Source organism: Mytilus galloprovincialis, chromosome 1 (assembly GCF_965363235.1).
Source record: "Mytilus galloprovincialis chromosome 1, xbMytGall1.hap1.1, whole genome shotgun sequence".
Lineage (NCBI taxonomy): Eukaryota > Metazoa > Mollusca > Bivalvia > Mytilida > Mytilidae > Mytilus > Mytilus galloprovincialis.
Genome location: NC_134838.1, coordinates 64762857 through 64907035, shown reverse-complemented (window position 1 = coordinate 64907035; position 144179 = coordinate 64762857). Strand labels below are relative to the sequence as shown.

General features: G+C 32.1%; 2 protein-coding genes and 1 long non-coding RNA gene across 4 annotated transcripts; 1 reads left to right on the top strand and 2 right to left on the bottom strand.

Annotated features, from left to right (window-relative positions):
* Positions 1-17778: 17778 nt before the first annotated feature.
* On the bottom strand, positions 17779-36419 carry LOC143041841 (rhamnose-binding lectin-like). Its single transcript, XM_076234668.1, has 7 exons — positions 36331-36419; positions 35742-35800; positions 33336-33631; positions 31487-31804; positions 21731-21810; positions 20313-20371; positions 17779-18198 (listed from the first exon to the last, which is right to left on the bottom strand). The coding sequence occupies exons 2-7, from the start codon at positions 35791-35793 to the stop codon at positions 17900-17902; spliced, it is 1104 nt and encodes a 367-aa protein (XP_076090783.1). The 5' UTR covers positions 35794-35800; positions 36331-36419; the 3' UTR covers positions 17779-17899.
* A 24893-nt stretch (positions 36420-61312) lies between these two features.
* LOC143081631 (uncharacterized) lies at positions 61313-71516 on the bottom strand. The gene is made up of 8 exons (XR_012980000.1): positions 71208-71516; positions 70747-70789; positions 70147-70269; positions 69027-69121; positions 67455-67548; positions 64412-64554; positions 63182-63229; positions 61313-61792 (listed from the first exon to the last, which is right to left on the bottom strand). It is a non-coding gene; the product is annotated as an uncharacterized LOC143081631 (long non-coding RNA).
* Positions 71517-77853: 6337 nt separating this feature from the next.
* On the top strand, positions 77854-131341 carry LOC143081583 (uncharacterized). 2 transcript variants are annotated; one of them, XM_076257380.1, is made up of 19 exons: positions 77854-78077; positions 88150-89345; positions 89755-89832; positions 91079-91173; positions 95797-95874; positions 96426-96446; positions 102827-102884; positions 103807-103874; positions 107438-107513; positions 109025-109130; positions 111062-111155; positions 113630-113774; positions 115217-115294; positions 116031-116231; positions 117686-117754; positions 119313-119399; positions 120557-120604; positions 122495-122560; positions 124257-131341. In XM_076257380.1, the coding sequence occupies exons 1-19, from the start codon at positions 78002-78004 to the stop codon at positions 124608-124610; spliced, it is 2994 nt and encodes a 997-aa protein (XP_076113495.1). In that variant the 5' UTR covers positions 77854-78001; the 3' UTR covers positions 124611-131341. The 2 variants fall into 2 exon arrangements, with proteins under 2 accessions (XP_076113495.1, XP_076113501.1); XM_076257386.1 differs by lacking the exon at positions 96426-96446.
* Positions 131342-144179: the final 12838 nt, after the last annotated feature.

Below are 144179 nucleotides of genomic sequence, written 5' to 3'. Positions count from 1 at the left end.
CTTTACCAGTTTAAGATAAACACTGTATTCTATGTGTTCGAGTTAAAACAAACTTTAATCAAAAATGCTAGTGCCATGGGTATGGACACAACTGTTCGCCAGGTTTTAATAGCAACCAACATATACATATTCAATATATACAAGCAACAGTATACCGGTGATCGAAAGTCATAAATCGATTGAAAGGAAACAAATCCGGGTAACAAACTAAAATAGACGGAAACACATCAATTATAAGAGGAAAACAAAAAAAAAAACCACCGAAGTGCAAAAAAAAGGAAACACATAAAAACGAACTATTTGATAACAACTGCCATATTCCTGACTTAGTGCAGGACAAATATGTTATGCCAAACCTCCCGCTTTATGACCATGTAAAAGATTATTGCTAAAACACTACGTGACATAAACCTAAGTTTGAATATCTCTTTGGTATCTTCCGTCTCTCCTTTAAGAGGGAGGTGTATTGTAAATTGATAATCATTCAGACGAAATTCTTCTGTAGACGCTTGTATGTTAATATGAATCGGAAAAAAGGAGACGTGGTAATATTGCCAAATTAGGCACAGCTCTATTTAAAACGCATGAGAATGGGTAATTTAAACCAAAGCTGGCATGCTTTTTATCTTGCCTTGAATTCAACAGTATATTAGTTTGTCAGGGGACCACTTATAATGCCCATGATATTTGATATGCAGTTGTATAAGTATTGTTAACAATCGTCTCGTCTCTTAGTATTTATTGTATAAATTTCCTAATTGACAAAAACATCTTAAACTTACTAGAAAATAAGCAATATAATAAGGATTTTGTTTGAGTTCCCAAACTCTTCATCATTGTTCGTTAACTTGTGTGTACTCAATCGTCTTATTTTGCACCGAATTACATAAGAGACGATCAGTTTTCCGTAACCTTCTTAAAACCAATGATGGCAAAGGTGTATTCACAAAGTCAGAAAGTGCTAGATAACTAGAAGGGCTTCTCGACAATCAGATATCGGGTTTTGGGTGTGTTCTTGTTGCTCACTATATGTTTTTGTGTAATATTTTGTAGAATTGGTTTTATCGTCCTTTTTTTCATTTTATCATGATTTTGTCCACTTTTGATTCAACTTACTGTGCCATGGTATCTTTTCTCTGTTTTTATTTAAAAATAAATACTATCCCTGGTTTGTTTTATGTACGTTTGTCTATTCATCTTTTGTGATTGAATTATTGAGATTTCAAAAGTAGGAGGCTTGCATTAAGTATACTATGTATTTCCTAATTGCAAGTTAGGAATCTTAGCAGTGGTTGTCTATGTCATATCTTTAATCTTTTATTTGACAAATGTCATGCTGTTGCAGATTTTTAATGGTCTCTGTTCAAATGCACAACATGTTTATAATTGTAATGTTTACCCCTACACGTCTGTAGTTATTTGTGTCATTGAGATGCCTAATAATCCTTTGAAAAAACCAGTAGTGAATTAATCCATGTCAGTTAAACCCATGACTTGACGAAAAAAAATTATTGACCGGTACTAGTCTAAAGTTAAATATAATGCTCCTGAAAACAATAAGTTTATCTGTAATCTCTTTCACCAACATAACCATTCCATTGTTTCTATGAATGTTCGGATTTAAGAGAGAAATTAAACATTCAACAAATAACACCATTAACAAGCAATGATATGTGCATTCGAGATTTGGGAACAGCTATCCCATTCAGATGCAACGACAAATTTGATGCTGTAGGTATTTTGTCTAGTTCAAGGTGTGGTGAAATTAGATTAAAAGTATTTAACATATCAGTTCATTAGAATATCAGTTGCGTTTATCGACTGCATACATCGTATGTATAGATAGTTTGCTATTCTCTGTTAATTACGTTTTGTTAATTTAAAGTAAAATAAAAATCCATACTTTTTACGTTGCATAATTCGAGATTTCAAGACGTCCAAATCACTTTCGTTTCATTTCTGCTGGGTATTGATTCGTTGCAATGAAAAGAACATTGCTAAACAAAGGCTTTTCAAATCATAACCTACATCTTACAGTTATGAACAACTTCGGTTTTTCATGTACAATTTGCCTTAAGGATTTCAATGTTATCAATGATAGCAGTATTTTCCACAAAACAGCTGTGAAGAAAACAATTCCTGATTATTCTATAGATAAACATTCATCTACACAAAATCAGTTACAACCAATATGTTCAACAACAAGAGTGTAATGGAGACTTTTATTCGCAGGGATGTAAAATACAATCTGATTTCTCTTGTACACCGTCAAAATTCAAAAGCTAAGTGATTTGATAGACAAGGACTTCATGGTCCATTAAGTGGACTTTAAGTCAACTTCAAGTTACTAATGGTTGCAGATGAGGACTATGCCAGAAAATGGGACAAACGCCAGATGAACAAAAAATTAACACTTTATCGAAATGAATTGACGCTGTTCGTTTTTGCATTCAGAAGCGTATGCAAAAACTACGATGACGTACATTCGTGGATATGTAATTTCGTGGTTTTGCCAAAGTCTGTCTACAAGCCTATAGAAAAGTTGCCATTCTTTAAACATTTGGATTCCTGGTTCACTTTTACCAACGAAATCCACGAAAATTGGTATCTATGGGATAATAATGAATCCACAGTATATCCATGCATCATTCACGAACATAACAAATCCCTCCCCTAACGAAAATAAACAAAAGACAAACAAAAGAACACAAGACCCAACAAAAACTGTGGGTGATCTCAAGTGTTCCGGAATGGTTCTTACCAAATAATTCTACAATAAATAGTACGGTGACCGAGTGAGCCAAAGTCGCTTATTTAAAGAGTTTAATTGTCATTGGGACTTTACGGATATAAATCACAGTATTGGTAGTACAAAGGTTAAACTTAACATTTCGACTTGTCGTCAAAAAATTGTAGAGTGCAATTTTTGTAAAATGGGCTTTGAAGTTCGTTAGTTTACATAAAAGAAAATCGATTTAGAAAAGTTTTGAGGTCTACATTGTAAAAGAACGTCCGTGATATGATTCCTGTTATTATATACATTGTTGTTACACCTTATTTTAAAGATTTCAAATAAAGTTTAGTAAAATTAATCCGTTATTAAAGAATTTTTGTAAAGGTTTAACACTACAAATGTTTTGCATTTAATAGAGTACTTTTCAATTCAATTTCATCATTTGCTTTTACAAAAAATGTAAAATTATCAATATTTATATAATATTTCATACCTTTATTATTAATCAATAATATCAAGTTCATTTATCTCAGATGCATAATTTCAGAAATACAAGCCAGAAACAAGTCCTAACGCTCATATGACGGAGCTATTTAAAGCTCATATACAGCCTCTTATAGATACATATGGGGTTGTGCTGTATTGTACTGACATTTAAATACTGGGATATTTTCCTTGAAGCAGTAGACATTTTTCTGTTTAAAAGCTTAAATATGTCTAGACATTTCATCACTATTGCTCTTTCTTTAGGTCAGTCAAGGAGTTATTTTAGTCCTATATCAAAGTCAAAAATAAAAACGTTTGAAAACATGACCACAAAAAAAACCTTTAATGTAAATCGGGGGAGATAATTTCAGGTTACATAATTCAAGAACTTGTATTTAGACGTGCACTGATTTTGTCAAACTGTAGATATGATGTTAAAATTGAAAATGTGCTGTCGAAACCTGCAGGTCCCCTTCCAATTTACCTTTTTCACGATGACGGCACCTCGACAAAATCATGCAAGTCTAATTTGGTGAATCAATAAGAATCTGAAGTCTCTTGTGCACTTTCCTTACCTTCCATTTTACCATCACTCACAACTTAAGTCAGAGATTGTATGGCATTGGTTCAATGTATTGATGTTAAGAAAAGTAGATCATTCGGTGACCTTGTAGCTGATTATTAAAACAATATGTCCCAACGCTTTTCTATAGAGCAGACAGTAACAAATGCTTTTGGCCGCTACGACATGAACAACTCTATAAAGTCTGATGAAAGGGAACGCAGGCCGCACAAGGACTTCAGCTTCCATTAAAGTGTATCAGATTGTTGAAGGGAGAAGTATCCTTGACTGGAAGAAGTTTCTTTCTGTTAAAGAAAACAAGCATGCACTCCTTAATTATTTTGGTGGTTTTATTCCTCAAAACTTTGACAAATCCCCTATGATTCAACCTGATTGTGATCTTTACTTAGCCGGAATGTTTGTAAATCCCGAAATTGTCAAAGTTATTTATACCAACACTGTTAATGACTGTCGTCACTTGTTTAGCACTCAAGATGAGACCGATACTCGTATGACACATACCAGCGAGTTGTGGGTGCGGATGGTGAACATTAGCATTGTAAAGGATGGGAGAAGAATTGTACCCATTCACCAACTATGTGCCTGTCTTTCCTCAACTATTTGTAAACTATTGCCTGCTATAAATGCATTTACCGAATGCTCTCTGTTTGGAGTAGGTAAACAAACAATCTACAAGACTTTGCAGGACAGTGGTTTGCAGAGCTTCGGTAATATTGACAAAGATGAAGCCCTTGTGTGGGCATGAACATTAATATGAAAGCTTAATGATCAGAAAAATTTCTGTTAATCATTCCATCATGATATTTATACAATGCGCGTCAAGCTTGCCACCAGCACAGATGTAAATTTAGTCAGTTAACCTCCCTGTGAAGCGGTACTGAAACAGCATATTTTACGTGTTTCGTTTCAAACTAAAATTTGGACCGCATTACACATTGCTAAACCCCTATTCCGTCACCTTAAGATTACAGTTGGCGAGAGGTAAATGATTCATTGTACCCCGTGTATTTTAAAAGGCATCTGCAGCAGAATTCTTGTAGGATCTTGTGTTTTCATGTAAGGGAAAATCTCCATTTAAAAACGCATATGTTTGTTCACAATAAAACATTGCATGTTTGGAGCCTTGCTCCTGTAAAGGGTCAGCATTTTGTAGAAATTTCCAATCATGCTCCTTGACAGATGAACCAGAAGATACTCCTGGCTTAATTCTGTTGTGTGGATCTCTTTGATTGGATTTTTAATTGTAACTGTTTTTGAGATATTGAGTAGTTTTGAGTTTTAATTAATTACAATGAATGAGCTTTTGCAAAATACGCTTTCATGATAGTATAGGCTTCAGGTAAAAATAATATTTATTATTTATTGCTGAGGTTGAATGTCAGCCGACAAGGTAACTACTGTAACTTAAACAGAATATTTGATGATCTTGTATAATAGAACAAGTGTTTGAAAAACGTCAATTTTCAGAATAAATCGATAATAATAATTCCTTTTTTTTTTACATTTTCAAGATGATTCATTGCTAATTGATTTAAGAAAATGTCTGTATCTAAAATGTAATCTAAACTGTTGTATATATCTTAAAATTTTGAAAATATGGCAGAAAAAAAAATAATAACAGAATTTGATCTTTGACCTGAATTTATGCTTAACTGTTACCACATTTCTTTTTGACGACATCGATATTTCAAAACTACTCATTTTTTCCGAATTCAATAATATATAATATAGCCATATAGTATGTTTGACGATTAAATCGAAAATATATTGTGTCTGGTCACCGTACTAAAAAGGTTAACATCGTATAATGTAATGATGTATATTAAACCATTGATGTCAATCAGATTTGGATTCGTACAATTTCTAAAAAGTTCATACAAAATCAGCTATCACAATCTTTACAATTGTACAGTAATATAAAACCACCACGAATTAGTTGACCGATACAATTTGTCGGTATCTCAATTCACTTGCAACATGATTTCACGGTATTAGATCTTGAGTATAATCGCCTGGGCCTGTATGCATAAAACAAGTTAATTTAAGATTTGTTCCGAACGGACGAATTTTTCCTCTTGCCTTACAATAAATTAGTATTATGATTGGATATCTTAAGTGTTATATGCATATCAGCCCTGATCTCTAATGACCGTGACATTTTACCGAGTATTATTTGCATAGCGGTTCATGCATGCATGCTTAGCAGGTTCATACATGCATTCTTAGCAGGAGAAGCTTATATTTCCCTCGGTTTTAGTTTGTAGCCCGGTTTTGTTTTCTTTCAATCGATTTAGGACTTTTAAAAAGCGGTAAACTACTATTGACGTAATTGGTCTCGCTCCTTTTGGAGAACATGTAATTCCCTCTATTATGTTTGCTATATTGATTTGTCTCATCATTATCGATTTATGAGATTTGAACGTTGGTAAACTACTGCTGGTTATATATTAGCACATACATGTAAAATTGAGAATGGAAATGGGGAATGTGTCAAAGAGACAACAACCCAACCATAGAAAAAACAACAGCAGAAGGTCACCAACAGGTCTGCAATGTAGCGAGAAATTCCTGCACCCGGAGGCGTCCTTCAGCTGGCCCCCTAAAACAAATATATACTAGTTCAATGATAATGAACGCCATACTAATTTCCAAATTGTACACAAGAAACTAAATTAAAATAATACAAGACTAATAAAGGCCAGAGGCTCCTGACTTGGGACAGGCGCAAAAATGCGGCGGGGTTAAACATGTTTATGCGATCTCAGCCCTCCCCCTATACCTCTAGCCAATGTAGAAAAGTAAACGCATAACAATACGCACATTTAAAATTCAGTTCAAGAGAAGTCCGAGTCTGGTGTAGAAGATGTAACCAAAGAAAATAAATAAAATGACAATAATACCTAAATAACAACAGACTACTAGCAGTTAACTGACATGCCAGCTCCAGAGTGTACTCATAGAACAGACACGCACAAACTGGGTGTGAAAGCCAACTATGTAATAGCCACTGAATTCACATATACACAATACTAGTAAGTATACATGTCATTCAATATATATACATAAACTCATCATAAAATTGTGAACACCAGAAGCGATCGAATCAGGAAAGGCCTTACCAAGTACGAAGTTAAAAAGCATTGTGGACCAAATGTTCCGAAAGATTTGTCAAATACATCCAGGATAATCTTAAGAACGAAGAACGAAGATCCTTTGTATTTTAAAAAGAATCAAACGTTTGTAAACCTTTTGATTAAAACAAATACCATACTAATTCATATCAACACAGAACTCTTGTATAAACTTCGTGGAGGAAACCTCCACCAGAAGTGACGTCGACCGAGTATTTGTACATGAACACATATAGGAGATACTAGGCTTTCAATTGTACGCTGGACAGGCGTTTATTTAAAAGTTTCATACATATACCAGACATTTGTTTTCAAACGTTTGATCTTGCTCTTTTTTAGGAAGGTCAAAACCAGCACATTCTGCACATTATACTTTGAATTACCTTGTACATGTACACTAGTCAATGGTTGACTGCGACTTATGTATTGGAGGAGTATGATGTAAGCTAATCGAAATCTTGTCTAAAATTTTATGGTCATCACATTATATCTGTATGTCTCCTATGAGTCCTCGTTTAAAGAAATGTCAAGTTTACTTAAACAAAAAAATACAAAGCTATCCTGAATATATCTTTAAAGAAGAACCGTATTTCAGGATAAAAACAAAAACAATATTCAAAATAACATACATTTTATTGTGCATTCTTGACATGAGAAAGACATGCTTGTCTATGAGTACAGTCATCTTTTCATGCTTGTTCTTAAATTCATGCAATTACATTTATATATATTATGGGATTAACATAGTTTAGAATATAAAGGCAACAATATGCTTATTTAAGTGCAATTAACTAGAAAATAAAATCTAGTTAAACTGCAAACAAACCACATCTAATTCAAGCACAACCACTAAAAAACAAATACAAATACAACATCAAACACTCTACATACTCGACCGCTCGCCTGGAACATGGAACTCGTTACTATTTTTTCTTTCACACTTTAAACACACTTTCTTGCCCAAAGATTCGACATAGCAAGGACAGTGATTTAAAGACATATCACTATCTATATCATCCAGCTGTAAAACAAATAAAAATGGTTTCCTTCAAGAATATTATGTTCTAGTATGTCAATTTCATTTATTTTTGGTGATAAAAACATAGAAAAAGATCGGACAAGAAAGTTCTTTTTCTTAATAATTTCAGATTCAACAACATATTAAAAAAGATAAAAAAAAAATGGAACTCATTTAAATATAATTTGCAAAAAAGGATGGAACCTAGATGCGTCGTCTGCAGTTGACCATTACGGGTTGTCTCCCATATCGTCATTCTCAATCTACGGGCGCCATATCTTTCCATAATATTTGAAGTAAAATGTAGATTTTTTGGGGGCCAAAATTGACGATTTTCCCCTATTTCAATGTTTCCTCGATTTTTTATATGTTTCTTATAAGTTATATTTCTCACAAATTCCGCAAAAAACATTTCTGTTGCAATTAGTTCGAGGTATAACCATAGAATGACTGGACTATGATGTATGTGCTACAAAATCATTCCTGAAGTTTCACAGATTTTTATTTTATCTTAAATTTATTAATTTCTATAATGACAAGCTCTAATTTCACAAATTGTGACCTGAATGGAGAGTTGTCGCATTGGCACTCATACCACATCTTCATGTATCTATTTAATGTTCAATTTCTCTTTGTTAAGCATTAGAATAGGAATAACAAGAGTAGCTACCCATCAATTGGTATTTGATTGCCTCAAATAGCTGTTGTATCAGTTCCTCTATGTGTTGCTAGTATAGCCAAATTTGGGAAATCAAATCGCTAATTGACGACAGTAACTCTTCATTTACAGTACTGTTATGATTTAATTGATATGTATTGTGTGGATCATAAGTTGCAAAAATGTTAACCTTTTTAACAGGTACTTGGCATGTCATAAACTGAATAAGATTAAATGTATTCTTTCAGGTGGTCAGTTCTGTGAAGAGTAATGCAGAATTTAAATTTGACTATCTAATGCTTATAATTACAGCCAGGTAAGGCCAAACAGAATAGATTCTTTTTTATGCTTAAAAATATAGTATATGCCAGTACACATAATTAACAGTGCCTAGTGATGTTTCATTGCCTTGCCGGTTTCGGTCCAAAAGGGACCTTCATCAGAGGCAGAATGGCGGGTTAATGTTTGCACCCTATTTATCAAATAAGAAAACCATGGTAATCGGTTGATCAAAGTGATCCAGCGGTTCAAATTAAACCTGTGGTTCAATAAACAGGTGGATGATTATGTACTATCGACACATTTATTTTCGTGGATTGAGGAAAACTTGCCTTTTCATGGATATGTAATTTCGTGGTTTTGCCAAAGTCTGTGTACAACCTGATAGACCATTTGTTATTCGTTGAACATTTTAATTCGTGGTTCCCCTGTACCCACGAAAACCACGAAAATTGGTATCCAATGAATAATAATGAATCCACAGTATTTGGTTGATATCTGAACAGGTTCAATGATCCTGTCAGTAAAATATTCCAGTGGGATGTTCCATGGTTACAGTAGTATTTAGATTCTTTTTTATGGTAAAACAATTTCTAATGCAACATTTTTTGTAATATTCATTTGGGTGTATGACATTTGAGCCGATTTTTTAAATTTTCATTCTTTCATTTGCGCCGATTTCATTTTTCCATTTGCGCCGATTTCATTTTTTCATTTGTGTTGATTTTATATTTGCTCCTGATTGCATTTACAGTTTAACATAGGTGAGTAAATACTGGTCATACATATCCGAATGTCAGTGCAAATGATCGCGAGAAAGGTTTACTTATTTTTTCTACACACCTCAATCTTGAATGTCTTTGCAATGATATGTCTGCAATATTTATAGATGGTACTTTTAAGTGCTGTTCTAAATACTTTTATCAGTTATTTACTTTATACGGATGTAAAAATGGAAACTACAAACCTCTTACAAGCGAAAAACAAACAGTGTTATGAAAAAACAATGCATGACGCAATTAGGGATGCTTTTCCACAATGTAGAATATATTGTTGACGTTTTAATCTGGCTCAGAACTGCTGGAGGAAAGTCCAGTCTGTTGGGCAGAACACAGAGTATAAAGACATTTTAAGTGACATTGTTAAATGGCTATCCCAATTGATTGACAATTCATAACATTTGTACAACGGAAAAGGTCTATGATGATAGATAAAAAATGACATTCACCTGTAATTTGCGTGTAAAAAAATCAGCACAAAGGAAAACAAAAATCGGCGCAAATGCAAAAACGCCGATTCATTTCAATCAGACAACATGATTTTTCAGGTCATCAATTCCATGATTGATGGTCTTTATTTTAAAAATATGCTTGCAAAAGCAGATGTTGGGTGACTTATTTTTGAAATGTATAAAAAAAAAACGAGTGTTACCCTTCCTCTCGTGAGTTTTCATGGTTGACTCGACCAAGGTTTTAATTCGCCAATGGTTTCCAGAAATGCTTATTAGTAATGACATTTGAACAACCTAGTGTCCATTTTTTATTGGAAACCTGAGGCAGATGTGCAATGTAAAATTTCAATAAAAATGTCCATAACCGGTAGAATAATTTTAATATGAATTAAAATATATTTGTATATCTTTGGACAAATGTTGACCAGTCAGACACTCTCGATTGCATGTCATGGCACTGTCATTGACTTTTGATTGACAAATGAAAATAAAGTACCCATCCATGTTAAGGGATGAAATATAGGTGGATCGCAAAAAAAATCAAAACGCTATAATAATGGCCATATTTGTTTTCGATATGATCAAGAATTTTGATAGGAAACTTTCTTGCGCTACAAAAATTTCTACATACTTCAAAGTGGGGAAGTGGGGGATTGAACAATATTGCTATGTTTGGTTTATTTATTTTTTTTGCTTTGGGAAAAATATTCTGTACATACAATCCCACACATCTCCATAATAATTGTTATTATGTTGTCAGTATTAGAATAATGTTTAACATTTCATACTTAATCACTTGTTAAAAATAGATACATTATATAAATTATATATACATGTACTTTTTCTAATTTCAATGATATCTGTGGTAAACCCTTCTCAAACGTTTAACTCATTTTGATATTACAGGTGAGCATATCAAGATTTTAAAGCATTTGGAATGTTCATCTGTAATGTTATAGCAAGGTTTTCTTATACTATAAGCAACAGGTCATCTATATTATGTATGGAATGACCGTATTAAAGGAATACATGTATTTCCGGCTTGGTTAATCTGACCTTGACCTCAATTTCTTGGATCATTAATGTTAATGTGATACTTGTAGTAAAACTTTTATATTTAGGACTATCAACATAAAATCAATGGTCAGTATAGTAGGTGAGACATTTCAGCGTGTGCATTCTTGTATTATCTAAATATAAAATTTGAGTATTTTTGTTTGTATTAAAAAAGAATGATAATAGCTATAGTAAAATGTTTTAAAGACATTTCTTTTTATGGAGTCTTGATATTTCTTTCTTACTATTACACAGTACTATTGAAGAATTTCTTAGGCCACACCAATTTGATTCCTTGTTCGACGGACCCGCCCGCACCTTTTTTTTTTTCAAAACAGAATATTTTTATTTTTTTTTTATATTCCCGCTTCCCGCATCCGGAAATGTAATCATGTCCATTTCCCGCACCGTTTTTTTGTAAATATTATAGAAAGATATCAACATCTGTTTTTAAAATCACAGTCTAACCTGTATATAACGATTTTAAACATAAAAGCACCCCACCACACTGTGTAAATATCTGTGAGAATATTTGTTTTAGCATGAAACCTATTTATCAAAAGTGAGAGTGCTCCGATGTAAATTGATAACAGCGGGAATACTTGTAAAGAACAAAAAATTGGTTTTTTTCATGTTACTTATATTCCCTATCAAAAATTGTTCGTTGATAGAATAAAGTACAAAGAACTTCTGAAGGATTTGCCTTCAACTGCAATTATATTGTATGCTGGCGAAACAAACTATCCATAGCTGCTGCATGTTTATGCACCTGTCCTGATTGATTCAGGAGCCTGTCGTTCAGCAGTTATCATTTGTTGATGTGGTTCATTGGTATTTTCCGGTTCGGATATATAAATTAGATCGTTGGTTTTCCTGTTCGAATTGTGTACGCTAATAATTTGGGGTCCTTTTTAGCTTGCTGTTTGGTCTGTATCAAAGCCCTGTGTAAAAGGCCGTACTTTGACCTGTGTTTGTTATTATCAGGTTGAGAACAATCCTCCCTCAGACAAGGGGTCATTTTACTGATGTAGAAAAGAAAATAGAAATACCAAGGATTTGTATAGTTCTTCTATACAAAACCTTTGAAAACTTAGAATTTTGTACTCAAAAAGAGGAAAGTTACATCATATGTTAAAAAACTTTTTCTAAAAGAGGGGTCCACTTATTTTGAATAATATTAAACTGTTAAAGTAAATGTGTTAACATGGTTAAAGTCCAGGAATATTACAAAAATTCTTGGACATGTTTTACCATTTAATACCAGATAGATATATAGTTCTTTGAGAAAATATGAGCCCTTTTGTTCAAACAAATATATTATAATTTATATTGATCCCTCATAAAACATGTAAAAGGGATATTTATAACATTAAGGGGTTGCCCCAAAACTGATTATGACTTGGAATGAGAATTGTCTCATTGTCAGTTACACATACATAGACCAGATTTAATTATTTCTTGGTGAACAGGGAAAAAATACTTCAGAAATTAAAGAAATGTCAAAGTTCAAGTGATAAATCAAGTTTTAATATTGTCAAAACCTACTATTTTATGTTTACAAAAAATAATTATAATCGTTCGCCTTTACCATGTTTACTTTTCAAGCTTCGCCTCAAAATTTTTCAAATTAAATATTTTTTTATTAAAATTTTCAAATCGCTCGCTCGCCCCAAATTTTGGAGTCCAAACATCCGTAGAACTAGAAATTAAATTGGTGTGGCCTTATCTATTTTATAGTTTTGTAAAATTCCATGCAAGATGTATTTGAATGACCAGATTGTTTATACAGGTCTTATTTGAGCTTCATCTATAATGCTTTACTTTCCTTTTTAGCTCACCTGGCCCGAAGGGCCAAGTGAGCTTTTCTCATCACTTGGCGTCCGTCGTCCGTCGTCGTCCGTCGTCGTCGTAATTTTTTTTACATTTTGAACTTTTTCTAAAGACCCACTGAATGGAACGAAACCAAACATAGCATAAATGTTCCTTATGAGATGCTGACCAAGTGTTGTTACTTTGTAGCCGATCCATCAACCAAGATGGCCGCCAGCGGGGGACTTAGTTTAACATGGGACCCTATGGGAAATACATACAAATGTCTTCTTTAAGAGAACCACTGAATGGATTGAAACCAAACATAGCATAAATGCTCCTGATGAGATGCTGACCAATTGTTGTAACTTTGTAGTCGATCCATCATCCAAGATGGCCGCCAGGGGGGACTTAGTTTAACATTGGAACTTAAGGGAAATACATACAATTGTCTTCTTTAAGAGAACCACTGAATGGATTGAAACCAAACATAGCATGAATGCTATCAGAATCAGGTGAGCGACACAGGCTGTTGAGAGCCTCTAGTTATAGAAGTGCTATAGATTTGATTGACATCTTAATGGAACATGATAATTATTGTCATATAAACTGCTGAGAAGAGCCTACTTAAAAAGCTCGGAGCATGCTCGGAGCTTCCTCGTAAGAATAAATCTATGGTTTCTTATATACCAGTTTTTAAAGTCTGCAACTAAAATGTAGTCATACTGCAGAACATAGCCGTTTTAAGATTATTTTCTGGTGTTCATTTTTTCTATCATGCTTAGTTGCTAAACAGGTATTTCATTGTGTGAGCTGAAATTTAAAAGGACACATACAGATTTCTGAATTGTAAGATTAAATTATATACTTTCAACATTCTTGTATGCAGAGGAAAAGGTGAAAATATAACAAATATTTCATGCAGGAAAAAAGGACAAACTGTTACTAAACTTTAGCTGAATTATTAATGCCATTGAAAAAAAATCCTGGATTCTCATCCCACTGTTGCAAATTTCGCGAGAGGGCCGACATTTTTTTTTAATAATGTTTGGTTGAAACTCTAACAAAATTAAAGAATATAGCAAAAGATCTTATTCATTTTTGGCTCTGAAATGACAGATTCTGGGGTGAAGTTGCTTAACCTCCCAGCCCTGATAAGAAAATTGAAATATTTTTATTTTTGCATGAAATCTGTAAGCTCTGCTTTAACCGCATCTCATAAGAATGAACACAGGGTCCTCCTCAGTGGATAAGATTTTTTTTTAACATAATAGCCTTAAACCAAACATTCAAACGTTTGAAAGAAAAACATTTCAAATTATTAATAAATGTCATATTGTTTACTGCAAACATTCATTACAAAATTTATAACTCATCACAAAATGAATAAGGAAGTTTCAAGGTGCAATGTATGTATGTAAACGAGACAGCAGCACAAGAAGACTTGACATTAAACCAAATAAACATTAAGAAGTTGGTCTTCATAATAAATAAAGGAGTCAAAAACATTAAATACTATACAGAAAGCAACAATTTTTATGTTAGGGCACATGAAAAGTTAAATCTGTTATTGCGGACCAAATGAAACTCTTCCACAGAGTTGTCCCTTCTTGGTCAAGGTATTTAAACTTTTGTCATTTCAATTGTCCCATTGAATAAATACAATAGCTCTTGTTCTCTGTGTAGTGTATTTACTGGGACCTTTAAATTTCTTCTAAGAGAAATCCATCAATAACTCATTGATTTATTTACTTGAAGAAAAAATTATGTTCGAAGTGACAACAAACTCACAAAACTGCATGTGGTGTTGTATTTATTCCATATCAATAATATAATTTCAATCTGTTCAATGTAAACACAGATTCAAACAATAAAAGTTAATTTCTGACAAAATTTTCAACATTGTTTTTTAGATCTACAAAGATAAGTTATATTGCTAACATTTTCAATTGACGACTGATACGAGTTGTTGCCATGACACAAGTTAAATGACTTTTTTTAATATTTGTTAATGTTAAAGGAAAGATAATTTAGAAGATAAAGTAATCAGAACATTAATCGAAGCCACGTCCGCTGAGAATGGGGACGCTAATTACTAGTAATTGTTAATTTGCTCTCGTCCTTAACTTAAATGAAATATTTGCCACTGGACGTAAATCAAAACAAGGGTTGATCAATAACGCGAAAAAAAAGAAATATGGAGCATATTTTAATTTTGATTGACTGGTAGAAAAAAGGCAGGATTTCATATTCGCTATCTGGTAAAGTAACAATTCGTTATTTTGATCAGTGTTAAAATTATCGCAATACATTGACAAAATATGTTTTTTTTCTAAATGGTTGTTTTCTGTATTTTACAATGGAGGGCTAGGCAATTGCGAATGATGGCAATTTTCATTTTCAAGTTCAATTTTTCTCTCTTCCTCCTGGGCGACCCCAACCGGCGGAACCTACATATTGTTTTAATTGTTAATTTGACCTTGTCCTGAACATGCATGATATATATGCAAATGGACATTAAGGAAATAATATAGCTCAATCAATACAAATTTATCTTTTTGATGTAGGGGTAGTCAAATGGTGTAAACAATCATCGAAACTGATAGAATAGGGGTAGAAAAGTATCATCAATGTGAGATAATTTTCGGAAAGTGTTCGTATGATTAGGACGAAACATTCTACAAGGTATTGTGTTTTTATCTAAATGAAATACTCTTGGTAAAACCGCAATAACATTCAAATGGAAGTTGCCATTAACCTTTTTTTCGATTTTATGAGTTATTTAGTGACTTACCAGCGTATAACCTAATATTCCCTTCATGGTTTATCATTTATCTTAACCATAGTTCACTGTATGTTTATTAAGTAGATAATGAGGTATAAAAAAATTCAGAAAAACATATTTATCTTTAATTTAAATGACACATATTTTTTTCGAATCTTATATTTACACATCTTTTGAAGTGTGTTCTCCGTTACATCTGAAGACATTCATTTGCAAATTATAAGATTAAGAGTTAACGGCAAATATGTTCAACTTCTAGGTATTTGTAAGTTCCTTCACAAGGATCTCCAAATACATCATTCGATGCTTTTAACAAACATGAAGACTTTCCATAACACTTTGCCTTGACTATACAGGTCGAAGATTCAGACAAGCAACTAGTTGTTTTGATAGCCTTGGAAGGACATACGTGTTTCTCTGTTCGACCATAAATTGCTTTCATGATATGTATTTTGGTGCCACCTGAACAAGTAATGTTACTCGAATGACCCTCGCATATTTTAATGATTCCAGCCTGCTTTGAGCACACGGCTGAAATAAAAAAAAAAAGAAATTTATACATTGAAAAAAACGACGACGAATGCACTTTCTTTAAAGACTATTCAACTGCAGAAAAAGACAAGCTGCACTCCTTCTGTAGAACATTAAAAATGTGAACGGGAAAGGTTATCGTTAGTTCTGTCCTAGAACTTTTGTCATTTTTTAAGAATTCAGATTTGATGGTATATTTGTTGGTATGTAATTAAATTTATTCCTAATTTTTTACAGACTAGAGGATATAAAGTGCTTGACGAATTGCTGAAATATTTGTCTTTTGCTTAAAGGACATTATGTTGTATGGTCAAGTTTTTTATGGGAAGTCTGAAAGTTCAAGACATAAAAAGATTATTTGGTGGAAAGAGTAATTGATAACAGAATTCACAGTTAAAGGGCTCCTCTTTTAATTCAAATTAATAGATATTAAAAGGAGAGTTAACACCTGTTAGATATAATTACATAACCAGCTCTCGTCATGATACAGCCTGTTTGTGCTGACGCAATGTTAACCAGTCACCTATCAATCATAAACACAAACGCACACAAACACATATACAATAAGAAACTAATGGAGATAAAAATGTACAAGGTATAAAACAGACATTTACAAATGTTTAAATGACGTCTTTACACTAAATCCATTGGATGTTGGATGTGTAAGGATTGATAATTTAGTCTTAAAAGCATGATTTTTTTTAATTAGTTGTTAGTGGTTTTGAACTAGCTGTCAGTAACTGCGAGTAACCTCAGATCTGTAATTAGTGTCTTTTTGTTGTATGGATATACAAATACCCAGCCACGTCCACTTTGTGTAGTATTTCTGTTCATATCCATCTGATGAGTTAAGCCTTTTTAAACTGATTTTTATAGTTCGTTCTTATTTTGTACTGTTACACCACTGTCCCAGGTTAGGGAAGGGTTGGGATCCCGCTAACATGTTAAACCCCGCCACATTCTGTATGTATGTGCCTGTCCCAAGTCAGGAGCCTGTAAGTCAGTTTTTGCCGTTTGATGATGTGTTACATATTTGTTTTTCGTTCATTTTTTGTACATAAATTAGGCCGTTAGTTTTCTCGTTTGAATTGTTTTACATTTGTCATTTCGGGGCCTTTTATAGCATGAATATGCGGTATGGGCTTTTCTCATTGTTGATGGCCGTACGGTGACCTATAGTTGTTAATTTCTGTGTCATTTGGTCTCTTGTGGAGAGTTGTCTCATTGGCAATCATACCACATCTTCTTTATATATATATATATATATATATATATATATATATATATATATATATATATATATATATATATATATATATTAATTGTAAAAAATAGATTAATGAACAAATTACGATAACAATTAGTAAACACATTCAATTTGATAAATGTGATAAAAAGTTGACCACTATCATTTATCTTAACCATAGTTCACTGTATGTTTATTAAGTAGATAATGACGTATAAAAAAATTCAGAAAAACATATTTATCTTTAATTTTAATGACACATATTTTTTTCGAATCTTATATTTACACATCTTTTGAAGTGTGTTCTCCGTTACATCTGAAGACATTCATTTGCAAATTATAAGATTAAGAGTTAACGGCAAATATGTTCAACTTCTAGGTATTTGTAAGTTCCTTTACAAGGATCTCCAAATACATCATTCGATGCTTTTAACAAACATGAAGACTTTCCATTACACTTTGCCTTGACTATACAGGTCGAAGATTCAGACAAGCAACTAGTTGTTTTGATAGCCTTGGAAGGACATACGTGTTTCTCTGTTCGACCATAAATTGCTTTCATGATATGTATTTTGGTGCCACCTGAACAAGTAATTTTACTCGAATGACCCTCGCATATTTTAATGATTCCAGCCTGCTTTGAGCACACGGCTGAAATAAAAAAAAAAAGCAATCTATACATTGAAAAAACACGACGACGAATGCACTTTCTTTAAAGACTATTCAACTGCAGAAAAAGACAAGCTGCACTCCTTCTGTAGAACATTAAAAATGTGAACGGGAAAGGTTATCGTTAGTTCTGTCCTAGAACTTTTGTCATTTTTTAAGAATTCAGATTTGATGGTATATTTGTTGGTATGTAATTAAATTTATTCTTAACTTTTTACAGACTAGAGGATATAAAGTGCTTGACGAATTGCTGAAATATTTGTCTTTTGCTTAAAGGACATTATGTTGTATGGTCAAGTTTTTTATGGGAAGTCTGAAAGTTCAAGACATAAAAAGATTATTTGGTGGAAAGAGTAATTGATAACAGAATTCACAGTTAAAGGGCTCCTCTTTTAATTCAAATTAATAAATATTAAAAGGAGAGTTAACACCTGTTAGATATAATTACATAACCAGCTCTCGTCATGATACAGCCTGTTTGTGCTGACGCAATGTTAAGCAGTCCCCAATCAATCATAAACACAAACGCACACAAACACATACACAATAAGAAACTAATGGAGATACAAATGTACAAGGTATAAAACAGACATTTACAAATGTTTAAATGGCGTCTTTACACTAAATCCATTGGATGCTGGATGTGTAAGGATTGATAATTTAGTCTTAAAAGCATGATTTTTTTAATTAGTTGTTAGTGGTTTTGAACTAGCTGTCAGTAACTGCGAGTACTCTCAGATCTGTAAATAGTGTCTTTTTGTTGTTGGGATATACAAATACCCAGCCACGTCCACTTTGTGTAGTATTTCTGTTCATATATCCATCTGATGAATTAAGCCTTTTTCAACTGATTTTTATAGTTTGTTCTTATTTTGTACTGTTACACCACTGTCCCAGGTTAGGGAAGGGTTGGGATCCCGCTAACATGTTAAACCCCGCCACATTCTGTATGTGTGTGCCTGTCCCAAGTCAGGAGCCTGTAAGTCAGTTTTTGCCGTTTGTTGATGTGGTACGTATTTGTTTTTCGTTCATTTTTTGTACATAATTCAGGCCGTTAGTTTTCTCGTTTGAATTGTTTTACATTTGTCATTTCGGGGCCTTTTATAGCATGAATATGCGGTATGGGCTTTGCTCATTGTTGATGGCCGTACGGTGACCTATAGTTGTTAATTTCTGTGTCATTTGGTCTCTTGTGGAGAGTTGTCTCATTGGCAATCATACCACATCTTCTTTTTATATATATATATATTAATTGTAAAAAATAAATTAATGAACAAATTACATTAACAATTAGTAAACACATTGATAAATGTGATAGAAAGTTGACCACTTGTGAGAACCTCATATCACAAAATTGTGAAACATTAGGCTTATCACAATTACTATCGGTTTTTGTTTTCATTGATACACGTGATTGATCTAAAGTGATTACCCTTTATCATCGAAATCGATCCGAAGAGTTAGTCACATACTCGCATTTTTTTACACATCGGCCGAAACCATTTAAAAAGTGGAATATCTTATACAGAAGTATATGTACATTGGTATTCCTTTACCAATCTGCACTTATTTTGACATGGAGAAAACTTGTTATTGTTTTTATATAATAGTGGAGTTTGATTCAAAATTAACAAATACAATTTGATAGCAAATTTTGTTGGCACGATAACAAATAAACATTCACATACTGTTCCTTCATTTCTAATCAAAATTAAAAGCAACGTCAATTGATGCTAGCTCTATAAAACAACGGTTTGAATTATATTTGATTTATTTAGATGTTTTCTTCAATTATCTTAGGGGCCTCTGTGGCCGAATGGTCTAAGTAGTCGAATTACTGTATCACTAGATCACTAGCCTGTCAACACTGAGGTTGTGAGGTTGGAATCCCTCACATGTGCAAGACTCCAATTTTAATTGATTAAGATTGACGATTTTCCTAACGAAGTTCGGTGGTTTTCTCCAGTCACTCCAACTATAAAAACTGACAGCCACGAAATATCAGAATTGTGCTGAAAGTGGCATAAAACATCAATCAATTATTTCAAACATTTAAGTGATATATATATATAAATATAACAATTAAAATAGCTCACCAACTGCGCTTAACAGTACCAAAACTACAGTTAGATAAGATCTCATCATCATGCAATTGCTGAAATAAATATAAAGAACAATCCATTATTTTTAACCGAAATATGTTAATAGTAATTGAGGGGCAGAAATAAAGATTTCACGAAATGTTGACAAGTGTTACTCATTTCAACCAAATTTAGGCCCAAGAAAAAAAGCGCAAGGTTCAACATATTCCAAATTTAGGCATAGGAAACAGAGCATAGAGTTCAACTAATTAAATTAATCAAGGCAGATAGGTTATGTGTCACACACAATCTTTTTGTCGACGCACTTGCAATATTTTTTCAGTCCTAAAGCCTAACAGAAATTAGCCTGGTTCAATGAATTTAGTAGAAATAAACTCATCATAGATACCAGGATTGAAATTTTGTACGCCAGACGCGAGTTTCGTCTAAAAAAGACTCATCAGTAACGCTCGAATAAAAAAAAGGTTAAAAGGCCAAACTGAGTACGAAATGTTTCCTTGCTTAATGTTCAGCGGAAAAGTTTGTAAATACTAGAACATGAACAAATAAGAATTTTTATTTAAGAAAAAGGACATAACGTTCTTTGACGTAACCCTGGTTTCATCAACTTTCTGCTCAGACACTGGTGACGTTTTATAAAGTATGAGTAGCATCTGCAATCTCTTGAAAACCGAATGAGTCGGGAAATGTATATCTCATATACAGGTAAAGTTAGTATGTTGCTGAACAGGTGTATAAAAGTTATAATTTCAAAATTAAAATCGTCTCATTTGTCAAAAATTCTATTACTGAGATGACCACTGTTATATTTCTAAACAATTACGCAAAGGAAGCCGTGTCTGTTGTTTATTTAATTTCTAGGTCTGGAGGATATATTATTGGAACCCAAGAAATATTTGCACAAGATGTCCAGAAAGTAACAAACATTTTATCTATTTTTAAGCATGTTTAATTGCGCCATGTACAGCCGAGACCCAACTTAATAAGCTATATTTTTATTTTATTTTAACTGTTCAGAAGAAAAGTATGAAGTAATATTTACCTTTTTTCACCTCCTTGCTGTGTACAGTTATTTACTGCTGTCTGTTGACTTTTTATACTACTTGCATGATTTTATTGTCCAATGAAATATAATTTCTTTTCAAGCTGTGGTTATATTTTAACAAATGTTTCCTTGATTGAAATTCAACTTTAAACCTATTATGTCTACCGTGTAGTCAAACTCCATTACAAAACATGTGAGGAAATGAATCATGTTAATATATGTCTTCTGAAAGCTCACAGGCAAACACGAATATATTTAAGATTTTTTTCTACATATTAGGCCTTTCTCGACAAAAAAATTACATCAGCTGAGATTGATAACTTCCTGAACCATACAAGATTTGTCCCCGTATTGTATTTTTACTTACCCAAACGTCTGAAAGATCAGCAAGTGAGAGCTGATTTTTTTTTCAAAACTGGAAGAATCTTTCAAGGGTTGTTGGTCCATCTGTAATATAGTTATGGGGGAATATTGAGGTAGACATAACTAGGTTTAGACATTTTGGAATGACAGTAGAGGATTGTAACAAAACATTAAAATACGTTATGTACATTGATATTTGGAATTAACCTTGAAGTTTATTTTCATCATTTAACATATATGTCACAGAATAGTCTTATTTGCCAATTCGAAGATGACTCTGGTATTTTCTAAGTAACTATTCCAACCTTGAGGGAAGAAACACTTTAGGTGCATAATCATTGAAACAAATATTGGTCAACTCTAAAAGTGGCTTCAGAAAACTGAGAATTAAATATTGGTACCAACAAAACAAAAAAGAAAATGGATGAGGGTGGCAGATAACTATTTGGCAATTAGGCAATACATTTTTTGACAACGATCACTAGGCTAGGAAAGAGCTTACGTGGTCCCATGAACGAGGTGAGCTACCATGAAAAAGAGTTTTACCTAAAATATAGTCTTTTTATAAATAACAGCCAGAAAATGTGTTTCAACGTTAAATTTAAAACATGTATCTTAGATCTTTCTTGTCCGAATTAACTGACATGTTTTCCCAGAAATACAGAAATGTCCTCAGTTTCTTTAAATAATTTTGAAATTAGTATATGATTCATGCTTTAAAAAAATCAATGTTTAGAGACACAAAATAATATCTACACGACAATATCATATGGATGTATTGCAAAATAAATTTCATTATTTGTTTCTATACTACTAAAATAACAAGATCCAATTTGTTAGCGGGCCTGGAATAAAAACGACGAATCAAAGAATTCAAGTTTATATATAACTAATATAGGACAATGGTGTTGATTAAAAATTAGACAATTCTAGGCCCTTTTGTTTCCCACATAATTTATATAAGTTAATAGAAACTTTAATTAACAAATTTAAAATGATCACGTAAGTAAGGTCCACAACAAGTCAAATGTTGCCGATATAAGTAGACTGTCACTCTTCATAGGAGTGATTACCCGTAGATCAGGATTCGTTTACCCTTTTTTGTGTTTTGAGCAAAAACTAAAGAAGACAGAGGGAAACAAAACAAACAAAATGATCAGCAATACAAAATCAACAAAACAAAATGTCGGATCTTATAAAAGAAATATGTTCGAGGTTTCTGATTCCCTTCATTGGTACCTTCAGATGTTTGTGTTTCTCTTAGGCGTGTTATAAAATCTGATTCGATATATTATTGACAATTTTCTTTTAAATGTTGATATTGTGGTAAAATCAGACGTGAATTAATACATGTGCCTGTAGAAAGATTTTAATACATTACAATATGTTTTATATTTTAATATCATTTAAGTTACTCTGTATAATCCCTGACTTTTTTTTCTAGTGATTATACATAAACCCTGAAAATGTTAGTGATTATATATAATCCCAAAACTAACTTTTAGAGTGCAAACAATCTAAGACTCTCTCATCTTGCAATAGTATTAAAACATTTGACTTTTCTACACTTTACATAAGTATTCCCCATTCCAACCTAAAAGACAAATTGAAAGAGTTGGTATTACTTTGTTTCATTGAAAAGAATGGCGAACGAAGATATAAGTATCTTGTCTTGGGGAGGGATAAATCCTATTTTGTAAAGAATCACTCTGAATCAAACAAACAAATCTCTGAAACAGACATTATCAAGATGCTTGATTTCTTGATTGACAACATATTTGTTACGTTTGGAGGACGTGTTTTTCAATAGACTGTTGGAATTCCAATGGGAACCAATTGTGCCCCTCTTCTTGCCGACTTGTTTCTTTATTATTATGAGGCTGACTTCATACAGGAACTTCTTTGGAAGAAAGATAAGAAGTTAGCAACATCCTTTAACTTTACGTTTCGCTATATAGATGATGTTCTCTCACTAAATAATACAAAATTGGGTGACTATGTTAAACGAAGCTATCCCATCGAACTAGAGATAAAGGATACTACAGATTCAGTTTAGTCTGCCTCATATCTTGACTTACATCTAGAAATTGACAATGAGGGTCGGTTGAAAACAAAACTTAACGACAAAAGAGATGATTTCAGCTTCCCAATTGTGAACTTTCCATTTCTATGTAGCAACTTTCCAGCAGCGCCTGCATACGGAGTATATATCTCACAATTGATACGATATTCCCGGGCTTGTATTTCCTATCATGATTTCCTTGATAGAGGATTGCTGCTCACAAGGAAGCTATTAAACCAAGAGTTCCGATTGGTGAAGTTGAAATCATCCCTTCGTCAATTTTACGGACGCCATCACGGGTTGGTTGACCGTTATTGAATAACCGTTTCACAGATGATATCGGATATGTTCCTTATTTCGTAACTACAATACCCTTTCCTTTTCACGATTGTGACCTACCGAATTAGAATTTTTACCGGATTTGTAATAACATAAGCAACACGACGGGTGCCACATGTGGAGAGGATCTGCTTTTCCTTCCGGAGCACCCGAGATCACCCCCAGTGTTTGGTGGGTTTCGTGTTGCTTAGTCTTTAGTTTTCTATGTTTTGTCTTCTGTAATATTATTTGTCTGTTTGTCTTTTTATTTTTAGCCATGGCGTTGTTTATTTTCAATCTATGAGTTTGACTGTCCCTCTGGTATCTTTCGTCCCTCTTTTCTGATTGTATGTATGTATGTTTGTTCTTATTTAATGTGAGGATTTGCCTACCCCGTTTCTAAGCCTTGTCATTACGGGTCTGCAGACTACCAGTTAGACCTTCCCCATAAACGGTAGTAAGAAAACCAAGACTAGTTCAAACAGAAAGACTTCGAAAGCCTTAAAACTTTGCACCTTATAAAATCAGCATGCCTTTTTCCGATGACAATACTAAGACTTGTACTAAATCTAAGCTAAAAATTAAGGTGGGTCTTTAATTCAGTCACGGACTTGCGATGTCGAAGGTGTGTTCTGGTATAAATAATTGTTTCATAGTAATGACGAGGCATAAACATTGTGACAATTTTAACAAATATGTGGTTTTAAATGCATTAAAATCAATTAGGGGAATTTCACAGTGGTGAAACACCTAAGACTACACAAACAAAACATTATTTTACTATATTCGGTACTTTTGACAACTGCTCTACATTATTACATAATATGCTGTCATTATTACATAATATGTTGTAATATTCTATCCTGTTTTCAGTTAATTTTTGAAATAACTAATTACATGTAACTGCACGATTTATCTAAATATTTTTTGTCCATCAAGTCAAGTCAGTACAGATATTTCTGATAATGTTAGATTCAAAAAGTTATAGCATGACCATAAACCTAACAATACATGTGTTTGTCAATGCACCGATGTTGCTACTAATCAAAATGTGTATAGTCGTAATCGTCGAAAAAGCAAATACCGTGTCTATAAATTTTTGCAAATTATGGACGATATCTTAATTTGTCCATCGATATAAGTAATGCATTGTCTTCTCATTTTTTTGGTTTTTTTTAGTTACGTTTATTCAGTAGAACCACGATTCTCGTAGTAAAAACTTGTTTTCCAATATACACTTGTGGTTATTAAAATTCTGATTTGTTCTTATTGAAATTTTGATTTCAAATTCCACAATGTAATAGTGGAAATAAGGATATCCAAATTAGTATCATGAGGGTTCCTTTATTGGACTAAATATATAGTAGGGCCAATGATTTTCTAACACAGCAGCTAGTATAATTCTGGACAGTAACGAGATTTACGTTTTAGTTATTGTATTTTTTTATGCATTTCAAATATAGGAAATCAAAATCATAATGAACAATACAACTACCAATACTTCCTGTACTTTATTACAAAATCTGGTTATAACATTAACGGTACTGTAGTACGACGCTAGATTAAAACTGACAAGGAAAGGTAACACCCGGCCACCGAAAGCTTCATTTTTATGAAGTCCAGGAGGTCGTGTGGTCTAGCGGGACGGCTATAGTGCAGGCGATTTGGTGTCACGATATCTCAGTAGCATGGGTTCGAATCCCGGCGAGGGAAGAACAAAAAATTTGCGAAAGCAAATTTACAGATCTAACATTGTTGGGTTGATGTTTAGACGAGTTGTATATACATAAAGTACACAGCCATGTATCACCATCACTGCTGGTGATCCGATGGATAAATCTGTTGTAGAGTTGTCACTGGCTCAGACGTACTTATAAATATAATTATTTTCTGTGACTGTATCTTACATTAATTTGTAGGATCCTTTACTATAGATAATTTAGCTGATCTGTAAAACTAACATCTCCATGCCTTATATATCATGTACTGTAGTACGACGCTAGATTAAAACTGACGAGGAAAGGTAACACATGGCCACCGAAAGCTTTATTTTGTGAAGCCCAGGTGGTCGTGTGGTTTAGCGGGACAGCTACAGTGCAGGCGATTTGGTGTCACGATATCTCAGTGGCATGGGTTCGAATCTCGGCGAGGGAAGGACAAAAAATTTGCGAAAGCAAATTTACAGATCTAACATTGTTGGGTTGATGTTTAGACGAGTTGTATATATATATATATATATATACGAGTCTAAATATAAACGAGTCTAAATTGAAAAATAAAGGCAACAGTAGTATACCGCTGTTCAAAACTCATAAATCCATGGACCAAAAACAAAATCGGGGTAACAAACTAAAACCGAGGGAAACGCATTAAATATAAGAAGAGAACAACGACACAACACAGAAACGGACCAAGCAACAGACAAAACACCACGAGAATAACAAATATAACATCAAAACCAAATACATGAATTTGGGATAGACAAGTACCGTGCCACGTCTTATCTCAAAAATAAGAGAAAACACAAACGACTCAACTTTAAAATGCAACACACACAGAAACGAACAATATTATAACAATGGCCATCTTCCTGACTTGGTACAGGACACTTTTAAAGGGGAATAAAAGTGGTGGGTTGAACCTGGTTTTATGGCATGCCAAACCTCGCACTTTAATGGCAAAGTTAAATATAACATTGAAATGACAACATAATATTACAGGACTACAATACAAATAAAAAGGAGACCATATTAGACAAAGAAAAGCATGATTAATAGATAACAAAAAGCATCAGGTTTAAATTGAAAACTACGTTCAAACCTATGATTGCGTTGGATAAAAACCGCAATTTTTATACGTGTGCATGTAAAACAAATTTCGTTGTAGAAGGGTCTAAAAACAGCACAAACAACATTTTCCAAAAGTACAAAAAAGTGAAAAAGTATATTTAAACAAAACGCATTTGACTAACAGGTCGAACAACTGATGTTCTTTAACCCTGCTCACTGCCATTGGCGATTGCCATATATAACAAGTCTAAATTGAAAACTACGTTCAAACCTATGATTGCGTTGGATAAAAACCGCAATTTTCACACGTGTGCATGTAAAACAAATTTCGTTGTAGAAGGGTCTAAATACAGCACAAACAACATTTTCCAAAAGACCAAAAAAGTGAAAAAGTATATTTAAACAAAACGCATTTGACTAACAGGTCGAACAACTGATGTTCTTAAACCCTGCTGACTGCCATTGGCGATTGCCAAATAAAATTGATCACGAGATGTAACAAAATGGATCTTAATATAAATTTAATACTGAACAGAAAACGATAAACTTGTGGCCAAGATGTTATGCCACAAACACAAGGTGTCAATATTTTTTTTGTACACCAGACCTAGATTTCGACAATATCTGTCTCTTCATATATATAAGTCTGAAAATAACACCCAACAGTGTTAAAATAAGATTTTTCTGCTGACAAATTTTTGTCCGTCCCTCTGCGGGATTCGAACTAACACATTTGATACATTACAGCACCTATCGCTTAGCATCTTGTCCAGCGCTCATATATATATAAAGGGTCCAACATGACTAGTCTAAAACAATCCAAACAGGAAAAATAACTGTTTACATGTATTGTGGTGGTATGTTCGTCTATAAATCTGTATTAGAACTCGCTATTTGTTGTTGTTATCTTAATTTTAATTGAAAATTATCCTTGGTCAGATAAAGTAATATATGTATTATTTCTTTACTGTGGTGAATTTTCATAATGGATCAGACAATCTGTTTACTTACACATATACCATGTACACATAGTTTATGTTTCAATTATATAGTTTTATTGCATGTCAAGCCTTCATATATTGTTTACATGATAAAGAAATGAATACAATGTATAAATGATAGCGTTTGATAGGTCTTTATCGCCTATCAATGGTTTTTACACTACCAAATTAAAGGGTTTTTTTTGTTTCTTAAAAGAGACACATATTATTTTCGAAATTCTCCATAGCGTCCCTCGAAAAGTTTTAATCCGACGGCGTTCAGATTTTCTGTGAACTCTATTAATATTCTTGAATTCCATTGCAGCATTCAAAATATCAGTCATTATAAAAAAAAAAACAACCAGTGTTACCCTTCCTCTCGTTGTGAGTTTTCATGGTTGACTCGACCAAGGTTTTAATTCGCCAATGGTTTCCAGAAATGCTTATTAATGGACATTTGAACAACCTAGTGTCCATTTTTTTTATTGGAAACCTGAGGCAGATCTGCGATGAAAAATTTCAATAAAAATGTCCATAACCGGTAGAATAATTTTAATATGAATTGAAATACATTTGTATATCTTTGAACAAATGTTGACCAGTCAGACACTCTCGATTGCATGTCATGGCACTGTCATTGACTTTTGATTGACAAATGAAAATAAATACCCATCCATGTTAAGGGATGAAATATAGGTGGATCGCAAAAAAAAATCAAAACGCTATAATAATGGCCATATTTGTTTTCGATATAATCAATAATTTTAATAGGAAACTTTCTTGCACTACAAAAATTTCTACATACTTCAAAGTGGGGAAGTGGGGGATTGAACAATATTGCTATGTTTGGTTTATTTTATTTTTTGCTTTGGGAAAAATATTCTGTACATACAATCCCACACATCTCCATAATAATTGTTATTATGTTGTCAGTATTAGAATAATGTTTAATATTTCATACTTAATCACTTGTTAAAAATAGATACATTATATAAACTATATATATACATGTACTTTTTCTAATTTCAATGATATCTATGGTAAACCCTTCTCAAACTGTTAACTCTTTTTCATATTACAGGTGAGCATATCAAGATTTTAAAGCATTTGGAATGTTCATCTGTAATGCTATAGCAAGGTTTTCTTATACTATAAGCAATAGGTCATCTATATTCAGCGTATTAAAAGAATACATGTATTTTCGGCATGGTTAATCTGACCTTGTCCTCAATTTCTTGGATCATTAATGTTAATGTGATACTTGTAGTAAAACTTTATATAAGTCTGCAACTAAAATGTAGTCATACTGCAGATAATAGCCAGTTTAAGATTTTTTTTCTCATGTTCATTTTGTCTATCATGCTTAGTTGCTAAACAGGTAATTCATTGTGTGAGCTGAAATTTAAAAGGACACATACAGATTTCTGAATTGTAAGATTAAATTATATACTTCCAACATTCTTGTATGCAGAGGTAAAGGTGAAAATATAACAAATATTTCATGCAGGAAAAAAGGACAAAATCTTTAGCTGAATTATTAATGTCATTGATAAAATCCTTGATTCTCATCCCACTGTTGCAAATTTGTCGATATGGCCGACATTTTTTTTAAAATAATGTTTGGTTGAAACTCTAACAAAATGAAAGAATATAGCAAAAGATCTTATTCATTTTTGGCTGTGAAATGACAGATTCTGGGGTGAAGTTGCCTAACCTCCCAGCCCTGATAAGAAAATTGAAATATGTTTATGAAATCTGTATGCTCTCCATTAACCGCATCGCATAAGAATGAACACAGGGTCCTCCTCAGGGAATTAGATTTCTTTTTAACATAATAGCCTAAACCAAACATTCAAACGTTTGAGAGAAAATAATTTCAAATTATTAATAAATGTCATATTGTTTACTGCAAACATTCATTACAAAATTTATAACTCATCACAAAATGAATAAGGAAGTTTCAAGGTGCAATGTATGTATGTAAACGAGACAGCAGGCCAAGAAGACTTGACATTTAACCAAATAAACATTAAGAAGTTGGTCTTCATAATAAATAAAGGAGTCAAAAATATTATATACTATACAGAAAGCAACAATTTTTATGTTAGGGCACATGAAAAGTTACATCTGTTATTGCGGACCAAATGAAACTCTTCCACAGAGTCATCCCTTCTTGGTCAAGGTATTTAAACTTTTGTCATTTCAATTGTCCCATTGAATAAATACAATAGCTCTTGTTCTCTGTGTAGTGTATTTACTGGGACCTTTAAATTTCTTCTAAGAGAAATCCATCAATAACTCATTGATTTATTTACTTGAAGAAAAAATATGTTCGAAGTGACAACAAACTCACAAAACTGCATGTGGTGTTGTATTTATTCAATATCAATAATATAATTTCAATCTGTTCAATGTAAACACAGATTCAAACAATAAAAGTTAATTTCTGACAAAATTTTCAACATTGTTTCAATGCAAATTGGTTTTTTTTTTAGATCTACAAATATAAGTTATATTGCTAACATTTTCAATTGACGACTTATACGAGTTGTTGCCATGACACAAGTTAAATGACTTTTTTTAATATTTGTTAATGTTAAAGGAAAGATTATTTAGAAGATAAAGTAATCAGAACATTAATCGAAGCCACGTCCGCTGAGAATGGGGACGCTAAATACTAGTAATTGTTAATTTGCTCTCGTCCTTAACTTAAATGAAATATTTGCCACTGGACGTAAATCAAAACAAGGGTTGATCAATAACGCGAAAAAAAAAAGAAATATGGAGCATATTTTAATTTTGATTGACTGGTTGAAAAAAGGCAGGATTTCATATTCGCTATCTGGTAAAGTAACAATTCGTTATTTTGATCAGTGTTAAAATTATCGCAAAACATTGACAAAATATATGTTTTTTTTTCTAAATGGTTGTTTTCTGTATTTTACAATGGAGGGCTAGGCAATTGCGAATAATGGCAATTTTCATTTTCAAGTTCAATTTTTCTCTCTTCCTCCTGGGCGACCCCAACCGGCGGAACCTACATATTGTTTTGATTGTTAATTTGACCTTGTCCTGAACATGCATGATATATATGCAAATGGACATTAAGGAAATAATATAGCTCAATCAATATAAATTAATCTTTTTGATGTAGGGGTAGTCAAATGGTGTAAACAATCATCGAAACTGATAGAATAGGGGTAGAAAAGTAACATCAATGTGAGATAATTTTCGGAAAGTGTTCGTATGATTAGGACGAAACATTCTACAAGGTATTGTGTTTTTATCTAAATGAAATACTCTTGGTAAAACCGCAATAACATTATTTCAAATGGAAGTTGCCATGAACCTTTTTGTCGATTTTATGAGTTATTTAGTGACTTACCAGCGTATAACCTAATATTCTCTTCATGGTTTATCATTTATCTTAACCATAGTTCACTGTATGTTTATTAAGTAGATAATGAAGTATAAAAAAATTCAGAAAAACATATTTATCTTTAATTTTAATGACACATATTTTTTTCGAATCTTATATTTACACATCTTTTGAAGTGTGTTCTCCGTTACATCTGAAGACATTCATTTGCAAATTATAAGATTAAGAGTTAACGGCAAATATGTTCAACTTCTAGGTATTTGTAAGTTCCTACACAAGGATCTCCAAATACATCATTCGATGCTTTTAACAAACATGAAGACTTTCCATTACACTTTGCCTTGACTATACAGGTCGAAGATTCAGACAAGCAACTAGTTGTTTTGATAGCCTTGGAAGGACATACGTCTTTCTCTGTTCGACCATAAATTGCTTTCATGATATGTATTTTGGTGCCACCTGAACAAGTAATGTTACTCGAATGACCCTCGCATATTTTAATGATTCCAGCCTGCTTTGAGCACACGGCTGAAATAAAAAAAAAAGCAATCTATACATTGAAAAAACACGACGACGAATGCACTTTCTTTAAAGACTATTCAACTGCAGAAAAAGACAAGCTGCACTCCTTCTGTAGAACATTAAAAATGTGAACGGGAAAGGTTATCGTTAGTTCTGTCCTAGAACTTTTGTCATTTTTTTAGAATTCAGATTTGATGGTATATTTGTTGGTATGTAATTAAATTTATTCCTAATTTTTTACAGACTAGAGGATATAAAGTGCTTGACGAATTGCTGAAATATTTGTCTTTTGCTTAAAGGACATTATGTTGTATGGTCAAGTTTTTTATGTGAAGTCTGAAAGTTCAAGACATAAAAAGATTATTTGGTGGAAAGAGTAATTGATAACAGAATTCACAGTTATGGGGCTCCTCTTTTAATTCAAATTAATAAATATTAAAAGGAGAGTTAACACCTGTTAGATATAATTACATAACCAGCTCTCGTCATGATACAGCCTGTTTGGGCTGACGCAATGTTAATCAGTCACCAATCAATCATAAACACAAACGCACACAAACACATACACAATAAGAAACTAATGGAGGTAAAAATGTACAAGGTATAAAACAGACATTTACAAATGTTTAAATGACGTCTTTACACTAAATTCATTGGATGTTGGATGTGTAAGGATTGATAATTTAGTCTTAAAAGCATGATTTTTTTAATTAGTTGTTAGTGGTTTTGAACTAGCTGTCAGTAACTGCGAGTACTCTCAGATCTGTAATTAGTGTCTTTTTGTTGTTGGGATATACAAATACCCAGCCACGTCCACTTTGTGTAGTATTTCTGTTCATATCCATCTGATGAGTTAAGCCTTTTTAAACTGATTTTTATAGTTCGTTCTTATTTTGTACTGTTACACCACTGTCCCAGGTTAGCAGGTTAGGGAAGGGTTGGGATCCCGCTAACATGTTAAACCCCGCCACATTCTGTATGTATGTGCCTGTCCCAAGTCAGGAGCCTGTAAGTCAGTTTTTGCCGTTTGATGATGTGTTACATATTTGTTTTTCGTTCATTTTTTGTACATAAATTAGGCCGTTAGTTTTCTCGTTTGAATTGTTTTACATTTGTCATTTCGGGGCCTTTTATAGCATGAATATGCGGTATGGGCTTTGCTCATTGTTGATGGCCGTTCGGTGACCTATAGTTGTTAATTTCTGTGTCATTTGGTCTCTTGTGGAGAGTTGTCTCATTGGCAATCATACCATATCTTCTTTATATATATATATATGTATATATTAATTGTAAAAATTAATTAATGAACAAATTACGATAACAATTAGTAAACACATTGATAAATGTGATAAAAAGTTGACCACTATCATTTATCTTAACCATAGTTCACTATATGTTTATTAAGTACATAATGAAGTATAAAAAAATTCAGAAAAACATATTTATCTTTAATTTTAATGACACATATTTTTTTCGAATCTTATATTTACACATCTTTTGAAGTGTGTTCTCCGTTACATCTGAAGACATTCATTTGCAAATTATAAGATTAAGAGTTAACGGCAAATATGTTCAACTTCTAGGTATTTGTAAGTTCCTACACAAGGATCTCCAAATACATCATTCGATGCTTTTAACAAACATGAAGACTTTCCATTACACTTTGCCTTGACTATACAGGTCGAAGATTCAGACAAGCAACTAGTTGTTTTGATAGCCTTGGAAGGACATACGTCTTTCCCTGTTCGACCATAAATTGCTTTCATGATATGTATTTTGGTGCCACCTGAACAAGTAATTTTACTCGAATGACCCTCGCATATTTTAATGATTCCAGCCTGCTTTGAGCACACGGCTGAAATAGAAAAAAAAGCAATCTATACATTGAAAAAACACGACGACGAATGCACTTTCTTTAAAGACTATTCAACTGCAGAAAAAGACAAGCTGCACTCCTTCTGTAGAACATTAAAAATGTGAACGGGAAAGGTTATCGTTAGTTCTGTCCTAGAACTTTTGTCATTTTTTTAGAATTCAGATTTGATGGTATATTTGTTGGTATGTAATTAAATTTATTCCTAATTTTTTACAGACTAGAGGATATAAAGTGCTTGACGAATTGCTGAAATATTTGTCTTTTGCTTAAAGGACATTATGTTGTATGGTCAAGTTTTTTATGTGAAGTCTGAAAGTTCAAGACATAAAAAGATTATTTGGTGGAAAGAGTAATTGATAACAGAATTCACAGTTAAAGGGCTCCTCTTTTAATTCAAATTAATAAATATTAAAAGGAGAGTTAACACCTGTTAGATATAATTACATAACCAGCTCTCGTCATGATACATCCTGTTTGTGCTGACTCAATGTTAAGCAGTCACCAATCAATCATAAACACAAACGCACACAAACACATACACAATAAGAAATTAATGGAGATACAAATGTACAAGGTATAAAACAGACATTTACAAATGTTTAAATGACGTCTTTACACTAAATCCATTGGATGTTGGATGTGTAAGGATTGATAATTTAGTCTTAAAAGCATGATTTTTTTAATTAGTTGTTAGTGGTTTTGAACTAGCTGTCAGTAACTGCGAGTACTCTCAGATCTGTAATTAGTGTCTTTTTGTTGTTGGGATATACAAATACCCAGCCACGTCCACTTTGTGTAGTATTTCTGTTCATATCCATCTGATGAGTTAAGCCTTTTTCAACTGATTTTTATAGTTCGTTCTTATTTTGTACTGTTACACCACTGTCCCAGGTTAGGGAAGGGTTGGGATCCCGCTAACATGTTAAACCCCGCCACATTCTGTATGTATGTGCCTGTCCCAAGTCAGGAGCCTGTAAGTCAGTTTTTGCCGTTTATTGATGTGTTACATATTTGTTTTTCGTTAATTTTTTGTACATAAATTAGGCCGTTAGTTTTCTCGTTTGAATTGTTTTACATTTGTCATTTCGGGGCCTTTTATAGCATGAATATGCGGTATGGGCTTTGCTCATTGTTGATGGCCGTACGGTGACCTATAGTTGTTAATTTCTGTGTGATTTGGTCTCTTGTGGAGAGTTGTCTCATTGGCAATCATACCACATCTTCTTTTTTATATATATATATATTAATTGTAAAAAATAAATTAACGAACAAATTACGATAACAATTAGTAAACACATTGATAAATGTGATAAAAAGTTGACCACTTGTGAGAACCTCATATCACAAAATTGTGAAACATTAGGCTTATCAAAATTACTATCGGTTTTTGTTTTCATTGATACACATGATTGATCTAAAGTGATTACCCTTTATCATCGAAATCGATCCGAAGAGTTAGTCACATACTCGCATTTTTTTACACATCGGCCGAAACCATTTAAAAAGTGGAATATCTTTTACAGAAGTATATGTACATTGGTATTCCTTTACCAATCTGCACTTATTTTGACATGGAGCAAACTTGTTATTGTTTTTATATAATAGTGGAGTTTGATTCAAAATTAACAAATACAACTTGATAGCAAATTTTGTTGGCACGATAACAAATAAACATTCACATACTGTTCCTTCATTTCTAATCAAAATTAAAATCAACGTTAATTGATGCTAGCTCTATAAATCAATGGTTTGAATTATATTTGATTTATTTAGATGTTTTCTTCAATTATCTTAGGGGCCTCTGTGGCCGAATGGTCTAAGTAGTCGAATTACTGTATCACTAGATCACTAGCCTGTCAACACTGAGGTTGTGAGGTTGGAATCCCTCACATGTGCAAGACTCCAATTTTAATTGATTAAGATTGACGATTTTCCTACCGAAGTTCGGTGGTTTTCTCCAGTCACTCCAACTATAAAAACTGACAGCCACGAAATATCAGAATTGTGCTGAAAGTGGCATAAAACATCAATCAATTATTTCAAACATTTAAGTGATATATATATAAATATAACAATTAAAATAGCTCACCAACTGTGCTTAACAGTACCAAAACTACAGTTAGATAAGGTCTCATCATCATGCAATTGCTGAAATAAATATAAAGAACAATCCATTATTTTTAACCGAAATATGTTAATAGTAATTGAGAGACAGAAATAAAGATTTCACGGAATGTTGACAAGTGTTACTCATTTCAACCAAATTTAGGTCCAAGAAAAAAAGCGCAAAGTTCGACATATTCCAAATTTAGGCAAAGGAAACAGAGCATAGAGTTCAACTAATTAAATTAATCAAGGCAGATAGGTTATGTGTCATACACAATCTTTTTGTCGACGCACTTGCAATATTTTTTCAGTCCTAAAGCCTAACAGAAATTAGCCTGGTTCAATGAATTTAGTAGAAATAAACTCATCATAGATACCAGGATTGAAATTTTGTACGCCAGACGCGAGTTTCGTCTAAAAAAGACTCATCAGTAACGCTCGAATAAAAAAAGGTTAAAAGGCCAAACTAAGTACGAAATGTTTGCTTGCTTAATATTCAGCGGAAAAGTTTATAAATAATTTTAATATTTTTTTTTCAACTGTTCAGAAGAAAAGTATGAAGTAATATTTACCTTTTTCACCTCCTTGCTGTGTACAGTTATTTACTGCTGTCTGTTGACTTTTTATACTACTTGCATGATTTTATTGTCCAATGAAATATAATTTCTTTTGAAGCTGTGGTTATATTTTAACAAATGTTTCCTTGATTGAAATTCAACAATAAACCTATTATGTCTACCGTGTAGTCTGACTGTAGTAAACAAATTTGTCAATGACCCATCGCCACTTATCACATGTTTCTTATAAAGATGCTCACCTGGTGTAAAAAAAAAAATTTCTTCTCATCTCTGCAAAAGTTACAAAAGTCATATTCAAACTCCATTACAAAACATGTGAGGAAATGAATCATGTTAATATATGTCTACTGAAAACTCACAGGCAAACACGAATATATTTAAGATTTTTTTCTACATATTAGGCCTTTCTCGACAAAAAAATTACATCAGCTGAGATTGATAAATTCCTGAACCATACAAGATTTGTCCCCGTATTGTCTTTTTACTTACCCAAACGTCTGAAAGATCAGCAAGTGAGAGCTGATTTTTTTTTCAAAACTAGAAGAATCTTTCAAGGGTTGTTGGGCCATCTGTAATATTAATATGGGTGAATATTGAGGTAGACATAACTAGGTTTAGACATTTTGGAATGACAGTAGAGGATTGTAACAAAACATTAAAATACGTTATGTACATTGATATTTGGAATTAACCTTGAAGTTTATTTTTATCATTTAACAATATATGTCACAGAATAGTCTAGTTTGCCAATTCGAACTTGACTCTGTTATTTTCTAATTAACTATTCTAACCTTGAGAGAAGAAACACTTTAGGTGCATAATCATTGAAACAAATATTGGTCAACTCTAAAAGTGGCTTCAGAAAACTAAGAATACAATATTGGTACCAACAAAACAAAAAAGACAATGGATGAGGGTGGCAGATAACTATTTGGCAATTAGGCAATACATTTTTACAACGATCACTAGGCTAGGAAAGAGCTTACGTGGTCCCATGAACGAGGTGAGCTACCATGAAAAAGAGTTTTACCATAAAATATAGTCTTTTTATAAATAACAGCCAGAAAATGTGTTTCAACGTTAAATTTAAAACATGCACCTTAGATCTTTCTTGTCCGAATTAACTGACATGTTTTTCCATAAATACAGAAATGTCCTCAGTTTCTTTAAATAATTTTGAAATTAGTATATGATTCATGCTTTAAAAAAAATCAATGTTTAGAGACAAAAAATAATATCTACACGACAATATCATATGGATGTATTGCAAAATAAATTTCATTATTTGTATCTATACTACTAAAATAACAAGATCCAATTTGTTAGCCGGCCCGGAATAAAAACGACGAATCAAAGAATTGAAGTTTATATATAATTGATATAGGACAATGGTGTTGATTAAAAATTAGACAATTCCAGGCCCTTTTGTTTCCCACACAATTTATATTACCAATATTAAAACAAGTTCCGGATCGAATCCGCTACCTATACCAATAGTATATGTCACATGTAGGTTCTGGTTTTATGTATGTATGTATGTTCTTATTTAATGTGAGGTTTTGCCAACCCCGTTTCCAAACCTGGACGTGGCGGGTCTTACTGCCAGTTAGACCTTCCCAATAAACAGTAGTAAGAAAACAAAGACGGGTTCAAACAGAAAGATTTTGAAAGCAGAAAACTGTGGACCTGATAATCAGCATGCCTGTTTCAGACGACAATACGAATACTAAAAATCTAGACTAAAAATTAGGGTAGGAACTTTAATTCAGTCACGGACCTGCGATGGAATAAATAATTATTTCATAGTAATGACGTGTCATAAACATTGTGATAATTTTAACAAATATGTGGTTTTATATGCATTATAATTAATTAGGGGAATTTCAGAGTGGTGAAACACCTAAGACTATACAAACAAAACATTATTTCACCGTTCCTTTACTTTTGGCAACTGCTCTTCATTATTACATAATATGTTGTCATGTTTTATCCTGATTTCAGTTTATTTTTGAAATTACTAATTACATGTAACTGCACGATTTATTTATATATTTTTTGTCCATCAAGTCAAGTCATTATAAATATTCTAATGATGTTAAAATCAAAAAGTTATAAGCATGACCATAGACCTAACAATATATGTGTTCGTACATGTGCATGGAATGAAAAAGCAAATACGATGTCTATGAATATTTGCCAATCATGAAAGAAATCTTAATTTGTCAATCGATGTAATTATTGCATGCCCTTTTCATTTTTTTTAGCTATGTTTATTCAGTTGAACCACGGTTCTCGTAGTACAAACTTATTTTTCAATATATACTTGTGGTTATTAAAATTCTGATTTGTACTTATTGAAATTTTGATTTTCAAATTCCAACATGTACTAGTTAGAATAAGAATATCCAGATTAGTATTATGAGGGTTCCTTGATTGGACTAAATATCTAGTAGGTCTAATGATTTTCTAACACAACAGCTAGTATAATTCTGGATTGTAACGAGATTTACGTTTTAGTTATTGTATTTTCTTTAGCATTTCAGAAGTAGGAAATCAAAATCCTAATGAAAAAATACAACTACCAATACTTCCTGTACTTTATTACAAACAAAATCTGGTTATAACATTAGCGGTACCAATGTTACTGCAGCAGATGTGCATTTCAACAATAAATGATACACGATGAAAAAATATTTAAAAATCAAAAACCTATTTAAAAATAGAAGAACTGATAAAACAAACACAAAAAGAAAAAAACGTATATCGAATGCGATATTCCTTAATGTTTATTGATTTACATAACTAATAACGGCAAATTGCAATAAAACAATATCTGTTACATATATGTAAATATACAAGACCATTCACTTTCTTGAAATTTTTACATGGAGTTTAATATACCATTTGCTTATATTATGGTTACGGCATATTTTTTTATCAACAAACAACATTTGCTAGTAGAAATATCGATATCTCAACAAACAAAATAATATAGGGATATTGCATAGATATTGGGGAATATCGTCCCGAGTAGAATCTTATATTGCACGAGCTTGCGAGTGCAATATATGTTCTACGAGGGACAATATTTCCCAATATTCATGCAATAACCCTTTTATTGTATAGCAATATAATATTTAAAAGTAAAAAAAATTGGTTTCAACTAGATTTTGACGTTGATGACGTCATGATTTTTTGAAGATTTATTACGCTAACTTTTTGTTACTTTCTGTTAGAAATATTATATTGCTATACAATCATCTGACTTATTGCATTTTATCTCTGTTATACTGTTTTTGTAAGTTTTTCACAAGCTGTCAATGTATATTAAAGAGGTGGAAGATACCAAAGCGATATTTAAATTCGTAAGTTAAAGACAAACCAAGAAGGCCATCGCAAAAAAGCAAAGACACTAGTACTTAAACTCGTTAGTTAAAGATAAACCGAGAAGGCCATCGCAAAAAAACAAAGACACTAGTACATAAACTCGTAAGTTAAAGACAAACCGAGAAGGCCATCGCAAAAAAACAAAGACACTAGTACTTAAACTCGTAAGTTAAAGATCAACAGAGAAGGCCATCGCAAAAAAACAAAGACACTAGTACTTAAACTCGTAAGTTAAAGACAAACCGAGAAGGCCATCGCAAAAAAACAAAGACACTAGTACTTAAACTCGTAAGTTAAAGACAAACCGAGAAGGCCATCGCAAAAAAGCAAACACACTAGTACTTAAACTCGTAAGTTAAAGATAAACCGAGAAGGCCATCGCAAAAAAATAAAGACACTAGTACTTAAACTCGTAAGTTAAAGACAAACAGAGAAGGCCATCGCGAAAAAAACAAAGACACTAGTACTTAAACTCGTAAGTTAAAGATAAACCGAGAAGGCCATCGCAAAAAAACAAAGACACTAGTACCTAAACTCGTAAGTTAAAGACAAACTGAGAAGGCCATCGCAAAAAAACAAAGACACTAGTACTTAAACTCGTAAGTTAAAGATAAACCGAGAAGGACATCGCAAAAAAATCAAAGACACTAGTACTTAAACTCGTAAGTTACAGACAAACCGAGAAGGCCATCGCCAAAAAACAAAGACACTAGTACTTAAACTCGTAAGTTAAAGATAAACCGAGAAGGCCATCGCAAAAAAAAACAAAGACACTAGTACTTAAACTCGTAAGTTAAAGATAAACTGAGAAGGCCATCGCAAAAAAACAAAGACACTAGTACTTAAACTCGTAAGTTAAAGACAAACCGAGAAGGCCATCGCAAAAAAACAAAGACACTAGTACTTAAACTCGTAAGTTGAAGATAAACCGAGAAGGCCATCGCAAAAAAACAAAGACACTAGTACTTAAACTCGTAAGTTAAAGACAAAACGAGAAGGCCATCGCAAAAAAAACAAAGACACTAGTACTTAAACTCGTAAGTTAAAGACAAACCGAGAAGGCCATCGCAAAAAAACAAAGACACTAGTACTTAAACTCGTAAGTTGAAGATAAACCGAGAAGGCCGTCGCAAAAAAACAAAGACACTAGTACTTAAACTCGTAAGTTGATGACAAACAGAGAACGCCATCGCAAAAAAACAAAGACACTAGTACTTAAACTCGTAAGTTGAAGATAAACCGAGAAGGCCATCGCAAAAAAACAAAGACAATAGTACTTAAACTCGTAACTTGAAGATAAACCGAGAAGGCCATTGCAAAAAAACAAAGACACTAGTACTCAAACTCGTAAGTTGAAGATAAACCGAGAACGCCATCGCAAAAAAACATAGACACTAGTACTTAAACTCGTAAGTTGAAGATAAACCGAGAACGCCATCGCAACAAAACAAAGACACTAGTACTTAAACTCGTAAGTTGAAGATCAACCGAGAACTCCATCGCAAAAAAAACAAAGACACTAGTACTTTAACTCGTAAGTTGAAGATAAACCGAGAAGGCCATCGCAAAAAAACAAAGACACTAGTACTTAAACTCGTAAGTTAAAGACAAACCGAGAAGGCCATCGCAAAAAAACAAAGACACTAGTACTTAAACTCGTAAGTTGAAGATAAACCGAGAAGGCCATCGCAAAAAAACAAAGACACTAGTACTTAAACTCGTAAGTTAAAGACAAATCGAGAAGGCCATCGCAAAAAAAACAAAGACACTAGTACTTAAACTCGTAAGTTAAAGACAAACCGAGAAGGCCATCGCAAAAAAACAAAGACACTAGTACTTAAACTCGTAAGTTGAAGATAAACCGAGAAGGCCGTCGCAAAAAAACAAAGACACTAGTACTTAAACTCGTAAGTTGATGACAAACAGAGAACGCCATCGCAAAAAAACAAAGACACTAGTACTTAAACTCGTAAGTTGAAGATAAACCGAGAAGGCCATCGCAAAAAAACAAAGACAATAGTACTTAAACTCGTAACTTGAAGATAAACCGAGAAGGCCATTGCAAAAAAACAAAGACACTAGTACTCAAACTCGTAAGTTGAAGATAAACCTAGAACGCCATCGCAAAAAAACATAGACACTAGTACTTAAACTCGTAAGTTGAAGATAAACCGAGAACGCCATCGCAACAAAACAAAGACACTAGTACTTAAACTCGTAAGTTGAAGATCAACCGAGAACTCCATCGCAAAAAAAACAAAGACACTAGTACTTTAACTCGTAAGTTGAAGATAAACCGAGAAGGCCATCGCAAAAAAACAAAGACACTAGTACTTAAACTCGTAAGTTGAAGACAAACAGAGAACGCCATCGCAAAAAAACAAAGCCACTAGTACTTAAACTCGTAAGTTGAAGATAAACCGAGAAGGCCATCGCAAAAAACAAAGACACTAGTACTTAAACTCGTAAGTTGAAGATAAACCGAGAAGGCCATCGCAAAAAAACAAAGACATTAGTACTTAAACTCGTAAGTTGAAGACAAACAGAGAACGCCATCGCAAAAAAAACAAAGACACTAGTACTTAAACTCGTAAGTTGAAGATAAACCGAGAACGCCATCGCAAAAAGCAAAGACACTAGTATTAAATATATTTGAGCTTATCCATTTTAGGAGGTATGTCCAATACCCGACGTAATTTCGATTTCGATGATATTATATCTTTTACCTTTTACTATATGTGTCACAGAAAACACAACAACAACCGTTCAAAAATGATTCGATGGTGTCAGTCAAATTTTATACCTGGCACTTTTCTTCTAGATAAACTGTTTAATTCGATATTGACATTCTCCTTTTCGTCTAAATAATCTGTCTATGTTTCGACAATTGAAATTTCCCTCGCAATGATTTTTTTGTATTCATTTAAAACAAATGTCGATATCGTCATTTTTCTCTCCGTCTTAATCATTTGTTTATGTTGTCAATATCGAATCGGTATCAACAATTGAAATCTGACTTGATTAGTTTACTTTGTTACCACCTGCGCTCTATATTTCCTATGTTGATCAAAAGTCGCAAAAACCCTTTTTTGGCTAATTTTGGATGTAAAATCAAAGGCTTTAAAATAAAAGTTGGAAAAAAGAGTACTATTCAACTTCATCAGCTTAGAACATTTTTAGCTTGAAACACTAAACTTAATTATTGGGGCCAAATATTGCCCTTACCGACCTAACTCCTTTCTCGTCGCAATTTGTTCCTTTATTTATGTTTACTTTTCATGCATATTTGCAAGTATCGTTTAAACCTAGTTCATCTCATAATGTCGACATAGGAACTTTGTAGTACCTTTTATTCATATAATTCTGATACATTAATTCATCAATTGTTAGTGTAAACAATATTTTATTTGGAAACAGATAAATAGATACGTACATCAATACAATACATCAATTGTTTCTTTCCTCTTAATTTTTTTCATTCATATCCGTTAGCTTTAATTGTCGTTTTTGAAGTCTATTTTAACTGATAAAGACTAAAATTCTACATCTTTAAATTTAAGCTGTTAACATGCCAATATCAAATGGGGAAGCTATTTCGCCTGTGCTAGTGTATTATGACAGTAACAGTTCAAAGGGAATAGAACATTCATCATAAGAAGTTCGACGACATTTTGGAGAACATAAAATATACATGTACTCATGTACTCATCAAAATATTGAATATTTCCTCTTACATTCAATCTGGAATTATATATATCTAAAAATGCACAAATCATCACATTAATAAGTAATGAATGATTTGCCAGTTTAAATGTGTTCATCTATTGGAGTGGTATGATCGTCTAGACATCTGTATTAGAATTCAGTAGTTCTTGTTGTTACCTTTATTGTAATAAGAATAGTACCAGGATTATAATTTAGTACGCCAGACGCGCGTTTCGTGTACATAAAACTCATCAGTGACGCTCATGTCAAAATAGTTATAAAGCCAAACAAGTACAAAGATGAAGAGCATTGAGGATCCAAAATTCCGAAAAGTTGTGCCAAATACGGCTAAGGTAATCTATACCTGGGATAAGAAAATTCTTAGTTTTTCGAAAAATTCAAAGTTTTGTTAACAGGAAATTTATTAAAAAAAAATGACCCGATAATTGGTATTCATGTCAACACCGAAGTGCTGACTACTGGGCTGGTGATACCCTCGAGGACGAAACGTCCACCATCAGTGGCATCGACCCTGTGGTGTTAATATTTATCAAAAGTATAGAAATTATCTTTGGTCAGAGAAAGTAATATATGTATTATTTCTTTACTATCATGGTGAATTTTCCATAATGGATCAGACAATCGTTTTAATTACACACACCATAAAGACATAGCCTATGTTTCAATTAATTAGTTTTATTACATTTCAAGTATTCATGTATTGTTTACATTTTAAAAAGAGGCGATAAATACTTACGGGACACTCAAACTCATAAGTCGAATAAAAACATAACAACGCCATGGGTAAAAAAGAAAAAAAAACACCAGACAAATAATAGGTCAAAAAAACACAACATTGAAAACTAAAGACTGAGCAACACGAACCCCATCAACAACTTGGGTGATCTCAGGTGCATTTTGATGGGTAAGCAGATTCTGCTACACATTTGACACCTGTCGTGTTGGTCATGTTAGTACAACATCCGGTAATAAGTCTAATTTGGTAGGTCACATTCGGAAAGAGGAGGCGGTGTTGTAGTTACCACATTACGAACTTATCCGCTATCATGTGTGAAATGGATATTCCATAACGGTCAACCTACTGATGATGGCGTATAATGATAAAGAAATGAATACAATATACAAATGATAATGTTTGTTAGGTCTGTATCGCCTATCAATGGGTTTTATACTACTAATTTAAAGTGTTTTTTTTTATCTTAAAAAGGACACATAATAATTTCGAAAGTGGCCGTTGCGTCCCTCATCAAGTTTTAATCCGAAGTTGTTTTGCTTTTCTGTTAACTCCATTAATATTCTCGAATTGCATTGCAGCATCCAAAATACCAGTCATAATAGAAAACGACTGTTACCCTTCCTCCGGTTGTAAGTTTTTCATGGTTGACTTGAGCAATGTTTTCATCGCCAATGGTCTCCATTTAAATGAATGTTGCACGTTAGGTGACACCACTGTAATAACGGTGGTTACGTTAGCATTTAGATTTTTACGTCTTTGCCAACATTCGGCAACGACTTGCATATGCAATGTTTGTTTTGTTGTTGTCTCTCCACGGGCATTCAGGAAATACTTATTAATGGTCATTAATCACAAGATAACCTAGTGTGCATTTTTCATTTGATACATGTATTCCATCGCAACGGTGGATATATAAATAAAAGTAAACAAACAAATGGGAAGGTCAACAAGGATGTACTGAAGCAAGTGCGCGATGTATCATTTCAATAAAAATTTCTTAACCGGTAGAATAATTTTAATATGAATCAAAATACATGTGTATCTCTTTGAACAAATGTTGACAAGTCAGAAACTCTCGATAGCATGTCAAGGCACTGTCTTTGACTTTTGATTTACCAATGAAAACAAGATTGAAGGGTTATATATAGATGGATCACGAAAAAATAATTCCAAACACTTAAATGATGGCCATATTCTAATTTTTTGTATAGGAAAACCTTTTTGCGCTACAAAAATTTCTCCATGCTTCAACTTCAAAGTCGGGAGATAGGGGTATTGCTCAAAATTGTGGGAAGGGGGTACACAATTCCATAATAATTATTATTATGTTGTCAGTATTACAATAAAGTTTCATATTTCATACTTAATCACTTGTTAAAAATATATATATTATAAAAACTATATATTTATATATACTTTTTTTAGTTTCAATGATATCTGTGGTAAACCCTTTTCAAACTTTTTAAAATTTTACAGGTGAGCATATCAAGATATTAAAGCATTTGGAATATTCATCTGCAATGTTATAGCAAGGTTGAAGAAATGGACCATACTTCTCATTAAAGTTGAACCGTGACCAGATCTAGAATAGAAAGAATCAGACAAAAGTTTCTAACAGAGAAGGTATAGATATATATGTACATGTACTACATACAATCTGTGGTGAACTGTATGAAGACCTACATTTGTAAGCTGATTATTCAACCTATTTGCTTAATTTTATAAACATTATATAAACCAAACTTGATAATAATAATCCTTCGGTCCTGCAGTTGTAAATTTACATAAATAAAATAAAACGTCAGTGAGGCAGCAACCCAATATGTCTGAAGGGTGAAGCTGAAGCCTAGTTCATGTCATAACGTTGTCGACATCGGCACTTTTTTGTACTTTTTTATTCAAATAACATGTATAATTCCGATACATTATGTCATGAAATGTTTCCGTCCTCTTTATTTGTTTTAAAGTCTTAAATAGTTCATATTATGTATATTTTAAAATTTCAATACAAAATGTAGCTTTTTTCAGGTTTTATCATGCAGGATGTCGAAATTTGATTACATTTAGCAAATTCTTATTACGAATGTAAGTTTTTTAAATGATAAGAATATAACTGTACAAATATCACAACATTCAGAGGTGAATCGCTTTTGATGCAATGTTGGTAAAACAAATAATAGGCAATTCTAAAAATGGATGCAGTTAACTAGAAATACGATGTTGATGCAAAAATCCGAATGTGAATTGGGGTGGCAGGTAACAATTGGACAGTTAGGCAATAAAGGTTTTGACAAGAGTCACAAAGATCGGAAAGAGTTTACGTGATGCTATGAATCAGGTGAGCTAACAAGGAAAAAAGTGTTACCCAAAAGGAATTATTTTTATAAGCTAGTTAATTAATATGACATGATTTCGGGATTCCCTGTATTTTGGAAAATGCACTTAATTGGATAAGTGTGTTGATATATTATATTGTTTTCTGAGAATTCCTAACAAATTAACTGCCCGTTTTATTTAATTTTGATTGTCCTACACTGTAAATACCCAGTTGTGAGCGTGATTCACCATACCTCTAACAAAAAAATCCGTTTAAATCAGTGCTTTTGGTCTTAAACGTGCAGTGAAATGAGGGTGTTGGTAGGTCTCAGTTTGACCTTGAGATGAATAACAACAATAAATTATCTGGCCATTCGGCCTTTTTGCATATTTTAATGTGCGCGTAGTGATTTTATGTCATATTTGTGCACCTGGTCAACTTTTTTTTTACCAAAAAGGACATACTATTAGGTCACCGTTACCTTCAAGAATACAACCTCTAGACTATAGAATATTATCACATATATTCGCTCTCAATTTGGAAAGAAAATACATGTATCGGTAAAATATTTTTCTAATACTTCAGTGTTTTGCTTTCGTTTTTGAAAAATGCATAAAATCTTAATAATACGCTTAGTTCTAAAATTAAGATGTGTACATTATGTAATATTTAGGCAAATTAAGGTCCTAGCACAACATGCAAAGTTTGAACGAGACGATTTTGGTCAGTTTGGTTAAAGTTTATAATTTGTCTTACACTTTTGTTGTCTCTAGCAAACACGAGCATACTATGGTAGCAATGAATTTTTTTATGATGTGGTTATATAAATAGAAAAGAGGATTGAAAAACTATCTGCAATATTAGTATAAATAAAGTATAAATGATCAAAACTAGTTGACAAAAGTTGTATCTTGTACTTTTGAATAGATCGTGCGTAATATATAATTGGAAGTATTAAATTAATTACCATGCAGTACAGAATTTACAGCTAATTTAATAAGTGTCTTAAATGTACCTTTCACAGGAATATACGAGTTTTTTTTCCATTCGTTTGATGTATTTGAGTTTTGATTTTGTCATTTGTTAAGGAAATTCTCGTTGGAGTTAAATATTTTATTATTTTACTTTTTTCAATGTTTAAACTGAAAACAGGAATCAATAGCAATGTAAGGCGTAGGCAACAAGACAGCAATTAAACAACGCTACATTTTTAAAGAAATCTAGGTGTGAATATGAAGTCGGAAATAAAATGTCATGCTCCAAATTGTCCTCAGTATAGAACATATGGGAAAGCTTGTGAAAGAGTATAAAAATAGTATAAAGAAGAACCCCTTAACATTAAGGGTATTGTCAAACACTTTTCCCGCCAATAGTTATACTTTCATCATGCTCACAGCTTGTCATACTTCTATTTGACTGGTGAAAATTGACAGTAAAACTATTGTTGAAGGAGTTATGCAACAGTGCAGAAGCAATGTTTTCATTGTGTGATATAAAACTGTAGTTGTCATCATCGGCGAAGTTGAGTTGTAAAAAGTTGTCCGGAACTTCGTTGTATTTGTTGCCATCGTTATAAGCTTTCAATGTCCTATCGATTGCTTTTTCCAGGCTTTTTATATCATCAGTAAGTTTTGAACTGGTCCTTAATGGGAGTTTTCTACCATACAAATGCTCCAAACATTTCAAAAGCTCTTCGTTTAAGTCAAATGTTTGTAGACCGGTTGATATATTTTTAGCTAGATATGATGACGTCTGATAATAAGACACAAGTGTAGGTCTGCATTCCCAGTTTTCAACTAACTTTGTTAAAGAATTGTTTTCTACGGCTAAACTGGAAAGTTTTTGTGACATCTGGCCGGTTCCATGCCCACCAACAACTAAAATTATATTCAATCTTGTATCTTTGACATTGCTGGTTAGAAGAGTGTTGGATCTGATATCATTTTCCTCTAGTACATCCACGTGCCACACGTGCTTAAGAACGTCATAAAATCTCTGAACCACTTTGTCATGCAAGTCGCTACCAGATCGATAACAAACAACTAAACGACCGTTGGCTGTCGACTTTACACAACCTGAAAATAATTAATACTGAGATAAAAAGACGAGCAACAAGAAACTCTCTTTGTTTGCGACATTATTAATAAACAATATTTATTTGTTTGTTTCTGTCTATTGTTAATTTAAAAAAGAAATGCAGTTAAAAACACCTAGCGCGATTGAAGTATCGCAATTTTAATTATTGGAGGACATGCCAATATAAACTGGACACCACATAGTCATTTGGGAGTCGTTATGTCTAGATGTGATTGAGACACGTTAAATCAATTTATTTATAGAAGGCACTTTTGAGAAGTTCTTCCATTTATATGTATGCCAAGTGATGCAAATATGTTTCGCTGAGTATGTAAGAAGAGAACAAAGGTGATACAAACATGAAAAAAAGAGCAAAACTCATCGAAAATCTAGGCGTCATAGTTATTCATTATAAATCTTGAAAAAAAACACTTAGTTATGAAATGTTGAATACCAGTATACTTACACAATGTTTGATGTCTTCGAAAACAACACACTAAAAATATAGCAGTTACCAAAACAAACAATATTAGTGCCACTGGAACCACGACTGTGTGTAAAGAGAAAGCGTCTCCACTGTTTTCACTTTCATTGGCTGAAAAAAATAACATAGAACAAGTTTACCTTTACCAGTTTAAGATAAACACTGTATTCTATGTGTTCGAGTTAAAACAAACTTTAATCAAAAATGCTAGTGCCATGGGTATGGACACAACTGTTCGCCAGGTTTTAATAGCAACCAACATATACATATTCAATATATACAAGCAACAGTTGTATACCGGTGTTCGAAAGTCATAAATCGATTGAAAGGAAACAAATCCGGGTAACAAACTAAAATAGACGGAAACACATCAATTATAAGAGGAAAACAAAAAAAAAACCACCGAAGTGCAAAAAAAAAGGAAACACATAAAAACGAACTATTTGATAACAACTGCCATATTCCTGACTTAATGCAGGACAAATATGTTATGCCAAACCTCCCGCTTTATGACCATGTAAAAGATTATTGCTAAAACACTACGTGACATAAACCTAAGTTTGAATATCTCTTTGGTATCTTCCGCCTCTCCTTTAAGAGGGAGGTGTATTGTAAATTGATAATCATTCAGACGAAATTCTTCTGTAGACGCTCGTATGTTAATATGAATCGGAAAAAAGGAGACGTGGTAATATTGCCAAATTAGGCACAGCTCTATTTAAAACTAGAGAATGGGTAATTTAAACCAAAGCTGGCATGCTTTTTATCTTGCCTTGAATTCAACAGTATATTAGTTTGTCAGGGGACCACTTATAATGCCAATGATATTTGATATGCAGTTGTATAAGTATTGTTAACAATCGTCTCGTCTCTTAGTATTTATTGTATAAATTTCCTAATTGACAAAAACATCTTAAACTTACTAGAAAATAAGCAATATAATAAGGATTTTGTTTGAGTTCCCAAACTCTTCATCATTGTTCGTTAACTTGTGTGTACTCAATCGTCTTATTTTGCACCGAATTACATAAGAGACGATCAGTTTTCCGTAACCTTCTTAAAACCAATGATGGCAAAGGTGTATTCACAAAGTCAGAAAGTGCTAGATAACTAGAAGGGCTTCTCGACAATCAGATATCGGCTTTTGGGTGTGTTCTTGTTGCTCACTATATGTTTTTGTGTAATATTTTGTAGAATTGTTTTTATCGTCCTTTTTTTCATTTTATCATGATTTTGTCCACTTTTGATTCAACTTACTGTGCCTTGTTATCTTTTCTCTGTTTTTATTTCAAAATAAATACTATCCCTGGTTTGTTTTATGTACGTTTGTCTATTCATCTTTTGTGATTGAATTATTGAGATTTCAAAAGTAGGAGGCTTGCATTAAGTATACTATGTATTTCCTAATTGCAAGTTAGGAATCTTAGCAGTGGTTGTCTATGTCATATCTTTAATCTTTTATTTGACAAATGTCATGCTGTTGCAGATTTTTAATGGTCTCTGTTCAAATGCACAACATGTTTATAATTGTAATGTTTACCCCTACACGTCTGTAGTTATTTGTGTCATTGAGATGCCTGATAATCCTTTGAAAAAACCAGTAGTGAATTAATCCATGTCAGTTAAACCCATAAGACTTGACGAAAAAAAATTATTGACCGGTACTAGTCTAAAGTTAAATATAATGCTCCTGAAAACAATAAGTTTATCTGTAATGTCTTTCACCAACATAACCATTCCATTGTTTCTATGAATGTTCGGATTTAAGAGAGAAATTAAACATTCAACAAATAACACCATTAACAAGCAATGATATGTGCATTCGAGATTTGGGAACAGCTATCCCATTCAGATGCAACGACAAATTTGATGCTGTAGGTATTTTGTCTAGTTCAAGGTGTGGTGAAATTAGATTAAAAGTATTTAACATATCAGTTCATTAGAATATCAGTTGCGTTTATCGACTGCATACATCGTATGTATAGATGGTTTGCTATTCTCTGTTAATTACGTTTTGTTAATTTAAAGTAATGGATGTTAGTTTAGAAGAGAGGGATGTTGTGGTAATACATAGGTTACCAGCTGTACATGAGCCAAGTCCACTTATTGTTCGCTTCTTTAATAGTGATGTGAAGAGAAGTGTTATGCGTGTTAGGAAGCAATTGAATGGGAAAGTGAAATTTGTTGATGATGTCACACAAAGAAATATGGAGCTTATTCATAGGCTAGAGAAGAGCAATCATTTTGAACAGGTTTGGTACTTTAATTGTGGTGTGTATGGTAGAACAGAATGTGGGGAACAGATAAAGTTTGGGATGTATGACGACATAAACTTTAGACTCAGACAATTTAGGTCTGGGCGTTAACATTTGTGGAAAAAATATTTCTGACAATTTTCAGTTGTAATATGAGAAAAATTTGATAAATTTAACAAAAAAAGGAAATAAGAACTCTAGAATTTGCAAAAATTGTACTATACTTCAAGTATAAAACGATGCGAGTTATCTTAGTTTTATATTTATGTTTTTATTCAGTTTTTCAACAATTACTTAAAGATAATAGTTTTCAAAAACATTTGTTTGTTTGCCTGATGAATATGTGTTCTCAATATTATGTGAATATCGATACATGTATGTACATGTATAGTGTAAATGTATTTACCTCAATATGGGGTCTCTGAAACTTTTAACAGTAAATTGTCAGGGTTTGCGAGATAGTGCAAAAAGAAAAGATGTGTTTAATTTACTGAAAACAAAAAAAATTAATATTTACTGCTTACAAGATACGCATTTTACTACTGAAATTGAGAATGCTGTCAGATCCATGTGGGGTTTTGATTGTTTTTTCTCTTCTTTTTCCTCAAATTCACGAGGAGTATCAATCATGTTTAATAATAATTTTGAATTTAAAGTGCTTAAAGAAAAAAAAGACTTGAATGGCAATTACTTAGCATTAGATGTTATAATAGATAAACAGAAACTTACACTTGTGTCATTATATGGACCTAATGTAGACAGTCCTGGTTTTTATGATCAGATTATGAATGTTATTGAAGATTTTGGAAATGAAAGTTACATACTTTGTGGTGACTTTAATTTAGTATTAGATCCATGTATTGATTACTGTAATTATTTACATGTTAATAATCCCAATGCCAGAGATAAAGTTCTAGAAATTATAGATCACTGGTCCCTTGTGGACCCCTTCAGAGAACTGTTTCCTGATCTTAACAGATACACTTGGAGAAAAAAATCACCATTCAAACAAGCACGTCTTGATTTTTTTCTTATTCCAGACTGTATGTTGACAAATTTAAGAAACTGTAAAATTGAACTTAGTTATCGTTCAGATCATTCCATGGTAGTTTTAGAATTTGAATTTAATCCTTTTGTTCGAGGTAAAGGACTTTGGAAATTCAATAATTCATTACTGTATGATATTGAATACATAAATATTGTTAAAGATAAGATTTTAGATGTTAAAAAACAGTATGGTGCATTGGTTTATAATTTTGAAAATATACATGAGATTAGTAATGATGATCTCCATTTTACAGTAAATAGTCAATTGTTTCTTGAAACTTTGTTGTTAGAAATTAGAGGTAAAACCATATCTTATTCAAGCTATAAGAAAAAACAAAGGGATAAAAAGGAAAAAGATCTATTATGTGATATTGAAACATTAGAAGCTAAGCTTTCTGGAAGAAAATTTATTACATAGCTTAGAAATTAAAAAAACAAGAATTAGAAAGTATAAGAAAAGAAAAGATTAGAGGTAAATTTATACGCTCTAGAGTGCAGTGGATTGAAGAAGGTGAAAAACCTACAAAGTATTTTTGCGGTCTTGAATCAAAAAATTTTACAAGCAAAATAATTCCCAAAGTCGAAAAAGATGATGGGAAAATTATTACAAACCAATTTGATATTTTAAAGGAGACAAAATACTTTTATGAAAATTTATACAAAAATAAGGATACTATTGGCAATGGGTGTAAACTGAGTGATTTAGAAAGAGATTTGAAAGATTTAAATTTTAATAAATTATCTGTGGATGAACAGTTGAATTTAGAAGGGGAGATAACTACTAATGAAGCTAGCATTACTTTACAGAAAATGAATAATAATAAATCACCAGGGTCAGATGGTTTTTCAACAGATTTTTTTTAAGTTTTTCTGGAAGGATTTGAAATCTTTTGTTGTTAAATCTTTAAATTATGGGTCAAATTTGGGACATTTATCAGTGACTCAAAGACAGGGAATCATTACATGCTTACCAAAAGACAATAAACCAAGGCATTTACTAAAAAATTGGAGACCTATCTCCTTGCTTAATACTGTATACAAAATTGGTTCAGGGGTTATTGCTAGTAGATTTAAAAAAGTTTTAGACAAACTGATTGATTTAGATCAAACTGGCTTTATTAGTGGGCGTTTTATTGGGGATAACATCAGATTGATTTATGATCTTTTACAATATACAGAAGAACATAACATTCCAGGTTTATTGCTTTTAATTGATTTTGAAAAAGCATTTGATTCTCTATCTTGGGACTTTTTGTTGTCAGTATTGCAATTTTTTAATTTTGGTGAATCTATTATCAACTGGGTTAAAGTATTTTATAATAATATCTCATCTGCAGTCATTCAGGGAGGAAATCTTTCAGACTTTTTTCAAATAGGATGTGGTTGTAGACAAGGGGATCCCTTATCACCCTACCTTTTTATACTTTGTGCAGAAATTTTGGCAATTAGAATACGGGGGAATAAAAATATTACTGGCATAACTGTGACTAGGATAGAACATAAGTTATCACAGTTTGCAGATGATACTTCACTTATTTTAGATGGAAGTGAACAGTCCTTAAATCAAACTTTAAATGAATTAGATTGGTATGCAAACCTCTCGGGGCTAAATATAAACTTTTCTAAAACACAGGTAGTTTGGATTGGGAGTAAAAGATACTGTAGTGACAAACTTTGTCCAAACAGAAATTTATCCTGGGGTGCAACATCTTTTAAGTTATTGGGTATTAATTTTGACGTAGATCTTGATAAAATTATTAACATCAATTATAATGAGAGAGTTTTGCAGATAAAAAATCTAATCAAAATATGGTCAAAAAGAAATCTTACAGTAATTGGGAAAATTACAGTTGTAAAAACTCTGATTTTACCTGTCCTTAATCACCTTATAATTACATTGCCAAACCCAAATCAAGAAATTGTGAAAAAGATTAATGAGCTTATTTTTACATTTATTTGGAATTCACCTGTTCATAGAGTCAAGAAGGAGCTGTTACAAAAGGATTACAGTGAAGGTGGATTGAAAATTATCAATCTTAATTCCTTCATCATAGCACTCAAATCTACATGGGTTAGAAAACTTTTTCAATCTAATAATAAATGGAAAAATGTTTTATTTTCCATAATAAATCAAGAAAAATTATTTAAGTTTGGAAATGGTTATTTGTCAAACATTAAAGTAAAGATGAAAAATAAATTTTGGCAGGACGTATTCCATGCATGGGACATTATTGTTGATAAAGAAGAAAAGAATATGTGGGAATATTTTTTGTCAAGCCCATTGTGGATGAATACTTGTATAAAAATAGAAAATAAACCTGTATTTTATAAAAACTGGTTTAATAAAGGTATATTTTTCATTAATGACATTGTATCAGATGCTGGAAATATTCTCAGTTTGGAACAGTTAGAAGAAATATTTAAAATTGATAGAAATGTTATGAAATATAACAGCATAATTTCGGCTGTAAAGAATGCAAGAAAAGGCTATGTTTTTGATAATTATAAACTAGTCGCCCCTTTTTTCCTTCATTTGCCAAGATTTTTTTTAAAAGCTCAAGGGGAACAAAAGACATGTATTCACTATTAATTAAAAATAATATAGTTTCAACGGGTCAGAAAAAATGGGATCAAATTGTAAAAGTAGATGAAGATGAATGGAAATTAATTTTCAAATTACCTTTTAAAGTCACAAAAAATACCAAACTACAGTGGTTACAATATAGAATAAATCAGCATATTTTAGGTACAAATAAGTTTTTGAATAAAATTAATGTCATTGACAACCCAAATTGTATTTTTTGTCAAGAAGAAGTAGAAACTATTGTACATTTATTTTGGAATTGTGAGATTGTTCAAACATTCATTGATGAAATTGACTCATGGTTTTTGTCAAATGGTATAAGTGTTCCATTTACCTTAAAATATTTTTTATTTGGGGATATTACAAAATCATATAGGGGGAATGCTGCAAATTTGATATGTATGCAGATAAAACAATATATTTTCAACTGCAAATATTTTAAGAAAGCTTTGACAATGTAGGCAGTGCAAAGTAAATTAAAATCTTTATACAGCACTGAAAAAATAATTGCTGTTAAAAATAGAGTAGATATTTTTGACAAAAGTTGGAATGCTTTTGCTATTCTTTTCGATGAATGATCAGATATTTTTTTTACATTGTATATGTGTACATAAATTAGTAGAAAGAAAATTGTCATATTATGATATATTGTCTATTACATGAGAAAGAACTACATAATTCATCTCTGCAAATAAAGAACCAAAAACAAACAAAAAACGTTTAACTTCCTTTAAATTTACTATTTATCTTTCAATTATCTATAATTTTGATTCTTTCTTTTGTTGTTTTTGTTGGTTTCTTTTTTTTTTTTTCTTTCTTTCTTTTTGTTTTTTGGTTATTTTTTCTTCTTTTCATAATTTTGAATTCAAAATAATCTACAGACATACTTAAAATATATATCTTATATATCTTTAAATTTTACTACTTTAACTACCCACATTATATATTTTTCATAACCTGTGCATTTGTTATATTAGATAATTATGTTTGAAATTCTTAATGGTAAACTTCATTTTTGGATATTACTGATATGGTATATAATTTTTTCAAGTATGGAAAATTGTATGTAAATACTAACAAAAACTAACAGCTGTATAAATATGCTATTTACTAATGTTAACGAGGCCGGGATAAGGTACCGGTACTTGATGTTTTTAAACTAACAAATGTACAGATTTCAATAAAATATGATAAATTAAAAAAAAAATTTAAAGTAAAATAAAAATCCATACTTTTTACGTTGCATAATTCGAGATTTCAAGACGTCCAAATCACTTTCGTTTCATTTCTGCTGGGTATTGATTCGTTGCAATGAAAAGAACATTGCTAAACAAAGGCTTTTCAAATCATAACCTACATCTTACAGTTATGAACAACTTCGGTTTTTCATGTACAATTTGCCTTAAGGATTTCAATGTTATCAATGATAGCAGTATTTTCCACAAAACAGCTGTGAAGAAAACAATTCCTGATTATTCTATAGATAAACATTCATCTACACAAAATCAGTTACAACCAATATGTTCAACAACAAGAGTGTAATGGAGACTTTTATTCGCAGGGATGTAAAATACAATCTGATTTCTCTTGTACACCGTCAAAATTAAAAAACTAAGTGATTTGATAGACAAGGACCAAATATATCGAATTTCATGGTCCATTAAGTGGACTTAAAGTTAACTTCAAGTTACTAATGGTTGCAGATGAGGACTATGCCAGAAAATGGGAAAAACGCCAGATGAACAGAAAATTAACACTTTATCGAAATGAATTGACGCTGTTCGTTTTTGCATTCAGAAGCGTATGCAAAAACTACGATGACGTACATTCGTGGATATGTAATTTCGTGGTTTTGCCAAAGTCTGTCTACAAGCCTATAGAAAAGTTGCCATTCTTTAAACATTTGGATTCCTGGTTCACTTTTACCAACGAAATCCACGAAAATTGGTATCTATGGGATAATAATGAATCCACAGTATACCCATGCATCATTCACGAACATAACAAATCCCTCCCCTAACGAAAATAAACAAAAGACAAACAAAAGAACACAAGACCCAACAAAAACTGTGGGTGATCTCAAGTGTTCCGGAATGGTTCTTACCAAATAATTCTACAATAAATAGTACGGTGACCGAGTGAGCAAAAGTCGCTTATTTAAAGAGTTTAATTGTCATTCGGACTTTACGGCTATAAATCACAGTATTGGTAGTACAAAGGTTAAACTTAACATTTCGACTTGTCGTCAAAAAATTGTAGAGTGCAATTTTTGTAAAATGGGCTTTGAAGTTCGTTAGTTTACATAAAAGAAAATCGATTTAGAAACATTTTGAGGTCTACATTGTAAAAGAACGTCCGTGATATGATTCCTGTTATTATATACATTGTTGTTACACCTTATTTTAAAGATTTCAAATAAAGTTTAGTAAAATTAATCCGTTATTAAAGAATTTTTGTAAAGGTTTAACACTACAAATATTTTGCATTTAATAGAGTACTTTTCAATTCAATTTCATCATTTGTTTTTACAATAAATGTAAAATTATCAATATTTATATAATATTTCATACCTTTATTAATCAATAATATCAAGTTCATTTATCTCAGATGCATAATTTCAGCAATACAAGCCAGAAACAAGTCCTAACGCTCATATGACGGAGCTATTTAAAGCTCATATACAGCCTCTTATAGATACATATGGGGTTGTGCTGTATTGTACTGACATTTAAATACTGGGATATTTTCCTTGAAGCAGTAGACATTTTTCTGTTTAAAAGCTTAAATATGTCTAGACATTTCATCACTATTGCTCTTTCTTTAGGTCAGTCAAGGAGTTATTTTAGTCCTATATCAAAGTCAAAAATAAAAACGTTTGAAAACATGACCACAAAAAAAACCTTTAATGTAAATCGGGGGAGATAATTTCAGGTTACATAATTCAAGAACTTGTATTTAGACGTGCACTGATTTTGTCAAACTGTAGATATGATGTTAAAATTGAAAATGTGCTGTCGAAACCTGCAGGTCCCCTTCCAATTTACCTTTTTCACGATGACGGCACCACGACAAAATCATGCAAGTCTAATTTGGTGAATCAATAAGAATCTGAAGTCTCTTGTGCACTTTCCTTACCTTCCATTTTACCATCACTCACAACTTAAGTCAGAGATTGTATGGCATTGGTTCAATGTATTGATGTTAAGAAAAGTAGAACATTCGGTGACCTTGTAGCTGATTATTAAAACAATATGTCCCAACGCTTTTCTGTAGAGCAGACAGTAACAAATGCTTTTGGCCGCTACGACATGAACAACTCTATAAAGTCTGATGAAAGGGAACGCAGGCCGCACAAGGACTACAGCTTCCATTAAAGTGTATCAGATTGTTGAAGGGAGAAGTATCCTTGACTGGAAGAAGTTTCTTTCTGTTAAAGAAAACAAGCATGCACTCCTTAATTATTTTGGTGGTTTTATTCCTCAAAACTTTGACAATCCCCTATGATTCAACCTGATTGTGATCTTTACTTAGCCGGAATGTTTGTAAATCCCGAAATTGTCAAAGTTATTTATACCAACACTGTTAATGACTGTCGTCACTTGTTTAGCACTCAAGATGAGACCGATACTCGTATGACACATACCAGCGAGTTGTGGGTGCGGATGGTGAACATTAGCATTGTAAAGGATGGGAGAAGAATTGTATCCATTCACCAACTATGTGCCTGTCTTTCCTCAACTATTTGTAAACTATTGCCTGCTATAAATGCATTTACCGAATGCTCTCTGTTTGGAGTAGGTAAACAAACAATCTACAAGACTTTGCAGGACAGTGGTTTGAAGAGCTTCGGTAATATTGACAAAGATGAAGCCCTTGTGTGGGCATGAACATTAATATGAAAGCTTAATGATCAGAAAAAATTCTGTTAATCATTCCATCATGATATTTATACAATGCGCGTCAAGCTTGCCACCAGTACAGATGTAAATTTAGTCAGTTAACCTCCCTGTGAAGCGGTACTGAAACAGCATATTTTACGTGTTTCGTTTCAAACTAAAATTTGGACCGCATTACACATTGCTAAACCCCTATTCCGTCACCTTTAGATTACAGTTGGCGAGAGGTAAATGATTCATTGTACCCCGTGTATTTTAAAAGGCATCTGCAGCAGAATTCTTGTAGGATCTTGTGTTTTCATGTAAGGGAAAATCTCCATTTAAAAACGCATGTGTTTGTTCACAATAAAACATTGCATGTTTGGAGCCTTGCTCCTGTAAAGGGTCAGCATTATGTAGAAATTTCCAATCATGCTCCTTGACAGATGAACCAGAAGATACTCCTGGCTTAATTCTGTTGTGTGGATCTCTTTGATTGGATTTTTAATTGTAACTGTTTTTGAGATATTGAGTAGTTTTGAGTTTTAATTAATTACAATGAATGAGCTTTTGCAAAATACGCTTTCATGATAGTATAGGCTTCAGGTAAAAATAATATTTATTATTTATTGCTGAGGTTGAATGTCAGCCGACAAGGTAACTACTGTAACTTAAACAGAATATTTGATGATCTTGTATAATAGAACAAGTGTTTGAAAAACGTCAATTTTCAGAATAAATCGATAATAATAATTCCTTTTTTTTTTACATTTTCAAGATGATTCATTGCTAATTGATTTAAGAAAATGTCTGTATCTAAAATGTAATCTCAACTGTTGTATATATCTTAAAATTTTGAAAATATGGCAGAAAAAAAAAATAATAACAGAATTTGATCTTTGACCTGAATTTATGATTAACTGTTACCACATTTCTTTTTGACGACATCGATATTTCAAAACTACTCATTTTTTCCGAATTCAATAATATATAATATAGCCATATAGTATGCAATGTAGCGAGAAATTCCTGCACCCAGAGGCGTCCTTCAGCTGGCCCCTTAAACAAATATATACTAGGTCAGTGATAATGAACGCCATACTAATTTCTAAATTGTACACAAGAAACTAAATTAAAATAATACAAGACTAACAAAGGCCAGAGGCTCCTGACTTGGGACAGGCGCAAAAATGCGACGGGGCTAAACATGTTTATGAGATCTCAACCATCCCCCTATATCTCTAGCCAATGTAGAAAAGTAAACGCATAACAATACGCACATTTAAAATTCAGTTCAAAAGAGAAATTCGAGTCTGGTGTAGAAGATGTAATCAAAAAAAATAAATAAAATGACAATAATACATAAATAACAACAGACTACTAGCAGTTAACTGACATGCCAGCTTCAGAGTGTACTCATAGAACAGACACGCACAAACTGGGTATGAAAGCTAACTATGTAATAGCCACTGAATTCACATATACACAATACTAGTAAGTATACATGTCATTCAATATATATACATAAACTCATCATAAAATTGTGAACACCAGAAGCGATCGAATCAGAAAAGGCCTTACCAAGGACGAAGTTAAAAAGCATTGTGGACCAAATGTTCCGAAAGATTTGTCAAATACATCCAGGATAATCTTAAGAACGAAGAACGAGGATCCTTTGTATTTTAAAAAGCATCAAACGTTTGTAAACCTTTTGATTAAATCAAATACCATACTAATTCATATCAACACAGAAGTCTTGTATAACCTTCGGGGAGGAAACCTCCACCAGAAGTGACGTCGACCGAGTATTTGTAAATAAACACATATAGGAGATACTAGGCTTTCAAATGTACGCTAGACGGGCGTTTATTTAAAAGTCTCCTACATATACCAGACATTCGTTTTCAAACGTTTGATCTTGCTCTTTTCTTAGGAAGGTCAAAACCAGCACATTCTGCACATTATACTTTGAATTACCTTGTACATGTACACTAGTCAATGACTGACTGCGACTTATGTATTGGAGGAGTATGATGTAAGCTAATCGAAATCTTGTCTAAAACTTTATGGTCATCACATTATATCTGTATGTCTCCTATGAGTCCTCGTTTAAAGAAATGTCAAGTTTACTTAAACAAAAAAGTACAAGAACCGTATTTTAGGAATGACTGTAATATTTTTTCTGTCTATGAAGAAATAACATTAAAAATTTGGTGCACATTGAATAACGCGCCTAGCGGGTTATTTAACAGTGTGCACCACATTTTTTTATGTTATTTCGAATAGACAGAAAAAATATTACAGTCATTTCTTATAATTTAATTCTAAATTCCATTTTAAACCGTAGAAAACCATGAAAAAACTTTGATGACGTCACGGTCACATGACTAAATTATGTCTATGGGCTCATAACAAAATAACGTCACCAAATCAGAAGATGCGTTACATCCAAAATTAAATTATTTCAGGATAAAAACAAAAACAATATACAAAATAACATACATTTTATTGTGTATTCTTGACATGAGAAAGACATGCTTGTCTATGAGTACAGTCATCTTTTCATGCTTGTTCTTCATTTTATTGTGTATTCTTGACATGAGAAAGACATGCTTGTCTATGAGTACAGTCATCTTTTCATGCTTGTTCTTAAATTCATGCAATTACATTTATATATATTATGTGATTAACATAGTTTAGAATATAAAGGCAACAATATGCTTATTTAAGTGCAATTAACTAGAAAATAAAATCTAGTTAAACTGCAAACAAACCACATCTAATTCAAGCACAACCACTAAAAGACAAATACAAATACAACATCAAACACTCTACATACTCGACCGCTCGCCTGGAACATGGAACTCGTTACTATTTTTTCTTTCACACTTTAGACACATTTTCTTGCCCAAAGATTCGACATAGCAAGGACAGTAATTTAAAGACATATCACTATCTATATCATCCAGCTGTAAAACAAATAAAAATGGTTTCCTTCAAGAATATTATGTTCAAGTATGTCTATTTCATTTATTTTTGGTAATAAAAACATAGAAAAAGATCGGACAAGAAAGTTCTTTTTCTTAATAATGTCAGATTCAACAACATATTAAAAACGATAAAAAGAAATGGAACTCACTTATAATTATAAATATAATTTGCAAACAAATATTACAGTTATTTTGAGAGATTTAATGTTTACTTAACTAGTGAAAAAAGTAAATTGCTTTATATAGTATTACATAACATTCATTAACAAATTTTAGAGGTGACTACAAACACAATCAATAGATAAGGCTAACAAGACAATCAACAAATGGGTGTTCAAAACTTAGAAAAGGAAAAGGGAAAGCATTCTAGCTTATATATCTAGTTGTTCAAAGGTTGTGCCAGTGTTGTTATTCTTTAGACGGCGAACAACATGTTTTGGTAGAAAGTTAAGATACTAGGAATTAAAAGATTTGTTTTACAATCAAATACAAATGTATAATTTGAAAGATATTGATCTCTCAGAATATGAAAATATGAACTGGATTCAAATATGAAAAAAATAGATCTAAGAAATGTTGAATTTTGATATTTCTGCTTTTCTTTTGTATGATAATTTCCTGTTTGCCTAGACACATCTCGTGTGTTTGTTTTTGTTGCAGTCAGTGTTCCTGTTGTTCCTTTGTTTTTCTCATATAGTTCATGTGTTTCCCACGGTTTGAGTTTGTAGCCCGGACTTGTTTTCTATCAATCGATTTATGACTTTGGAACACCGTTATACTACTGTTGCCTTTATTTATATTTGTCATAAACTTATTTGGTATAACGACGATTCAGGTTTCAACTGATTGACAAATGGCTTGGTTGTTGTCTCATGGATGTATTCCAGGTTACATCTTATTTTATTTACATTGTTGTGAAAGATTTATTGCCCTTTCACACAGGCAAACTTTCCACCTCCCTCGTGCACTGTTAACTAACGGGAATACGATACAGTTTTGAACCCACGGTGATCTTTTTCACCTAGTCACTTCAAGCATGTAACTTTCATGTTTTATGTGCTACTTTTAGAGATTATAATGTGTCGGAATTCTAGTAAAATAATCAAAATGAAAGTGGCTATTCGTTTTAGGTCCGTGATAGTGTAATAAAGTTTCTTACGTTTCTGTGTATTCATACATCGGATTTCCTGGCTTTTGGCTTTCCTGATGAAGATAAGTTCCGAAAAGAGCTTCTAACGCATGAAAGTTATCGTATCATTGTATTTTATCAAACCTGACATACCTGACATTTTTTGCTTTTGTTTTGCATATCATCAAACCATTGAAATTTGTGGAATTTATATAAATGTAGTGAAGAAGTTTACGTACCTCGAAGAAATAGACACCTCTTGGTAGATGCTTTACCACAACCATTGACTATAATGAACAAGAAGTTAAATCTTTCAGCAAAAATACACATATCAAAGTGTTCATGGAGAATAAACACATTGTAATAATATCACAAAATTATATGTAAAGCTAAATCGTACAAAAACTTTAAAATATGGTGCAGAAACGTGTAAGTTTTCTTTCTTCTCTTTTTTTCATAGAAAAAATTAAAACCACAAAAATACTGAACTCCCAGGAAAATTTAAAACGGAAAGTCGATCCTGACTCAAATGGCAAAATCAGATGATAAAACACATCAAACGAATGGACTTCAACTGTTATATTCCTGACTTGTCACAGGCATTTTTAATTGTAGAAAATTGTGGATTGGACCTGATTTAATAGCGCCAAACCTCTCAGTTGTATGACAGTTGCATCAAATCTCTTTATATTTCCAACGACGCGTGAACAAAATAGACATAATAGGTAAAATAAACAAATAAAATGTTAAATACTATTGGCGTCACATATGGAACAGGATCTGCCCTCCTTTCCGGAGCACATGAAATAGCCTATTTCGTTTTTGGTGCGTTCGTTTTACTTTATTTTGTGTTTTTTATACTGTTCTTTGTCAATTGGTAGTTTTTCGCCATATGGCGTTGTCATTTTGTCATCGTGTTTAGGGGTGCATCTCAAAATGACAACAGCTTTTGTTATCAAACTGAATACTGTGTGGATATTTTTTTTAAATAATTCACTCGCAATTTTAAATATAATGGTTGAACATGTCCTCTATAATCTTTTTTATAGCTTGGTGACAAGAATGACAAGCAACAAAATGCATTTAGTTGCAGTATCTCGTTTGTTTCCAGTAAAGTTTCAGCCACGATCCATAGCACCAGAATATAACGTATGTATTGGGTATTGATTAAATGATTAACTTTAGTATTCTTTATGAAATAATGCTATATATTACGAATTGGCCTATTTAAATCTTTTTGAAAAGAAGCAGCTCAATGAGTACGTACAAAATAGTCTAAACAGGGGCAGATCCAAGACTGTTTAAAAGGGTCGTAATTAAAGGAAACTGGATATATACATACTGTCGAGCAGAGCAAAGCTTAAGTACATTTTGACCAAACACCGACATTTTTTTCGGTCAAAAAGCGGGCAGGGGTGGACGTGGCATACAAACAAAGACTTTTACATTATGTAACAGTATAAACTTACTCCTTGAACACGTTTTGAATAGACAAGTTTTCCATTCTTCCTGTACAGGCTGAAATTCATGGAACTAATATGCTGTAGACCGAAAACAACTTTAATGCTGTTCCCAGATACATTTAAAAACGAAAGACCTTTCCACTGCACATCTAGAAAGAACATTGAGAAATTAAACAATTTTGAAACATATTTTCATACCTAAAATAAATAAATGTTTATTATGCAATTTTGATTTTTAAATGTGGATATTGAATATATCTTTGAGTGAAGGAGAAGACACTGTCAAACACAATGATATAAAAATATTAGAATTCAACACTAAAAGGTTAACAAATATAATGACAAAAAATACTTATATTCCATTCTTTCAGATCTGTTCTTACATCTTTTTTGTTGGGATGAGAGATTGATATATTACCATGATGTGACGTCCTGTCTGTGTTTTTGTTTTTGTCTGATGTTTTTTTTTTCTTTTTTATCGATCAAATGCGTTAAACCTTTTCCAACTGAGTGTTCTAGTTTGATCTTATGTTCTGCTGTTACACCACAGTCCCGGGTTAAGGGAGGGTTGGACGCTCAGAAACGTGTTTAACCCCGCCACACTCTGTATGAGCCTTTCCAAAATCAGGAGACTGAAGTTCAGTGTTTGTCGTTCTTTCATGTCTGTCATCTTTGTTTTTACATACATTGTTTTGTTATGAATAGTCCAATAGTTTTCTCAATTGAATTGTTTCATAAACTTTTCATTACGGTGCCTTTTGTTTCCGAATATACGGTATGTTTTTTTCTAATTGTTGAAGGCCATACGGTTGTTAACATCCACTTCATTTTAACTCTTGTGGATAGTTGTCTCATTGACAATCATACCTTATCTCGACTTTATGTGTCGCTTAATAATGGAGGACGGTTTATCTTAATTCTACATTCGTTCTTGGTTACATGTTATAAATACTTCAAAGTGTTGTACGTTTGGTTGTCACAGTTTTAGCACGCGTGTTAATGGGCGTGTGTTCTCAGAGTGGAACATTATTGAAAAGCATTTGCTTTTAGGGTTTTCATTAAGATTCAGACAATCATAATTAATACAAATAAAAGTACTGTGGATTCAATTGTTTTCGTGGATATTTAAGTTCGTGGTTTTGGCATTTTCGGCATTCATTCCTTTAGAAAACTAGTAATTCGTTGAACATTTAAATTCTTGGTTCCCCTGTACCCACGAAATCCACGAAAATTGGTATCCAACGAATATTAATAAATCCACAGTAAGTATCCAACTGTGTGTATCATTGCCATGTTGTCTTGATGTCTATAAGAATCATTTAAGGATGTTTGCTTGTCATGTTTTGGAATTTTTGCCAGATTTTCGAAATCCTCTCGTTTTATCCATTTGAATGCCTTAAAAAAAATTTGCCCATGAACCCCTATTTTTCTTTTTATTTATCTTTTACATGTATAATTATAAGTCATTTGTAAAAGTCTTATAAAATCTTATTTATTTTTTAATAGTTTTTAGAGCTTTAACTGGTCAATGATAAGGCTATAAAAAATCAAGAGAGAACATTTTCCCGCCATAATTCCAATGGCTAATATCTCTAAAACAAGCAAATTGACCCCTTAGCTATATTTATTTTGGTTTTTTTTTATTCCTCAATTAAATCCCTATCAATATATACTAGTTTTGTGGAAAGTTATTTATTTTGAAACTGAGCAGCAGACATCCTTCCCTTACTGAAAAAACCAGCCTCCTGCAAACATTTGCTGCAAGTCTGCTGCGAACTTGCTGCAGACTTGCAGCGAACATAGAGTCCGTGTTTGCGGCGTGTTTGCTGCAAATACGCTGCAGGTCTGCTCCAAACAATTTACCATGCAAATGAGTGTTTGCCGCAGACCTGCTGCAAACATTTATATGCAAATGAGTGTTTGTTGCAGACCTGCTGCAAACATACATATTTATGCAAATTAATCTTTCTCCTGCCTGTTTGCTGCAGATCTGCTGCAAACATTTATATGCAAATAAGTGTTTGCGCAGACCTGCTGCAAACATATTTATGCAAATTAATCTTTCTTCTGCGTGTTTGCTGCAGACCTGCTGCAAACATTTTTATTCAAATCAATCTGTTATACAATTAACCAATGTCATGTTGTGTACACATCATGTTATCTATATTACACAGCAAATTCTTAAAAAGTTAAGTTACATCCATCCATTCATAAAATAATTCAATTACTTTATTATTTGAAAAATTATCATAGCATAAGTTTATACCTTTTAACATGTTTAATAAGTTAAATTAATTCCAAGTTCGTTCTCAAATGAATTACATGCATGAATCTAAAGTTAAAAAGATTTATTTGAAATTTTCTTTGCGCATGTATATGATTATATACAGCTATAGTTAAACTAAAATTGTCACAAAATTCAACTAGACTTACATATATTTTGTAAGTTATAATCTCTAAGCATATGAGGGAGTACTGCATGTATATTGCATGGTTACATATTTGAAGATGTATTTTAAACCTCATGCAGATATCTGTGGAGGGAATGACTTTCATAAGTTAACATTCTACGATGAATATGTACTTACAAATAATGTCTTTAAAAACTAATCTGTTGCCAAACTATAATGCCTCCCTGAACACTAATATATATCATGACACAAACATCACCAACATTTTCAAATTTCAAATCTTTATCTTCCAGGAAGTTACCAATAGGCATGCTCAGTCGTTTTATGTAGTTTCTTGCAATGTTCTTGCAAACATATAAAATTGTCAAAGATTCCTGCAATCTAGCTGCGAACATCCCTTATATTCTAGTTTTTCCTGCAATCTTACTGCAAACATATTTGTTTCTGCAACCTTGCCGCAAGCTTGCAGCAAAAAGCTGCAATGTTTACAGGAGGTTTGCAGCTAGCTGCGAACATCTGCAAACATTATTCAAAGGGTTCCTGCAAGCATTTTGTTTGCAGCAGACCTGCAGCGAGTTTGCAGCAGATCTGCTGCAAACATTTCAGTTCTGTAAGGGTTAACATTAGTATTTACTCACGTTTTATTGAGCCAATTTCTACAAGTGGATAGACATTTACTGACAGCGCTGGCGTATTCTTGATATTATCTGGCAAGTGCGTTTTAAAATTCATCTGGAATGTTCATAAACATGCAGTTAATGCATGGTTAGACACAAAACGGCAAACTTTACACGAAAACATATGTTAGAGTTTTAGAATTCAAAAGGTCAAAATGTATCTTACCCAGATCCTAGAAAACATAGTCCCGCAGCTTTTCAAAGTTTGGGGATAGAAAAAAATTGTGAAAGTTTATGTATATGTAAAGATGATATTCTATTTATATCTTTTTTACATTCTGATTCATTAAATTTTATTTGTTTGTTCAAAAGTTGAACTGTCATTTGTCATATGCAGATGACTTTTAGAACTATATTTATGCCCCACCTACGATAGAAGAGGGGCATTATATTTTTCTGGTCTGTGCTTCCGTCCGTGCGTCCGTTCGCTTCAGGTTAAAGTTTTTGGTCAAGGTAGTTTTTGATGAAGTTGAAGTCCAATCAACTTGAAACTTAATACACATGTTCCCTATGATATGATCTTTCTAATTTTAATTCCAAATTAAAGTTTTGATCCCAATTTCACGGTTCACTGAACATAGAAAATGATAGTGCGAGTGGGGCATCCGTTTACTATGAACACATTCTTGTTTATTTATTATATTACATTTGTCATTTAGATACAATAGATGGATAAAAGAGGGACGAAAGATACCAAAGGGACAGTCAAACTCATAAATCTAAAATAAACAGACAACGCCATGGCTAAAATGAAAAAGACAAACAGAAAAACAATAGTACACATGACACAACATAGAAAACTAAAGAATAAACAACACGAACCCCACCAAAAACTAGGGGTGATCTCAGGTGCTCCGGAAGGGTAAGCAGATCCTGCTCTACATGTGGCACCCGTCGTGTTGCTTATGTGATTACAAATCCGGTAAATAGTCTATTTCGGTAGGTCACATTCATGAAAGGGAAGGGGATTGTAGTTACGACGTAAGGAACATATCCGATATCATTTGTGAAACGGTTATTCCACAACGGTCAACCAACTCGTGATGGCGTCCGTAAAATTTACGAAGGGATGATTTCAACTTCACCATTTGGAACTCTTGGTTTAATAGCTTCCTTGTGAGCAGTAACCCTCTATCAAGAAAATCATGATAGGAAATGCAAGCACGGGAATATCGTATCAATTGGGAGATATATACCCCGTATGCAGGTGCTGCTGGAATGTTGCTACTTAGAAATGGAAAGTTCACAATTGGAAAGCTGAAATCATCTCTTTTGTCGTAAAGTTTTGTTTTCAACCGATCCTCATTGTCAATTTCTAGATGAAGTCAAGATATGAAGCCGACTTAACTGTATCTGTAGTATCCTTTATCTCCAATTCGATGGGATAGATGTGTTCCACATAGTCACCAAATTTTGAATTGTTTAGTGAAAGAACGTCATCTATATAGCGGAAAGTAGAGTTAAAGGATATTGCTAACTTCTTATCTTTCTTCCTAAGAAGTTATATTACTATCGTTTGTTTCACTTACTTACTAGATTATCATAAGTATTATTCAACAATACCAGCTTGCAACCTTCTGTTTCCCAGTTCATAAACCATACCTTGAAACCTGTTAAATTGCTTTTATCTTTAAAAAAGAGATAAGATCATATTAACTTTAATATATATTATTAAAATGTCATTTTGCTACAACCAATAACAAATTTTCACCACTGAAAATGTAACAATTCGAAGATGATTTTGAATTCATTCATTTAAGAATTGAATGCTTCTTTTTGTAACTTCATTGGGGTGTAAAAGCGTTGACCGAAGTACATTTTGTATGAAGCGCGGAAGCGCTTCATATTAAAAATGTGTGCACGGTCAACGCTTTCACAACCCTATGAAGTTACAAAAAGAAGCATTCAATACTTATAATTACATTTTTTAGCAATGATCATGAAAACACGAATTTTATTATTGTTTTATTTAATTCACCTGTGCACTTTATTGTGGGACCATGTGTTATCATGCATGAAAAGTTTTATTGAGCAATGCAATTGCTTACGGAATAACACGTGATGTGCAGTTAGCCAATCAGAATAAAGTATCATAATGAAACATACATCTAATGTAATTATCTTAATTTGCATCTTTTGAAATTTATATTTCTTTTCTTAAATTAAGATACGTTATTTTAAAGAGGTCAGATTTCTGCGGAATGTCTTTCACTCTAGGGCCGTTTGATAAATGTTCTTCTATTTAAATGAAAATATGCAAATTCATCGCTCAATATCTCATATGTACCAGTTTCGACTTTAACGACATTTTGTCGTATCTCTAAACTTGGAGTCTAATTTAAGGGAGCTGGGATAAAACTAGATAAATTTAATATATACTGTGGTAATAAAAACTCATCAATGACTCGATTATAAGTGCCTCTATCTACTATTTTAAACAAATACTGACAACAACAAATCGTTCAGATACGGGTGGTTAGAAAACAACATGTGTATTTATTCAGATAATCAACTTTTAATGGTAGTTCTAAACGCGGTGTATAACAACCTATGAGATCGTTTTGTTTGTACATGCATGGAAGTATTATATTGACAATTTTTCGTTGGAGTTCCTGTCAATATGGTACGTGTAAATGTAACACAAATATTTTACCTTGAATTTGGTAAGACCAGGTTACAGAATGGTTTCTGATTTGTATCTTATTACTTGGTACATCCCATTCAGGTGGCAAATCTTCAGCATTGTATCTCGTAACCTCAGTTTCCATATAACAATCTAAAACCATGTTTCAAATAACAGCTGTTTACATGCATTATAAATAAACAAAAAGCATGTGATTACATATTTCTCTTTCTTATTTTTAACTGTTGAAGAGAAAGCAAACCGAATATTTATTACCATCAAATAAATATTGCTTGGTGTATACAAAAATGAAAAGATTGTTACAAATGTACTTAATAATGGTGTGTGATAGTCCGTTAAGTGTTGTACCTAACTGAAAATTATATATCATAAGGATTTTTTCTATTATAATATACGTTTGTTTTTTATTATTATTTGTGTGTGTTTGTTGTTTGTGTGTTTGTTTGTTTGGTTGGTTGTTTTTTTTGTATTGTTGTTGTGTATGGGAGGGGAAAAAGATTTCAGGGCTAACTTGATTTTAGTCAAAATAAAAACTCTGGAAATAATTATAAATTTGTCAATACGCAAATTTCTTACTTGTCTACTAATGTATTTAATAATCAAACATACCTATATTGTACTCTGTAAAATTTGATTCAACGTGTCCTTGAGTCTAAAAGTGAGTTAATTCATATTTATAAAATCACTCATAGCATTAATCATGTTAACACAAAAAGAGAAAAAAAAAAAAACAATATAGTCAAATTACTTTAAATGTATTTATACAACAAATATACAGTGACAAAAATTCATCTTAAATTCATTTTTTTTAGGATATAAAAGAGGAACGAAAAATATTAGATTTTATGTAAAGTACACAAAGGCATTAACGACTTTGACTGGATATCAGCCCTTGCACGGTCGGTATTTATTTTAAACAAGCTATTTTCTGCTTACGTTTTATTACAAAAACAAATAACCGTTCGAAACGAGAGAAAAAAGAAAGCAACTTTATTATGCATCCGAAAAGCGTGTCTGGTTTTACCTTAATTCATAAGATAAGAATAAATAGGAAAAACGATGTGAATTACCTGATTAATATGTTCATTTCCAATGTGTCTGGCTGCCACTCGAAAGTACACGGTGAGCATGTGAAATACCCCAAGAAACAGAATACACGTTTCAAGTGACATAGTTGATTTTGAATGAAATCAGTACACCAAACAGTTTATATACACATATGGGATGGACAAAACTTTTATGATGAATAAATCCTGGAGATTTAAATTTCAGAATGTGATCTGAATTCTTTTTCATATACAGTTTCAATAATAGTTTTACGCAAAATAATGACGCGCTTTCTGTGGCAGTTATAAATCTCCAAATGACGAATTTTACCATACTGTCACGTTTTTCATATTTATAAAATTTATAAAATAATCATTACATGTTATTTACAAAATCCTTCAGTAAATTAATTTACGTAAAGGCTTTGTCAATTTTGAACCCGTTACAAAGGTATGAGGAAAATGTATATCATTTGTTTACATAATGATAGTAAAATCAAATATTTCCATATTGTCTTTCCGGACCTGGCGTCATTACTGAACTTTAACAACATTTTTTTTGTCGAATCAGATTCTTGTTGACTTATAGTATTTTCTTAAAGTACATAAAGTTCAAACGAAGTTGAACGTGCACGCCAGTGAATACGGGTTTGTATACGTAAATTGGTGGATGTTTAAGCTTTTCGACTAATATAAGAGTTGGTTTTATAACTTTTGATGCATTCGTGTTACCTCCTGATCTGAGAATGTTCAGCGTTATTTCGTATTGCAGTAGACAATAAATCTAAATTTAAAAAAGCACACTGCTTTCTCTAAAATAAAATTGTCAGTTCTTTTGGGACTGACTGTAACCAATTATATCAAACTTATAGAAAATTAAATTGAACTGTCCTAACGCAAAATATAATCAATTTTACGTTATGGTTTCTTGAATATATGTTAAAATCTTCCGACTATGTACTTTGTTTACTTTAAAAAATCAATTGAACGTCATAAAACCACGTCTAATGATTCCTTTTGAATTCATAAGCCTAATTTTCGGCACGGCATAATGTCAGGCTCCCACTTGCTATTTTAGACAGGAAACATAAAATAAATCCAGCTTAGTGTTGTATATACATAATAACCCACAAATAGTTATGATAATATATGATATTAATTCTCTCTCGTACAGAAAATGATAATTTAGGTCACACAAATATAATTGTGTTTTTTTACGTTAAAACTAATTTGTTCACCAAAAAATCCTTTTGATAGCAATGTAAAAACATTAATCTTGCATACAATTTCTATTTAATATGTTATTATTTTTAGGGAAGATAGTTTATTAGAAGTGGAAATAAAGCTTCAAGTGGAGTAATTGTTTGCGACTTAAGTAATACTTCTGTTTAGATATACGTGTTATGGTAATACACCTTGAATTTTGCTCAATTTCAGCACATTGTTCTTATCATTTTTAAAGAAGAAAGAAGATTATTATTGATATGCTGCTGGAAGAACGTGTTGAAACTTGGGATTTGGGCCGAACGGAGCGAGTCGAAAATTGATGTATTTCCCTGCTGAACAAAATATATTTTTAGTGTATTGGGAAGCATATGGGTGTGGGTTTGTGGTGTAATCTGACTCCCTTATTAATTGAACCGAACGGAGCAAGTCGAAAATTGATGTATTTCCAGGCTAAACAAAAAAATATGTGTTTAAAGTGTAATGGGAAGCATAAGGGTATGGGGTTGGGATGTAATCTGACTCCACATCTTAAGGTTATAAAGGAAAGTTATAAATATATAGACATATTAAAAATACCATACCTGACTCCTAGATAATATCTTGAACCATTGTCAGAAATGATCTGAAATGAGGGTGGTAAAGTGTTATTTTCGTGCAACGTCACGGTGTTTTGGCATTTTTGTTTTACGTGCATGCAGCCGTGAAAAAGGTTCCTCATTCACCATGTTTCGTGAAATCGGTAAAAAAAATCAACGTGCAAGACATTTTTAATTGTTCTTTCTTCGTGAAATAGCGCGTTCTTCCGAAGTAAAATTATTGGGTGTATCAATTGATTATCAACTCAGTAAGTTCGATGCCCATATTTCCAACATTTGTAAAAAGGCATCAAGACAATTACATGTACTTAAACGTATTGGGAAACATTTAACAAAATTAGGTACTACTAGACTTACTATATATTATTTACTTATAATGTCAAATTTTAACTATTGTCCTGTAATATGGCATTTCTGTGGTGATTGTAACACCAGAAAAATAGAGAAAATACAAGAGCGTGCCATTAGATTTATATATGAAGACTATTGTAGTACCTATCAACAACTGTTAGTTAAATTAAAATTACCAAACTTAGAAATCAGAAGAATTACAATGATAGCAATAGAGGTATATAAAATTATTAATTAACAATGTCCATTATATCTACATGCACTTATTGAAATTAAAAAATGTAATTACTCTTTTAGAAATAACAACATAGCAGATGTTCCCAGGGTAAGGACAACTACCCATGGGCTACACTCATTTAGATATGCAGGAGCCAAACTCTGGAACGAACTGCCAAATAAGATGAGGGAAGATATGCCATTGGGTCAGTTTAAAAGTTTGGTTGGTAATTGGGAGGGCTGTTCGTGTCAGTGTTCCTCCTGCAGATCTCAGTGAGTTGTAGATCAGTTTATTTATTTATCTTGTATACTCTGGCTTTTAAATTATTGGGCATATTTTTTTTATTTTTTTTAATTGTATAAAAAAGAAGATGTGGTATGATTGCCAATGAGACAACTATCCACAAAAGACCAAAATGACACAGACATTAACAACTATAGGTCACAGTACCGCCTTCAACAATGAGCAAAGCCCATACCGCATAGTCAGCTATAAAAGGCCCCGATAAGAAAATGTAAAACAATTCTTGTGTTCTTAATGCTTAAATTACTTTTAGTGCTTTATAATAGCTATTGCATGAATGTTAGTTTATCTGCATTTTATGTTTGCTTTATATGCTTTAATTGTGCTTATTAATTGCTGTGCTTGATAACATTATTTATTTTGCATGATGTGCTTTATGTTTTATGTCTTTTATGTATTGTGCTTGTCTTATATGTATGTCGGATAAAAGCTCTACAGAGTTTATGTTGTATTGTTATATGTATAACCGACTTTAAATAAATCTTTTATGCTTCATGCTTTATGACATTACTCGTAGGGTTTAATTTTCAAAGTTTACCAGGACGGCCTCCTTTAAAAGATGTGTCAGATGTGTCTATTCGTTACCTAAAATAGTGGAGGACCTCTTTAATAAATAAATGGTGATTTCTTGTTTATCGGGATCGGAATTTTTGACAAAATATGTACGGGATTTCGGGATTTTCTGATATTAAAACCGGGAAATCGGGATGAGACCCCCTCTAGCCCCCCTCCTTTATGCTTATGCGTGCAGACCCCCGGCTTTTTTACGCCCTTCTGATTTACTAGTATGCTCAATCACGAAATTTACGATCAATCATATCAAAGGAAACAACTATTATTAATTATTTTCCGTGTTTTAAAATATTGAAAGAATAAGAATGTTATTGTTTAAAGTCCAAAAGACTTCAAGTAAAATGCATTATAGACATATTTTATTTTATCTGTCACTGATGCCGACAATCATGATTTCAATGAAATAAAAGCCAAATAAGATTGTAACTTGAGATAATACAAATATGTTATAAAACATACATGTGTTTTTCTCTTTCATCGATCGTTCATGTGACAAGGGTGCTCCTTAGATGATCTTAGACTAGCAGAATAAACTAATAAGCACGGGGGGGGGGGGGGTAACTTCCTATTATTGGGTATACGGGGATGTGCCAAAAATATGGGTCATAATTTTGCGAGATTTTATATAAAAATGACCCTCCTTTTTAATGACATCCTATATTAAAATGCATTTACGTTTGATAACTGTATATTGATTTGGGGTATGATCTACATATCATATATAAATATGCTATTGAGAATCTTACATTATTAATGGTCAATTATATAACGATAAAATATATGTGCACCAAACGATGTCAATTCATATATAATCAAAGTGATGGAAATCACTCATGGAAAGATTAGAAGAGTAGTTTGAATTATTTCATATTAAGGTATGGTGGGGAAAAATGAACATTTATAAAGCACTATTGCTGAAAATTGCATTTACAGCAGGTCTTTAGAAGGAAACTTGCCTTTCCAGTATGAAGATAAAATGAGCTCAAATTAAATAATATGGGTCTCTTAATTTGCACAATTTTATTTAAACTGCAGTTTATGTCTTATCGAAATTATGTTGCCGGTTCTGAACATGTTTCAAAAAAACAAAAAAATGCAAAAATTCTTCTAGTAAATGTTACCAACTATCCTTGTAAGACATAAATCTGGACCAACAGCTTAAAACTTTAAAGTGTCAACAAACAAAATTGAAAAATGTTGTTATGGGGCATTTTATAAGTTGAAACAGAGGTTATAGGGCATTGAAGATTAAAAGTTTTAGAGTGCCTTTTGATCAATTTTTAAAGTATTTTTCAACACAGGGCATTGAAAATGTACTTTTTCAACGTAACCAATTAAAAAACTTATCTTATTGAAATGTGGATTCTTTCTTGATTGCAAACATATGTATTCACTTCTAATAAAAATTCAAATGACTAAAATAGACATAATGATTGATGGGAAATAAACTAATAAACAATGGTTTGTTATAATTAAAAGTTTTTAAATTTTTAAACTGTTTCAAGCCAATTCCTGATAAAAAAAAGTGTACTAATTTAATTGTTGATTAATTACAGATGATTATTGGAAATTTATCAAGTAAATTATAGGCCTTACTTGAATACCTTTTATTTATTCATATTTATTTCATATTTCATTTTTTTAAGATCTTGTTAATCCATTAATCATTTATCTTTCAGATATAATTTACAGAATCACTTTATGTAATGTAGATCAAAAGAAATTGGCAATAAATAAATCTATCATCCTTATAAATATCAAACATCTAATATACACATTTGTGTACTCAATTATGAGGTCAAATACTTGTGTATTAAGAATTATATTTAGTGCTCTGTAAAATTATGTAAGACTGAGGTTGATAGGTAATGTGGTCAATTTTATTGGCAGTTTAGGAGGTGGGGCATTGTAATTAAAGGTTCACCTTGTCTCTGATTGTTTAGTGATAATGACAGTTGTCAATCATACTAGTTGAATCAATACCCAGTTACCTAATCAAAATGTTTTTAAAAGCCTGCACATCAACACACCTTAATGACATACATTCTTGAATGAACTGCTCCAATAATATACCCAGTTTTTTTCCAGTTTATATGTGTATTACGTGCACATATATCAGAACCATAGGGAACTATATTTCAGTGTGAATACATTTAGTAACAGTAGCTAACCTGTCCTGTTGTTAGGGAGGCTGGTGCCTAAGTAAAGATTTAGAACAAGTTCTAATCTTTCCAAAAACTTAAGGGTAGCTGGTATATTAATGAATTATGAGTGATGCTGAGTTAGTGCTTATATAAGCAATGGGTCATATTTTAAATATTGTATATAAGTATAGGTCATTCTTTCTTAAATATTTATATAACTATAGGTACTGAATTTCAGTGAATGTTATATTAAAATGGGTACGTTTTTTGAGGCAAAAATGGCACACCCCTACCAAAAAAATATCGAAGTCAGTGGACTTAGCTTGCATGTATGCTCAGATGCTCAAGCATCCACATCATTTTGGCAGGGAAAAAAAATATAAATAAAGATATGTTTGCAGCAGTTAAACTCGGAGGTATCCGTATGTAACAAAGGTTAGGATATGAGGATAGCATCCAGTTATTTCCGATGAAGTGTGCGTGGTCTTTTATTAAGGATAATTTAGTTCATGTAATAAAACAAGATATCGCAGAAAAGTGTTCTCGATTTTTTTCGTGAAAAGACTACGTCGTCGGCTACGGCAAGTGCAGAAAATGATGCACATATCCTCGGACATGAAATTGTTTCATCTGAAATTGAGCCTAGCGGAGCAATGGCTTCTACAACTGACTAACAACATAACTGACAACTAAACCACCATATCCTGATATCGTTTCCTGTGAAATGAACGACGACGTGAAAAAAACTAATCTGTAATAGAGTGTGACCATTCCTAGGCTTATCAGAAAATTCCAGTTCCTATCTAGGTCCACATATTAATTTTATTTTCAATAAAAGAACAAAGTTCCTATATATATATGTCCCCTGCATTGCACATATTTTATGTAACCAATGAACAAGAGCAATAACTAATAAAAATTAATGTTTCTCCTTTTGGAGAATTTCGAGAAAACATTAGAATTATGTTTGAAATATAATTATATGAATTGGTGGGTATTTTGAAATTAAACAAAAATCTATATAACCAGTGTCGGATTCTATGGGAGCAAATGTGCCTACAGGAACAATGTCTGAAAAAATATAATTTTCTGCATAAAATAGTCCAAAAAAAAAATTCGCCTCGCTCCGCTCGGCGAAGGCATCCACATCATTTCAACCCTGGCTACGCCACTGGAAGTTACCCCCCCCCCCCCCGTGCTAATAAGTCTACTAAGAACAGAAAGACTAAATATTCAACCGGATGAAGCCGGAAAATCATGTCGACCCGAACTTGTTTGTAAACATGGACTACCTCCCCTGAGCCCGCAGTTCGCAGTTGACAAAAGTTTTGACAACTTGAACTTCCAAACAATGAAACACACCGAAAAAGGGGAACATTGGCTTGCATAAAAACCCTCCATAAAACAATGACTTCGTTCCTTTTCATTATAAAGGTCCCTGTCGAGGAGGCGAAGCACAAATCCAAGGAGACCGAAAAGCAAGGTTAGCACTATATAAAATTTCAAATGAATGGCAAATCTGAAAAATAACATGGGAGACATTTATCATAACCCGATCAAGATTATATATGCAGATCTATATAACAATCACCTCAAATATGCAACCTGTTATAATATAATTTAAAGTTGGCTACCCTAGCTTTGTACAACTGGTTTACTAACCATACACCTAATCGCTATTTATTCCATTCTGGATAAGTTCATAAGCATAAAGCATAAAAGATTTATTTAAAGTCGGTTATACATATAACAATACAACATAAACTCTAAAATTGCACAACTTTTTCATCCAGTTGAAGCTATCTGGGACCCTGTTTAAACGATGCACCATGCATGATACTTTTTTATGAGACCTGTCATGTATGTTTAAACTACCGTAAATACTTCAAACAAAATATGTTTTTACTTCAATTTTAATTTTGAAAACGTGGATCATGATCTATCATAGTTTACTAAAGATCGCTTTCTAAAGTTTTTCCTCCCTCAGCTCACTACTGATGACGTCTATTTTCGGAGACCTGACCCTACCGGGAAGTTGTATAAATGAATGTTTTTCCCGGATTGGACTAAATAGCAATAAGGTGTATTGGGTGGTTTACTAGCCCATAGACTGATCCAAATAATTATGACGTCTTGCAAGACTATTTCAGTTTTTTATGGGAAGCCTTCCTCCAGGCATCCCAGAAAAAAAATGAAATAGCCTTTCACATGTTGCAAGACATCATAATTATTTGGACTAGTCTAGGACTAGTCCAGATATAATTTATAATGTGGGTCTTATTGGGGTCTTTTTAAAGGGTGATTCTGGATTGCTGATTTTTTTGTAAGCATGACACGTGGAAGTCAAATATAATACCGTGAAAACGGGAAATGAAGTTCAGCAAGACCCAGGAAATAACCAAAAAATTAGAATTGCTTACATACATCATTGTACATAGTGTAGGCGGATCTGACAAAACAGTAAGCATGATCCAGGATCAGAACACCCCCAATGAGATCCCCTTATAACATGTATAACAGGGCACTACACAATTAGTTTGGTCAGGAGTGTCTTTTTACCACAGAACAGTCAAAATATACCACAGAACTTTTCATACCTATTAAATTTCCAGCAAAAATCAGCATTTTAGTTTTTGTTGTCATGGTTATTGTCAATAAATAAAAGAAATTTGGGTGCACACCCTTATCATGTTTATTTGGACAACCCATGACAGCTCATTATTTCGATGGCCCATTGTTCCCATGTAGCTCATTGGTATGACAACCCATTTGTCCCACAACCCATGATAAGTCTGACAATCCTAACATCCAACAACCTATTATTTTGTCATTTCTGACATTTAGCAATAATCATGAATACACGGTATCATGTAATAGATAGTAGAACAATCAGTTGGTTTTTATTATGGCGCCTGGAAACATGTTCAACTTCACCCCAGCTACACAATGAACATGCCTGTCTACAGACATTTGATATTTGAATGACATGTTTCTTGTGAGTTCAAATTTCATTTAACAAATCAATGTTTAATAATTTTAACATGATGAAGGTTTGACAAAGTGAATGATGCCCGAAAAACTTTAATCTGAGACTACACCCTAATCATGATCCTTGCTAATTAATGTTAACTACGAAAATAAAAAGTTCCTTTATTACTAAAATATGGTAAAGACTAAAAATGTTTTGAAATTCTTCTCTTGATACTACTATATATAAAAAAGAAGATGTGGTATGATTGCCAATGAGACAACTATCCACAAAAGACCAAAATGACACACATTAACAACTATAGGTCACCGTACGGCCTTCAACAATGATCAAAGCCCATACCGCATAGTGAGCTATAAAAGGCCCCAATAAGCAATGATAAGACAATTAGTGCGGTGACAGAAGTGTAAAAAGTCGTCTAGATCGCGAGTTTAATCTCCCCAAATAACACACGGCTAAAAATGGTCTTAACTTAAAGACAAATATGTCTTCTTTAGTTTTTGCCCTGTCGTCAGAATTTCGTTCGGTCACTTTTTTCTAAAAAGTCGTTTTAATGACTGGTAGTATATTAGAGAGTTTCAACCCCCCTTTTTCAAAATGAAAAAAATGTGTATGTTTGCTTACATTTAATTGAAATAGTTTTTCCTGAAGTTATTTTTATATGTCAAAATATTCCATTCAGTATTTTATTTTCTTCTAATCTATAAAATTTGCGAAGTTTAGACTATTTAAAATTGAGGTAATTTTAATTGCAAATTCAGACTCAAACTTTAGTTTTCTCTTCATAGTAGTAATACAAATTATCCCATAATATTTTAAGCATATAATATTTAATTAAACTAATTAGTGATAAAAATTTCGGAGCCAAAATATGAAAAAACGTTAAGAAATCAATGGAAAAAGAATGGAGTAAATATCTTCAATTTCAACATGGAACTCAATCACTTGCCTTCCGTCACATTTTGTGTATTAGTCAATAATTTGCTCTCAAATGATATATGAAATTACACCTTTTCCGCTATTATATACACATATTTTCAATTAAAGTGCACTGATATATGCCACATACTTTGTTTGTATATGTTTATATTCTATGTTTTTTCGTTATAAAACATCAAATATACTTTGTCAGAAAAGTCTTATTGTAAAATCAAAATAATTGACGGATATTTTCAGTAAATATTCCGTGATATGTTAAGTCCTTTGCAACTTGTTCCATTAAGTTCAAAGAAAAGACAAAAGTCGTTACATTTTATGCAGCGCCAGGGGTGTGGAAATATTTGTTGTGAGCACTTGTCCCTGGGCAAGTAAAACTGTAAATTTTACTTGTCCGGAAAAAAAGTTACTTGCCCTGATGGTCCAAATAAATATTGTAGTATTTTATTGTTAGCTAATATATGATTCTAAGCACGGTTTTGCATCCCAAACAAATCAGTGAAATCAATTGGTTTATATGCAGAGGCGGATTTAGGGGGGGGGGGGGGCAGAGGGCCCGGCCCCCCCTTTTTGGAAAAAAATTTGGTTGCTTATATAGGGAATCACTGAAGCGTGACCGGAGCGGGCCCCCTCTTAGGTCAGTCAGTGGGCCCCCACTTATGAAAATTTCTGGATCCGCCACTGATATGTGTAAAAATTTAGGAATGTTGGAAATGGTTTTATTACATCAATGGTACAGAAACTCAAAAGCAAATCAACTAAATGAAATGACATGTAAAGGACAAGTTTGCAGCATTGTTTTTTAATAAAAATTGTAGCCAGTAGGTACACTACATATACTAAATTTAGAGGATAGTGAGTGAAATGGAAACTAAATAATAGATTAACTAATTATTTCTATCAACTGACACACTTGGTTTTTTCTTGGTAGTTGAACACTTCTATTTACCACTTAGACAACACATAAGGTTGCCTTTGATCTATAAATAAGACAAAAACAAAACTTATTATCTGAATTTCTTTCCAAGGGGTAATCTGATATTCACGATGTCTGATATTCTCGCTTCCGTATTTTTTTCATATACACCTTGACCATCTCCGTTTGCGTTTCATGCTTTCGACTAGACTCGTCATTCTTATTGTCTTGCTTGCCCGATGTTTTATTTTAAAAGTATTCATCAATCTGAATCTCGATTCAAACTCTTAAGAAATGACACTTCCGGTGAATAGTTGATAAAACATAATCGACGATCCCGGGTCAATGGACAAAGCCAATGTATGTATGTATGTACTCGAGATTCCGCCAATTTAGACGCACCCCTTGATTGACTGCAAGGGTACAGCGGATCCATGTACACTCCCTAAGGATTAATGGAGATGTGTCCTTTACAATATTATCACACCACCAGAACAATCCCCACCCAACACCGCCCAAGGGAGCGTGTAGGACACCGGGAAGTCTGTTATTATGGTGGAGGAAGCCGAAGTACTCGGAGAGAACCACCGGGCCACTCGGTGGAAACAGACAAACCAGAGAGATATCAGAAGATTGATCTCCAGGTCAAAGTAGGGGACAACTTTGAACAACCGAGGCCCCCAAAGTACCCATTCTGGTTTAAACTCCGGTCTGGGTACCAAAGATGTGTGTGAGAGGGTGAAAATTACCCTTCTGATGTACTGATATTTTTAGCACCCCGAGTGAGAATCGAACTCGGGACCTTCAGCACTGTAGCCATCGGTCTTAACCACTAGACCACGAACTCAATATTACGCGACTCGGGTTTGCATACTTATTTTTACTCATTTTGGTAATCGATCTATTTCCGGAGTTATGTAATATTTATCGTCATGAACGTTGATGTTTATGGCCCGAGACCACAATTAATTTCTCTATCATTTCTTTATAACGTTTTGTCGCATTTAAAAAATTTCAATTGTTGTTTTTGTCTAATTTTTTGTGTGTGTAATGTACAGTACAAGTCCAAAGATATATGCAATTTTCAGAAAAATTGCATCTTTACATCATACAAATTTGGCCAATACACATCCCTACCCCTATAGGCAAGTCAAGAGATGTTCCGAAAAGTGTAAATATAACCTTTTTGCACCTGGCCTAATCACTCTTTCCTTATTGAAATCAGTTAAAATAAAACATCCAAAAGTTTATTTCAGCTCTCTTCTTTCATTTCCACCCCAGAAAAGCTAAGAAATGAATGAGAAAGGGAAAGAAAAAAAATAAAGAAGAAATACACTATAACTAAAGGGAACTATATTCGTGAACAACGAAAAGAAGGGTCATTAATTGTGGTCTTGGGCCTATTAGGGGCCAAAAACTTGACCAATTCCAATAAAACTTGGCATGATTTAAGCTTAGTGTATTATGAGTCAGTTTACAAAGTTTCAAAGCCATGTGATATATATTATGGAAAATGTGGAATTTTTTATATCTCAACTTTGGTTGCTAAATTGTGACGTTGAAATAGAAAAATTTCAACTTTCAAATTTTGGCTTCAAAAATCCCCCCAAAACACCAAATTGCACTTTTTTTATGTCTCAATGTATAAGATATTATCTATTCAAAGTAAATGATAGCATACTTAATGTATGAGACTTATAAAAAATTGACAAAAGTTAATTTTATATGTGCCTATGCCAAAAAATAGAGGTTTTCAAATGAGGCGAGGCCTTATATGAAATGTAATATTTTCCACTTACAACAATTTTCTGAAGTTTTTAAGTTAAAACAAAACATTTAACATATCATAAATGTTCTTTTCATGTAAATATAAGTTTCAAATAGCATAACACATGAGTTTTACATGGTCTTAAGCAATGTCAAGCTTAAAACAACAAGTTGTCAATTTAGGCTGTTCTCTATATTTCCATATTTAATTGCATATAAATGATATTGGAGATGTAAATATGCTTCTTTTTGCCCAAATCCTTGCTGAGATATGATCAAATATGAAGCCTGGATGTAACAAGACTGTTGCTTTCAACTATATATGTAGACAGTATGGTCTGATGCAAAGTTTTTTCAATTTTCTGTTTAAAACCTGCTTGAAATTTCAGTCTTGAAATGCCAATATTTCAACCACCAGCCATCCAACAGAAGAAAATAAAGGTATTCTGTGAAACAGACAAGTCTAAACAACCAGTAATAAGTGCTTTTGATATAGATTCAGTGCAGTCTGTTTAAAGAAATACAATTTTTAAGTGCATAGAACTTCATATTTCACTTGCTTCGTACGGACCGCTAGACCTAGACTATTAAAACAGTCCATTTTGTACTCTTGTTATGCTTTTATCCACTTTTCTTTGTGTTCAGAGTTCACAAATGAGTAAAACACATGAAATAAATACCACAAACACAAATAGATATCAGAAAAAAAATGTCAGAGAAAAAATAAGGATGCTGCTTTTGCAAAATTATTGAAAAAAGTGAAAAAGCTACTTTTTGGGCATATCAGCTGAAAAGTGACTTTTTTTACAAATTTCTATCAAATAAAAGTGGAAATCATTTCTTCTCATATAGTTTGACAAATAAATACCAATAGATCATTCAGAGAAGTTGTCAAAGTATAATTTCAAAATTTGCTGAAATGCACCTCTTAGGCCCGAGACCACAATTAATTTCTCTATCATTTCTTTATAACGTTTTGTCGCATTTAAAAAATTTCAATTGTTGTTTTTGTCTAATTTTTTGTGTGTGTAATGTACAGTACAAGTCCAAAGATATATGCAATTTTCAGAAAAATTGCATCTTTACATCATACAAATTTGGCCAATACACATCCCTACCCCTATAGGCAAGTCAAGAGATGTTCCGAAAAGTGTAAATATAACCTTTTTGCACCTGGCCTAATCACTCTTTCCTTATTGAAATCAGTTAAAATAAAACATCCAAAAGTTTATTTCAGCTCTCTTCTTTCATTTCCACCCCAGAAAAGCTAAGAAATGAATGAGAAAGGGAAAGAAAAAAAATAAAGAAGAAATACACTATAACTAAAGGGAACTATATTCGTGAACAACGAAAAGAAGGGTCATTAATTGTGGTCTTGGGCCTATTTTATACTTTTAAATATATGTTTTTACTCGCTGATTATTGGTTTCTTTTACATAAATTAAACATCTTTATACGTTTTGAAATTAATCCTATATTTTTGCTGAATTTGAACTTTGTCTTGTATATTATTTTACTTGTCCACGGGCAACCAAGATAAAAATAATTACTTGTCCTGGTGTTAAAATGTACGAGTCGGGCGAGTCGGGCATAGCATTTCCACACCCCTGAGCGCATAAAATGCAAAAAAAAACCTCGATTGACATTTTGAGTCAATTTACCAGTTTAGGGAAGTCAATTTTTGTATCTGCATTGCATTGAAGATTGGATGAGGTGAACATCAAGCTGTTTCATGCAATAGCTGTTAATTTGAAGAACTCCGTGCAGGCAGTTTATCATCGTTTATGCTACAAAACTTACACAAGTAAACATATTTCTTCCCTCTTTTAGAGCGAGGAAGCTTCTAGTCTAATATTTAATGACGACATACAATTACCTGACTGTTGTCCCTCAGTTTCGGGTATTTGTAAACGTTCTAGAATGCAGTCGTTAAACTGGAGCGTTTGTATATTTTGTTGCAACAAAACATTTTGGAAAGATAAAAAATTACTCAAGTTTGAATCCGATGAGCGTATTAAAAATGTTTTATCCGTGTCAGATAAAGTTAAAGTTGAAATAGTTTCCCGTCCATCTTTTAAACTTCAATCACTCTGTCATTTTGGTTGCATTACAAATTATTTGCTAAAAACGTAAAAAAAAAATTCAAACCCGTGGAAACAGATATCTCAAAACACGATACTGCTTTTAGTAATTTTATTTTGGCTATTGACAATGATTTAATGGTCATTCCTCATGACACCGTTACTCGATAAATAAATAAATTTCTTCCGGCTGATTCTAATTTAAAATATTCTACATGTAAAATGCAGTCTAAACTAATTTATATCTATAGAAATTCAGTTGTCAAACAACTTCAACAAGTTCAAGGCAAATATAACATAATATTTAGTAGCAAAATAACTATTGATTAAGATGCCATAAAAGCTTTCAGTCAATTGAAAACTGACCTCAAAATCTCAATGTCAACTGTAATAGACACAAATAACAGACAGATATTTCATTCCGCTGCAAGTTTATTTAGAAAAGACATCGAAACTCTAAAGAAGACTACCCAACTTCGGATGAATTGTCTCTTCCTTCTTAATTCAGCCAATGCCTTCGTATTTATTGCAATTCATTCTATGTTTACTCAATGAAAATGCATACAGCCAAGACTATTCTCAGGAAATGGCATCAGAGAAATTGTGGAAATGCTAAGCAATTGTTGAGACAATCGTTTTTGTTTTACTCCTTTTCATTTAGGATTGGCTTTACAAATGTACCATGAGTTTGGTTCAAAACACCTTGTTGAAACATTGAATGCCAATAGATTTTATGCTACTTAAAGTAAAGTGCGACGCTATCTAATGTGTTAACGTTGCCAGCCATGAAATGAGCGAATTCAAGATAGTGTGTACGTCTCGTATAATGTTTCCCCAGCATCTTTGCAGACAAGCATATGGATGTCATCACACCTTCCTAAACATGCTAAACCCCCTTTTAGATCTCTTTTAAAATCTTGGATGAATTGATAGGGATGATTTGAAGCTGGTATTTTTTTTTTGGAACAAATGTCTTCTGACTTCCTACAATACCTTGTCTGTACTGACTGTAAAGAAAAACTCAAAATCACGTGTTTGCTTTGAGCAGAACCTTTCATGTGCAGACCTGTGGCCATGAGTGAACTGTGTAGAAATATTAAAACATGTTTTGTGACGGTTGATGAAAATGAAGATGATGGAGATAACGGTTGATTTGGTATAAAGCTTGTTGCACTGGTACACACAGTTCCAATCCCGAAGTTAGGGGAGTGTTGGCGTGCCCTTAAAAAATTTAAACCCCGCCAATATCTGTATTTGTCTGTTTCAAGTCACGAGACGGTAATGCAGTGTTTGTCGTTTGTTTCTATATACTATATTTGTTTCTTTCTTATTTATTTTGTACATTAATCAGGTCGTTAAATTTTTTGTTTGTTTTACATTATTCATTTCGGGAATTGAAGACTATGCAGTATGAATTTTACTCATTGTTGAAGCCCGTACGGGACCTATAATTGTTTTATGTCTCATTTGGTCTCATTTAGAGAGTTGTCTCATTTGCAATCATATCACATCTTCTTTTTTATATGGAATACTTTTGAAGTTTGGGGTACGTTGCAAGGGATAAAAGGGGATATAGTTACAAAACCTATAATGTAATAGATATTAACCAGAGTTAAATACACAACAAAAGATAATACTATGGTAGCAGTAATAATTGTGAAAAAAAAAACCAAAAGCAACGAGTAGTCTATAAAAAAAACTGAAGTATCCGCAAATTCAATTTGAGGTCATATTTGACTGTAGTGTTCTATGGCTTTGGTTTGATGACTCACCCACTATGATAGTTTAAAAAATAATTTTAAAGTATTGTCCTGCATGACACTTGATTTTTACCTGAAATTGATATCTTTCATAAGGTTAAGGTGCTCTAAACATCTTATACATGTTATAGGTTGAAAACTTGATTTTTGACGTTTTGTTTATAAAACGTCGTTTTAGGATTTTTTTTGATAAAAAAATCTCAATGATTAAGATTTATGTATAAAAACAAACATTACTAAAGCCAAAACAGTATCATTTGTATATAGGTAGAGTTTAGAAATAGAAAAAAATGTCAAAATTGAAACCCTCCCAAACTTTCAAAGATTTTTACATATGACCTTTGACCTCAATTTAAAAAAAATGTGACCATATCAAGTCCTGACGACAGGCATATTATCATAGTACACGATTTCCTCTTTCCAATGATATATTATGTAGGTGTGTGTTCGGTGGGGAGATTAAATTCCAAAAAATCTGCCTTCAGTCACCACACTAAATGTAAAACAATTCAAACGAGAAAACTAACAGCCTTATTTATGTAAAAAAATGAACGAAAAACAAATATGTAACACATAAACAAACGATAACCACTGAATTACAGGCTCCTGACTTGGGACAGGCACATACATAAATAATGTAGCGGGGTTAAACATGTTAGCGGGATCCCAATCCTCCCTCTAACCTGGGACAGTGGTATAACAGTACAACATAAGAACGAACTATAAAAATCAGTTGAAAAAAGCCTTAACTCATCAGATGGACAAAAATACAAGTGGACGTGGTATAGCTACTTGTTGATCATAGAAAGCTCCTGTCCAAGTTTCTTTATCATCAATATCAAAGAAGACTTTAAAAAATTATTAATATCTAAATTTTCTTTATAAAATGGCAATGGACAGGATGAAGGTTAACTCATGAATGGAAAGTATTTCTTTATTTGAAATAATGATAAATTCTTCACATTTTTTTGAAAAGTGCAAATTTAACAAAGACTAATAGGGGGAAATTAAATCAATGGTGGTATTACACCTGAAAGTTAAACAGTTATTCATCCATTCTTGATCCATCCATCAAATTCATGACTATTATATACTATTTATTACAGATAAGAAAGAAATACAAACTGATGATCAAAAGAAGGATGAAGTGCAAACTAACGATCTAAAGAAAGATGTAGTACAAAATGGCGATCTAAAGAGGGATGATGCGGAAACTGATGATCTAAAGAAGGATGGAGAACCAATTGAGAAGGAAGAGACTGAAGATAAAGAAAAAGAAATTTCTGATAAAAAAGAGAATAAAATTACCACAGATAACGATGAAACAAAGGATTCAAATAAAACTCCTGATGATAAAAATGAAACAGATAAGATCGAAAAAGGGGTTGTGCAGCAATCATCAGCAACAACATTGGATGAATGGGATTTCGGTGAAGATGATCACGTAAAAGATACAGAGACAGCAGAAGAAGTCCCATTCAAAAAAGAAGAAAATAAACCTATTGACACAGATGAGGACCCTAACAAAAAAGAAGAAAATAATCCCATTGAAACAGATGAGGTCCTTAACGAAAAAGAAGAAAAGAAACTTGTTGACCTAGATACACAGTCTCCATTCTTGTTTGAACAAGCAAAAGGATTGTATCATGTGCTTAAAGACATGGTAATTCCAAAAAATGATGTTGCATCTTCAGAAGAAGGTAGTAATGTTGATGCTGATGAAAAATCTCGATTATTGGCGGAAAGTTCTGAAACATCAGAAAAAGTGGTTGTAGATAGAAAAGATTCTGAGCCAAAAAATTTTGAAGTTGAGGCAGTTGATGAAAAAAAGGAAATAATACCTTTATTGGACGAGAGTGAAAAAGAAAATTTAATACCTTTATTGGAAGAGAGTAAAAAATCGGAAATAAAACCTTTATTGGAAGAGAGTGAAAAATCAGAGGAACCAAAAGAATCTCCCAAAAAATCATTTGACGTTACAGCAGTTGAAGCTCCAAAACCGGAGACTGAAAGCAAAGGAAAAGAACCAATTCCAACCGCAGATTTTTATAAATCAACAGACAAAAAAAATGCAATCAGTTTACCAGAGATTAAATCTTTACCCCTGCTTGGTTTAACAGAAAGTAAATCATCAGCCAGTCTACAAGGAGAGAATTCCATTGCTAGTCTTCCAAATAAAGGATCATCAATAAGTCTTGGAAATATTGAAAACTTACATAAAAAGGTTCAGTTTTTGTCACAAGTATCAGCTCCTAATGAAGAAGATCTTCATCCATTTATTGAACCAACAACTATTCTAGAGGTATAATATCTTAAATATTTATGTTTTGTTGAAATGAAACTTGCACCAAATATAAAAAAGAAGATGTGGCATGAATAGTCAATCAAGTTTCATTCCGACAAAAAATGTCAACAGTCCCTTTTTGTATAAGACTTAGGTTTCCAATAATAATTAATTCTAGTCATGCCTTTTTGTTGCCTTTTTGAACAAGGAATATATTTGTTAAGGTAACTGAATCTTGTGTCAAAAATTTAAAAAGATAGTACATGTACTGACCTTAGTGATACCAACTATGTCCATTTTCTGTAATTATCGGTATTTGTGTTTGTTGATCAAATTAAGTCTTAAAAGAATTATTTCAAGGAAAGTATGCTTGTTGTTCATGTTTTTAGGGATATTGTATTCAAACATTTTTTATCTATCTTTTTAGGATACAGAAGCTATATTAGATGATTTTGGAATTGAGAATTATGTCGTGTCGAAAACAGCTACTGGAAAATTCTATCAGGTAAATGTTCTTCAAACCAAAGGTTTATCTACAGCAAGAAGCGGAAAATTTGTTCACAAAAACTTATGGGCATATGATACAAAAAAAAAAAGATTTAGTTTTGATTTTACTAAGAAATTTTGGCTTAAGTCAATTTGATCTGCACAATTGATATACATGTATATAGATTTTTACATTGATACCAGTGGATTATCAGATTTATCAAATCGAGATAGTTAATTTATCAATTTTAAAGACCAAGCCTGGGCAAGAACTTTAAAATTTATAATTTAACTATCGAGATTGGATAAATCCAATAATCCACGAGTAACTATGTAAGAATCTGTTTCTTTAATTAATGATTAAAAAATAAATTTTCTTTTTTTGTTTAACAAAAATCCCCTTCAAGTGCCTTTCACATTCCACAAAGTTGTTTATTTCATTAACACCTGTTAGCATACTTTGATTCATCCAGCTAGGTAAAAAGGTTATGACCCTTAAAATCATCCAATGATCTTTTGAGATCACCGGCAACCACATGTTGATTAATTTTTTTTATACAATGGGTTTGGGAAGGGATAAATTTCCATAGAATTAGAGAAATATATATATGCAAAGAAAAATATACCTTCATAAATAAATTTTGCGAGACATTGAGTTTTGCAGGTTTCATGAACATAATAAAACCATTTTTCAAAACTTTTCTGAAAAATATTAATTTACAAATGTAAATGTTTAAGGAATTACAAAAATTCTATAAGCTTGTATGTAGACTTTGTCAAAACCAGGATATGAAATATCTACAAAAATGCAACTTTTCCTCAATCTATGAAAATTGAAACGCATGAAAATAAACGAATCCACAGTAAGATTCATGAAGCAATACATTAATTATCATAATTATAAGTCTATTGCTAAAGAGAAAAAGTGTGGTCTATGTGGTAATTGTTTTGCTATAAATAAAAGACTTAGCTTTTAGATGCTGCAGATCCCATTTCTCATTTCAGCCAAGCATGCTGAAAGTGGTGTAAAATCTTAACAATCAATCAAATTCAAGTAAACGATTTGATGACGTCAGTGATTTTTGTAGGAATTTTGGATGCTTTTCATTAGCAATATTATTTAGATATCATTTATCATGTTTATATTCATTATTAGGTGTGTGTGAATCAAATCTTAAGTGTGTGTTTACGACATTTGAGAAAGTATTTTCTAAACTTATTTGACTAAAGTTTAATTGAAATTATTTATTTATACTTCCTTGTAGATTCTATTTATAGATGAAGGAGGAGAAAAGTGTGAAATGATACTAAATAAATTGGTAGATCAAGGTATTGGGAAAATGGATAATACTTCTGTAGGGTAAGTCTTCAGGAGAAATAGAAAGTACTTCTGTAGGGTAAGTCTTCAGGAGAAATAGAAAGTACTTCTGTAAGGTAAGTCTTCAGGAGAAATGGAAGTACTTCTGTAGGATAAGTCTTCAGGAGAAATAGAAAGTACTTCTGTAGGGTAAGTCTTCAGGAGAAATGGAAGTACTTCTGCAGGGTAAGTCTTCAGGAGAAATAGAAAGTACTTCTGTAGGTTAAGTCTTCAGGAGAAATAGAAAGTACTTCTGTAGGATAAGTCTTCAGGAGAAATAGAAAGTACTTCTGTAGGGTAAGTCTTCAGGAGAAATAGAAAGTACTAATTCTGTAGGGTAAGTGTCAGGAGAAATGGAAATACTTCTGTAGAGTAAGTCTTCAGGAGATATAGAAAGTACTTCTGTAGGGTAAGTCTTCAGGAGAAATAGAAAGTACTTATTCTGTAGGGTAAGTCTTCAGGAGAAATAGAGAGTACTTCTATAGGGTAAGTCTTCAGGAGAAATAGAAAGTACTTCTGTAGGGTAAGTCTTCAGGAGAAATAGAAAGTACTAATTCTGTAGGGTAAGTCTTCAGGAGAAATGGAAGTACTTCTGTAGAGTAAGTCTTCAGGAGAAATAGAAAGTACTTCTGTAGGGTAAGTCTTCAGGAGAAATAGAAAGTACTTCTGTAGGGTAGGTCTTCAGGAGAAATAGAAAGTACTTCGGTAGGGTAAGTCTTCAGGAGAAATGGAAAGTACTTCTGTAGGGTAAGTCTTCAGGAGAAATGGAAGTACTTCTGTAGAGTAAGTCCTCAGGAGAAATAGAAAGTACTTCTGTAGGGTAAGTCTTCAGGAGAAATAGAAAGTACTTCTGTAGGGTAAGTCTTCAGGAGAAATAGAAAGTACTTCTGTAGAGTAAGTGTTATAGTTATATATGGAGCATTGGTAAACAGTTCACTTTTTTCTTAGTCAACCAAAGTTATAAGAACTAGTAAATATTGGAAATGGCTAAAAAATCTATTTTGTTGCTTATCTGTTGAAAATGGTTTGACAAACTGGTTTTGAATATAGGCTTTTGATGACTACTTTGGTTAAATTATTTAATTGGGTTGCAGTCTTATTTTAACTTAAGAAGGTATGAATGTTAATCTTACAACTGGCTATCAAAGAGCAAAGGACATAGAAGTTAATAACTATAGTCTATATGTTCCAGACCATATGAGAATTTGGACCGTACACCTACGGTCCGGACCGTATACATATACTTGTACGGTCCGACCATATGCGTATCATCCAGTACAAGCTGACGTACATACATGTTATTGGATCATATGGGTAAACATTTATCACAATCTTTATAAATAGTTTTACAAATTGTTATTATTACAATTAGATGGATAAAATGAACAAATGAACAATTGAAATTAAATATTTGTTTAATTGTATATCTGAATCCTATTTTGGTACTCTCGCCCAAGGTAACACAAGTTAGGGAATAATTTTTTACATTTACATGTTTGAAGTTCATACATGTTCCTTTGCATTTGTATTTTTTTGTAAAGTTGCTTATTATTCAAAACAATTGTCCTCCCACATTATATTTACTTCCGATATCTTCAATTTCAGTGATCATAATTCAATTAATCAAAGATACGAAACTGTTTTCATTTAATATATATGCCTCATGTGTAATCAACCAATTTCTTGCTTTCGTTTAGTATATGTCTCATGTGCGATCAACCAAATTTCTTGCTTTCGTTTAATATATGTGTCAAGTGCGATCAACCCCTTTCTCGAATAATAATATAATTGTTTCTCCTTTTATATTCAAAGATAAATATAATAAACAAAGAATTTGGAATGATATGGCCACAGTATGAATTTTTTGTGCTGACATGATAAGGCAAAATGAATGTATAAACAGCCTAACCATTATTTTTGGCAAGCCTGTGCTTCACTGGCAGGCAATGAAAGCTACAATCCTCTACGTTAATTGCTTTAAAATAGAGAGATCGTATGGAAAATGAGCCCCGATACGTAGCAAATATTCCCCCAAGAACTCTGGTTTATATTTGCAGCTTATTCAGATTCAAAGAGAACACCTGAGCTCCGAACTGGGACCAATTCAGGAACGGGTCTCTTTGGTACATTCAAAGAAGTCCCAAGCCAAACTCTGTGGGAACACAGAAGAGAACCCAAAATTTAAGCTAGCGTACAATGTGGGGACATGTTCCATTTTCAACTTGCCATATCCCGCAAATGAGTGGGGCATACCCACTCACTGCCAAACAATTCCCCCGGAAACTTATTGGCACCAACCTTACCGAGTTCACTTGCTAATCACTATCAGTTTATAACAGCTTTTAATATTCTAGAAGTTTTAATATTCTAGAAGCGGAACAAACAGTGGTCATCCGGGTGTCGGAAACCTTTCAGGTGCATCTTGCAAATTGTTAACATACTTTATTTTCATATCATATAAATCATTTTATACATATTTGTTTATACTTGCAATCACTGATGCTCAGTGGCCAGAATTGTTTTATACTTGCAATCACTGATGCTCAGTGGCCAGAATTGTTTATACTTGCAATCACTGATGCTCAGTGGCCAGAATTGTTTTATACTTGCAATCACTGATGCTCAGTGCTCGATTTTTGTTTTATACTGGTTATCACTGATCAATGCTCTGTGCCAATTTCCCTACCCGGAGGTTTCAAACTTTCAAGCTTTATACTGATACTGTTTCATTTAACGCATTAGGAATCAGGAATTTGGAATATGTTAAAAAGAATCAGGTATTAGACATCCACTAGGATATACTATAATTTATTAAGACTAAAAAGAGAATACATTTCGAAGTGGAAGTCTAAATTTCTAACATGGGATATAACTCAAAATGGACGTTTGTCGTTTTAACATTTGTTTGCTTCATTTACAAAGAGGAGAACATCCCAACAAGAGTATAACTGGTAAACCTTACCTGTATTTGCATACCCCAATAGGGTGGTTTCCAGAGTACCTTAAACATTCATGTTCAAATTTACATGCTGCCCCATAAGAACACCTGCCTAAGTTGTAACCCTTGCATGGTTCTGAGAATCTTTGTACCTGTTCAGATTAATTATTTTGGACATACAATGTACTGTGATCCCTTTTTATCCCCAACAGAATGATTAGTGAACAGATCTCTGAGGAGTAGACACGTACAATACCCACAGCTCCATGTCAAGCTCTGCCAAGGACGATTGAGGACATCTTGCCTTACGAAGGCGGTATTGTTCATCATATATGGCACAATCTGAGCCATCCCCTCTAGATGAAGCTAGTCGAACTGTGTACATGTATTTCAGGAATTCTTGTCCTTTATTAGGCCATTTTTCTAGCATTATATCCATAAAGATGATGAAAACAGATGTCCATACGTGCATACTTGTGATGGTGCTCTGTTTTTGGGGAGTTATAGTTAATAGCCCCCCTATTACTGAAAGAACGCCATTTAAATGGGAGTCTGTGGCTAAATCTTTTGCAGATTTAAGTAAAACATGTATTAAATCAAGATAATCTCCATCCCGAATTTTCTCCTAAATTTTAACAGGGCACCTACAGCCACAGGGCCAAAAACACTTGATGTGTACACTTGTGTTACACTTTCGCGTACGATGTCTAAATTAAGACCCTGTGAATAACCCCTGTTATAATCACTTAAACCTGTTGTATTATTAAACATATGGGTAGTAGCTATATGTTGTCTTGGTACTGGGTTTTGGTCAATGCCAGCCATCTCAGAAGCCATATGTTGTCTTGGTACTGGGTTTTGGTCAATGCCAGCCATCTCAGAAGCAATATGTTGTCTTGGTACTGGGTTTTGGTCAATGCCAGCCATCTCAGGTTTGTCACTGCCACTGGCCACAAAAATACTGCCTAGATCGGACTGAATTGGTACCGTCTCCTTGTCCATGCTTCCCGATTGTTCTGGTAGGGTCATTATTTGCCGTTTTGTTGGCTCTGATGTATGGTCTGATAGATCCTCTCTCCTATTTTGGTATGATGTCGTCTTTGTTTGTTTACATGCTGCCCCTTGTATTTTCTTCTTTTTATTTGGTGATTGTCCCCTTTAGTTTTCTTTGTCTTTTTGGTGGCTTCATGTTGTTCAACGATTAATTTAAGCTAACTATACTGGCAGCCTTTTCACTTGGTTAACAATGCATGAATGATGTCACAAAATAACGTATTATGAAAAGTGACTAAATTCGGAAACAATTAGGATTGATTCCGGGAAAAAAGGAACTATACTTTTATTAAACCGGTTTATCCTAATATGATAAATTAATTAATGTATTACAGATCGACATGCTAAATACAAAAGATTAACAGTTTTAAAATTAGCGTGAATTTAAAAAAAAGTTAGAATATAAAAATTTTCTTTCAATTACAATTGAACTATTTTATATTGATTTGAGAGTTAAGCTATGTTGATCTGTTATATGCATTTGTATCTAATAAACTTGACCAACTTCTTAATATTAGTCAGCTAAATTATTCATTGAACATTTAAATTTGTGATTCACATGTAAATCTCACTTTATCCATGAAAATGGGTATACATCCAACAAACAATAATGTATTCATCATTTTCTTCTTCAGAATTTATCCATCGAGCATATTTAAAGGTGCAGCAACAGTAGCAGACAACAGTGATGAGAGTGATCGTGACAGCGAAGGGTATGTACAAAGTACTTAAGTATGGTCATTTGAAAATTATAAAAAAAATATTCAAAGCATATTTTAGATTTAGAAAATTTGACTTGCTCTTTTAAATATAAATGCAATATAATTGTGAGTGTTGCTCTATATCATATTTGTTTTTTTCAATCATTATTTTATTCATAAATCAGGCAGTTAGACTTCTTATTTCTTTACATTTGTGATTTTGGGGCCTTTTATAGCTGACTAATTCAGTTATTAAATATAGCAAAAATCAATCATTTCTACCGTAAAAAATTAATGACAAAGGGAAATAACTCATACATATATTACGTCATATTGAAATTTATCTATTTCATCAAACGGTCACTCATTGACACTCATTGCCGCTACTTGTTGAAGATTTACAATAAACAATGCAGGGATTAAAGGGAAATAACAAATTATAATTTTTTTAATTCTTTTTTTTAAGTTAAGTTATGAATTAACTGGTGATATTTATGCATTTCTACTTACATGTAATAAAACTGCTTAACAGAAATAACTTTTTGAAATGTCTTGCTTAACAGAAATATACTAGGTGTTAAAAGGTAAATTATTGTTCTTTAGAATTTCAATGTGTTCCAGTTTTGTGTTAATGTGTTGAATTGTTTTCTTAAACTTGTGTCTATGTTTAATATTTTGGCGATCTAACCGATCTCTCATCGCTCCCGTTTTCTGATATGTCGCGTGGGAGATCTAACAAAACCTGCTTAGAGGTCACATGTGAGTGACCTCGTAGGTGTGTCTTTTTCGGCCAATGAAATTGAGTCTTCCACGATCTTGAAAGTTTATCGTAAGGTAAAGGGATGTAACTCATTTTATTTACGACAAAATTGTCAGTCAAAATAATTCATAAACTTTTTTGATTGGCTTATAAATAGGACATCAACTCTTTTGCATATTAAATTAAATTCATAACTTCTAGTTCACTCACATGTGACCTCAAAGCAGGTTTCGGTAGATCTCCCACGCGACATATCAGAAAACAGGAGCGATGAGAGATCGGTTTTTAATTAGATTGATATTTTGGTGGCATGATAAATCACAGTGTTGGCTTTTACTATGTCACAATGAACAGTTAACATTTTGGTAGCATGATATATCACAGAATTTTAACTTTAACTCAGATCCATAACAATGAACAGTTTACATTTTGGCGGCAGGATAAATCACAGTGTTAATAGTTACTATGATCAGTTGCAATAAAGTGTTAACTTTTACTTAGATTGGTATATATGAGCAGTAAACATTTTGGTGGGAGGATAAATCTCAGAGTGTTAACTTTTACTCTGTGAAAATGAATTGTTAAACCTTTTGGTGGTAGGATAAATCACAGTGTTTATTTTTACTTTTATCAGTATAAACAATAAAGTGTAAACTTTTACTTACATTGGTATAAATGAACAGTAAATTTTTGGTGGCAGGATAAATCAGAGTGTCCAATTTTACTTAAAAAGGTATAAATGAACAGTTAACATTATGGTGGCATGAGTGATGACAAACCACGTAGTGTTAGCACGATATTTTTGCAAAATTAATAAAAAAACAATAAAAAAGTAATGCAAGAATTATCATGATAATTATAATTATTACAATGAAAATTGATAACAGTTATTCCTAGTGTACAACATTTAATGTTTAGCATGGTGTTATATCATGAATAAGGATGTGGGAATGACATTTTCATGTTGTCACTATGACGATGGTATTGCCATATAACATGCATGTTTTCTGGACTGAGCAAAGTTTAAAAAAATTTAGTGGGGACAGAAAAACTTCATTTAATATTTTGATAAAAAAAATCATTATCTCCCCTTAATTTAACGTTTTTTGGGATTAAAAATAGTTTTCAATCTTCATTTTTTTGTGAACATGGTGAAAATTATGATACATGAAGTTCGAAACATCATTAGACTTTTCCAAAGGTAGCTTTTTAGCTTGGTGAGTTAAAGCTTTAAGCTTTGGTTGAATTAAAGCTTTTGTGCAGTGAGCTAGTTTCATGTATCTATTGTTTGCATTTTTCCTGATTTTATTTAAAGGAATGATCTTAGGTAAGTTTTATGGGAAGTAGCATGTTTGTGTAGGAAAAATATTAGTACATGTAGTAGATAGAAATATATATTAGTTATTGTATTTTCTTTATGCCTCCTTTTTCGTATCGTTTGTATATCATTATGTGAATATTGTACTCCTCTTGTTACAAGTATGTTATGGGTCAAATAAAGTTTTTGAAGTTGACACAGTGATATTGTTGGCTGTTTTCAAAACTACCTCTGCCCTTTTTTATTGGGAAAATATTCTTAATTTTCATCAAATTGGGAAATTTAGAATAAACCATGAATTTGAATGAAACTCCAATTTACAGACCCCCTTTCAAGAGTCCATCCTGCTTTGAAATAAGACCCCTTTTCGTAAGTGATGATACATAAATAGACCCTCAAATCTGCATATATATTCATTTTAGGCATGAAAAATGTATAAATGAGTGTTTTTCAGTTTGAATTCATGCACAATTACTACTGAGACTGCTGCACTGATTGGGAAAAAAATTGTCTTTTTGGGAATAATTTTAAGCCATTTTTTTTTTAAATTGGGATTCTTCTCCAGGGGAAAAAGCCTTTATTCTCCACTAATTTAAGGCAAACAATATCACTGTGACATTAATAGAAAAAACATTGAAATCATCATACTATAGAAAAAAAAAATACATTGTTTGAACTAAAATGCAATGTTAGTTGGGAAAATAAGCTACTAATTTGTCTCCCTTTTATTCAGTTTGGACAAAAATACTCAATTTTTGGATTTCTCAACTCAAAGTTAAATCTATTTTAATTTAAAATTTGATTTTACTTTATAGAGAAAAATTCAAACCTAAGTTTGAAATTGTTTTCAGAAATTAAAAAAGATTTTTTTTAGGACAAAATTTTGAAAATGACATTTTCAGTAGAAAAAAAATATATTAGATTGGTGGTGTGGTCATATAACAATGTATAACCAAAATGTACTGGTTATTTTTTTAATGTTTTAAACACAGAGTTAGGGAAGAACAGTGGTTCAATGATCAAAATCAGTTAACTGCTTGTCTATAAAAGTAAATGAATTTTTTAATAGAAAAAAATGGACACTTATTATTTTAGTTTGGACTGTTTAGATCTATATAGATAATATTTAATCAGCCGGCAAAAAAAATCTTTTTTGATTTATACTGGATTATTGTTCCTCATGTTCATTGAACCAGTAAGCACCTTATGTACAGTGAAATCTGTCTGACCTAACTTTAGTACAGTCAAACCTGAATGAAAGCTCACTTCTATTTAGCATTCACCTTTCTTATCAGTCATCCTTTTCTTTTCTCTCTACAGTAATATCTTTGCATTTTGAACCTCATTTCAAAGGTCAACCCTGATATAAAGTCAATTTCTCTGGTATTGTTAAGCTTTATGTACAGGTTTGACTGTGCTTGTCTTAGCTGATCAATCTGAGTATAGAACACATTTTAATTTAATTACCGTAGTCTTCTGGGATTTTATAGATAATTTAACTTAAACTGATTGTTTGAAACAGGTAAGTTTTTGTTGAATCAACATTCACTTTTAAGTCTTGTATGAATAGGATAGAAATATTCACTACATCAAATGCATGGTTAAGGCTTTATACACATCCATACAGCATTGTGTACAGTGAGAAAATAGCAATATAGGATAAACTGTTGAAATATTTCAGGCAATGTTCATTGATTTATGGACACACTTTTGTCACAACTTAGTGACATTATTGATAGGTAAAAAGTTACATTTACTGTAAATTCAGAAATTAATATACCCTTTTCCCTAAAGTCAAAAATGAGACATGATTCATACTGCATTATATTTCAATGAAAAATATCTTGATTTTGTTAAAGGGGTAGAGGAAGTACACCACTAATTCATGGTCCCATTGCTTTCTATGTTAAATTCCTCCGTTTCAAGCAGGCACACCTCTTTTGTTTTAAGTTCAAATAAAGTGGCAATCATTGCATTTCAAAGCAACACTTTATGGTGTCTTGTACTGAAAAAAATCAACATACCTTTAATGGCATATAAGAAAGAACTGCTTCCCGGAACTTCGGATGTACCAAAACAGGTACATCAAATCTGACAAACAGACAAAATGTACCCTCTTTTTAAAATTTGGTGCAGTGTTTTTAATATTCAAAATTAAAAGTCCAAAAGTGTTCTACAATGATCACCAGTCCTTCAGCTTTCATTTGATACCAAAAATACCTAAATATTCTTCATATTTTGAAAGTTACACTCATGCGTAGGAACTATTTTGTGTTAAATATGTACTACTTTCTGGTACGTGCTTTCTTGCCGGGCCCGAATTAGTGGTGTTACACCTAGACATTGGTTAAGGGAAGTAACTCTGTAAATCAATTATATGTTTGTTAGTAAGTATAGTCAATGCTTTTTAAGAATTCAAATTAAACAGAATAAATAATCTGTGTCCTTTAGATGCTTGGATTGTGTTTTCAAAAATGATCATATGAAACAAACACACCAGTGATTTACAAGAGTTGTGTCCCTTAAATACATTAGTAGGTCTACCTTCTAAAGATTTACATTAACAAATATCCACTATAATTTCCTAATTTACAGTAAAAGATTGACAAAGGTATTGTACTAAACTAAATATTTATTTAACAATATATATTCATATTGCTAATGGAACTAAAAGGAATTGCCCCTGAAGTTATTTGGCCATATCTATTCTAATTGATGTGAAATTTGTAGTTATAAAGACAAAATTGTTATCTCTTCTATGTATTTTAATTTAAATTTTAGATACTCACCACTCACGGTTAAAACACTGCTATTCTTAGCACTAACATTTTTTATGTCACTTTTCTCTTTAAACTTTTGCCTGTCATAATGCTTTTTAGCACATGCCTGATTTTGTTATAAAATTAGAATTTTAATTGCTTTTCAAGTAAATGTAATTTGGAACATGGCGCTGAAATATGTTTTTTATGAAAAGGATGGTCATATATATATGAAATATTGAATGCAATATTCAAGTATGCAAATACTCTTTTAGCCATCAACTGTATGAGCAAAATTTTGATCAAGTCTGAGTGACTGTCTAACAGCATTAATTGTGCTTTGATTATATTTCTAAGCTATCTCGGGGATCAAATATGGCTTGTACCAATATCATACTTCCGTCTTTATTTAATTAAGCAGATACCAGCATAATATGTAACTAAAATGTTTACTTTCATATTACATTCATTATTAACATCTATATCATGTGGTGTTAATACCTTATATCATTAATCGAATATTTTTAAGGATTTGTGATTCGTTAAAACTTGATCACATGAACATTTGTATTTACTCGGTTTGCACGACAATACTATTGTGTTTAGTTTTTCATAGGTAAAAAACAGCATATTGCACAGGCCATACAGCATGTTACTAAAAATACATTCTAGAAATCTCCAAATTTACATTTTTCATGCAATAGTTGTTGATTAATAATATAACAATTGTAGCCTTTGGTTGAGGTCAATACGATGTTATATCGACCTAGAGAAGCATATCGACCTCAGACTGCGTCCTCAGTCAATATGCTTCTCTTAGGTCGATATAACCTCGTATCGACCTCATACAAAGACTATAAATGTATAATATTAACCCAGGTATCATTCATGGCTTCAATTTTTTATTACAATAGGACAGGTATTACAAGTGACAAGCTATCATTGATCACGTATTAATGTATTTTCATTACAATCTATTAATTTCTCAATCATTGTCAATATGACCAACTTTTGAATGCTAGTAAAATGGGAATTGAAGAAACAAATACATGTTCGGTTGGTCCAAGAATAGAAACACACATTTTCTTGTATGTATGTTACAAAAAAGTCAATATTTAATGCAACAAGTCATTATTAAAATTGGCAACTTTTTAAGTTACTGTGACATTTAAACACAATGCTTGATAACTGGTTATTTGCTTAGGAAATTAATATAGCTAAGGCTATAATGTGGTTATTACATATTCAGAATCTGATATTTTGCCCATAATTGCTGTGAGGATTGAATTTATTAGATTTGTTGAATATCATTTTTTCATTCCTATTATGCTATTCATTATTTGCAGAAAACAGCTTTCTGAAATTTTTTGACTTAGATCTCAGTAAAAAACTGGAGGTTATGATGTTAAGGAGGTAGACCTAGGTTAAGGGAAATAACTTTAAATTCATCAGTACGTTTGAGTCAGCCATTTTCATAAATATGTTCTAAGCTTCTAGGATACAAAGATTGTTTCGAATCTGTTTCAGGTAAATGCTTAAAATTCATTGACAAAACTTGACTGTTACAAGCGCATAACTGATTTAAAGAGTTATCTCCCTGAACCAAGGTCTACCCCTTAAGATCGTTTACAGAATTTAGCAAAACTTATACTTCTAAATTTGGGTAGTGTTGTTTGCCATAGTTGAAAAATTCAGCATATTACATATAAAATAAAACCCTTTATAGAAAATAAATAGAAAAGAATCTGCTTTCTTTCATGACAGAAGGGTACAAAATTGATTTAAATTTAGTTTCCAAAAATGTGTTAAATATACTAAACAAAAGAAACGGTAAATTCAAAGGGGAATAACTGCTGTACACATGCTGTTTATTTTATCTTGCTGGTATTTAAAAGTTATATATGACAAGGAAAACTTGTTTTTCAGCTAAATATAATGCTAAAATGTATAAAATACAAATATTATAATAAGTTTGATAATTATTTTTTCAGCATAAGTATTATTTTACTTGAAAATGAACTGTTGATATTTATAAGTGAACACCTTTGTATAGTAAAGAATGTTGTTTAATATTTTATGAATTAGTCAATAATTAGCATTATCAATGGATTACATTTTATTTTACAGATCAATATATGAGGGAGAATTTAGGAAATCCATAAAAGCAAGACTCTTAGTGTCACAGGTACCCTAGTTCTAACAATTCTAAGGAACAGTATCAAGGAAAATGTTTCTAATAAAACCAAGTTACAAATTAAATTTTCAATTAATACAGTATAATGAAAAAACACAAATCTTAAAAAAAATAATTACAATGAGATATTATCCAAATTTGAATTGTACAAAAAAAAACATTAGTTTGAAATTTTTTTGTAAGAAGTCATGTTTTGCTATGATGTTTATAAACTCAACAAAATCATTCATGAAGTTTCACAAATTTTTATTATGCCCCACCTACAATAGAAGAGGGGCATTATGTTTTCTGGTCTGTGCGTCCGTCTGTTCGTCTGTCTGTCCTGCTTCAGGTTAAAGTTTTTGGTCAAGATAGTTTTTGATGAAGTTGAAGTCCAATCAACTTGAAACTTAGTAAATATGTTCCCTATCATATGCCAAATTAGAGTTTTGACCCCAATTGCACATTCCACTGAACATAGAAAAGGATAGTGGGAGTGGGGCATCCATGTACTGTGGACACATTCTTGTTTTATCTTAAATTGATTCATTTGCATAATGACAAGCTCTAATTTTACAAATTGTGACCTGAATGGAGAGTTGTCTCATTGGCACTCATAACACATCTTCTTGTATCTATCTAATGTTCAATTTCTCTTTGTTAAGCATTAGAATAGGTATAACAGGAGTAGCTACCCGTCAATTGGTATTTGACTGCCTCAAATTGCTGTTTTATCAGCTTCTCTATGTGTTGCTAGTAGAGCCAAATTTGGGACAATCAAATTGCTAATTAACGACAGTAACTCTTCAACTACAGAACTGTTACAGTACTTAATAAATATGTTTTTGTGGAAAATAAGTTGCAGAAATTTTAACCTTTTTTGACAGGTACTCGGCATGTCATAAACTAAATAAGATTAAATGTATTCTTTCAGGTGGTCAGTTCTGTGCAGAGTAATGCAGAATTTAAATTTGACTATCTAATGCTTATAATTACAGCCAGGTAAGGCCAAACAAAATAGATTCTTTTTTATGCTTAAAAATATAGTATATGCCAATACACATAATTAATAGTGCCTAGTGATGTTTCATTGCCTGGCCGGTTTTGGTCCAAAAGGGACCTTCATCAGAGGCAGAATGGCGGGTTAATGTTTGCACCCTATTTATAAAATAAGAAAACCATGGTAATCGGTTGATCAAAGTGATCCAGCGGTTCAAAGTTAACATGTGGTTTAATAAACAGGCGGATAATTATGTACTATGGACTTATTTATTTTTCGAGGATTGAGGAAAACTTGCCTTTTAATAGATATGTAATTTCATGGTTTTGCCAAAGTCTGTGTACAACCTGATAGACCATTTGTAATTTCGTTGAACATTTAAATTCGTGGTTTCCCTGTACCCATGAAAACCATGAAAATTGGTATCCAATGAATAATAATGATTCCACAGTATTCATTGGTATTTGGTTGATATCTAAACAGGTTCAATGATCCTGTCAGTAAAATATCCCAGTGGGATGTTCCATGGTTACAGTACTAGTTATATTTAAATTCTTTTTTATGATATAACAATTTCTAATGCAACATTTTTTGTAATAATCATTTGGGTGTATGACATTTGAGTCGATTTTTTTTAATTTTCATTCTTTCATTTGCGCCGATTTCATTTTTTCATTTGCGCTGATTTTATTTTTTCATTTGTGTTGACTTTATATTTGCTCCTGATTGCATTTACAGTTTAACATAGGTGAATAATTTAATTTTGGATGTAACGCGTCTTCTGATTGTCTGACGTATTTTTGTTATGAGCCCATAGACACAATTTAGTCATGTGACCGTAAGGTCATCAACGCTTTTTCATGGTTTTCTACGGTTTGAAATGGAATTTAGAATTAAATTATAAGAAATGACTGTAATATTTTTTCTGTCTATTCGAAATAACATAAAAAATGTGGTGCACACTGTTAAATAACCTGCTACGCACGTTATTCAGTGTGCACCACATTTTTTATGTTATTTCTTCATAGACAGAAAAAATATTACAGTCATTCCTTAAGTAAATACTGGCCATACATATCCGAATGTCAGTGGAAATGATCGCGAGAAAGGTTTACTTATTTTTTCTACACACCTCAATCTTGAATGTCTTTGCAATGATATGTTTGCAATATTTATAGATGGTACTTTTAAGTGCTGTTCTAAATACTTTTATCAGTTATTTATTACCAATGTTATTTCAACTGATCGGGCGGAGCTTATGTTTTAATTTGCATAAGGACAGTCTATTTGAAGATGTGTGTGTGATAAGGATGATTGCCATTATAATCAGTATTGAATTCTAATCACCTATCAGTGTCATCAAACGCATATACAAAAGAACTGAGTGTATGATATGGGAAAAATAACTGGACACTTCATTGATGAGTCCCAAAACTCCTGTCCATATATGGACTAGTTTTAAATAAGCAAACTTCTTAAACACCGCCCAGTCAAGTGAAATAAATCTAGTAATACTTTAAACAAATGTAAAAATGGAAACTACAAACCTCTTACCAGCGAAAAACAAACAGTGTTATGAAAAAACAATGCATGACGCAATTAGGGATGCTTTTCCACAATGTAGAATATATTGTTGACGTTTGAATCTGACTTGGAACTGCTTGAGGAAAGTCCAGTCTGTTGGGCAGAACACAGAGTATAAAGACATTTTATTACGAACCCTATCATAGTTTTCCACAGATTCAGCTGCAAGTTACCTGTCCATTTAAACTTTTGTAAGTTCTATTGTCCCATCTAACAAATACAACAGCTATTGTTCTCTGTTTAGTTTATTCAATGGGACCTTTAAATTTCTTGCAAGAGAAATCTATCACTCACTGATTAATTTACCTGAACAAAAAATTGAACTGTCAATGGTGAAATACATGTACAAATAAGTAATTATGAAACTGCATGTGATGTTGTATTTATTCAATCAATAACACATTTTCAATTTGTTTGATATAAACACTGATTTAAAAGTTAAAAGTTGATTTCTGATCAAATTTCAACATTTTACCTATTAAAATTTGCTTTTTTTTAGTCTGTTCATAAGTAAAAGCTTGAAATTATAATGTTTAAATAAAGGTCTTCATAAATGTATTCTTTATAACTGAACAACCACAAAAAACATGCAAATTCTTTGAAACATAAATGCATGTAGTAGTTAAAAAAAAATCAGAAATAAACTTTTTATAATTAAATCAGTGCTTATATTGAACAGATTGAAAATATATTATTGATATTGAATAAATACTGTATCAGATGCAGTTTATGTGAGTTTATACATGTATTTCAGTCAACAAAGAAGATATTTTTTGGTCAGGCAAATTAATCAATGAGTGATAGATTTCTCCTAGAAGAAATTTAAAGGTCCAAGTGAATAAACTACATAGAAAACAAAAGCTATAATTGTATTGAATCAATGGGACAGGTAAACTTACAAAAGTTTAAATACCTTGGTCAAGAGCAGACGACTCTGTGGTAAACTTTCATTTGGTTCGCAATAAGTAACATTGTTAAATGGCTATCCCAATTGATTGACAATTCATAGCATTTGTACAACGGAAAAGGTCTATTATGATAATTGAAAAATAACATTCACCTGTGATTTGCGTGTAAAAAAATTGGCACAAAGGAAAACAAAAATTGGCGCAATTGAAATGTAGATCGACGCAAATGCAAAAACGGCGATTCATTTCAATCAGACAACATGATTTTTCAGGTCATCAATTCCATGATTGATGGTCTTTATTTTAAAAATTTGCTTGCAAAAGCAGATGTTGGGTGACTTATTTTTGAAATGTATGATTTTACATGTACAGTGTCTCTTTAAGTTGTATTTGAATGGAGATAATAATATTCTGTTTGAGGATTTGAAGCCTTCAATTTTTGATTTGAAGAATAAAATATCCCTTTACTGGCTAAGCTAATAGTTGCCAGTGTAAGTTTATATACATAAGTTTATACAAATGAATGTTTTCATATACATATTTTGCAATTGAGTTCTTAACTTAGAAATGAGTATAAGAAATAAGTCTTCAGTCCAGTATTATTAAGCACGTCAACATAGAATAATGACATAGCCATACAATTACAATTCAGAAAACCTTTGTGGCAAATTTATTTCTGTTTACCAAGTTAGTACTAATACTTACATAAATAAGGCCGTTAGTTTTCTCGTTTGAATTGTTTTACATTGTCTTATCAGGGCCTTTTATAGCTGACTATGCTGTATGGGCTTTGCTCATTGTTGAAGGCCATGCAGTGACCTATAGTTGTCTGTTTCATTTTGGTCTATTGTGGATAGTTGTCTCATTGGCAATCATACCACATCTTCTTTTTTATAATAATCTGTTTTCCTTAGATAGATTTTGTTGAGTATTAGCTGTTTAACACAGAATGAAGCTTGAGAGTCACCCAAGTTACTCTCTTGCCAAAAAGCTTCAATTTGTAAATAACCTATTACTTTTTTTCAGTTGAATCATAAAAATGTATCTGTAAATATTTTTTTTGTATTTTTCAGTATAATTGCAGGATTAGGATTGATAGAGAATAGTTCTGTAATACTAGTAGCAAGTATGTTGGTTTCTCCTCTAATGGTGAGTAGGATTTATAAATTGTTGGACTTTTAAAATTTTCTATTTATGTCTGCCTCTCCTTCTCAAATAGTAGATTGGCATTATATTTCTTGGTATTTGCAACCATTTGTTAATTTAAAATAGAAGATGTACTACATGTGGTTTGATTGCCAATGAAACAACTGTACACAAGAGGCCAAATGACACAAGAGGTTACCAACGATAGGTCACCATATGGCCTTCAACACTGAGCAAAGCCAATAATGCTTAGTCAAGCATAGCCCATTCCGCATAGTCAGTTATAAAAGGTTTTGACATTACAAAAATATGAAATAGTTCAGTTGAGAAAACTAATTGCCTAAATTGTAACAAAAACAAATATGACAGACATGAACCAACCACAGCTCCTGAACTACAGGCTTAGTAAAGATGTTCATAATAATCTGAACTTTTAAAAATTATATTTAAGGAGTTTCTTTTAATCATGATTTTATCAAAATTATTGAACCAATGCATGCATATCTACTAAACAAAGTCCTGTATGCAAGTTTTTTATTCTGAATATATAAGTATTATCGACAAATAATTTCATTTAGTGATTGTTATTAACAGCTGGTGACATGTAGGAAGAGCTAGCATATGGAAAATCTCTTTCAATAATTTATTTAGAACAAACTTGTTTACATATTTATATCACCTTAACTTTTTTCATCTTGAGTATGGTTTAAATATAATAAAAAAGATGTGGTATGATTGCCAATGAGACAACTATCCACAAAAGACCAAAATGACACAGACATTAACAACTATAGGTCACCATACGGCCTTCAACAATGAGTAAAGCCCATACCGCATAGTCAGCTATGAAAAGCCCCCATAAGACAATGTAAAACAATTCAAACGAGAAAACTAACAGCCTTATTTATATAAAAAAATGAACGAAAAACAAATATGTAACACATTAACGAACAACAACCACTGAATTACAGGCTCCTGACTTGGGACAAGCATATACATAAATAATGTGGCAGGGTTAAAAAAAATTTTTTTATTTCTTCCTGTATTATATGAATGATAATCTTATGTTAACAAGAAACGCTACATGTGCCGAAAAATAGAAATCAGAATGAAAACCCTATTCCAGTTATGCTTTAAGCCCCAAACCAGGGAATACAGACAAAAGTTAAAAACAAAATTTTCATCCACAAATAATGAATACATGCTCGACAACATCTTCTTTTTAGCTCACCTGACCTGAAAGGTCAAGTGAGCTTTTCTCATCACTTTGTGTCCGTCGTCCGTCGTCCGTAAACTTTTACAAAAATCTTCTCCTCTGAAACTACTGGGGCCCAAATTTAACCAAACTTGGCACCAATCATAATTGGGGTATCTAGTTTAAAAAATGTGTGACGTGACCCTGCCAACAAACCAAGATGGCCGCCATGGCTAAAAATAGAACAATGGGGTAAAACTTCACTTCACTACAATTTCTTCAGAAAATTAGGTTTTATTATTTCTATAAATCTTTTCAGGGACCAATACTAGCAGGAACTTTTGGATTTGTTATAAAAAATTACTCATTGAGGAATTTAGGAATAGCTTCTGAATTCAAGGGCTTATTGATATGTGTTCTATGTGGTAAGTTTTTTTTCCAAATACATGTACAGACAATATGGATTATTTTCCAAAAATTACAGCTTATATACATGACATTAAGATAATCAAGTTTTACACTAGTAATTTGGGGGCCTTTTATAGCTTTTTGTTTGGTGGGAGCCAAGGCTCCGTGTTGAAGGCCGTACATTGATATATAATGGTTTACCTTTATAAATTGTTATTTGGATGGAGAGTTGTCTCATTGGCACTCACACCACATCTTCCTATATCTTCTTAATTGAAAATACTTTCTAATGACAAAATAAGATTTAATTTTTTGAACTTGCCTGATGTCAAATGTTACTTTTTGTTATTGCGAATCAAATAAAACTTTTCCATAAAATCATTTCCTCTTGGTCAAGGTATTTAAACTTTTGTCAGTTCTATTGTCCCATTGAATTATTACAATAGCTATTGTTCTCTGTGTAGTTAATTTACTTGGACCTTCAACTTTTTTCTACAGCGCAATGGCTTCAACTCACAAAACTGCATGTGGTGTTGTACTAATTAAATATCAATGATATAATTTTAATCTGTTAAAAACACTGATTTTTAAATCATAAAAAGTTGATTTCTGACCAATTGTTTAAGCATAGTTCCTATTGATATTGAAGTTTACCTATCAAACAATCGTTAGTTTTACATTACATTAATTGAAAAAAGTAATTAAACATTGTCATTTTCCAGTTTTTATTTGTCAAACACACAAACAAAAAACAATCAATAGGAAAAATGTTGTTTAAATCAACTTTTAATGTTTAGTGAGGAAAATAGATGTTTTTATGTTAATTTTATTAAATTACAAATTTATGTGAAAGCAGAGGTTGCAAGCATTTGGATGAGGTAGGCTACTTTCTCACTGTCAAAGTAAAGGATATTTTACAAGCTTTTGTAGAAGGTTTGCTACCTTAACAACAATAGACTAAATGTAGATTTTACAAACTTAAGAATGAGGTGGGGTAGTTTGACAATGCTAAGACTAACATTGATTTTATAAGTTTCTGATTGATGTGGGCTAGTTTTTATGCCCCATTTATGGGCATTATGTTTTCTGGTCTGTTCGTTCGTTCGTCCGTTCATTCGTCCAAGTTCAGGTTAAAGATTTTGGTTGAGGTAGTTTTTGATGAAGTTGAAGTCCAATCAACTTAAAACTTAGTACACATGTTCCTTATGATATGATCTTTCTAATTTTAATACCAAATTAGAGTTTTTACCCCATTTTCACGGTCCACTGAACATAGAAAATGATAGTGCGGATGGGGCATCCGTGTACTAGGGACACATTCTTGTTCAACACTAGACCAACTTAGATCGTAAAACATGTCAATAGAATGGAAGCATATCCATGATATCAATGAAGAACAATGCATTTTCAATTTACAGATTTGTATGGTGTACGTTTTCTAAGAATCAGGCAGTGGTGAAAACATGACCTAAAAAACCCACCCTATTTGACATTGATTTCAGTTCATAATATGTAGTTATGCACAAAAATAACTTTCATTTCCATTTTCTGTTCTGGTAATAGAAGATACAATTTGGTTGAAATGCACTAGAAATTAAGGAATAAGGGGAGATAACTCTGTAATTTGCTATCATTCTAATTAATTTTCTAACAAAGTTATTTGATATTACCAGACACACACAAACGAAAGACTAACACTTTTTAACTCAGGATGATGGTAAGTATTAAATAGCATGATTAGCTTGGTGGGTTTTTTCTGATCATGTTTTAATTTTTACCTAAATTGCCTCATTCTTACAAAGACTGGCACTTAAATAGTAAATTTAAATTGTGATGATACATCTGCTTCTTTTAGAATATTGACTAACATGTACATGTATTTAAGTTTTATGATGATTTTGTTCAATTTTTGTTTACCATGTGTTTAGGTTTGAATATTCTTTTTAAGGGTTCATAGTAGGGTTAATTGCATCTAGTATTGCTGTCAATTATGGAACATTAGGAGGAACAGAATCATGGCCAACAGATGAAATGAAAGTCAGGTAGTGTTTGCTTACCTCATATATATACTGAATAACTTATCTCTCAGTCATTCAAATCATCATGATAGTACATTTTAGCTCACCTGGCCCAAAGGGCCAAGTGAGCTTTTCTCGTCACTTGGCATCCGTCGTCGTCGTCCTTCATCGTTAACTTTTACAAAAATCTTTTCCTCTGAAACTACTTGGCCAAATTAAACCAAACTTGGCCACAATCATCATTAGGGTATCTAGTTTAAAAAATGTGTCCGGTGACCCAGCCAACCAACCAAGATGGCCACCATGGCTAAAAATAGAACATAGGAATAAAATGCAGTTTTTGGCTTGAATCTTAAAAACAAAAGCATTAAGAGCAAATCTGACACAAGGTAATATTGTTTATCAGGTCAAGATCTATCTGCCCTGAGATTTTCAGACAAATCAGACAACCTGTTGTTAGGTTGCTGCCCCTGAATTCGTAATTTTAAGGAAATTTTGCCGTTTTTGGTTATTATCTTGAATATTATTAAAAATAGAGATAAACTGTAAATAGCAATAATGTATAGCAGAGTAAGACCTAAAAATAAGTCAACATGACCAAAATGGTCAATTGACCCCCTAAGGAGTTATTGCCCTTTATAGTCAATTTTTAACAATTTTCTTAAAATTTGTAAATTTTTACTAACATTTTCCACTGAGACTACTGGGCCAAGTTCATTATAGATAGAGATAATTGTAAGCAGCAAGAATGTTCAGTAAAGTAAGATCTACAAACACATCACCATCACCAAAACACAATTTTTTCATGAATCCATGTGTGTCCTTTGTTTAATATTCACATAGACCAAGGTGAGAGACACAGGCACTTTAGAGCCTCTAGTTAATTTACTTGACTGAAAATTTAATGTGCTCTATGATTCTCATGTCAAAATTTTTGTTTCTAAATATCCATGCTTCTCGGTCAAAGATTGGTCTGATGGGACTATTATAATATCATTTTCCTTGAAAATCTTGAAAGTAGACAGATATAAATAGATGGAAACTTGTGATTTAATTAAGATTTGAAGTTATTTATAATTTGAAACAAAAATCAATAACATATGTTCCTTGAATATTTGTAATTATACCCCCATCTGTCAGTTCGGGTTATCAGTTTTCCACACTTTTTGTCTTCCTGCTTGGAGAAATTGATTTGATATTTGGTATATTGTTTTATCATGACAAGTTACAGATCAAGTTTGAATTTTGTTCCGGGCTAATGATTTTGTGCAGAGTTATGGTCCTTTGACTTAAAAAAATCACTAAAATAATCAGTTTGCCACACTTTTTATGCCCCATTTATGGGCATTATGTTTTCTGGTCTGTGCATCCATCCGTTCGTCCGTTTGTTTGTCCGTCCTTTCGTCTGTTCGTTTGTCCGTCTGATCATCCGTCTGTCCCGCTTCAGGTTAAAGTTTTTGGTCGAAGTTCTTTTCGGTGAAGTTGAAGTCCAATCAACTTGAATCTTAGTACACATGTTCCCTATCATATGATCTTTCTAATTTTAATTCCAAATTAGAGATTTTTCACCATTTTCACGGTCCACTAAACATAGAAAATGAAATGCAGATGGGACATCCGTGTACTGGGAACACATTCTTGTTTTGGTAATCTTTGATATATTAATTTGATATTTATTGTATTGTTTTATTATGACAAGTTACAGATCAAGTTTGAATTTTGTTCCAGTGTGATGATTTTGTGCAGAGTTATGGTCCTTTAAATTAGAAAATCTCTAAAATAATCAGTTTTCTGCACTGTTTTGTGTCATTCTGTATGATATTGATTTGATAATTGGTTTTTAGTTTTGTCACCACAAGTTACAGATTAAGTTTAATTTTTGTTCAGGTCTGATTATTTTGTGCAGAGTTATGGTTCTTGAAATAATCAGTATTTGTCATACTTGAAGATAATGACTTGATATTTGAAATTTAGTTTACACCTAGAGGTTGCACTTTAAATACAGCTGTTTCTCAAATCACACCTCTTTTGGGGAGATTTAGAATATTCATAGAAAATTAATTTTGTTTACATACTGGTTCCCAGTTATGCTCTCTGTGTTCCATCACATAAAGACATAACTTGGGAATGTTACCAGTAAATATACATGTACATGTACATATTGTTTACATTGAAAACTGTGATAATCCTTTATTCGAGGTAGGTGTAGTTAGGAAAATTAGTGTTAGTTTTAACTCTAAAAATTTCAGGGCATATAAACGTTGAAAATATGCCTCACAGCCCTATATTTTGACCTTTGAAAAAATTGTAGTGCATTTTTTATAAAAACTATATTTAGTTAATGCTTATGAAGTTTAAAACAACTTTATGGAGTAATTTCATAATTCTTTGAAGAAAAATTAACTAAAAAACTTACCTAAGTTAAAAAATTACTTGTTTTTGACTGTAAATAATCTCATGATTTTTATGTATAATTTTATTTTTCATTATCATTACAGGGGAGTGTTAAGAGGTCTTGTTCCAGGTTTAATGATTGCCTTAGCCTCTGGTATAGGTGTAGCCTTGTCTGTTTTAGGAGGTAACGCTGGGTCATTGGTGGGTGTGGCCATCTCAGCTTCACTCCTCCCTCCAGCTGTAAATGCTGTAAGTATTCTGACATGTCACTGCTGGATCATTGGTGGTTGTGGCCATCTCAGCTTCATTCCCCTCCAGCTGTAAATGCTGTAAGTATTCTGACTTGTCACTGCTGGATCATTGGTGGGTGTGACCATCTCAGCTTCACTCCTCCCTCCAGCTGTAAATGCTGTAAGTATTCTGACTTGTCACTGCTGGATCATTGGTAGGTGTGGTCATCTCAGTACCGGTACTCACTATAACCTCCAACTGTCTTCCTCTATAAGTCTAAGCATTGTCAAATATTTCAGGAATAGAAATCAAATATTGGTAACGAAATGCAATTTTACAGTCCTTATCACTAGTTCTTTGGCAATAATGACACGAACATTAGTAAAAAATTACACAAAAAGATATCTAGTTTCCTGACATTCACATTTATTAACTAAAACTGTTTTCTATCGAATTTTGCTATGAAAGTAGATATTTGGGTCCATTTTCATGATTATTGATAATTTTGGTATGCTGTTGTATTAGTATTGGCATATCTCATTTCCATGGAGATTATTTGGCCCGGCCTCTCAGTCATGGTCTATTGACTTTGAAATTTTTTCTTAGTTTTCATGTATTAGTTTCTGATTAGCTCAGTTTATGGGGAACCACTAGTGGAAGGTCAATGATATTTTTGGTATGCAGTTGTATTAGCATTGGCACATCTCATTACCATGGTGATTATCTGACCCTGCTCCCTCAGTTATGGTTTATTGACTTTGAAATTTTGCTTAGTTTACAAGTATTAGTTTGTGTTTAGGTTTGTTTAAAGGGAACTACTTATGATAAGTCAATGGTATTTGGTATGCAGTTGTATTTTCATTGGCACATTTCATTTCAATGGAGATTGTTTAGTCATGTACCTTCAGTCATGGTTTATTGACTTTGAATATTTGCAAAACTTACATGTTAAAGTGTTGCTATTTTAATTTCAACATTTGCATTATCGACATTACAAAAATGCGCGACATATCTCTGTGATAACAGTTTATTGTACCATGTAGGGTTGATATTTAATGTATAATGTAGGGTTGATATTTGTTGTATCATATAGGGTTGATATTTATTGTATTATGTAGGGATGGTATTTGTTGTATCATGTAGGGTTGATATTTATTGTATAATGTAGAGTTGGTTTTTTTTTTGTATTATGTAGGGTTGGTATTTATTGTATTATGTAGGGTTGGTATTTGTTGTATCATGTAGGGTTGATATTTATTGTATAATGTAGAGTTGATATTTGTTGTGTCTTGTAGGGATATCATTTTTTGAATAAGGACTAAATTTTTACTAATCAAGTTACTGAATAAATAAAAAATCCAATAATCAACACTTTGAATTTCTTAATTTGAAACTGTCTTTTCTAATTACTTAACTTGAAATATTTTTTTTTTTTGAAGTTGTGTGTTTTATACTTTCAGGGTATGTTATGGGCACATTCCTTAGTAACTGTGATAAAACCATTAGAACTAGCCCCTCAAATATTCATCGAAAACCAGGTAAGGAAGACTTTTCATAAAACAATATGAGATACACGGTAGTCACATTATTATTTTGATGTTTTAGATATTATATGAAAACAATTTTTTGGCAATAAAACATATCCATGTGAAAATACTAAATGAGTTTCACTATCTATCTAACTAACATTTTCAGAGGAGTTCATTTAGTTTAATTTTAAGTAAGCTGAAAAATTGTCAATCTTGTTTCATGTTACATGGCAACAGTTTTTAGTCCCCTACCTATGAAGTCAAAGGGGACTTTAGGTTTGCAGTCTGTCTGTTTGTCTGGTCCTTGGAGTTAGTTATTTAACACAAATATTCAGTTTTCCACATTTTTTCGTCATGCTTGAAGATATTGTTTGATATTTGTTATATAGTTTACACCATGGCTAGTCATGCTAGTTATAGATCAAGCTGGCATTTTGCTCCAGTACAATTATTTTTAACTGGTAGTGGACTATGTATTGCCATGCAATACTCTCAGAATGCTAGTTATACTACTGAAAAGTGAAATGATTATTTTTTTAAATATTAGACAAGGAATTTGATCTTTTTAAAAATGATATCATAAATTTCCAAATCATTATTTATAGTATTGCTTGTTTTAAGTTGCAAATGTATTTTTGTTTAATTGCAACTGTGGCATTTTCTTTAGATTCATTCATTGTTTTTAAATAAAAAGTGGAAGTTGCTAACTAAAGAATACAATAAAATCTTTTTTTTTTCATTTTAGAATGCATCCATGAATACAACTGTCAATATAACTGTGAATACAGCAGTTTCTCTAATTTGTCCTGCCTACCTCAACAATAAATATGAACCAGTCCATAGCTGTCAGATGGAGATTGAGTCAATCATTTTAGGATGTATAAGCCTCAGTCTGACCATACTTAATATCTTCTGTATATTCATTGTAGGAATTATATTCCTCAAGGTATGTCAGTGGTTTTGGTTGCGCTCATCAAATTTTCCAATTACAAAATGATTTTTGAAATTAACAAAATTATTTCTGATCATGAAGAGTCAAGCAAGTTTACGTGTGTACTGTTGATTTTATACAGTTACAATTATTTAAAAAAAAAAAAGTTTTATCAGCTAGTAGAACTGACAATTCCAAGAATATTGGTTAAATGATTACTGGTCTTTGCATCAGCAAAACCATTACTATACTCAATATTGTGAAATTACGAGGATACAATTTCTCAGGGATTTTGAAGTTCATTCATTTATACAGAATAATTTTAAAAAACACAATTAGACAGATAAAATTATAGCAAACTACAGGCATTAAAATTTGAGAGTTATGTCCCTTTGAACATCCAGAAAGACTTCATAGGTGTAATACCACCATTGATTTTCCCCTATTAGTCTGTTAAATTTGGACTTTCAAAAAAATATGCAGAATTTATCTTTGTTTCAAATAAAGAAATACTTGGCATGAGTAAAGTTTTATCCTGTCCAGTTCTATAGAAAAAAAATCACATAACATTTCATTGCATATAAGAAAATAACCATCATTGGAAGTTAACCAATCAAATTTCTCCCCTTATTTTATCTGTGTACAAGGTTTAGTCACCATGTAACCTCAAGATTACAAAATTTTCTATAGAAATCACAAATAAAAAAATAATGGTGTTTTGAAATAGCCAAGACATATGTTTATGACACAGAAATGGTTTTACTGCAATAAAATGTAGGATTAATTACCTACAACTGTCAAATTCAAGGGAATATTTTTTTCGACCTACTTTCGTATACAACCGGATGTGACGTACCATGATTTGGTGGTATTACACCTTCATACTTGTTCAATGACTAAAATTCTAGATGTATAAAAAAACATAATCAAGAAACATTAATATTAAGGGAGAATACCAATTATAAAAAAGAATTAAAAAGGCAAAATCTGTATATTTATAAAACTGAAAATTTAATATGTGTACTTTTTGTATGTTTTTCAGAATTGTTAAATAAAGGCAACAGTAGTATACTGCTGTTCAAAACTCATAAATCTATGGACAAAAAACAAAATCTGGGGTAACAAACTAAAACTGAGGGAAACGCATTAAATATTAGAGGAGAACAACCACACAACATTAAAATGTAACACACACAGCAACGGACTAAGCATTAGACAAAATCCGATGAGAATAACAAATATAACATCAACACCAAATACATGAATTTGGGATAGAAAAGTACCATGACACGTCTAATAGTAACCTTTATTTTGTGTTTTATTTGATTAACTGTGGTCTCCTTAAAACTACAACATATCAAATGTACTGTCATTCAGTACTGGCCAGTGAGTTTGTTCATTTTACTTTCAACAAAGTTGGCAAACTTATCAGACAAAAGAAATTACTGTAATTAACCGTATTTTTCCAGATAAAAGAAGTGGCACCCCAGACTTCAGTATCAGATGAAGCCAGGGGTTTCTGGAAAGATGACATCAAGGTACTTATTTAAGAAATAATTCATAAGGATTCAATTTTATCTTTTATTTTTATTTTTCCATCTATGTTCTTTCAAAATAATTCATTCGGGCTTGAATTTTCATTGATTTTACCACATTAATACCCTTCATGCTAATAATTTTATCTTGAGCAACAGTGAGGGTTAAAATATCAGCTTTAATAAAGGGCCAACCCGTAGTAAAATCAATATAAAATCGTAGTAAGACCAAATGAATTATTTCTTGTCTGCAATTTCTTTTGGATTGCAGCGCTATAAATGGTCAGAAGGGAGATTTTAGTTGGTTCTGTAATTGAACATACTATTTATTAGTATCATTGATATGTTCATAATTATAAATTAACTATTAACAAAACTTTGAATTTTTGAAAAACTAAGGCTTTTCTACCTCAGGAATGGATTGCCTTGGCTGGTGTTGGCAAAGCTTTTAGGAATTTTTGGTCCTCCGTGCTCTTCAGCTTTGTACTTAATTCAGCCTTTTAAACATTTTATGATTCAAGCGTCACTGATGAGTCTTTCGTAGACGAAACACGCGTCTGGCGTAAATATAAAATTTTGGTCCTGGTATCTATGATGAGTTTATTAGTAATATTGAAGTATTAGAACAAAGTCATATAATTGAATAAGTGACATCCTTAACCACTATATACAATAGCAAACTAAGACAGATTTGGATGAATTTAATTGACCTTCTGCAGGAACAGAAAAAAATAAGCATAATAATCCAAAAAAGATTTTACCATTCTGAATAAATAAAGGCAACAGTAGTACACCGCTGTTCAAAACTCATAAATCCATGGACAAAAAACAAAATCGGGGTTACAAGCTAAAACTGAAGGAAACACATTAAATAAAAAAGGAGAACAACGACACAACATTAAAATGTAACACACACACACAGAAACGGACTAAGCATTAGACAAAATCCTATGAGAATAACAAATATAACATCAAAACCAAATACATGAATTTGGGATAGATAAGTACTGTGACACGTCTTATAGTAATGTAATCTGAAACACTATATACATTTAACTTTAATATATCTAATGGATAGTCAGGCCTTAACACTACTGTAAATTCATAAACTATTGTGAGGTTTTTGTTACTGCGAAATAACGTGAGTATCGCTATGATAAAAATTTGCATTCTGATATTTGATGCATGTTTGTATGCATATTTTCCTAAAATCACAGTAATTAATCTCGCATTTAAGTCCATTCCTTCAAAATCGCAATATTAATGCATGCAATAATTTCTGAATTTATAGTATCCAAAATGCACAGGTAAGTCTATACCCAGGGTAGTTTTTGAGGTGTAAATACAGCGATATTTGGGGCCCTTTATAGCTTGTTGTTTGGTGTGAGCCAAGGCTCCGTGTTGAAGGCCGTACATTAATAATTAACACCTATAATGGTTTACTTTTATAAATTGTTATTTGGATGGAGAGTTGTCTCATTGGCACTCACTCCACATCTTCCTATATCTATATATTTGTCTATTTGTTATGATGAGCCTTAAACAAATTTATATTTTTTAGATTGCCAGAGATTCGTATGTGACTCTGAAAGGGAAACAGTCTCTGAGTTTTGGAGCTGAAGCAAAGAAACTATTAGAAGAATTGAGGGTAGGAATGAAGTGTTGAGACTTTTCCAGTCATGCTGTTTACAGCACTAGCCTTAGACAGAGGCAGATTTAGGGGGTGTCCAGGGGGCCCGGGCCCCACCCTTTTTCAGAAAAATTTTGGTTGGTTATATAGGGAATCACTGAAGTGTGACGGAATCAGTCCCCACCTTAGGCAGTCAGTGGGCCCCCTCTTATGAAAATTTCTAGATTCGCCACTGTAAGATTGGGTGTAGAACATCAACTTCTTACCTTGTTCAGAAACAACCTACATGAAAATACTGCATACTTTAAACAAAATAATTCCAACTCATAGCTGTCACTTCGCCAATTAGTAATATATTTGGGTAATTCATGTATCAAACAAATGAAAGTCTATAGTTGTGAGATAACTGTAGAACCCTTGTTGAATCATATATATTTGCTAACACTTCTGTTTTTATCAATTTCTAATAGTCCGTATACAATGTACTTCAAGAATGTTTTTTTCCTATTGTAACTGTCCTGATGACACTACAGATATGGTTTAGAAAATATCATGTGACAAATAAAATAAATATAAGAAATTAAAATAGGGGTGTAAATTTTGCCTGTTCTCAGATCAGAAATACATGTTTTTTTTTATTCAGTTATATGGTTATTCATGTAAAGTCAAAAACATCTCGTTTATTTCTTTTATATTCATATGATTTTAAATCAATGTGTAATTATTATTAGGTGCAAGTAAATTGTCAGCAAAGTTGAGGTTTTGGTTTGATTTTATTAAAAAGAGATTTGAAAGATACCAGAGTGACATTAAAACTCATAAATCGAAAATAAACTGACAGTGACATGGCTAGTAAAGAAAAAGACAAACAGACAATTATTAGTTTACAACACAACATAGAACACAGAAGACTGATTAACACTAACACCACCAAAAACTTGGGGTGATCTCAGGTGCTCCAGAAGGGTAAGCTGATCCTGCTCCACAGGTGGCACCAGTCGTGTTGCTCAAGTTAGCAAGTGCAGGGCAATTCATTCAACGGTGGGGTTTAGTTAACTTGTCATCATTGAATTTGTTTAGGTTTGAAAATAAGGAACACCACATATGTAATCAAGTAAAAATCCACACCTTTATTATTTAAAATAAAAAACATGCAAAATCAATTTATTTTTTAGAAGAAGCAAGGTGAAGGAAATGTTGAACGTCTTAGAAATATCATCGAGGTTGGTACTCTTTTTGTTTTATGTAGATAAAGAGTAATATAACAACAATGAGAGACAGAGCATCAAGCAGGTTTAGTGGGTTTCATTGGGGTCTAAGCGTGACGCAGGATTGCCGATTTTTTGTAAGCGTGACACGTGAAAGTCAAATTATTGTGTCGTGAAAACGGGATATGAGGTCGTGCGGGACCCGGGAAATGACAAAAAAAATGAGAATTGCTTACGTATATAGTGTAAGCAGGATACGGGAATCTGACAAAACAGTTAGCGGGATCCGGGATCGGAACCCCCAAATGAGACCCCCGGTTTATGGTGATGTTATGGATCCTTTTTCCATATATCCCTATTATGATCTCAATATCATTTACCCCATACCACCATTGGTTAATTTTTTACAAATGTTTGGCCATTTGTCATATGCCTAAGTTTTAATGAGGTAGTTATTAAATCAACTTCCCAGATAAAATTTCTTTATTAGATGAACCGATTCAAACTCATGTCGTTAAGGAAAATATTTCAGATAAAACATGCTTTTTTTAAGTCAAATTAGCAAGTTATATATAATTTACATTGTTTGGCACTAGCTTCTGATGTGCATATCAACAGTACTGGAAATTCATTGTTTTTTTTTTTTTTATAAATATGAATAATGCCACTGGTTGGGGTATGCAATGATATAAAGAACTTGCATTCTGAAATCTGATACATATATCTGTATGCAGATTTTCCTGGAATGACAATAATTATTCTCTCATTTTTGTCCATTCTTTAAAATCGCAATAATAAATGCACACAATAAAATTGAGAAAGGAAATAGGGAATGTGGCAAAGAGACAACAACCCTACCATAGAGCAGACAACAGCCGAAGGCCACCAATGGGTCTTCAATGTAGCTAGAAACTCCCGCACCCGTAGGTGTCCTTCAGCTGGCCCCTTAAAAAATATGTATACTGGTACAGTGATAATGGACGTCATACTAAACTCTTGGACTTTGGACAGGGCGCAAAATTGCGGCAGGGTTAAACATGTTTATGAGATCTCAACCCTCCCCCTATACCTCTAGCCAATGTAGAAAATAATAATAATTTCTTAATTTACAATTCATAAAAAGTTGCCACAAATAGAAATAGATGAAGTGAGCTTTATGTCAATGACATGTCAACAAACCAACCAACTTAAAACCCCAGAAAAGAAATATATCAAATTTTAATGCAACATCGTTTATAACGTTCAATTTGATTGGATCAGGTCACCACTTTTCATAGCATCAATTCACAATTGATGCTATGGAAATATTAGCGCAAGCACAGACGATATATGACAAATTTTAAATGTATGATTTGATGTTGTTTTCATTTAGAATGGAGATAACTGTATTGTATTTAAAGCTCTGATGGCGTCAATTGATGTCGCCAGTAAACTTCATTTGCAGCCATCAAATCACCAATTGATTCCGTCTGAGCTAAAAATACAATACAGCTTTCTTATAATAGAAGTGTTTCATATTGACCATTGAATGTAAGGTAATTCAAGTATAGATCAAACCAACAAAAAAAAGTTTTGCATAACAAGTTAGAAATATCCTATTATGATTTAAAAAAAAGTTTACTCATTCTGGAATTTTCTTTTTATCAAGTTTTTAGATATTTTGTTATTTTTGAGGGGTTAGCATAAAATGAGATAAGATCAGTACCCATCATTAGTAAACTTATTTTATTCAAGGTGTTTGGTACCAATATAATAAGTTTAAACATTATTTAGAAAGGATTCAATATGTACATTTGTATTCAATCCATTGCTGACTAGGGAAAATGTTACTTGTTGAGAAGAAAGAAAATATCATTTTTTTCGTTTTGATGAAAGTGATTTACCATGTATCACTATTTTTTATAGGCTGTAGAACAAGATAGTTCAGTACAATATGTTCAGAGTCGTATTCCAGGCTCAAATAGATCTAATGTAAGTTTTATAAAAATTGACCTCATATATACTCTCACCTAGTTTTTTCTACCTGAAATATATGTTCTCCTTTAAAATAGATGATGTTTTAAAGAGGCATCAGCTGTTAAATTCATGTTCATAGATTTGACTTAAATTCTCATACTTGATTCATAACATTCTAAAACATATATGGACAGTTGTCTCATTGGCAATCATACCACATCTTTTTTACACTACACAAAGTCTAAATTAAACAATTGATAAATGTAGACTTTTATCAACATTTTGTTTGTATTTTTGTCTACACATCATTTGGTTAACCAAAAGATGACCTCACAAGACTGCGGATGCTTATATAACCTGATATAAACATGAATAATTATATAGAATTTTTCCAGGTCAGTTTGATTTCATATTGCATGTTAAAAAGTATGTTTATCATCGTTTTTACCTTTATAAGAATGATTTTTTTGTGGGTCAAATCAGTCAACCAAATGGTTCCTCTTTGTTTCATTTTCAATATTGAACTTGACATTCTTTTTCTTTTTAATAGCTGAAGGCATGCATAACTCATCTTTAGCTTAGGGATTGAATTGAAGGTTACATGAATAGGGATTTATTGAGGTTGAATTATTCACTTGCTAGTGAATAATTCATCAGTTAAGTTTTTTAGCTTATTTTTACCCTTGAGGTTTAGGTCCATTATAATAAATATTATGTATAATTATATTATGTTTAAAGACTTGCCAAAGGAACTATTTTTGGACGTTGAGGATGAGTTATTTAATTGGCAGAAATTTTATGAAAAGTTAGTTAAATTGTCAGTAATTCAGGAATCCTGGATGAAATTATGTAGTGATGGGGGGAAAGGACAAGTTACTTTTACAAGAATTCGTGATTTTGCATTTATTTTCTCTGGAATTCCAATGAGACCTGATCTTACCCTCCTCTAGAAAACACCACTTTAATCACCATGTAAACAACAAGGCTGGTCATTAATATATGAATCGCAATTATTTCATGCTTTAGGAAATTCAGTTACTTGTGCATTTATGTCTCTTGATATTAGTGCAGACTTCATATTTTGTCAATAGGAAAAGGATGAGTTGTAATGTTTGTGCTACTTTGGTGCTGAGGGGACACCTACTTCTTGTTGGCCAATACTTCAAATTTTTCAACAAGTTGGATGAAAACAAATATTTTCGTCACACTTTTTTCCAAAAACTACTAAACAGTTTGACTTTATATTTAGTCTGCAAAATAATAGTGACAAATTTGAAAGTGTGATTTGTAGGACACCTACTTACAGTTTATCAATAACTTGAATATAATTGGATATATGCGTAACAAGACAATACATGCATTCTTGGTGGTTTTTTTGTTTTTTTTGTTTTTTTTAATGATACAAAGGGTGGTACATATTTAAATGGTACATGCAGGCTTTTTTTTAATGGCTGTATATTCAAAAATACATTTATTACAATAACATTAATGGTATCAATTTTTCTGCACCAGATGCGCATTTCGACAATACATGTCTCTTCAATAATGCTTGTGGCCAAAATATGTAAAATCCAAAGCTTATATAAAAGATGAAGAGCTATAATCCAAAAACTTACAACATTTTAAATGCAGAAAAATTATATGTTTATTGATATTAGCAGTATTCATATTTCTTTTGTGTTTTTAACGCACTGTTGAATTTTTATTTCAGGCATTGTCTAGACAGCTTCCTCCTGAATTTTTTGCCGAATCTGATTCAGTTTTTTCACCAACATTTCCAAAACATTATACCTATACGTATCATGGTCCCTCAAATCGTTCAAGCATGGGATTCTTTAGACCACAACGTGTTGGAAGCGATAATACTCATGCAACTGTGACTTCAGCACCAATTGCAGTGAATACAGACGAATCTTCTCCACTAATAGATGGCAGCACTGAATCAAGTTCTAAGCGCAGTCCTGGTACTTCATTCCTTGATAAACTGAAATCCCCTACCAGTTTGTTATTCCAAAGAAGAAAAGGATCTAACAGTGATGAACTTCATAAAATGGACCCTGTTTAAATAATCGGGGAACTTAACATGTATTTCTGGAAGATGCTGGAAGATGCTGGACTGAATTGGTTACATAATTTAAATGAAATGTTTTTGTTTAGCCTGAAGAAAATAAGGACATATTTGACACAGTATATATGAGAGGCATGACATGCTTTTGGGATAAAGGGGGTAAAAAAATGGAGATAGGGACAAAGGGGTTAACAAAAAGTTGGATCTTGGGACAAAAAAGGGGTAAAAAGTGGAAAGTGGCAGAAAATTACAAAAAAAAATAAATTGTGCACCCTTGTCTTACTTCACTAAACAGGTTTTGCGTTCCCTTGTCCTGTTGTCTTACTTCACCAAACAATATGATTTGTGTGGTTAGGACAGTATATTAGTCACTGGTAATGATAAGTATAGTACATATATGATGATAAAACCATACACAGGTTGAATACCATTTTTTGGTTAAGACCTCATTCATGTTGTTTACATACTTCTTTGATCAACATCTAAATTTTATGAGTTGTTTTGTTATTTTGTTGTTATTATATATGTAGCTTGAATCTGTGTGGATTCTGTAAAAACAGAGATGTTTTTAAAAAAATAGCATCATTTCAAGTCATAAACATTAAACTGGAGAAAAAGCCAAAAAAACACATTTGATTATGAATTAGACATGTGCATGAATTCACCAAATTATTTTTTTGTTTAGAATGGATGATTCCATTATTGATTACTTTTTTTAACCATGGGGAATAAAAGCGCTTAGAAAATCTAAATGTTAGACCTGACTTGATGACACACTTTGACTGTGATGTCATTTGTAAGAAAGGATTTGAGAATTTTAATACTGATATCCTGTGACATATTTTTTGGTGGTAATATTGTTAAGTTGAAAGTCTGAAACAACAAAATGAGAACTCCAAGCAAAGATGATTTGGGAAAAAACAATGATTATAAGATATCGAAATGTGTATTCTTCCCCATTTAACACTAGCATAAAAGTTAAGCTGACATAAATGATTGATGATAAAAGAAAAGATCAATAGAATGAAATCTATTCCATTATAGTTGAATTAAAACATTATCTCAAAAATCCGACTAAAAAGGTCTTCTTTGGACAATAAAGCAACAGAGTTTGCTCTCTTTTAGTTGCGTCTGATTTGCCATCTATTTATGAAAAATTCCTAAATTTGACTGGATAAATGATTCTAAAATATGGCAGTTTTAATTGCAATGCATTGACAAACTTCTGAAGAAATTTGACAAGCCAATTAACCAAACTTTTACAAAGGATACTATTGTACAAAGCTGTTATTTCAAATAATCTGTTTAATTATTATAATTGTTATGTAAATTATTAAGATTTTCATTTTACAAATTTATTTGATTTTGATTATTTTTCAGATTATATTTAAGATTGTATTACATACATCATGTACATGTGCAATGAATTGTTTGTTGTATTTTTACCTTAAAATTAGAAAATTTATTAACTTTGCAAAAATGTGTTACTATATGTATGTCAAAATTCTCTCTTGACAGAAATAGAATTTGCATTTTCTTTCTAGAGAATTTGCTAGAGTTTTTGTCAAAAGACTAGTCAAGTTTTTAACCTGTCTTGCCTTATTTATAACCATAAAACAATTTGATGCATTTAATCATAAATGTATCTAAATATAGATATGAAATATAAATATATATATATATATATGTATATATAAAGCATTTGTAAAGCATTCGTAAGTCTGTGGAAATTAAGTGATTTGAATTTTTAAAGAAAACTGAGCTAAAATATTGGAAAAAAACCTTATTTTGATGTATTCTACATTATCAATTGTAATCAGACTTAAATGAAATCTATTAAAAAAAATCTGATTAAAAATTTCAGCATATATTAAAATTTTGTTTAATTCTACAATGGTTGGAAAAATAATGAAATAAATTATGATTAGGATTAAGGTGGTATCCAACACCTTCACTAAAATTAATTTGGCTCGTTTAATTTTCATAAAATTTTGACAAAGTATGTACTTTGACCCTTTGACAAAAATATAAATATTTCAAAAAATTTGAACCAACCATTTTATCAGAAAAATTACACTGGTTATATAGTAGTTTGACAAACACTAATTATGATCATTGAGAAGCTTAACATTCCCTTAACAACACAACGTAATTAAAATGTTTAGCTGATTTTACAGAGTTATCTCCCTGTAGTGTTAGGTACCACCTTAATAGGGTGATTTTGATTTGTTACTGTTTAATAATTTATTATATTTGTATTGTTGATATGTTGTCATTCCATGTTAAGATATAGTCTGTTATTTTAATATTTAATATTTGTATGTATGTTTGTTTGAATTTTCCCTATTGTTTTATTGTTATATAATTACATTAGATGTATGTTTCATTATAATATTTTATTCTGATTGGCTAACTGCACATCACGTGTTATTCCGTAAGCAGTTGCATTGCTCAATACAACTTTTCATTCATGATAACACGTGCTCCAACAATAAAGTGCACAGGTGAATTAAATAATAAAATATATAAAATTCGTGTTTTCATAATCATAGCTAAAAAATGTAATTATAAGTATTGAATGCTTCTTTTTGTAACTTTATAGGGTTGTAAAAGCGTTGACCGTGCGTACATTTTTAGAATGAAGCGCGCAAGCGCTTCATACAAAATGTACTTCGGTCAACGCTTTTACACCCCAATAAATTTACAAAAAGAAGCATTCAATTCTTAAGAAAAATTCTTAAGTATTGTACACTGAATTGGGCTAAAAAGGATAGGATCCTTCCATATGAGCCCCACAACGATCTTACATGTCTTACAGGTAAATCATGAAAGAAATTTCTACTAACAGATGATTTTTTTGGTATAAACACAACCTTTTTGACTAAAACTATATACTGGGTGTACATTTCTAAAAGCAGGCAATCGTATTGATGATAATATTTTCTTTTTTATTTGCACTGTATACAAATATCACTGGTATTAGCTATGTATAGGTGAGCCTAATATATTTTGTAAACTCCTGGCCTTGCATGTAATTAAAGATGTTTAGACTGCTGAAATTGGCATTAAGGTGGTACCCAACACCTTGACTAAAATTTATTTGGCTCGTTTACTTTTCTTAAAATTTTGACAAAGTATTTACTTTGACCCTTTTACAAAAATATAAAAATTTCAAAAAATTGGAACCAACTGTTTTATCAGAAAAATTACACTGGTTATATAGCAGTTTGACAAACACTTATTTTAATCATTGAGAAGCTTAATATTCCCTTAACAACACAACGTAATTAAAACGTTTAGCTGATTTTACAGAGTTATCTCCCTGTAGTGTTAGGTACCACCTTAAACACCAAAAATCAATCATTCAAAGCATTATTTTTTTTATTATATTTTTTTATAAGCATACAACAAATACAATCCTATTTTATAAAAACAACGATTTCCATTATTTTTTTTTTAAAAAAGTGTACTTAACACCGCTTATGTCCAATCATAACAATAATTTGTAAACTCCTGTGCCTTAAATATAAGTTAAGATAGTTGTTATTTCTCAATTAAATCTAAACTCCAGTCCATGTTATTTAGTACTTTTTAAAGGCTTGATAGTTATTTAAGTACTACTTGTTTAATAGTAAGTTATGTTACTATGATTTTTTTTTAAATTATGACGAGGAAAGAATTAGTTGTTGTCATGCATTGACCTACCAACAGTTTCAATGCAATATAAACTTATGAACCATTCATTCAGATACTTTTTGAATTTTAATACATGTATATTGTTACTGAAAACAAAATGTGGGTCAATATAAAAAAGAAGATGTGGTATGATTGCCAATGAGACAACTGTCCACAAGAGACCAAAATGACACATACATTAACAACTATAGGTCACCGTACGGCCTTCAACAATGAGCAAAGCCCATACCGCAAGTTTGATAAAACAAGATTTTGCTTTTATAATGTTCAAGAGTGATGGTCCTTGATAGATTTTAAAATTGTTGTTTATGTCATTTCCATATAAAAATCTATGAAATGTTCAATGAATGCTCTTCAAATTTTGATTTTTTGACAATTCGAAAAATAGACACATAGTGTGATAGATAAAAAAGCCTGAAAGTGCCTTAAAAATAAAGAAAACCTGGTTCGCTGTCACATTCATACACAATGATTTATACTTATTTAACTTATAAAACTGTCAACCTATTTTTTTTGGTTTTTGTCTATCATCATTTAAATAGAAAAAAATGTAGTATTGGTGCTTGCTCAACAAGTAATAAAATCACCTTAACCAATATTAAAATTGTTGATAATATTTTTTTTGGTCCTAAATATGCATGAAATATTTGCTGCTGATTGTTTTGAAAATAAAATACAATCAATCAGTCTACCTTAACAGTAAGCTGTGAATTTAGAATTGTATGCATGCATTTGTTTCTATGATTTTGAACAATGCACAAATGTGGTTTTAGTTATTATGATTTCAGATAATGTTTCATACTAAATTTGCTATCAAATGATGCATACTAAAAATTGAAGTATGTGAGTTATTATTTTTGTGAAAACTAGCTAATTTTTTTCAATAATCTCAACAACAAAAAATAACTTTATTTTGAACTGCTGTATTTATTTGGTAAGGGAAATAGAAAAATCATGTTGCAGCAGGAATGCATCAATTACGTTATTATTCATCAACATCAAAAACGAAAAATAAAATTTCTGTTGAGAATAATTGTTGTATTGCATTAATAATAACATATTTGTTCATTGGATATACTTTATTTCACATCTTTCTTTTTTTTTTTTCTTTTTTTTTAATGAAATAAATCTTTTATTGCACATTTCTCTGCTGTTTACAACTTACTCGACTCACAGCATTCAGTCAGGTATCCCTGTAAATTAGTTACACATCTTTCTTTCTAAAAATGTTCCGTGACCATTAACATTATTCAACTGACCTTGGATTTATTATTATTTGAGAGTAATATATGAAAGGGTGGATCTAAGGCTTGAAAGTGAAGAATTAAGCAGAAAATCACTGTAGTGGTTCAAGAATCACGATCTCTCTGGTATTCCACTGAAATTTTATTGGAAGGAATGAATTGAAGAAGATATGTGGTAACAAAGCAGCAACTCAATTACACAAACATCCAAATGAAATATTAAGGAGAAAGTTCCCATTGAAAGAACTCCACATAAAACTATATAATTTGCTTTTATTCAATGGGACAGTTCAATTTGCTAAAAATCAAATATTTAGGTAAAGACCAACTGATTCTGGGGAAAGGTTTATTTCCTTTAATTCCAAATAAGAGAAAACAAACATTTTATTTCATATATCAATCAACTTTCTTGTTCTTTTTCTTGTTTTAGTTTTAGCGCTTAGTTTTATTTTTTGTCACTTAGAATGTAATGCATGAATTAGATAAAAATGTATAAGTTACATATGTTTTTAAAGCACAGCTTATTTATTGCTTTATAATTTATTGCTTTATTATTTATACTTTTTTTTAGATATAGAATTATTTATATTTTTTATTTATCAATGTTTATTCTAATAGCCTAGAAACTATTCATTAAGTTTTATTTTTAGATAGGAAGCAATAATTTGAAGTTTTATAAATTGCATTGCAAACTGAAGTTTTTACCTAATGAATTTTATAAATACAAAAAATAATATTCGACTTAGAGCTATATCAATATTTCGTATCTTTTCATATTTGTTTCAGGCAACCTGCAAATGATCTCATTTTGTGACCTTGTCATTAATATCAGGTTGTTATAATTGTCTCACTCAAAAAGAGAATTTAAGCTCAATGATGTCCTATACAAAGATGTTAATGAGATTTAAATTTCTTTTTGGTTAACAAAATATATCATTTGTGAAATCTTATTTACCAATTTTGACATAGTTATTCCATCACAGTGCAGTCTAAATAAAAATAAGTACTTTGCACTTGCAAATATTTCTTTTTGGCTTGTTTACATGTCGTGTAAACAACAAAGCAAAAATGAGGAGCAAGACTGAAGTACCAAGAATTAAAATTCTAATAAGATTGTTCAGTGACATACCATATGCCTTTTCTATACTAAAATGATAAGAAATTACTTCATATTCATTTATAGATGATGTAAGCATAAGAGCAATTTAATATTGTTCAATTGTAAGAGCTGCATGAGGGTTCTTATCTTGAGTTTTCCTTTTGTAGTGATTTTAATATAAGAAAGTAAATTTCCTGAAAGACTGAATAACATATTTTTTTCAGTATATCAACACATCCATATATTATTTGATTAAACTAAAGATGATTTTTTTTCATTCTATTATTAAGAAAAGAAGAAAAATGCAATTGTGTTTGATAACTTTCAATAGTTTTTATAATTTATAATTTGAAAATTATCCTTTTGTAAGTTTCAAGGGATTTATTAATGTTTTAAATGGATTGGCATTAAATAACAAAAATAAGGGTAAATCTTTTTCTCACAAATTGTTTGTACCTACCTCTTTTTGTTGATATTAAATAGGTGAAAAATGATGATGCATGTAGACAATTGTTTTGTTTTACTACCTCTTAATTATGATATATTGTTTATGTATTTTATGAAATATTAAGCAGATTGCATTTGAGTTCTTGGGTAGTTAACGAATGTATTTTAGTTTGTTTCCAAATTTTTAGATGTTTTTTTCTACTTTAAATATATTTATACTTAATAATAAACCATTGCTTTAATGTAATTATTATTTTTTTGTGTGACAAAAGTGGCGAAGATACCAATGGGGCTACAAAAAAAAAATCCAGAACTGTAGGCTACTGAAAAAGTCAATAAAAAAAAACAACACACAAAAAAAAAAACCTTACTATAGTTAAGCAACATAAGTTAATCAATAACATTCCCGTTCATTAGACAAATATTTCCATCACACTTTTCTACAATATTTTTAATTAGAACCACTTCATATTTGGTCAGCAATTTAATAGTGATAGGTTGTTTTATGCATCCACATTTTAATTTTATAATGTTTGATTGTACCTGAACATTTCTTCAAAAAGTAAAATTTTCCATTACAATTCCTAAATATTTGTTTTTGTGATTGGTAACTTTTTGTTGTTGTTATTGCATATTTGTAAAAAGAAAAACATTTTCTATATTTAAACAATCAGTAAGTAATTTTTTCTTAATCAGTACATATACTCAAAACAAAATCTAACCTGAGCTCTTAGGACTCAAGATAATTTATATAAAACATCTGTATATATACAGTCAAGCAAAATCATAAAAATATGCAGCATAATAAAAACAGAAGACAAATAAAACAATTGTATTACATGTCTCTTGATCAAAGGCAACTGAATGACTTGCGCATGTATCATTATCACTTACATAAGGATAGCATTTACATAAGCCAAACAATTATTGAATAAGTTTATTTGATTGTTTATGTAATGACTTGCTTGATTAGTTCCTTTTTGTCGAGCCTTTGACTTTTGTTGCAGAAAGCTCAATATAGGGATACTGAAAAAGGTTAATATTTTAGGAGGTGGAAGACCTGATGTTTCATTTCTCTGTACATAGATGCCTCTTGTTACGAAGTTTCTCTCTGTCACATGTCCATTGTCCTTGACCTCATTTTCATGGTTCAGTGACTACTTTAAAAAAAACTGTATTTTTTTGTTTTGTTAATTTCTGTCTTATTATTAGTAATAGGATAAATATATTCGGTATCTGCATACCTTCTAAGGTTCTCATGGTCGTCAGAAAGTTTTCACTTGACCTCAACCTCATTTCATGGAGCAGGGAACAAGGTTAAGTTTTGGTGGTCAAGTCCATATCTCAGATACTTCAAGCAATAGATCACGTATATTCGGTGTATGGAATGATTGTAAGATGTACATCTGACCTTGACCTCATTTTCGTGGTTCAGTGGTTATAGTTAAGTTTTTATAATAATAATAATACTTTATTTCCGTAAGCAAATACAGCTTATTGGATTTACACAATATAAATATCCAATAGATAATATACAGCATAATATAACTTTTATACACAAATTATACAAATTAATGAAAGAATTAAGCGGAGTATGACATATAGACATATTAAACTAGAAATAAACATTTGAATAACTAACCATTACGTGCTTTTTCTGCCGAAAATAAATATTTTCCAAGGTTGTTTAGCTCTTTGACATTTCTTACAGATAACAGTTGTACTAATTTAAAAGTAGATGGTCTCTCATAGTAATAACTCTTTATATATTTACATCTGATGTCGTTATATTTATCACATTCTAAAATAAAATGATATTCATCTTCAATAGCATTTTTATTACACATACTACACAAACGTTCATTTCTGGCTATACTATAGTATCTACCTGTTTCTATACATAGTGCATGAGCATTAATTCTATATCTAGTAATATAAGGGAGGACATCAAAAGTTCAATGTAGGATAAAAAACTTAATTCACATAGTTTTTTCACTGACCCCCCCTACCCCCCTTCTTAACTTCATTTGGGAAAAATTGATTTACCTATATGGATATATGTAAAATCGATTTTAGATTAACAAAACTTGCCGCAATGTTGACCCCCACCCCCAAACTATTCGATTTAAGTTTTTTATCCTACATCGATCTTTTGATGTCGTCCCTAAGATCTATACAAACTGTTTAATGGACGACTAAGGTAAAATTGCATAATGTGACCATCGTGTAAATACTGATACAAAGTACATTTCGGCGATATTCAGATATATAATTATCTATTACTCTTTGTTTAAATTCACTCAAAAATAATTGACTGTTTCTAACTCTCTGTGAAAACCAAACATCACTAAAACCATATTTGCATAATATATCTCGTACTTTACAAGACCAATTTAGCTTGTCATTTGGCTTCACACAACTAGATTCGTACATATCATTATATACATGTTTTAAAATACAGTTCTCTGTGTCTAACAATCTCAACCAGTAGGTTACCATTTTCACATATCTATTTACATACAAGGGCACTCTGCCTAACTCAAAATATACCATGTTATTAACAGTTCCTTTTCTAACTTTTAAAATTCTTTTCATATAATACAAATGCAATTTTTCTATATCTTCGGCTTTATGAAAGCCCCAGACTTCACTGGCATAATTCATTATACTTGTAACATAAGTATCAAATAAAGATAGTAAAGTTTCTATATTAAAAAATTCATCATATGTTTTGCTAAGTAAGCTGAAAGTAGCTTTTCTACCCTGTTCAGTTAATGTCTTTTGTGTTACAGAAAATATACCGTTATAATTAAACAATAAACCCAGGTAAACAAATTCATTACATACTTCTACTACTTTACCATTTAAATACCATTTTTCGTTATCTTTTATTTTACCTCTATTACGAAAAATAACAATTTTTGTCTTACTTAGATTTATATGTAACCCATACTGTGTTGAACACTCATTCACAGTATCTATCATTTTTTTGTAACTCAATAACACTTTCACTAAAAAAACTGTATCGTCTGCGTACATAAACAAATATAAATTTAACATTCTGACTTCATATGGCTCAATACCCTGTTTGATTAATTCTATTTCTATATCATTTACATAGAGCGAATATAAACTAGAGGCTCTAAAGAGCCTGTGTCGCTCACCTTGGTCTATGTGAATATTAAAGGAAGCAGATGGATTCAAGACAAAATTGTGTTTTGGTGATGGTGATGTGTTTGTACATCTTACTTTACTGAACATTCTTGCTGCTTAAAATTATCTCTATCTATAATGAACTTGGCCCATTAGTTTCAGTGGGAAATGTTAGTAAAAATTTACAAATTTTATGAAAATTGTTAAAAATTGACTATAAAGAACAATAACTCCTAAGGGGGTCAATTGACCATTTCGGTCATGTTGACTTATTTGTAAATCTTACTTTGCTGAACATTATTGTTGTTTACAGTTTATCTTTATCAATAATAATATTCAAGATAAAATTTCAGGGCAGATAGATCTTGAACTGATAAACAATTTTACAGATTGCTCTAAATGCTTTGGGTTTTGAGTTATAAGCCAAAAACTGCATTTTACCCCATGTTCTATTTTTAGCCATGGCGGCCATCTTGGTTGGATGGCCGGGTCACCGGACACATTTTTCAAACTACTAACCCAAAAGATGATTGTGGCCAAGTTTGGATTAATTTGGCCAAGTAGTTTCAGAGGAGACGATTTTTGTAACAGATTACTAAGATTTACGAAAAATGGTTAAAAATTGACTATAAAGGGCAATAACTCCTAAAGGGGTCAACTGACCATTTCAGTCATGTTGACTTATTTGTAAATCTTACTTTGCTGAACATTATTGCTGTTTATAGTTTATCTCTATCTATAATAATATTCAAGATAATAACCAAAAAGAGCAAAATTTCCTTAGAATTACTCATTCAGGGCCAGCAACCAAACAACGGGTTGTCCGATTCATCTGAAAATTTCAGGGCAGATAGATCTTGAACTGATAAACAATTTTACCCCTGTCAGATTTGCTCTAAATGCTTTGGGTTTTGAGTTATAGGCCAAAAACTGCATTTTACCCCATGTTCTATTTTTAGCCATGGCGGCCATCTTGGTTTGATGGCCGGGTCACCGGACACATTTGTCAAACTACTAACCCAAAAGATGATTGTGGCCAAGTTTGGATTAATTTGGCCCAGTAGTTTCAGAGGAGAAGATTTTTGTAAAATATTACTAAGATTTACGAAAAATGGTTAAAAATTGATTATAAAGGGCAATAACTCCTAAAGGGGTCAACTGACCATTTCAGTCATTTGACTTATTTGTAAATCTTACTTTGCTGAACATTATTGCTGTTTACTGTTTATCTCTATCTATAATAATATTCAAGATAATAACCAAAAACAGCAAAATTTCCTTAAAATTACTAATTCAGGGGCAGCAACCCAACAACGGGTTATCCGATTCATCTGAAAATGTCAGGGCAGATAGATCTTCACCTGTTTAACAATTCTACCCCATGTCAGATTTGCTCTAAATGCTTTGGTTTTTGAGTTATAAGCCAAAAACTGCATTTTACCCCTATGTTCTATTTTTAGCCATGGCGGCCATCCTGGATGGTTGGCCGGTTCACTGGACACATTTTTTAAACTAGATACCCCTATGATGATTGTGGCCAAGTTTGGTTTAATTTGGCCAAGTAGTTTCAGAGGAGAAGATTTTTGTAAAAGTTAACGACGACGACGGACGACGACGACGGACGACGACGACGGACGACGGACGACGCCGGACGCCGGACGCCAAGTGATGAGAAAAGCTCACTTGGCCTTTTAGGCCAGGTGAGCTAAAAAGGGGATAATGACTCCCTTTGCATCAATCCTGCGTTACAACTAAAAAATTCTGAAAACTGACCATCTAACTTAACACATGTTTTCAATTTAGAATACATGGATTTAATTAAACACAATAGATTACCAATTATTCCACACTTTAGCATTTTTTGCCATAAAATAAGATGTGAAACGCTATCAAAAGCTTTAACATAATCAACAAAGCAACAATATAACCGTTTTCCTTTGCGTAAAGATTTAGCTATAACAGAATGAAGAGCAAAGATTGCGTCCCATGTACCATATCCTGGAATGAAACCGAATTGCGCATCTGTCAAAATACTGTTTTCTTTACACCATTTCATCAATCTAGTATGTATCACCGATGTGAATAATTTTCCAACGTGAGAAACCAGTGATATTCCTCTATAGTTACCCGTATCATTCATCGAGCCCTTCTTGAATAGTGGTACTAATACGCTAGTAACCCATACTTCTGGGAACCATCCTGTACATAATATAACATTAAAAAGCTTGCATAGTAACGGCAGAAGGACAGTTTTACATTCTTTAATAAATTCATTTAAAATATTGTCATATCCTGGTGCTTTTTCACGTTTTAGTTTCTTCACACATATGTCTATTTCTTGCTCTGTAAAGGGGCGATCTAATTCTGAATAAACCACATCATAGTTTTCATCATTTACTTGACCATTTATAATATTGTCTTTCGATACTAAGTTCTTGAAATGTGTGACAAAGTCATCTAATGTTAAATTACTATTAAGTGTTTTTCTTTTCCTTCTCAATTTTCTGTAAAAGTATTTTGGGTTGGTTCTTCTCATCGAACTAAACATATCTCCTCTCTGGGTTTTGTAACGTCTTTTTAAAGTATTTTCCATACGCTTAAACCTTTGTTTTGAAATGTTTAAGTAAAGTCTATTTTCCTCACTTCTACATAAATTAAACTGTGATAATGCTCGTTTGTAAGTCCGGTATAACTCTTTACATTCGTCATTTATCCACGGCTTATCACGGTTAAAACCAGTTACTCCCAAATTTCGTTTTTTGCCGTTACAATAGTCACACTTAACAGTTTTTATCACTTCTCTTTTTGTGTATTTTTCTGTAATGTTTAAAAAAAATGTCGTTCGTTTCAGCCACAATATTGTCCGTTTCATTCATACTATTCACAAGATCGCTTATTTTATCTGCACTTGCACAAAGGTCTCTCTTTATATCATCTTTATACTCTTCATTCCAGTTATAGGTATTATATTTTATAATTTCACATGAACAAAAATCAGTCAATGATAATCCTTTCAGTTTGAAATCAATAATTACAGGAGCATGACATGAAAATGTATTAAAATTACCAATCATAAAATTATTTACTATAGAAAAAGATTCATGAGATAATAACACATAATTAATAACGCTACAACCATTTTTATTTTGAAATGTAAATTTACCACTGCTTTTCCCGAACCGTCCATTACATACTCTAACCCCAGACGATTTACACAAGTCCAAAATCTTTCGACCAAAAGTGTTAGCAGGCTTTATGTCCTCCGTAGTTCGCTCACTAGGTAAATCAGGTGTGTAATCAATTAAACCACTTATATCACTTTGTAATTGAGTACTCAACAAATCATGCCCTATAAAGTCGTTTGCTTTACCAATTCGTCCATTCAGGTCACCAATTATAGCAATGTTACCTAATGCACCATAATGCTCTATATGTTCCTGTAAAACTTCAAATACGTCACAGTCATATTTGCGGTAAAATATATTTTTATCTGGTGGTACATATATAGCACATAAATATAAATCTTTACAATCAGACATTATACTATTGCTTATTTTCAACCATATCATACTGTCTGCACAACATTTTAAGACCTCAAGATACGAATTTAACCACTTTTTATGAAAAACAATAACACCGCCTCCATTACATTTCTTCCTTTGCACATATTTTTTTTCGTAACCTGCTATCTCAAATTCTTTTGGACATTTAACCCAACATTCGTTAAAACATAATATGTCATAATCAGCAATTTCATGTTGAAATTCGGCGTCGGCTAATTTTCTTATCAAACCTTTAGAGATGTTCCAAGAACATACTTTCAATGAATATTTAACGGTTTCTTTTCTGTTTATATTTGTATCATCCCCTGCTAATTCCTATTCATCGTATAAAACTCCCTCAACGAATAACTTGTCCCCAACCAAGTACGCAGTCTTCTTTTCTTTTCGTTTTTCCAACATTACCGGTATTAACTTTTTTCGTTTGGCTAACACTTCTTGTGGATATTGTGGACTAATTCCGAAATCTGACCCCTTTAGTCTTTTTGACGACTTTCGTACCATCTCGCGGTCACCGTACTTAGAAAATTTTACCACTATTGGCCTAGGTCTACTTTCTCCGACTTTTTTTTTACCCAGTCTGTACGCTTTTTCTAATTTAAGGTTCGCTTTGGCATTTTCAATTTTCAATGTTTGTTCACAGAAGTCTAAAATTATGTCTAAACAGTTTTCTTGTATGTTTTTCTTTCCTTTTCCGATATTACCTTCATCTACATTACCTTGAGTCCCGTTCGTCTCCATTTCTACATTGACTATTTTTTCTTCAATTGCAAAAAACAAAAGATTGTTACTCAAGTTTTGCGCCTCAACACCTGCTAATCTCTCCTTCACTGAATTACTGGTAGTTTTTGATACTTCAAAACTTTTTGTCAGAGTTTGAATTTTAGCCTTTATCGATTTGTGTTCATCTTTAATGTCTGACATAAATGCAGCACTATGTTCCAAAACACTTATTCTTTCTTTACATGTAATTATTTCGGTATCGACATTGCTGAATTTCTGTTCAAAATTATTCAATCTGTGTTCAATAGAATCCAATTTATTGAGTTTGATTTCAATATTGTCTACTTTACAACATAAAGTTTTAAGCATTAACTCAATATCACACGTATTTTGAAGCTGCTGTGGTGTTGGAGGGGGAGGCGGGCTTGTGAAAGGATGTGGATACTGTTGGGACTGTTGTACAGGCGTAAAAGGGTATGCCACATTTGGAGTACTGGACTGAATTGGCGTGTATTGATTGTAACCTTGATTCATAGTATTAATTTGATCGTAACTATTCGTTGGTGAATTGTTATTAAATGTACTCAACGTATTTTTAGTAAACACTACCTTGTTTTGGTCACTCTTTCTATTAACTGTACTGTTTGTAAACAAAGAACTGTCCGAGGTGGAATTTCCTGATGAATTATTTCCTTTATCTGGTGTCGATCGCTTCGGTTTCTTGTTTCTTCTTCGTTTTGGCATAACTTGTGTCAAGATAGAACATCCAACAAAATCATAATAAATGCTGTATAAATCCAATTAATTTAACTTTTCAAGAATTTTTTTAACAAGAAAATTTCACTGCCACCATACTGGCGCATGCGTTTTCTGACGCAAAAAAAATCAATCGTATAATGGTATGATGTCATTGTTTTCGTCATCGTCGTCCTAAGACACATTGGTTTAAGTACAATAACTTTAGTTTCAGTGAATAGATCTTTATGATTTTTTTCAGAAGGTTCAATACCACAAAAGGAATGTGTGAATTGATTTTGGGATGAGGTTCCCAACCGTTAAGGAATTAGGAGCCCAAAACAAGCATTTTTCTAATTTCAGAAAAAATAACTCGTGTATAAATATTTCGATTGCTCTGAATTTATACCACAATGTGTAATACCACCAGTAGAAGGTTTGTGATTAACTTTAAGGGTTATGGGGCCAACAGTTAAGGATTTTAGGGCCAAAAAGTGTCAAAAACCAGCATTATTCTAGTTTCCAGACAATAACTTGTGTATAAGTATATGGATCTCTCTGAAATTGTACCTCAATGTCCCATATAACAAAGGGAAGGTTTGACCACACTTGTTTTGTGTCAGAAACCTATATTATGTCAAAAATTTAATCACAATCCTAACTCAGATAGTAACAAGCTTAAATATTGTGTCCAAATTTGCCCCAACTTTTAAGGGTTTGACCCCTGCTTGTCATATCAGGTTGCGCTCAGCGAAGCAATTTATTAATTTTTGGTCTGTTTTTCTTATACTGTATGCAATAGGTTTACTTTATTTGGTGTATGGAATGATTGTAAGTTGTATATGACGAACTGGCAGTTGTCATCTGACCTTCACCTCATGGTTCAGTGGTAAAAGTTAAGTTTTTGTGAGATTTGGTTTGTTTGCTATATGCAATAGGTCAACTATATTTAGTGTATGTAAATATTTTGTTATGTGCATGTCAGTCTCGCAGGTTTTATTTGACCTTGACCTTATTTTCACGATTAATTGCTTAGTGTTAGTTTTTGTGGTAAGTTTTTCTTAAACTATAAGTAATAGGTCAACTGTATTTGTTATATGGAAGAATTGTAAGCTGTACATGTCTGCCTGGTTTGGTTCATCTGACTTTCACCTTATTTGTATGGTTCATTGGTCAATGTTTAGTTTTCATGGTTAAGTCTGTTTCTTAGAAACTATAAGCGATAGGTCAATTATATTTAGCGTATTGAATGATTGTTAGATGTACATGTGTTTCTTGTATGGTTTATATGACATTGACAACATTTTCTTGGATCATGTAAAGTTTATGTGATAGTTGTAGTAAAGCTTTATATTTAGGACTATCAACATAATATCAATGTTTCGTAAAGAACGCGAGACATTTCAGCGTGTGAACTCTTGTTGAAAGTATTTGTACAAATAAGTTAAAAGAACTTTCGTACACTGCTAACTGATTTTAATAAAGCCATATTAGATATTACTTGACATAGCAATACAGATGATGTCAATAAATCAGCAATATCTGTTTAGCATCAATATCAGGAAATAATTAATCATTATTTCATGTTGGTGTACTTTATGTATATCCTTTGCATTTGTCAGTCGTATAGAAGTATGTCATGATGACTCAATTGCGGTAATATTTGATGCTTATATCGGAAGTGTAATGAGTTCATTTTTAAAATAAATGATCAAACACAAATACCATCATATAACTTACTTTGAAGTTTATGCAAGCTACAAGAACTGGTTTCGAGGAAGCTGTGGATGGGGATGATAACCCTTATGGTATGAAAGGAACAAAGGAAACGATTCTGATCAGAAAGTAAACAGAGGAGCGCACTGGCATGAAGGGACCTTTTAATGTATTAGGTTGGCAATTATGAAAATAAATATCACGGCCGGAATGAGATGAGAAGAAATAATCTGGCCCAAGAGTGGACGAAAATGAATATTATCCAACATAATATGCAGAAAATAACTACTAACAAAACAATCCATGGGGGCAAAACCAAGACAAAGTATAAGCATGGAGTGCAACTGATGACAATGACTAAACTCAAGCCGCAAAAACTTCTGCACCCCTCTGAATATCAAATAGTCGTCATTCTAAGCAAACCTTTCGAGTTATCGAGGGTCAAAGCTTTTCAACATCGGATTATATTTGGCCTTTTTATCTTTTTCCAGCGTCTCTGGTGAATCATTTAGTGTAAAAGAAACATGCGCGCCTAAATGCAGAATGTTGTTCCTAATTTCTTTTATGAGTTTAGTTACGTCTTAACATTCCGTTAAAGTTTGATTGAAATTAACTCACTAGTTCAGAAGGAGATACGGATGGGGGGGAAAATCACAAAAATACTGAACTCCGAGAAAAGATCAAAACGGAAAGTCCCTAATCAAATGATAACACACTTTAAACGAATGGACAATAACTGTCATTTTCCTGACATGGTACAACAAATGTAGAAAATGGTGGATTGAACCTGTTTTTTTTTTAGCACTAAAACTCTCACTTGTATGACAGTCGCATCAAATTTCATTATATTTACAACGATGCGTTAACAAAACAGACATGACAAGTAGAGTTGTCAAAATAGGGGTACAGATAACCACATTAACGAAATTGAAATGTCCATTTTTATTTTTCGGAAACCACAAAAAGCTTTAAAACAAATAGTAAATCCGGGGGTGTGCACCTAAATTATGTCATGACGAACCCAAGAACGTTTCATAGAAATCCATTAATAAGTAAAGAAAATGCGGATAGGGCATGTTTCACCCCATATAATGTAAAAGGGGGAAACAATTCGGGGAGCGGACCTCATATTAGTTTGACAAAAACAAAAAGTAAAATACGAGGTGCATAATTGAAATATGACATGAAGAACCCGTAAATATTTGATTGTAATCCAATAAATGGCCTCAAATAAATGTTCAAAAACAAATGTCATCATATTATCAAGCTGTTATTCTGAAGTTAGTTCAGCTTCAGGGGAGTTGCGTTTTGCAGATTGCCATCTCTTCAAAAGAAAGGACTTTCAATATTTGTTTAGTGGACTACCAAAATTATTCTGATATCAAGTACAATAGGAGGAACACAATGGCATTGGGTGATGAAGTACCCGTTTAAAGCTTGAAATAAACAATTCAGTGGTTTTAGAGTATTTCCGCTTTGTGATATTCATCTATATAATATAAAATTGAAAAGTCCTTGTTTTTGGTATAGGAATCCCCAGAAAGCATCCTGGCAAAAACATAAAACTAGGATAGACACAACCACATGACGTTATAAAGATTGTGTGAAGGTTTCGATGAAATTAATTAATTGGTCTAGAAGGGATTGGTCAAGATTCAATTCGTTTAGCGGAAGTATGATAACGAAATGCGATTACATAGTTAATGTAAGAATCTAAAAGTGACAACACGGCATTCAACCAGAACAACCCAACAACGTATAGTTTTAAAAAAAAGTCTGACACACAAAAATGAGAATGATTAAAAAGAGAAAAGTCAAAATACGAACATGACTGACAGAAACAAAATGCAACTACTGAATTGCAGGCTCTTGACTTGTTGGTGTCCTGAAATGTGTCATTAAATCAACATATCAACATTTGTAACCACCACATGACAACCCGCCGTTCACAAAGTTATAATCTGGTTAAACTTATAAAGACAAAATTTGTAGAGTAACGATCTGCAAGAATATAAGAATGTCCTTAAGAGTTCATGACTCTATCGCAATATATGATCAATTATGTTAAGTACATATGTTATTTCCTCTCCTTGTACATCTGTTAACATTCAGTGAAAAGAAAATTCAATGAATTTTAACTTATTACATAATGATTACAAATGTGACATAAATGAGGCCGAACCCTTACAAGAAAACCAATGATAATAGTTTTCATCAATTAATTTGGGTTAAATGAGGTCGAAATTTTGTATATTTGCTCAAAATTCGGATTTGTGGCCGTATTTTCCCTTTCGAACTTCCATAACTTTTTTGTTTTAAAAGATAAACACAAATTGTTTTTTGTTAGATAATTTGTAATTTTTGTATTTTATAAGTATCCTAAAAAATTATGCATTTTTTTATTCAGAAATAACTCATATTTATCAAATGGTCATGAATTTTAGAAAAAATCGTATTTTTTTGCTGTATATTTATCAAAATAAAAAAAAATCCTCTATTAACAGTTTTATAAAATTTGGTCCACATAATCTCCCTGCAAAATGCAACAAAATGTCGTTTTAAAAAATAGTGGTCCATGCACTCGTTTTCAAATTAAATCAGTTTGAATGATAAAAAATAGTTGAAAAATGTATCTTTTCCCGATATGTCATAGTTTGACGTCGCGAAAATAACATTTTACGTTAGCAACGTCATTACCTCCCCTGTAACTGTATCGTATGCCCTTAAAGACGTCAACGTTCACTATTCTATTCACGACGGATGATAGGCTAGTGTTCAAATGACATTCGGTAATTATATAGTTTGACGACTTCACCTGCTTACCATTATAGCGTTATTTTTTTTTTTTTTTTTGCATTCTTTAATAAAACAAATATTTGTGAAAACAATTATGTGTAGGCACGTGTCTTAAGTGACGACGGTATAGCTACGCCCCTGTTTTCCATACCAATTAGATTTCAAAGAGTGTATTCACTTGGATAAAAATGATATTCACTGCGCAAAACTTCACCCGCTTTTACATGTAAAGTTTTATGAACAATTGGTTTGAGTAAATAATTATAATTAAAACCCTTATTTTCTCTCGAAATACGGAATTAAACAATTAACCTTTTATTTCGATCACTGTGTGCGTTTCAATTGACTTTTGAAAGACTGATATTAACTGCGGCCAAACAAATATTTACCTCATTCA

What these genes read in the sequence shown, in the direction of transcription:
- LOC143081583 (XM_076257380.1), top strand. Translation starts at nt 78,002, where the DNA reads ATGACTTCGTTCCTTTTCATTATAAAGGTCCCTGTCGAGGAGGCGAAG. An exon ending in TAGGAATTATATTCCTCAAG is followed by an intron (nt 116,232 to 117,685) that starts GTATGTCAGTGG and finishes GTATTTTTCCAG; the next exon opens with ATAAAAGAAGTGGCACCCCA. An exon ending in GTCTTAGAAATATCATCGAG is followed by an intron (nt 120,605 to 122,494) that starts GTTGGTACTCTT and finishes TATTTTTTATAG; the next exon opens with GCTGTAGAACAAGATAGTTC.
- LOC143041841 (XM_076234668.1), bottom strand. Translation starts at nt 35,793, where the DNA reads ATGATGATGAGACCTTATCTAACTGTAGTTTTGGTACTGTTAAGCACA. An exon ending in AAGTTGAACATATTTGCCGT is followed by an intron (nt 21,811 to 31,486) that starts TAACTCTTAATC and finishes ACTATATTACAG; the next exon opens with ATGGACCAACAACCCTTGAA. An exon ending in GGTACTGTTAAGCGCAGTTG is followed by an intron (nt 18,199 to 20,312) that starts GTGAGCTATTTT and finishes TTTTTATTTCAG; the next exon opens with CCGTGTGCTCAAAGCAGGCT.